The sequence below is a fragment of the Rana temporaria genome, chromosome 6, assembly GCF_905171775.1.
Source record: "Rana temporaria chromosome 6, aRanTem1.1, whole genome shotgun sequence".
Lineage (NCBI taxonomy): Eukaryota > Metazoa > Chordata > Amphibia > Anura > Ranidae > Rana > Rana temporaria.
The window spans coordinates 173,186,350-173,330,528 of record NC_053494.1 but is presented as its reverse complement, the minus strand read 5'-3'; the positions used below and the strand labels follow the sequence as shown (position 1 = coordinate 173,330,528).

Sequence of the window (144,179 nt, the reverse complement as noted above, 5' to 3'; positions counted from 1 at the left end):
ATCAGGTATATAGCAGTCTTGTCACTTCTATCAGTGTCCTGTTAAAGCTTAAAGTAGGAGTTTTCATTATTCTCTGACTGTCCTATGAGGCTCCATGACCTCTGACCCTCTGTCTGGACAGTGCTGATTGTCCCTGTGCCGATCACATGCACCCTCCCAAGATGAAAAAAAAAAACACTCTCTAGCAATACACACCAAACTGAGCATGTGCAGAGTGACTCCAAAGGCTCTGTGCTATCAGCAGATGGATTGGAGACATTGGAAGAAGGGTAGGATCAGAGAAGACAGGCTCAAGTAGCATTTTTTACACACTGCAGAGGACTAACCCCTTAGGTTCCACAGTGAGTATAACAAGCACGTTTTACTGCAATACACACCAAACTGAGCATGTGCAAAGTGACTCCAAAGGCTCTGTGCTCTCAGCAGATGGATTGGAGACATTGGAAGAAGGGTAGGATCAGAGAAGACAGGCTCAAGCAGCATTTTTACACACTGCAGAGGATTAACCTCTTAGGTTCCAAAGTGAGTATAACAAGCACGTTTTACTGCAATACACACCAAACTGAGCATGTGCAGAGTGACTCCAAAGGCTATGTGCTTTCAGCAGATGGATTGGAGACATTGGAAGAAGGGTAGGATCAGAGAAGACAGGCTCAATCAGCATTTCTACACAATGCAGATGATTAACCCCTTAGGTTCCACAGTGAGTATAACAAGCTTGCTTTACTGCATATACAGAATGAATTTACTGTTGTGGGTTTAGTAACACCTTAAGGCAAAACTGTGCCATATGTATTTTCATCATGATGAGTAAATAGAGCTGTCCATACAACTGCCTGTTTCATTTGCTGTTTATTTCAATAGAGCTAGAACATGCATGATACAAAAATCTGTATTCTTCAGACTTTCCTTTTAGCACACGAGGAAGGTTCAAAGTAGGAATGTAAAAAATGTTCACCTGGTCTGTATAGGCAGCATAACGTTCTGTTTGATGACTCTGAGTGTTAAATGCAGAATATTTCATAAGGAGAGGGAGGAGTTAAAAAAATATTTTATGCTGTATCCTTTGGAAGGCTAAAAATGTCAGCTATTTTAATAGCCATATAAGTATTTTGATTCTAATCTTGTGTAGGAAAGCTTTTTTCTGAAAACCAGTTTAATATATCTCATCCCCATTTTACAGCCAAACCTTTTTTTGCATGGAAATTAAAGGGGCAGCGTTTGCATAAAACTATAAATAACCCCTGCAACACAAATGTGAAGGACCAGCTGCATGCAGTTCCTCCAGTGATTGTCTTGCTAATCTGCTCGTACTGTTTGCCTGTGACTGCCAATTGTATGGAATTCACTAACACATTGGTGGAGGCAGCACAAGCTTTGATAGGAGAGCACTGGACCATACCATTTCCAGTTGGTTACATCGGGGCTTCAAAGCTAAAATATATAGCTACAAACTAGGCAGCAAATTACAAACTCCAGCCTATACCATATTGTTTTTTGGCAATACAAACGTATTACATATAGCACCTTTTGATGTAAAAATTTCCAATGCTGTACTCTAGACCAGTGGTCTCCAAACTGTGGCCCGGAGGCCAGATGTGGCCCTTTGCTTGCTTTTATCTGGCCCTTGGGGCACTTTTTCTCCCACTGACACCAGTAATGGGTCCCTATTTCTCCCTATGATGACCAAGGCGGGTCACTATTCCTCCTCCTAATACCAAATGTGGTTATATTTACTCCTACTGATGCCAGGAACATTTTAATCCCACTGGTCAAAGTCCAGCCCTCCTAAAGTCTGAAGGACAATAAACCGGCTCTTCAACTTCACAGTTGAAGCACATGTAAGAGGGGCTTCGTAGTTGGCTGAATTTGGCAGCAAAGTCCTTACCCCCGCTCCAGCCCAGCGAAAACTCTGTCCCTCCTGCTGAGGTCAAACCCTTCGCCATCTTGTGTCCTGCACCTTGCCACATCTCCCCACACAACATTCCAAGCTATAGACCTTTACATCCTCAAGGGTGGAATGTCCACACAAGAAATAGTTTTCTGCACTTTACTGGTTGTGTTCAAGAGACAGTAATACAGTCACATCACAATTACATACATTACATTCTGGAGTCACTTGACATTACACAGTCAATCACATTTAGTGGATAAACCCTCCAGTGAAGCAGTCTCACACAGCGATCTCCAGATCTTACAATCCACCTTAGCCCCCAACTCCATTAAGAACATAATGACTACAGTCGACTCCTCCTATGTACAGTCCTACTCTATCCCGCCTCTTGCCCTCCCCAGGGCCTACGTGTGCTGGCTACATTCTCACAAATGTGGGGTGTTTAGCTCCCACGCACCATGTGCTTGTGTGCCCCTCCTCACCTGGCTTATATATGGGTACTAACTCACACCTGACATCCCTGTGGAAGGTCTTTACCTAAAAATGGCCTAACACCTGGTTTTACAACCTGCTGTTGCTGTACCAGACACTATTCTGCCTGGTGGCACAATATCTAACTGCACCTGCCTATACTGTAGCATTTTGTTGTCTAAAATACATCAATCAGCTATAACATTATGACCACTGATGGTTAAAGAGAGTAACATTGAATATCTCATGACAATGGCACCTGAAAATGGATGAGATATATTAGACAGCTAGTGAACATATTGTCCCTAAAGTTGCTTTGTTGAAACTAGAAAAAATGGACAAGCATAAAGATTTGAGTGAATTTGTAATGGCTAGATGGGTCAGAGTAACTCCAAAACTGCAGCTCCTGTGGGATGTTCCTGGTCTGCAGTGGTCAGGACTTACCAAAAGTGGTCCAAGGAAGTACAATTGGCAAACCAATGACAAGGACATGGGTAGCCAAGGCTCATTGATGCACATGGGGCGTGAAGGCTGACCCATGTACTCTGATCCAATACAAGAGCTACTGTAGCTCAACTTGCTGAAAAAGATAATGCTGGTTCTGATAGAAATGTGTCAGAACACAGAGTACATTGTGGTTTGTTGTGTATTAGACTGCATAGCCACAGACCGGTCAGGATGCCCATGCTGACCTGTATTGATAGTCAAGTGCCTACAATGGGAACCAGAGAATCAAAGAACCCAGGCCCAAGGTCACCCTCAGACTGGGGAGCTCATTCAAAGGCCCCGACAGCCTAACACTCTATCTCCATCTTCTACCCGATACAACTCCTCCCCAGCAGAGCTGACCCTGGTTATTTAAGGAGGCCTGCCCTCTGCCAATCCAAGTTGGGGATTGATCAGGGCTCCTTAGAATACCCCAGGTGGCTCCACCTCCCCTCCAGACTCTCTTTCTAGAAAACACTAGAAGATTCTAGAATGAAGTAAGAGGGCCTAGTGATGCCACCTGTGAGTCACCCAGCACAACCCTGAGCCACTACCAGCCCAAATCAAACACACCCAGGCTTGGCTGAGCCTAATGGCGCATACACACATTCGGAATTTCCAACAACAAATGTTCGATGGGAGCTTGTTGTCGGAAATTCCGACCGTGTGTAGGCTCCATCGGACATTTTCTGTCAGGATTTCCGACAACAAAAATTTGAGAGCTGGTTCTTAGATTTTCCGACAACAAAATCCGTTTTCGTAAATTCCGATCGTGAGTAGACAATTCCGACGCACAAAATTCCACGCATGCTCTGAATCAAGAACTAGTGTTCATAATGGAGCACATTTGTCACGCTGTAAAGGACTGAAAAGCACAAGGCTGAAAAGCGCAAGTCGTCTCTCACCAGACTTCTACTAACACGACTGGTATTGAACTCCCCTTTAATAGTGCCGTCATACGTGTTGTACGTGACCACGTTCTTGGCGTTCGGAATTTCTGACAGCGTTTGTGTGACCGTGTGACCGTTTTGTTGTCGGAATGTCCAATCGTCTGTACTAATTCCCTAGCACATTTAAAAATGTTCTTTCAAGTGATTGGGTATTCTTTGGAAAGTGAATTTTCACCTTCATTAAGCTAAGGGTAACAGTCTATTTGCCTTCAGTAAATCAAACACAGTGCTGAACCACTGGATGCAAGATGTCAAGATATTTTCTTGCCACACTCTGGGCCCCTTAGTACTAATTGAGTATCGTTTAAACGCCACGGGCCACGGCCTACCTGAGAATTGGAGAGGATGGGGATATGGTGGCAGTTGCTGAGGCTGACCATACACATACCCACCCACAAAAGTTTTTTTTTAATGGACTATCTCGGTACTGATACACGGACACGGATTTATAAAATATAATTGTTTAATACATATAAAACATACAGAGAGTGTTAAAATATAAACCACTAGCAACTATCAACGGGTTGCCCCGTAAGATCTCTGTTGGAGTGGGACATACTGTAAGCTGTTCTTTCCTCAACCGGTTTAGCTTCTTCAGGAGGAGTTGTCTATGGAACAAAGAGTGTAATAAGACAGATAGTATAATACAATCATTTTCAACATAATAACACAGTCAAAAAAGTAGCAAAAAGATCTGCTCACCCAACCGGTCAAAGTCAAATGACAAACGGAAAGCTCGAAAGCTTCCCTCCGCAACGAACAAGGGGGATTGTAGATGAAAACCTTAAGTTTAAGAAATAATAATAATGATTAGCATGGAAGGGATTTTGGTTAATACCAAAGGTTAACCAGAAGTGGAGGAATAATTGGGAGGGAGGGAATGGGGGGGGGGAAAGGTGGGGGGAAAGAGGGGGGGAGAGATAGAAGGAGAAGTATTGTTGAGTATTGTTGCTGACCATGTCCATCCCATTATGACTACACTGTACCCATCTTCTGATGGCTCCCTCCAGTAGGATAATGTCACAAAACTCAATCATCACACCATTATTGCATTGTAAACGGAGCACATAGAAAGCAAGTATTTTATACTCCAGTGAAGGCTACATGGCATTTCTCAGGCAGGTTTCCTGATGATGAAAACCGAAGACCATGGCTGTGCAATCGATGTCACCATGTGGCAGGTTGACAACACATAAGCACAACTAGAAGATAAAGTGTTGTCACCCCATAATAGGAAGTGAACAAGGACCTTTCTTGGAAGATCACCAGGTATTATTTAAATGAATGTTGCAGATTTAAAGGGGGGGGGGGGACATACTTTTGAAAATACATTAACATGCTAAAGCTTATATGAAATTTTATTGAGTTTGGTTTGGGTTTACATTCACTTTAAAGTAGTAGGAAACCACATCCATAAATAAATCGGGCCCCCGGGCAATTTAAGTCATAATGTGCTAGTTTGCGATGTGACCGCACAATTTTCATTCAAGGTGTGACAGCACCAAAAGCTGAAAACAGGCTTGGGCTGGAAGGGGGTGAAAGTGCCCAGTAGGCAAGTGGTTTAAGAGGAATGTGGAGGATGCAAACAAGCGTTAACGTCCCCTTTTGGGGAAAGGGGACGTTCTGCTTGTTTACAACGCATACTAGCACATTATGACAAACTTACCTAAAAAAACGAAGCCCTCAAGTGGTGCGCTATCACCACTGAAGGCACTTCCATCTTTACCCGGTCTTCTTTCCAGATTTGCTGGCTTTGGCTATCTGATTGACCAAGAAGCCGGTGATGACATCACTCTCACGCTGCATCTAAAGTAAATATCTCCTAAACGCTGCATGTTTAGGAGATATTTACAGTACCTATAGGTAAACCTTATTATAGGCTTACCTTTTGGTAAAAATTATACATAAAAGTTTACTGCCTCTTTAACTATAGATCGGAATCCAGGACACATTTTAACCAAATTTAATTTAATTTAAACCAAATGCAAAAATGGTATCAAATACTAGATGTGTGTCATCCGGTATTAGAAATATACTTTTTACTAGGTGAAGACTTACTCCAACATGAAATACACAGAAGCCCAGTGGCAAATGAATAAGAAGCTCAGCTTCCAGAGGTGAATTCCTCAGTGACAGCTCCATTCTACAAAACTATTTTTGCCTCCAGGTTTCAACTTGGAATGACACTACAGTCCTGTCCACAGCTGGCTAAGGTATTAAAGCGCACCTTACCCCTAAACATACAGACAAATATTTTAAATGCTACAAACAGCTGCATTTTATGAGCAAGGCTTAGTAGTTCTACTTAGGAAAAATGACAAATGGAATTTTTTTTTTAGGTACTCATCTAAATGCAGTCTTAATGATGGTGACATTTGGGGATTTACTGTATGTTCTTTACTTTTATATACTGAGTGGAAAGCAATTTACGTGCTTTAATAGAAAGACTAAATGTATAAAACTTGAAGGAAAGACTACACTAACAATTCACATATTGATTGACAAGGAAGACTACAAACGTGCACAGATATATGAATATACCGTAATCAATTCTACAAATGGATTTCATGGTGAGTCAGCGAGTCTTAGCATGTTAGATAGTAGATGATTCATTGAATGGTCTTCTTGTGTACTCAGTTATGTGGTACACAGTACCGTCCAAGTTGTCTACCTGACGCATTGAAGAGACTGGGGTAGGAGCTGGCCCAATGTTCCTGTATCTAGTAGGGATGAGCCCACGGTTCGAGACGAACGTAAGTTCGAGACGAACATGGGGTGTCCGCCCGTTCACTGAATCACGAACATTATGGGGCATTCGTGGGAAATTAGAGCACCATGGAATGCCTCATAATCAGGGCTGGACTGGGACAAAAATTTGGCCCTGGACTTCATCCAGACTGGCCCACTTTGATAGGTCTCTCCTATGGCGGCCAGGCAACTCCCGCCCCCCCCCCAGCCACCCAAGCCCCCTCTCCCCCTTCACTAGCCACTAGCCGTTCTACTTTATTAGAGTAAAATGGCTGGAACTGGTACTCTTATAGGCAGTACCAGTGGGGAAGCTAGACATTATTTCACCCGGGCAAAGAATCAGTTCGGTGCCCCCCCCCATGGGACAATATTAGGCAGAAGTGAGAAACTCCCAGGCCATAGCTGTTGAGTCAGCTGTCTGTCCCCTCCCCGTGCTCCTTCTGGTTCCCCCCATGCTCCTCTGCCACCCCCCCCTGCTCCTCTGGTCCTCCCCCTGCTTCTCTGTTCCCCCCAGTTGAGCACTGCGGGGAGGGAGAGGAGGTGAGTGCTGCAGGGAGGGAGAGACAGAGGAGCGGAGGGGGGCGGCGGCCCGCTGTCACTGAAGCCGGCCCACTAAGCCATCGGCCCACCTGTAGTCCCAATGGCCAGTCCATCCCTGCTCATAATGCATGTGAGATCGTAGAGCATTGATGTCTGATGATTGGCCAAAGCATGCACCTGACCAATGACAGCGCGCTCTGCTGTGAGAGCCATGATTGGCCAAAGGCAGGGTGCCTTTAGCCAAACATGGCTCAGGGGGCTAAGTCCACACCCAAACTATGTAAGGCTGCTTACATAGTGGCCGTACATAGTGTGATGAATGAGAGCAGCAAAATGACATTTCTAAAGGAAAAAATGTCCTTTAAAACTGCTTGCGGCTGTAATGTATTGCTGTATCCTGGCAAAATACATAGAAATCATTGAAAAAAAACTTCAGGTCTGGTATGGATTTAAGGGGAACCCCGGGCCAAAATAATAAAAAAAAAGGCAATAACTTGGGGGGTTCAGGTCATCCCTACCTACTAGAAGACCTACATGGAAGAAGATAACTTATTCTATTTTGTAATATGACACATTCTGTGAGATGCAGGCATAAGATCTAACTAAGTTTATTCAACATCAGTGTTCTAATGGCTCCAACCCTTCTGCTTATATCTATAGTGGATCTTAATAGTAGATATTTAAAGAATGAATGACAGGATCTCTAAAGCTCATTCACAAAATCAGACATCCCAACCTGAAAAAACTCAATTAAGGGTCATTTCCTATAGCTGCATCAAGTGCCAGCAGGTATGGGCAAGAGGGGTGGACTGAGCCCCTTATGGGGCCCCCTACTGACCCTGGGCCGTCAGGCAGTGCACGAATGGCCAGTCCGATGCTGATCATAATATAGATATAAAAGTGTAGCGTAATTGCAAAAGATGTTGGATGTTCCCAAAGTGCTGTATCAAAGCACATTAATAGAAAGTTATGTGGAAGGGAAAAGTGTGGAAGAAAAAGGTGCACAAGCAGCAGGGATGACCGCAGCCTGGAGAGGATTGTCAGAAAAAGGCCATTCAAAAGTGTTGGGGAATTCCACAAGGAGTGGACTGAGGCTGAGTCAGTGCATCAAGAGCCACCACACACAGACGGATCCTGGACATGGGCTTCAAATGTTCTATTCCTCTTGTCATCCACTCCTGACCAACAAACAACGTCAGAAACGTCTTACCTGGGCTAAAGAAAAACAGACCTGGTCTGTTGCTCAGTGGTCCAAAGTCCTCTTTTCTTAAGAGAGCAAATTTTGCATCTCATTTGGAAACCAAGGACCCAGAGTATGGAGGAAGAATGGAGAGACACACACTGCAAGATGCTTGAAGTCCAGTGTGAAGTTTCCACAGTCTGTGTGGATTTGGGGAGCCATGTCACCTTCTGGTGTTGGTCCACTGTGCTTCATTAAGTCCAGGGTCTAACAGGAGATTTTGGAGCACTTCATGCTTCCTTCTGCAGATGAGCTCTATGAGGAGGCTGACTTCATTTTCCAGCAGGACTTGGCACCTGCCCACACTGCCAAAATCACCAAAACCTGGTTCAATGACCGTGGGATTACTGTGCTTGACTGGCCAGCAAAATCATCTGACCTGAACCCCATACAGAATCTATGGGGCAATGCCAAGAGAAAGATGAGACATGAGAATGAACAATGCAGAAGAGATGAAGGCCTCTATTAAAGCATCCTGGTCTTCCATAACACCTCAGCAGTGCCACAGGCTGATAGCTTCCATGCCACGCCGCATTGAGGCAGTAATTGCTGCAAAAGGGGCCCAAACCAAGTACTGAGTACATATGCATGCTTACACTTTTCAGAGCTCTGATATTGTTCTATGTACCATCCTTGTTTTATTGATTGCATGTAAGATTTTAATTTTCCAAGATTTTGGATTTGGGGTTTTCATGAGCTGTAAACCATAATCATCACAATTATGACAAATCATGGCTTGAACTATCTTGCTTTACATGTAATGAGTCTCTCTCATATATTAGTTTCACCTTTTAAGTTGCATTAGTGAAATAAATAAACTTTTGCACGATATTCAAATTTTTCAAGTATCACCTGTATAAACACAAATCAAATACTATTAAGGGCTGGCAAAGGATTTTTATCCAGTCCTGACATTTAGGGGTTGATTTACCGTATTTATTGGGGTATAGCGCGCTCCTGCGTATAGTGCGCACCCCTAAATTTGCCCAGAAATTCCTGTGAAAAAAAGATTTTTGTACTTACAGTTTGGTGTCTTGCACGGCGTCCATCGGCGGCCTCGTCGGGTCCGGCGTCCGTCTGCGGCTTCGGGTGTCCTCTTCGTCGGGTCCGGCGTCCTCCTGCAGCGTCCTCCCCGCTCGTTTCCCGCTTTCCCGTACCGAGTTTGAATACTGCGCCGGCATATACCGAGCGCAGTACACTCGCGTATAGTCGGCAATGCTTGGCTACTCATGCGCTGACGTCCTGGATGTACAGGACGTGAGCGCGAGTGTAGCCGAGACTGCCCGACTATACCCGAGTGTACTACGCTCGGTATATGCCGGCGCAGTATTCAAACTCGGCGCGGGAATGCGGGTATCGGCGTATATCGCGCACCCACGATTTTGCCCTGATTTTCAGGGCAAAATAGTGCTCGGTATACGCCGATAAATACGGTACTTAGCGGAGTTCCACCCTGAATTTTTTTTTCAGAATCGGACGCCTCTAAACCTATAAAAAACATTTGGAGGACTTACCAGAATCACCCTTTTGCTAGGTGGTGACTCCTAATCTGCCACTTCCTGGTCCGCAGAGCTCTTTGTCAGTTCCTCCCACACTTGTGCTCCTGTGGGCAGTACTGTGATCAAAAATCGCGTTATTTCCTGACAGGAAATGACATGATTAAGACCCCTTTCACACCGGGGCGTTTTGGCGTTAAAAAAAACACCTGTAAAGCGCCTGAAAGAAGCCTCATCTGCAATCCCAATGTGAAAACCCGAGTGCTTTCAGAGCTCTTTCACACTGTCAGCTCCCAAAAAATGCTGGTAAAGCTCCACTTAGACCCCTTTCACACTGGGGCATTTTTCAGGTGCTTTGGCGTTAAAAAAAGCTCCCTCGATGGGAAGGAGCGCTTTAGAAGTGGTGTTATCAACGCTCCTTAAGCGCTGCAAAGAAGCTGCTTGCACAACTTTTTTTGACGCCCTGCCAGCGCAGCGCCTCAGTGTGAAAGCACTCAGGCTTTCACATTGGGATTTGAGATGAGGCTTCTTTCAGGCGCTTTTTTAAACGCTAAGACCTCTTTCACACTGGGGCTTTTTTTAGGCGCTTTAGTGTGAAAGCACTCGGGCTTTCACATTGGGATTGCAGATGCAGCTTCTTTCAGGAGCTTTTTTTTTAACGCTAAAGGGCCTGAAAAACGCCACAATGTGAAAGGAGTCTTATGCCGCGTACACACGGTCGTTTTATGTGATGAAAAAAAATGACGTTTTTAAAAACGTCACTTTAATTGACCGTGTGTGGGGGAAAACGTTGTTTTATGTCTTCTAAAAAACGACCAAAAAAAATTGAAGCATGCTTCAATTTTATGTGTCGTTTTTCAAAACGTCAACTTTTACTTCACAGAAATTGACCGTGTGTAGCAAAAACGTCGTTTAAAACGAATTTTTTTCATCCGCGCATGCCCAGAAGCTACTTATGAAGCGAGCTTCAATGGAAAAACGTGGTGGAACGTAACCTCGCTTTGCTAGAACATTGTGAGAAAACGATGGTGTGTATGCAACTTCGTCTTTGAAAATTGAAGTTTCAAAAACGTCGTTTTTTACTTCACAGAAAATGTCGTTTTTTTTTCATCACATAAAGTGATGGTGTGTATGCGGCATTAGGGTGGATTACAGCACCGAGATGTGTTTATCTATGTTGCCATAACAACGGGGCGGGACCTTACTCCGTCGCCGCCCATTGTTATGGCAACTTTAGAAACAATCTGCGCTACGGCTGCCGGTGAATCGCACTTGCGTGAGATGGAGAGGTGTATGCTGGTTACACAGCATGCACCTCTCCAAAGCAAACCAGGAAGAGATATCAATTGGGCTTTACATGCCCGCAATCATGATGGCAACGGCCATAACAGGAGGGAGAATATATTGAGTAAGTAATTTATATTTTTAATAAATACATAATGAACTTTGTATAATCGTTAATGTATTTAATTAGTAATAATGCTAGAATCAATAAAAAAATGTAATTAAATGTGTCCGGAACTCCGCTTTAAGGCAAATAGACTGTGCACTTTGCTCCAGAGCTTAGTAAATGGGGTAAATGTTCTCTCTGCAAAGAATACCCAATCACTTGCAAGGAAAATTAAAAAAACAACATTTTTGCTTGCACATAATTTGATGATGGAAGTCAGCAGAGCTTCTGCTTGTTTTACTAAGCTCTGGAGCAACTGCACTTTGCAAAGCGCACAGTCTATTCGCCTTTAGCCTTACTGTACTCTGCCACACAACACAGCCCTGTCTGGCAGGGAAGGGGCCTGATTTTTTTCTGCTACATTTAACCACTTAAGGACCGCCTCCTGCACATATACGTCGGCAGAATGTCACGGCTGGGCACAAGCACGTACCTGTTCGTCCTCTTTAAGTGCCCAGCCATGGGTCGTGGGCGCGCGCCCGCGACCTGGTCCGAAACTCCGCAGCCGCGGGACCCGCGGACCCGATCACCACTGGAGTCCCGCGATCGGTCCCCAGAGCTGAAGAACGAGGAGAGGTGTGTGTAAACACAGCTTCCCCGTTCTTCACTGTGGCGCTGTCATTGATCGTCTGTTCCCTGATATAGGGAAACCTGATCAATGACGTCACACGTCCAGCCCCCCCCTCCTACAGTTAGAAACACATATGAGGTCACACTTAACCCCTTCAGCGCCCCCTAGTGGTTAACTCCCAAACTGCAATTGTAATTTTCACAGTAAACAATGCATTTTTATAGCATTTTTTGCTGTGAAAATTACAATTGTCCCAAAAATGTGTCAAAATTGTCTGATGTGTCCGCCATAATGTCGCGGTCACGAAAAAAATCGCTGATCGCCACCATTAGTAGTAAAAAAAAAATATTAATAAAAATGCAATAAAACTATCCCCTATTTTGTAAACACTATAAATTTTGCGCAAACCAATCGATAAACGCTTATTGCTATTTTTTATTAACAAAAATAGGTAGAAGAATACGTATCGGCCTAAACTGAGGGAAAAAAACGTTTTTTTATATATTTTTGGGGGATATTTATTATAGCAAAAAGGAAAAAATATTGTTTTTTTTTCAAAATTGTCGCTCTATTTTTGGTTATAGCGCAAAAAATAAAAACCGCAGAGGTGATCAAATACCACCAAAAGAAAGCTCTTTGTGGGGAAAAAAAGGACGCCAATTTTGTTTGGGAGCCACGTCGCACGAGTGCCGAATCGCAAAAACTGGCCGGGTCCTTTATCTGCATTTTGGTCCGGGTCTTAAGTGGTTAAACATTATTTACAACTCTTTTCCCTCCCCCAGCCTTAAACTGAACAGTGGTAGGAGAAGCAGCACAGTGATAAAACAACTCTGCTCTCTACTCCTATCAGAATACCCCTTGCACTGCACAACAACTGACATGTTCAAACTACTGCTTCTCCCTCCCCCAGTCTGATGTCTGCTGTACTGGGAGAGCAAGAGGCTATTACACAATCAAATGTAGGCACCTAACCTGCTTTCATTTAAGAAATCCATTTAAGAATGTATTTATGAATACAAAGCTGCATTAACCTCTTCCTTGCTCCCTGCTGGAAAGCTCTCAATGCATAATTGCGATCTGAAGTTTTCCAAACATGTGACCACTGTGACTGCCAATCACAGCAGTCACATGATCTGAATGCCAGCCTCCGACTCCTGGCATTTTAGAATCTCTACAAGGATCGGGAGGCAGCAGCGGGAAGGGGTTAATTTGTGTTTTTTTTATCTGCCATATTTAACTTGTAAAAATCAAAAGATGAAGGCAGTAAAATAACGCCTCCAATATTATTCCATGCCCCAAGCAAACCAGATCATTATTTACCTTGGCTGATGATAAAAGTTTCCACTTTAGCAAAAGATAAAGCTTGTTGTCCAATAAATCATTTCAATTATGAGAGACTTCCATTAAAGAGCATATATATATATATAAAAGAGAAGCAATAAATTGGAGACACAAGGCAGTTCTGTGTGACTTGATAACATTAGGTGAAAAAATAGGAATGCTGGATGTGGGTTTGGATTGATTTACTTAAGAAATAGTGAGGTGAAGCTAAGTGAAAATTCACTTTCCAAAGGATACTCAATCATATGCAAGAAATCTTCACCTCATTCACTAAGCTAAAAAAAAATGGCAATGTGAAAACTCATTGTAAAAAGTGAACACGCTCTACTCCTTTAGTACATTAACCCCCATGTGTTGCAAAGTATTGAAAAGCATTATAGCTTTAGTATAGGTATAAAGTTGAACCATGAGTGCGCAATGTGTGGCCTTACAGTAGTTGCGGAACTACAAGTCCCATGAGACATTGCCAGCTACTGAGAGTTAGGGCCCTTTCACACAGGCGGACCGTTCAGGTCTGCCTGTCAGTTTTTTAGGCGGTCCTGAACTGGCGCTTTATGCAGCTCTATCCATCTGCGGATCGGATGACAACGGACTCTATGGTTCGTCATCATCCGATCCCCCCATAGGGGAGAGCGGCGCTCTGACAGGTTGGTCCCTGCACAGTGTGCAGAGACAGACCTGTAGTCTGCCTGCTCAGTGGGGATCGACGGAGCAAAGCGGAGCCCGCACACGGAAAGCCCCGTGTGAAAGGGCCCTAACAAGCATGATTCCCAAAGGCAGAGGCATGATTTGAGTTGTAATTCCACAAGAGCTGAAGGGCCAAAGGCTGAGCACCCATTACAGGGCCGTCTTTACCGCAGGGCAAATGGGGCAGGTGCCCTGGGCCCTGTCACTGTTGGGGGCCCAAAGCAACCCCCTCCCCTTTTTTTTATTTATTTTTAAATAAAAAAAATGTGTTTTTATATATTTTTTTTAGGGGTCCCCAGGGGCCCGGAGGCCCCCAGGGCCCCAGATGGCAACCCCCCTTTTTTTTATTTTTTTTTTTAAAAAATTGAATGTTTTAATATATTTTTATTTTATTTTTTATTAAAGGGCCAATTTTTTTTTTTTTTTTTTAGGGGTCCGGAGGCCCCCAGGGCCCCAGATGGCAACCCCCCCTTTTTTTATTTATTTTTAAATAAAAAAATGTTTTTTTATATATTTTTATTAAAGGGACAATTTTTTTTAGGGGTCCCCAGGGCCCCAGATGGCAACCCCCCTTTTTTTATTTATTTTTATTTTTTTTTAAATTTTTTTATATATTTTTATTTTATTTTTTATTAAAGGGACAATTTTTTTTTTTAGAGGTCTGGGGGTCCCCAGGGGCCCATAGTTCCCCAGGGCCCCGGATGACAACCCCCCTTTTTTTATAAAAAAAAATATTTTTTTATATATTTCTTTATTTCTTTTATTTTTATATATATATGGCAACCCCCCCCCCTTTTTTTTAATAAAAAAAACATTTTTTTTATATATTATTTTATTTCTTTTTTTTCTTTTTATTTCTTTTTTTATATATATATATTTTTTATTAAAGGGCTCAGAGGTCCCCAGGGCCCCATGTGGCAAACACCCTTTATTTTTTTTATAAATGTTTATTTTTTTATTTTTGTTTATATATTTTTTTTATTAAAGGGCCCAGAGGTCCCCAGGGCCCTGGATGGCAACCCCCCCTTTTTTTTATAAATGTTTCTTTTTTATATATATATTTTTTATTTTTTATTAAAGGGCCCAGAGGTCCCGGATGGCAACCCCCCTTTTTTTGTAATTTATTTTTATTAAAAAAAAATATTAAAGGGCCCAGAGGTCCCCAGGGCCCCAGATGGCAACCCCCTTTTTAAAATATATTTTTTAAATACATTTTTTATTTCATTTTTTCTTTTATTAAAGGGCCTTTTTATTAGAGGTCCCCAGATGGCTACACCCCTTTTTTTATATATATATTTTTCTTTATTTCTTCCTTTATTTCTTTTTTTGTAAAGGGCCCCCCGCTTCTAAATTCGCGGCAGCCCCCCCTGCTTTTCAATTTCAGGCGGCAGCACCCCCCCATCCCGGTTCTCTGCTCCAGGGGGCCCATGCCTGAAGCTGTGTAAGTGGCCCCATAATTCCTGATGGCGGCTCTGCCTCCCGTTAAGCCCCTGTGCTGCCCACAAATCAGGCTGAAAATCATCAGCGGCACGCAGCCAGTGACAGTACTGCTTCCCTTCCCAGTGTTTTAAAATGTACAGCACCCCTGGCTTCCCTTTAGACGTGCACTTCTCCCTTCCTGCCACTGGGTGCTGCTTGTATATAAAAGTGAATTAGAATGTGATTTTATAACATCCCCAGTTTGCTCTTCCCGAGGCTGACTTCTTCATGTCCTGCTCCTCAAGGTATGTCACTGTTTGCTAATCTATATTGTAAATAGAAGTTTTCTGTAGAGTGTGCCCAAAGTCTTTATAATATTTGATGATTCACTGCAGGTCTGGTCAGTGTTTTAAAAAGTTCCTCTATTTTACACATGGCATGGCATGGGGTCACAGCACCGTCTGTCCATTCTGCTTTAGCACCATGGGACCCCATGCCATGCCATGTGTAAAATAGAAGAACTCTTTAAATCACAGACCAGACCTGCAGTCCGGCTGAGTAAAGCCTCAGAGCACATGACATTACTGTCTGTATTTAACTGCTTGATGGGCTTATTTTGGGCCTGGCTGGTTCACATGTATGTGTTTTGGCGGCCCACATTTGCGCAGGCACAGCAGCCCATTCATTTGAATGGGCCGCCATGCCTGCGTTTCCTGCAAAGAAAAGCGCATGCCTCATGTAATAGGCTGCGCACACGGCACGCCTATGCCCATCAAGCACTGAAATACAGCACTGTCTGTCCATTCTGCTGTCTGCTGTGACTTATCTGCAGTTCCCGCACTGTCAAACTTGCTGCATTTTTAGATGTTTAGGTCACGCTTTTAAAAACACAGTGCGTTTGTGTGTGCAAGAACTGCAGGTAAGTAGCATGGTGCAAAAGCAGAATGGATTTCAAGGCAACTGTATTTTTAAAATGCTGAATGCACCTTTTTTCTGCAGGAAACAAAGGCATGGCAGCCCATTCAAATCAATGGGCTGCTGTGCCTGCACAAATGAGGACCTCTAAAACACATACATGTGAACCAGCCAGGCCCAAAATAAGCTGGAGGGGGGCCCACAAAAAATGTTTGCCCAGGGCCCAAACTATATTAAAGACGGCCCTGACCCATTGTATAAAAACTGACCAAGTTTTCAAAAGTAATAGTACTTACATAAAAAATGTACATGGGTTTTAATCAATCCCTAAACAATCCAAAACAAAATGAGTTGGCTCTGGGTGCATGGTGTGGCGATCGTTGGCGTAACGTGTTTCTGGGACAAGGTGTGACCCTTATCTCGACGAAAAGCTGCGACTGGCATAGAAACAAACAACCACACTTCCGGGACTCGTTATTTTTTGATGGCATCAGTGCGTCATCTTTTTCTTACGCATTTCGTCACAGACTGACATCGTCCTGGGCACTCTAGATTCTGCACTATAAGATTTTACACTATGTGTAGCATCTAAAGGACCTGGCAGGGTATTCAGCCAAAAGTGTTACTGGCCTTTTTATAAAAAAATAGGTCCAGTACTGCTGGTAAGCAGGCATTTTTTACATCTAAGTTGACGGTGTCTCTTGTGGTCAGCTGCACATGGGATATATGCAGGCTGCATGACATTCTGATTGGCAATCACGTGTGGCGAAGCGTCTCTGAGCTCAAATTTCTTTCTATATCACTCATTGAGAACTCTTAGGCCTCGTACAGACGAGGGGACAGTCCGCTGAAAACGGTCCGCCGGACCGTTTTCAGCGGACATGTCCCCTCGGAGATTTCTGTCTGATGGTTGTACACACCATCAGACAGAAATCCGCGCGTACACGATACGCGCTTACGTGACCGCGCCGTCGCCGCGACGATGACGCGGCGACGTGCGCGGCCCTGGAAGTTCAATGCTTCTACGCATGCGTCGAATCACTTCGACGCATGCGAGGGAGGGCGGCCGATCGGACGTGTCCGGTGAGTCTGTACAGACGACCGAACACGTCCGACGGACAGGCTTCCAGCGGACATGTTTCTTAGCACGCTAAGAAATATTTGTCCGCTGCAAAACGGTCGGCTGGACAACTGTCTGCTGGAAACCTGTCCGGTCGGCCATACACACGACCGAACATGTCTGCTGAAACTGGTCCGCGGACCAGTTTCAGCAGACATGTTCGGTCGTGTGTACGGGGCCTTACATACAGTATACGATATCTCTTTGGATTCTATATGTGTACCTCTTGTGTTCAAGCTGTTAATTACTTACTTTGTGTTCTACTATAATTGTTAGCGCGACTCTGTTTATATATATTGTAAGGGGTTAGCTCGGTAGCGGGGTGTGTGACCCCCTGGATGGGTTCACTACACACTGAATTTATACAGACAGGCAGTCGAAGACGGTTGAAAACAAAGATTTTGGTTTATTCTTCCATCTTGCTGGAAACAAGTGCAAGCATCCAAACAGCATAAACAAAATCAAACATAAAATAAACCCTGGCCACTTGGGGCGTCTACCTTCACCACACAGGAACCTATCTAGGGAGTTTGGCACAGCCTAGTGCTGGGCAGACACTGCTGGTCATACAGCAGAAAAACAATAGTCTTTTGATTTTTATCACACAGAAAAATCAATCACCTCCTCACCTCCTCAGAAGACTTTCAGTACACTGCTCTCCTTACTCACAAAGCCTCAGGATGCAGCAATTCAGTGGTTATCCTCTGGATTACTTATAGAGGCCTTAATTGCCTCATTCTGAACAGCTGAAGTTTTCCAACGCCCTTAGACCTTTTCTGGCTACTTTTGCAGCCGACGCCTAATAACAATTGGTGTATTGTCTAAACAAGGCAGAAATGTATGTCCCGTCTGTGACAACACCCACAGATTTACCTGACTTCCTGTCACAATATATATATATATATATATATATATATATATATATATATATATATATATATATATATATATATATATATATATATATATATACAGATATAGAACCTCTTTTTCAACAACAGCAACCAACGCAAGTTGCCTATATATAGCTCCCAACAGGGCCTGGTTTCAAAGGATCCAAACATGTTGTAAAAATATAAAATCCAAAAATCAATATTTTAAAGCAGAGCTCCAGCCTCCCTTCAAAAATCAAAAGTCAGCAGCTACAAATACTATAGCTGCTGACTTTTAATATTAGGACACTTACTTGTCTTCGATTCCAGTGACGTCGGCACCCCAGCCGATTTTCCATTCGGCTCTCGGGTGCTGCCGTCGCCATTTGTGGTAAGTTTAACCGACATTGAAACCTTTCGGCTTCACAGCCGGTTCCCTACTGCACGCTGTGCTTTCAAACTGGCCAAGGCAGCGGAGGAAGGAGGAGGGGGGCCAAACTTCAGGGGGAACTCGTTGCATCTCGCCGCAGCCAGGTCTTCCGGAAGTGGGGACAGGTACCTGTCAAAACAGGAACCCATTCCTCCTTCCCCCTGAAAGGTACCAAATGTGGCACATAAGGGGGGGAGGAAGTACATAAGTGGAGCTTCCCCTTTTGGATGGAGCTGCGCTTTAAATATTTTTAAAGAAGAACTAAAGTATTTTGTTATTGTAATGCAAAAATGTAAACAAATGTGCATGCTTTTATAAATGCAAATCTGTGTTACTTTTTGCATTGTCTATATTCCATATTGTCCATATGCTATCTTGCCCAAGGAAGATTAAAAACACTTACAAGAGATGTAAGGCCGCGTACACACGGTCGGACAAAACCGATGAGAATGGACCGAGGTTCAGTTTCATCGGTCCAAACCGACCGTGTGTGTACTGTATAGCCCATCGGTCTGTTGTCCTTCGGTCCAAAATTGTCACATTGTCAAAATGGTCACATCTGGTTACCTCCGTTCCAGGCTGGTCCTGGCTCCTCTTCCTGAATTCCGATACACAGCTCCCCACTGCTGGTCAGTTGGAATATATCTTGTGGCTGCTACATCTTAAAGCAAACCTCCCGCTGGACATCCCATACATAGAGATGAGCCTGTATACTTGTTATCTCTTGTAAGTGTTTTTAATCTTCCTCGGGCAATTAAAAGTATTTGTTTTATTGCACTTAGAAGCACCTTCTTTTTGTTCTGTTGTCACCATAAAATGGACCCTTTCAGTAGTTGGTTTTCCCTGAGGGATTGTATTGTCAATGGTTTACAGGGGAACTGTGATTTTGATTGATTGATGTGGGTCTGACATGTATTCTCAAACTACACAAGAAAATGTGCTAAAAAAAGGAATTTATTTTAAGGAAGCAGCACATTACAAGATCTTTCCTCTCCTGAGGTGCTAAAACAAAGACTTCTGAAATATTTTACATCAGCTAAAAAATAAAAGAATTTTTCTTGTCCATGTTTTGTGTTTGTTTCTTCAAAATATACACATATAACTCATTACCACAAAGTGTAGCAGAGTTAGAGAGGTAATCTACTCCGCAGTGAGTGGTTCTCTAATATTTACCTTTCATTGTAGTGTCACATTTTTTTTTTGTCTTTATTTATAACATTTTCATGCAAACATGGGGCAGCCAGTCTAAGTATGTCTGAGTTTTGACATTCACGCCTCAGAAAAGGCTCCAAAGTCAGAATGAGAATCGGAGGCAGCAGTGGGCATCCCTGTCGTGTTCCATTTGCCAGAAGGAAGTAGGAAGAAAGTGCCTCGTTGACACAAACCGCTGCCATGGGGGTTGAGTAAATGGTGTCCATCCATTTACAAAAAATGTAAACGTACTCTAGTGTGTGCTAACGCCTCCTTCAGGAACTGCTTATTCACCCTGTCAAAAGCCTTCTCAGCATTAGTTGAGAGCAGACAGAAGGATCTTTCGAATATGAGCTAATTGAATCACATGAAGCACTCTTGTGGTGTTGTATTCACCTCTTTGGTGAGCATAGAGCCCACTTGATCAGGGTGAATGACTGCCTGAAGGAAAGGTAGGACCCTGGTCGACAGTATTTTTTGAATATCTTCAACTCCACATTTAACAGTGAAATCATACAATAGAGTCACACATTGAGCAGGGTCTTTTCCCTCTTTCAAGATCACGGAAATATCCACTCCGAGAATATGTTGGTACAATATGGTCGTCAAAGATCAAGTTATAGGTGGCCATAAATCTAGAAGCAATGATGCCATGGGAGTGTTGTTTGGATTGTTGGGAGGGGGGGGGGAGCTACCTCCAGATTGTGGATGCTATGTCTGTACCTGTCGTTTTATATCTGTATTTTTTTTTTCCACTTTATTTCTGTCCCCGACATGTCGAGGGGATATTGTATGCCTTGTACCTCTGCAAACTAAATAAAACTTTTGTTGGATTTAAAAATCTAGAAGCAATGGGGCAGATCCACAAAGATCTACCCCGGCGCTGACACCGCCGTAACTTACTTGTGTTATCTTCGAATCCTTAAAGATTTTGCGCCGTAAGTTACGGCGGCGTAGTCTATCTCTGGCAGCGGAATTCAAATCGGCGATTAGGGGGCGTGTTTCATTTAAATGAAGCGCGTCCCAGCGCCGAATGAACTGCGCATGCGCCGTCCCTAAATTTCCCGCCGTGCATTGCGCTAAATGATGTCGCTAGGACGTCATTTTTTTAAACATAGACGTGAATTACGTCCATCCCGATTCACGGACGACTTACGCAAAAAAAAAAATTACAATTAAACGCGGGAACGACGGCCATACTTAACATGGCAAGTCTAACTATACGCCGCAAAACACCAGCTTTAACTATACGCTGGAAAAAGCCGACTAGAGACGACGTAAAAGAATGCAACGGCCACGCGTACGTTTGTGGATCGTCGGAAATAGCTAATTTGCATACCCAACACTGAAAACTACGCAAACTCCACCCAGCGAACGCCGAAGTATTGCATCTAAGATCCGAAGGCGTACGAAGCCGTACGCCTGTCGGATCTAACCCAGATGCCATCGTATCTTGGTTTGAGGATTCAAACTAAAGATACGACGTGGGAAATTTGAAAGTACGCCGGTGTATCAGTAGATACGCCGGCGTACTCTCTCTGTGGATCTGCCCCAATGTCTTTATAGTACATGCCCAGGGGTCTTTGCCAAAAATGTGTCAGTTGTCAGTGGAGGGCTAGCCTGCCCTTGTAGTGTCACATTTAAGAACTGCCTAGTTCATTCTGATGGCATTTATACTAATTGTATACTTTTTTTTATTATTTTCGTTTTTGATAGAGTGGGAGAGAGGTAAACCCCTCTCTGTTTTATATTGTTGTCTGCATTAACCCTGGGAAGAGTCACCTTCTCTATTTATCTTGGTGACCATTGCCACCAGGACTGAAAGTGAGGCCTCGTACACACGACCGAGAAACTCGACGGGCGAAACACATCGTTTTGCTCGTCGAGTTCCTTGTGAAGCCGTCGAGAAACTCGACAAGCCAATTTTCTCCATTCCCGTCAAGGAAATAGAGAACTTGCATTCTTTTTGGCTCGTCGAGTTTCTCGACAGTTTCCTCGACGTAAATGTACACACGACCGGTTTCCTCTGCAAAAGAAAAATCCCAGCAAGTTTCTTGCTGTTTTTTGCAGAGAAACTCGGTCGTGTGTACGAGGCCTGAGGAATTATCTAACACTTTGAACTGTCACCAGAATAGAAATATTGGGGAAAATGTTCAATGGGGGCAATAGCTGTCTAATTCTGGAGAAACTTCCTCCCATTATGTTTTGTAGATACAGGACAGGAAGTGAAGGGATAACTTCCCAATGGAGAAGACAGATGGTGAAAAAATCTATTTAAAAGATTACTATCAATAACAAGAATACTCTAATATTTGGACCTTGTATCATTAAAATATTCTTGGTAGTGATGATAATAATAATATATCATCCTTTGAATACAATAATTCAATACATTTTTAATTCAGTTAACATCACTTTTAGCACATACATTGGCAAACAAAAGATGATATATTAATGTTATGGTATTGATTGTGCTGTGTTATATACTATGGATTACTTACCCCCTGATTACTCCTGAAGAAGTGGACCATTGGACTAAGAAACTCGCACTCTTCATTCCTCAATTCCACTCTCACCATGTGACACATATATTAGAGAGAATAAAGTATAACTAAAGGCAACCTTTTTTTTTTTTTAAATCATCTTTTTATTTCTTTTATATACAAACAACAAAAACAACATACAACCCAGCCCGTATTGGAAGGCAAGACAAAAAAAAACACAACCCCCACCCCCTCGGTTCCCATGCTCTCACTCCCCCTACCCCCATCTCTCCTTCATCCAACCTCTCCTTTCTCATCATACCTCCAAAATATCAAACCACCTTCTCCCTATTTTTTCATATTTTCCTAAACAGCCTCTATGTAGGAAAGTATACTTTTCCTTAACCTCCCTGGCGGTATGATTATTTCAGAAAAAAGGTGCTGAAAGCGGTACCATTATTTGCAAGGAAATTTGGCGTTTTATATTGTAGGCCTGAAATTTTTAGGAATAACTAGGCATCCCGGGTATGACATTTTTTTAAAAACAAAATTATAAATTATAATATAATAAATAATTATAAATAATTATAACAAGTAATAATATAATTATAATAAAAATTATTTAATAATGTAATCAACTCAAAATCACTGAAATTTTCAGAATTGTCGCTGTCATTACTTTTATTTTTTTATGACGAATTTCCCCACAAATCGCTATCGCACAATTCTACAAGTGATTATAATTTATTATCGCTGTTTTCTAGCTGCTCTAAAACCATTTTTGACATAAAGGGACACTTTTGGTTGCTATGGACAATCTACAGTTTGCAGGCAGAAAGAAAGGTTTTTATTATATAAAAGAACATGTAGGGCACTGGGCAGACCACTAGGGACAAAGGGGTGTGTGTATTTGTTTACATACAGTACTGTAATCTATAAGATTACAGTATACTGTATGTAATGTGTTTGTTTACGTTTTTGAATTTGGTGCCGTTCTCCGCCCCCGTGCGTCGTAACGTCGCAGGGAACGGAGATCGGCGGCACAGGAGGACACTGTGTGAATCGAGCGAGGTCCCGCTTGCTCACACAGCGCGGTGGCATTGCTGGATCCAGGGACAAGGTAAGTAACTTTGTCTGCTGCTGCAGCGAGGCAAGCCCGAGTCTGACTCGGGGTTACCGCTTTTGGTATAAAAATCTCACCCCGATTTTGACTCGGGAATACCGCTAGGAGGGTTAATTAAAGTTTCCCTCTTATTTTCCATTTTTTTTCAACCTTTTCTTTTAGTTTAGAATGAAGTGGAAATGGATTAGGATACCTGTTAGGTAGTTATTGCTGTCTGTACCCCCTTTAGGATAATTTACCCTCTCTATTAGTCATGTTTACCATTATTAGTGAAAGTAAAATAAAATCCCACATTTTGAGTTGTCCCCAGAAAAGTAATAGGGGGGAAATCTTCCAATGGGGACACTAGTTCTAGTGACCTGCGGGGCCCCAAAAGAATTTCCTCAATTTGCATGAATTTCCTATTACTTCCTGTTTTAGCTATGGGACAGGAAGTGAAAGAATAATCTCTGCAATGGAACACAGATGGCGAAAAAGAAATCTGACAGTAACCCTCCCTTACTCTTTCCAAAATGTTTAAAAAAAGGTTTGCCTATAGTTTTACTTTAAGACCTGGTATCTAGTGTTGGAAGAAATATTGAACATAATTGTCACAAGGTGCCTGTTGAGCTGGGAGGATTGTATTTTTTTACTGTAATTTTTGTGTTATGGATCTAACAATAACTTTTATAAATAATTAAACGTTTTTTTTTAGCTTTATTTCGTTTCATGTACTACAATTAGTACCTTGATAGTTAGTTCTTCCTTTCTTTTGGATAAGTCTAAAAGTTAGTCCAAAGTATGGATCTTCAATAAATAAATTAGAGACATTTGATGTTAAGTTTACATCTATTGCATTGTGATCACTCATGCATACTGCACATTACATGTGTTGGTATGCTGTATAGCCATTCATTTTGAATGCCATCTCAATGTACCTTCACTATGCACCGATGCTGCAGTGCACTGCAACGCACAGTAACACATTACCATGCATTGTGGTGCACTATGTTATCAGATATGCAGCAGGTTCAGTTAACTGTCTGGGGGTGAATAATCTGGTCACTGAACCTTTTATATACTTTGAGGGACAAATCAGGAGTATCCTCTATCACTCCTATTGTTCACCATTGCAATAGAAAGATTGGTGGAACTGCTTAGGAAGGATCCCCATATCCAAGGATTTCGGATACTTAGCCTAGAAGAGAGAGTGTTGCTGTGTGCAGATGACATACTGCTGTATATATCCAACTCTGCAATTCTGTTGACTACTGCCCTTCCAATTATAGAAAGACTTGGGAGGTTTTCAGGATTCAGAGTTACCTGAGATGAATCCAACATATTCCCCTTAGACTGCAAATCCACAATGACTATAGAATGTATCTTACCTTTCGATATTTTGACATTGTAAATCAATCCTCTTTACATACATTTATTGATAACAATTCATCCTATATCTATATAATGGTTTTGCACAGAGCAGACCCTCTTCTTCCCCCACCGGAACTCCTGGCTCCTTCCCCTTGACCAGTGCCCCCAGTAGCAAAGAAGAGAGAGAGTGAGAGAGAGAGAGAGACCCGGGACAATCGAGGCTCCCGTGCATGGTGAATATTATGGGGGGAGCAGCACACGGAAGGCTTTTTACCTTTATGCATAGAATGCATGAAGGTAAACAACCTTCAGCCTTTACAACCACTTTAAAGACTTTCGCTTAAGATCCATAAGGCCGCGTACACACGGTCGGACAAAACCGATGAGAATGGACCAAGGTTCAGTTTCATTGGTCCAAACCGACCGTGTGTATATCCCATCGGTCTGTTGTCCTTCGGTCCAAAATTTTAAAACATGCTTCAAAATCGAACCGATGGCCCGCTGCCCGATCGGTCCAAACCGATGGTTAGTACAGAAAGCATCGGATTAAAGCCCGCGCATGCTCTGAATCAAGTCGACGCATGCTTCGAAGCATTGAACTTCGTTTTATTCAGCACGTCGTGTGTTTGACGTCACCGCGTTCTGACCCGATCGTTTTTTGGAACGATGGTGTGTACGCACTTCAGACCATCAGGCCACTTCAGTGGTGAACTGATGGAAATGGCCCGTCGGACCATTCTCATCGGTTTGGAACGACCGTGTGTACGCGGCCTTAGGTATCCCCCAGGCATAACGCATAAGACATCCTGTAGGCATCTTATGGTTTAAATCCATAAAGAATTGTCCACATTTCTCAGGCATTCAGAGTGGAGGTCTGGCTCTCCCAAATCTACAAACATATTATTTTACTGCTTGGTTAACACTGTGAGGACCACTGCGACAGCTCTCATGCACTCATACCAAGCACTGATCAATATCTTCTATAGGAAGGGGCCCTTCGGCCTCGTACACACGACCGAGTTTCTCGGCAAAAACCAGCAAGAAACTTGCTGGGAGATATTTTTTTGCAGAGGAAACCGGTCGTGTGTACATTTTCGTCGAGGAAACTGTCGAGAAACTCGACGAGCCAAAAAGAAAGCAAGTTCTCTATTTCCTCGACGGGAATGGAGAAAATTGGCTTGTCGAGTTTCTCGACGGCTTCACAAGGAACTTAACGAGCAAAACGATATGTTTCGCCCGTCTAGTTTCTCTGTCGTGTGTACGAGGCCTCACTCCTAACTTTCTCTTCTACATTGAAGTTGTCCTTGAATTTTTTTTTACCATGTACTGGTTTTTAACAGATTGCTGATTCAACTCTTTCATTGTCTCCAAAAATTCCTCTATGGAACAACCCTAGTCCTCCAGAATATTATAGCATTCCAAATGTGTGGCGGTGGGCATCTTATATTCTTAGGTACGCACACCAGCTCTTTAGGGAGGGGCACATTAACCTCCCTGGCGATATGATTATTTCAGAAAAAAGGTGCTGAAAGCGGTACCATTATTTGCAAGGAAATTTGGCGTTTTATAATGTAGGCCTGTAATTCTTAGGAATAACTCACTTAAATCTGTCCAAACAAGAGTCTAGTAGGCATCCTGGGTATAAAAAAAAATTAAAAACAAAATTTTAAATTATAATATAATAAATAATTATAAATAATTATAACAAATAATAATATAATTCTAATAAAAAATATTCAATAATGTAATCAACTCAAAATCACTGAAATTTGCTCAGTTGCAGAATTGTCGCTGTCATTACTTTTATTTTTTTATGACGAATTTCCCCACAAATCGCTATCGCACAATTCTGCAAGTGATTTTAATTTATTATCGCTGTTTTCTAGCTGCTCTAAAACAATTTTTGACATAAAGGGACACTTTTGGTTGCTATGGACAATCTACAGTTTGCAGGCAGAAAGAACAGTTTTTATTATATAAAAGTACATGTAGGGCACTGGGCAGACCACTAGGGACATGGAAGGTGTGTATTTTTTACATACAGTACTGTAATCTATAAGATTACAGTATACTGTATGTAAGGTGTTTGTTTACCTTTTTGAATTTGGCGCCGTTTTCCGCTCCCGTGCGTCCTAACGTCGCAGGGAACGGAGATCGGCGGCACACAGAGGCACTGTGTGAATCGAATCGTGTGAATCGAGCGAGCACCCGCTCGCTCACACAGCGCGGTGGCATCGCTGGATCCAGGGACAAGGTAAGTAAACCAAGCCTGTGGATTCTGCGAGGCGAGCCCAAGGGTTACCGATCGCAGCACAAAAATGTCACCCCGAGTCAGACTCGGGAATACCGCCAGGGGAGTTAAAGGGTTTGAAAAGGTAAAAAAAAATCCCTAAATAGCTTCCTTTACCTTAGTGCAGTCCTCCTTCACTTACCTCATCCTTTGATTTTGCTTTTTAATGTCCTTATTTCTTCTGAGAAATACTCACTTCCTGTTCTTCTGTCTGTAACTACACACCGTAATGCGAGGCTTTCTCCCTGGTGTGGATAGAGAAAATAAGCTGTGTGTTAGTGGGCGTCCTGACACTCCTGCTCCCCCCCCCCCCCCCCCCCCCCCAAGAGGCTTTATCCACACCAGGGAGAAAGCCTTGCATTACTGTGTGTAGTTACAGTCAGAAGAACAGGAAGTGAGGATTTCTCAGAAGAAAAAAGGACATTTAAAAGCAAAATCAAAGGATGAGGTAAGTGAAGGAGGACTGCACTAAGGTAAAGGAAGCTATTTAGGGGGAAAAAATACATTTACAACCCCTCTTCAGGAGTTTATAACTGAATTCAGCATATCCAATTCTTATTTTGTTTGCATATCTCAAACTCAGACATGTCCTTGCTACACAATTTGCCTTTGTAAACTTCTGGCCAAAAATGACCATGCTAAAATAATCTCCAATACTATTCCTTTGTTTTTCAACCCCAATTTTTTTTATTTTATTTCTGTCTTGGGTTGCACTTCGGTGGAAATGTATTTTTGTACATAAAATGTTCCTCTATTGATGATGCAACCAGTATTCATGAAATACCTTCAGGATCAGTTCTTATTATATTCTCACTCCTTAAAATGGGAAGACCCTACCCGCTTGTATATTTGAATACACCCCCCATTAAAACGCTATTTCAAACCCCCTGACTGACAGCTCTAAGTGTGAGCCCACCTCCAGTTATAAGAGTACACTTGTAGAACACTTCAGCGCAGATCTAAGAAGAAATAGCTTGCAATAACATGGAGAAGGGACCCTCTGGCTATTAACATCTGCAGTCTGGCTCTGCTCTGCTACAGCTCAGGGTCTGCATTACATTCCATTCATTACACCTCCAAGTAATCAGGTAATGCCTTTCATACATTTTACTATAGAAAGTATTATATTTCATGTACATGTGTCTTCAAAGATTTGCTGTAACATTTGTTTTCTTTAGAACCTTTCCAAATGTTTAGGGTGGCAATAAATTATTCTTCCCATTTAATATACTAGAGGTATACCGGCACTATGCTTAGAGCTTTGATACATATTTTCAGATTAGCTAAAAGAAAGAAATTACTTGGTTTGTGTGGGGATGATTGCTAACAAAGTATTTACTGTAGTGCAATCAAAAAGTACTGTAGTGTATAATTCTGTATTGAGTTAAAGGGGGATTCCACTTTAAATAGAAATTCCTTAAGTACTTTTGACTATTGTATGGGTTATGAGTTATTATTTGGGCATTACTAAAGCCCAAAAGGCTGTTTGCTGTGCAAGAAAAGTTGCACTTTGCAAGATACTGTATTTATTGGCGTATAACACTCACTTTTTTACCCTGAAAATAGAGGGTAAACTGTGCCTGTGTGTTATACGAAAGGGGGCCGTGGAAAGTTTTTTTCCTGAAACTTCCCTTTTAAAGTTAGGGTGTGTGTTATATGCCTGTGCGTGTTATACGCTGATAAATACGGTAATTTTCCCCAGAGCTCAGTGAAGGTAGCACTATTTCACTTTGCAAAAAATACCCAATCACGTGCATTTTTGCTTGCATTTAATTGGAAGATGGAAGTCGAAAGAGCTTCACCTCATTCACTAAGCTCTGGGGAAATTTCCCTGGAAAGTGTAACTGCTCTTTCAAAGAAAACAGTCTATTTGCCTTTAGTAAATTAGAATGGTATACAGAATAATTTCGCGCTGCCTTAAGGGTAAGCTGCTGACACACCAAGTAGACAAATTGCAACAATGTGGAAACAAAAAAAAGTGTAGCGCTAATCAAAATATATGAATTAATTAACCTCCCTAGCGGTATGATTATTTCAGAAAAAAGGTGCTGAAAGCAGTACCATTATTTGCAAGGAAATTTGGCGTTTTATATTGTAGACCTGTAATTCTTAGGAATAACTCACTTAAATCTGTCCAAACAAGAGTCTAGTAGGCATCCCGGATATGAATTTTTTTTAAAAACAAAATTTTAAATTATAATATAATAAATAATTATAAATAATTATAACAAATAATAATATGATTATAATAAAAATGATTCAATAATGTAATCAACTCAAAATCACTGAAATTTGCTCAGTTGCAGAATTGTCGCTGTCATTACTTTTATTTTTTTATGACGAATTTCCCCACAAATCGCTATCGCACAATTCTGCAAGTGATTATAATTTATTATCGCTGTTTTCTAGCTGCTCTAAAACCTTTTTTGACATAAAGGGACACTTTTGGTTGCTATGGACAATCTACAGTTTGCAGGCAGAAAGAACAGTTTTTATTATATAAAAGTACATGTAGGACACTGGGCAGACCACTAGGGACAAAGGGGGGTGTGTATTTTTTACATACAGTACTGTAATCTATAGGAATACAGTATACTGTATGTACTGTGTTTGTTTACCTTTTTGAATTCGGAGCCGTTCTCCGCCCCCGTGCGTCGTAACGTCGCAGGGAACGGAGATCGGCGGCACACAGAGGCACTGTGTGAATCGAGCGAGGTCCCGCTCGCTCACACAGCGCGGTGGCATCGCTGGATCCAGGGACAAGGTAAGTAAACACAGTCTGTGGATTCAGAGAGGCGAGCCCGAGTCTGACTCGGGGTTACCGATCGCAGCACAAAAATGTAAGTCAGACTCGGGAATACCGCCAGGGGGGTTAATAAATATGTGAAAACTAAAATGAATAAATACGTAAAAACTTGATAAATAACGTGCTCAAATATTGATGTAAATAGAAATGTCCCCATAAGCACACTATAAAAGACTATATGCAGGAAATCCAAAACAGGTGCAAACAACTTTGGTGTTGACAAAGTTAAAAATATGGTGACGACTTCAAACCATGCAGATCTGTGCAAGTGAAGAAGTGATGAAGTGAAGGGAACCACCCCAGAGGTAAAAGGCTTACCAGAATGTATGGACCCTAGAGAACCTACATTCAATGGGTCGAAAAGGCTTGCGTGGTGGAACCACCAAGTCCTATGGACTTCGGGATGCTGTGCCAGAGATGACAAAACACCAGCAGGATAGAGAGAATCTCAGGGAAAGGTGACTTCCTAGTGGGTTGTCTCATAGAAAATGATGGTCCAGGGAATCCCAAATAGATGTAGAAGGGTTGTGTCATATAATAGTAGAAGAATAGTAAATTAACCCAATTTAATAACCTAAATATGTTAGAAGGTAGTCTACGAAATAGATCACTAACAAAATAAGCTGGAAAATTTGTATCTATAAGAAAGTTAGAAAACTAGAAACTCCTGCATTGTCAGGTCAGTATCTTTCCAATACAGTAGCTCAGAAATAAGGACAGATGGTTGTTAATATTGATTATTAAACCATTCACCTGCCTTAGACTGTTTACCTTGCAAGTGCAGCTGCACTCTACAAGAGAATTCACCCTAGAGCTTAGTGAGCCTGCTGATGTCTACCATCCAGTCATGTGCAAGTAAAAATGCTGTTTTTTTTCCCCCTTGCACATGACTGGGCATTCTTTGCAAAGTGAAACTTCATCACATTCACTAAACTCTGGGGAAAATTCCCTTGAAGTGTATAATTTTCTCTGCAAAGTGGACTGGCTATTTTCCCTAAGTCAAATCAAAAGTATAATTCTCACCTGGAATCAATAGGCATATACCTGGTGGGGTTGGCTTCCTGCAGACACAAGAATTCCTATAATAAACCTTGGAGGCTACCATTGCTGACCTCCCTCTGAAAACGCTAATTTCTAGGCTGTGCTGCTGACCCTTTGGCTTCAGTACTTTCTCAGTCACCGACCTAGGACAGGTGTGCAGAATGTGAGAATCTTCTATTCATTTCAGTTATCCACTTATTCCCCTAGAGCTTAGTGAATTAAGTGAGACTCCAATGACTTCCATCATTTAATCATGTGAATGAAAATACTTGTTTTTATTTTTCTTGCATGTAATTAGGTATTCTTTGAAAAAGTCATTTTTTTCACCACATTCACTAAACTAAGGGAGTGACTTTTCACTTTTTAAGGGAATGTTTATTAAGCTTAGTGAATTTGGTGAAAATTCATTTTGCACAGAATGCCAAATCATGCGCAAGTAAAATGTAAGATTTTTTGCTTGCACATGATTAGATGATGTAAGTCAACAGAGCTTCACCTCATTCACTAAGTCAAGTAAAAATTCCCTTGCAAAGTGAACAAGCGCCAATAAATCAAATAGCTTACTCAGCGACAAAAGAAAGCAGCTGATGGACTTGTGATCTATTCCTTAATCATGTCATCATTAAAGACAGTCTAACCAGTCTGACATTATTTTGATACATACAAGCCCTTCATGACAGTTGTAGGCTAGCAGTTTATGACAGGTTTTTAACCACTTCAATACCGGGCCTATTTTGGCACTTCTCTCCTACATGCATAAATCATAATTTTTTTGTTAGAAAATTACTCAGAACCCCCAAACATTATATATGTTTTTTTAGCAGACACCCTAGGAAATAAAATGCCGGCCATTGCAACTTTTTATCTCGCACAGTATTTGCGCAATAAGTTTTCAAACGCCTTTTTTTTGGGAAAAAAACGGTTTTGTGAATTAAAAAATAACAAAACAGTAAAGTTAGCCCAATTTTTTTGTATAATGTGAAAGATTAAGTTACGCAGAGTAAATAAATACCCAACATGTCACGCTTTAAAATTGCGCACACTCATGGAATGTCGCCAAACGTCAGTACTTAAAAATCTCCATAGGCATCGCTTATTTTTTTTTTACAAGTTACAATTTTAGAGTTACAGAGGAGGTCTAGTGCTAGAATTGTTGCTGGCGCTCTAACGCAAGCGGCGATACCTCACATGTGTGGTTTGAATGGCGTTTACATATGTGGGTGGGACTTACGTATGTGTTCGCTTCTGAGCGCGAGCTACCCGGGGACAGGGGCGTTTAAAAAAAAAAAAATTATAATTTTTTTATTTATTTTACTCAATTTCTTTTATTTTTACACTTTTTTTTACATTTTTTTTCTTTGATCACTTTTATTCCTATTACAAGGAATGTAAACATCCCTTGTAATAGGAATGGCTCGTGACAGGTACTCTTTATGGAGAGATGCGGGGTCAATAAGACCCCACATCTCTCCTCCAGGCTGGAAAGCATTAGATCGTGAATTTTTTTTTCACAGATCTAATGCTTTCAGCCGCGATTGCGGCTGTGTTTACATTCCAGGACCCGGGCGTGACGTCATAATATCGCGCCCGGGCCTCCGACGATCATAGAGATGACTGGTGACCATCTGATCACCAGTCTACTCTATGGTTTCCATCCGACGCCGGCGGATCATTTCTCCGGGTCTCCGATGGCAAAGGAGAGCCCGGAGAAGCACCGGATGGCGTCCCCTCCCGCCGCCTATAAGAACGATCAAGCGGCGAAACCATCGCTATGATCGTTCTTATGGTGCACAGAATCGCCGGCTGAAGAGATGGATATCTGAATGATGCCTGTGGCTGCAGGCATCATTCAGATATCCCCACTCAAACCCAGGACGTCATTTCACAATGGGTGGGTATTGAAGTGGTTAATACACGTTAGTATCTGTTAACGTTATAAAATAGTGGATTGCAGAGAAGTTTGGCTACAAATGAAAACTTTTGTGATTAACAACAAAAGTAACAAAAAAACTTGTATATAATCAAAATGGAGTCAACTGATGTATAACCAGCAATCAGAATGAAATAGTAGCCTAGTTGCATCTTGTACCATCTGTATGTGAAGCTATAGATTTGGGCTCTCCAGCCTTTCAAAGCAAGGGCCGGATTGCAAAAGGGATGTGAACTGTGGCCATTCAGGGTAGAAAACCCCCTTGTGTCAGTGGCATTAAATAATGACTCAGGCTTAGTTTCAGTAGGAGTACATAAATGATATCATACCTGTAGTCAGTAAGGGGATGAATAGTGCCCCATCGTTGGTATTTGTGGATGGAATAGTGCCCCATCGTTGGTGTCAGTAGAAGTAATAGTGCCCCATCATTGGCATCAGTAAGAGGACTAGTGCCTCATTGTTGGTGTCAGTGGGAGGAATAGTGCCCCATCATTGGTGTCAGTGAGAGGACTAGTACCCATGGGTGTAGGAACCCTTACAAATCTGGGGGGGACAGCATTTTTACTCGCCATGTAAATTCTTATTCAGTAAACTCAGACTCCCACATGCCATGTGGGTTAATTGTTACTTATGCCATGGGCCACACGGCATTAGTAAAAATTAACCCACATGGCATAAGTAAAGATTAACCCACATGGCATAAGTAAAAATCAACCCACATGGCATAAGTAAAGATTAACCCACATGGCATAAGTAAAAATCAACCCACATGGCATGAGTAAAAATCAACCCACATGGCATAAGTAAAAATTAACCCACATGGCATTAGTAAAAATTAACCCATATGGCATTAGTAAAAATCAACCCACATGGCATTAGTAAAAATTAACCCACATGGTATTAGCAAAAATTAACTGGTTAGCTGGTAGTGGCAGGTTAGGTGATTGACAATAGTTCCAGGTTAGGTAGTAGTGGCAGGCTAGGTGGCAGTGCCAGGTTAGGTGGCATACAGTAGTGCCAGGTTAGATGCTAGTGCCAGGTTAGGTTGTATACAGTAGTGCCTGGTTAGGTGGTAGTGTCAGGTTAGGTGGCAGTGCCAGGTTAGGTGGTATACAGTAGTGCCAGGTTAGGTGGTAGTGCCAGGTTAGGTGGTATACAGTAGTGCCTGGTTAGGTGGTAGTGTCTGGTTAGGTGGCAGTGCCAGGTTAGGTGGTATACAGTAGTGCCAGGTTAGGTGGTATACAGTAGTGCCTGGTTAGGTGGTAGTGGCAGGTTAGGTGGTAGTGGCAGGTTAGGTGGTATACAGTAGTGCCTGGATAGGTGGTAGTGCCAGGTAAGGTGGTAGTGCCAGGTTAGGTGGCAGTGCCAGGTTAGGTGGTATACAGTAGTGCCTAGTTAGGTGGTAGTGGCAGGTTAGGTGGTATACAGTAGTGCCTGGATAGGTGGTAGTGCCAGGTTAGGTGGTATACAGCAGTGCCTGGATAGGTGGTCGTGCCAGGTTAGGTGGTAGTGGCAGGTTAGGTGGTATACAGTAGTGCCAGGTTAGGTGGTAGTGGCAGGTTAGGTGGTATACAGTAGTGGCAGGTTAGGTGGTAGTGGCAGGTTAGGTGGTATACAGTAGTGCCAGGTTAGGTGGTAGTGGCAGGTTAGGTGGTATACAGTAGTGCCAGGTTAGGTGGTAGTGGCAGGTTAGGTGGTATACAGTAGTGCCAGGTTAGGTGGTAGTGGCAGGTTAGGTGGTATACAGTAGTGCCTGGATAGGTGGTAGTGGCAGGTTAGGTGGTAGTGGCAGGTTAGGTGGTATACAGTAGTGGCAGGTTAGGTGGTAGTGGCAGGTTAGGTGGTATACAGTAGTGCCTGGATAGGTGGTAGTGGCAGGTTAGGTGGTAGTGGCAGGTTAGGTGGTATACAGTAGTGCCTGGTTAGGTGGTAGTGCCAGGTTAGGTGGTATACAGTAGTGCCTGGTTAGGTGGTAGTGGCAGGTTAGGTGGTATACAGTAGTGCCTGGATAGGTGGTAGTGCCAGGTTAGGTGGTATACAGTTGTGCCAGGTTAGGTGGTATACAGTAGTGCCTGGTTAGGTGGTAGTGGCAGGTTAGGTGGTATACAGTAGTGCCTGGTTAGGTGGTAGTGGCAGGTTAGGTGGTATACAGTAGTGCCTGGTTAGGTGGTAGTGGCAGGTTAGGTGGTATACAGTAGTGCCTGGATAGGTGGTAGTGGCAGGTTAGGTGGTATACAGCAGTGCCTGGATAGGTGGTAGTGGCAGGTTAGGTGGTATACAGTAGTTCCTGGTTAGGTGGTAGTGGCAGGTTAGGTGGTATACAGTAGTTCCTGGTTAGGTGGTAGTGGCAGGTTAGGTGGTATACAGTAGTGGCAGGTTAGGTGGTAGTGCCAGGTTAGGTGGTATACAGTAGTGCCTGGTTAGAATGGTAGTGCCAGGTTAGGTGGTAGTGCCAGGTTGAGTGGTAGTGCCAGGTTAGGTGGTAGTGCCAGGTTAGAGTGGTAGTGCCAGAGTAAATACATGACATGAATAGATAAGAGTCCTGTTCCCCATTACTATACCTCCCCCTCTCTGTAAACTGTCTGTAACACCCCCCCCCTCTCTGAATACTATACCTCCCCCTCTCTGTAAACTGTAACTTCCCCCCTCTCTGTAAAATATACCTCCTCCTCCCCCCTGTACCTCAACTGTGTCATTCTGGCTCTCCATCACATGCAAGTCTCTCTGGCTCTGCAGGCTCAGGCTGGTCAGGTGTAGTGTGGCCTCAGTCTGAACACGAGTGTCAGTCTGGGCCCCGCCCCCTTCCTGCTCCTTTCTCTCATTCAGCAGAGCGGCCAGCACAGCTATGCGTGTCTGTGTGAAATCAGCTGTGCGCCGCTCGGGAGGGGAGGGGAGGGGTCGGGGCTGGATCGGCACTACATCGGCACTGAAGGGGGGGAAAAGCAGTGACCGCAGTTGGACTCGGCGGCCCCTGCCTGCGATCCGGGGACACAACCGGGGACGATCTCCCTATCCTAACCTGGGGGGGATTTTACTATACCTGTCCCCCCCGCATTATTTCCTGGGGGGGATGGGTCCCCCCCATCCCCCCCGGTTCCTACGCCCATGCTAGTACCCCATTGTTAGTGTCAGTGGAAAGAATAGTGCCCCATATCAGTAGTAGGAATAGTGTCCCAGGGACCAGATAGAAGCTATCAAAGGGCTGTATCAGGCCCAAAGGCCATAGTTTTGAGGCCACTGCTATAGCTGTATGGTCAGATAACATGGGACTTCCTTGAAAACCTAAAATGTCATTGCCTTTTTCTTCCCTTCCATTTGGTAACATGAAGGCTTCTCCTTCCAGAGACTCTGAATAGTTACAGTCACAGACTTTACCTGCAGAGCTGTTTGATATTGAAATTGAATATCAGGATCATAAGATAAAATGTTCTCCATAAAACAAGTCATATAACTGCCAAACTATCACCCTGCAGCTCATCCCAAACCTAAGTATGACTTCACAAAAAAATTATAGCAATAATGGCAACATGATGTGTTATATCTTTTGAAAAAAATTCTGTTTGCAGCAATACTTCCTGCAGCCTCCGGGGAGGTTGCATCTTCAGCTCAAATAGAGAAGGTTGGCCATGCCCAAACAATGCCCTCTGGTGGTGGGAGCTCATCTTTGTGAAGGTCTTCTTTTTTCAGACAGCGTCTTCTGGTGGTGGTAGTTTGTTTTGTAGCAAAAATGCATGCAAAACCTTGTGGTGGCCATGGCTGACAGAAATTGAATATATCTTCAGAAATGGTAACTTATTATATTTCCATTTTTCATAGGCTGCAAGGAAATGTGCATATGCCAAAGTTTAATTTTACAAAGCTTTCTCACCAGTATAAGGATCATTTTTTTTCCCAAAAAGATTCCAACAAGATTTTAAAACTACAATCTGATAACTGAATATAAAGATATCCTTGTGCAATAGCTTTTTGAATGCAGTCTCTAATATTTGAAAATAGTTCAGTTAATCCTAACAGTTAAAGGTCTACTGTGGTAAAACATATTGTATTCTGGTAACTGTGTGGTTAATACATATAAAATATTATCTCATATATAATTGCCTTTTTATATTTCATGCTTATGTTTTTATTCACTTGTGTCTAGCAAAAGTGATAGTTACAGTGTCTGCACAAGATTTTCCAGGTCTGCATACCCTCCTTGGCACTTACTAGGTGTCCTCTCACTTTCTAAATTTTTTTAATATACATTTTTACATTTTTGAGAATACACCAGCAGGAGTTGGAAGACCCCTGTTGTAGTAGGAGTGAGACTCTAAGATAGGCAAATACAGAGCTTAACCACCTCAATACCGGGCACTTTCACCCCCTTCCTGCCCAAGCCATTTTTAAGCTTTCAGCACTGTCACACTTTGAACAACAATTGCACGGTCATGCAACACTGTACCCAAATGAAATTTGTATTATTTTTTTCCCCACAAATAGAGCTTTCTTTAGGTGGTATTGATCACCTCTGTGGTTTTTATTTCTAGCGCTATAAACAAAAGAAGCGCGACAATTTTGAAAAAACACAATATTTTTTACTATAATAAATATTCAATTTTATTTTTATTTTTTATGTTTTCCCTAGGGAGTGATTCTTACTGTGGGGGGAGGGGACTGACAGGGGGTGGTGACCGATCAGTGTCCCTATCAGGGGCGGACTGACCATTGGGACTCTCTGGCACTGCCCGATGGCCCCACGCCACTAGGGGGCCCCATCAGGGTTGCCAGGCTCAATAAAACCAGGGACATCAAAGCCCCGCACTTACCCCATCTAGTAAGTGGGTGGGCAGCATGTCTAGCGGCTTTCTTCCTCCTCCTGTGGTGTGGATCATGGTGCCTTCCACATTACATCCCCCTCCTCCTCCTCCTAGGTGTCCAATAGGATCACCTGACCTTTCAGCCAATTGGGAAACGAGTATCAGACCTGCGCTTCCTGATTGGCAGAGAGGCGATTCAGTGTTAGAAAAGTGAATATTCATTTGTATTTCTAACACACCTGGGTGGGCTCCAAGCACAATGCCCTATGCTCCGAGTCCACCCTATTTTGAAGCCTGATAGAGCCTATGTCTCCCCGCCGCTGTAATTCATGCGCCTGGTGTCCTGAAAGGGGCCCAAAAGCATTAATAGGGGGTGGCTGCGGCGGCCACTTGGCCCCTTCCTTCTCTATCCTTACTATGGAGCAGTGCGGGGTGTAGCAAGATGGCGGCGACGAAACGTCACTTCCGTTACACATTCTGACGGGTCGCCAAATCTGAGGAAACACCTGCTCCACAGTGTGGGCACAGTGTTGAGCACGCTCCCTGCACAGAACAACAGCACTAGTTGTGTATATATGTGGCAGCTTGCTGTTAAAACCCACCATCATGCTGTCTAAAGGCCCATACACACGATCAGACTTTTTGACAACAAACTTCGAAATGACCAGGTTTTTCAAAAAATCCGACCATGTGTACGCTCCATCGGACAAACTTTTTTGTTTTTCATCGGACAAAAGTTCACTCTGCAAACAGACAAAATTTCCGGCAACAACATTCCTGTGGTGCAAAGTCCTGCCATGTGTACAGAAATCCATTGGACTTAGGTCCAAAGTACAAACATGCATGTTCAGAACCATTGCAAAAGATCAGACAACAATACAGAAGTTGACCAAAGGGTGGCGGTAAAGAGCTGAAAAAACATGTGATTTTGGGAAAGTTTGCTAAAAAAAGTCCTGCCGTGTGTATGCATACAAGTTCACAGCCAACACCCTTCGAACAAAAATCCACGAAAAAGTTTGTTTGAAGTCCGATCGTGTGGGTTAAAATGGATGCAAACCCTAAATTTATTTGTCTTTGTAATTAGTATAATTTTTCACTTTTCTTTAGCAAATTGTTATTGAATCTGTTTAATTTTTTTGTTATTTGGAGATCACGCCATGAACAGCACTTCTTGTTGCAGGCTGACAGTGCTAAGCATTTGCCTTACAATTAGGCCCCGTACACACGACCGAACATGTCTGCAAGAAACATGCCCGCTGGAATCCTGTCCGTTGGACATGTACGGTCGTCTGTACAGACTTACCGTACATGTCCGAGCGGCCGCCATCCCTCGCATGCGTCGAATCACTTTGGCGCATGCATGGAAGCATTGAACTTCCAGGGCCGCGCACGTCGCTGCGTCATCGTCGCGGCGACGGCGCGGCCTCGTCACTGCGTATCGTGTACGTGCGGATTTCTGTATGATGGTGTGTACAGCCATCATACAGAAATCTCCGGGCGGACATGTCCGCTGAAAACGGTCCGGCGGACCGTTTTCATCGTACATGTTTGCCCGTGTGTACGAGGCCTTAGAAGCAGCATTGTCAGTATGCTATATGTTCTTTGCAACAAATTCACAAAAAACGATTTGCCTAACAAAACTATGATACCAAGTATACTGCAAATAGATTTTGGGTTTATATACTGTACACCTAAACAAAAGGGTGGTTTGGTATACAGACCTCAGATGCAGACTGGACTCAGGTGCCATTGGCCTGGACTGCTTGGTACAGGTAGAGAGCTAGGTCATTATTTTGTATGAGTAATTGTCAGCAAATACTCACTGTGACTACCGAGTCCTGGAAGGCTGTAAATGGGGGCAAGCTGACCCAGTGATATATATGCAGATCCCCAGCGATATCCCCTTAAATTATACAATTCAGCACTTTATTATTATTAATATTTAATAGACACTTTTCTCTACCTTAGCGCAGGCATGCAAATATTAGATGACCAGCTGATAGTTGAGTCCAATCTGTATCTAAGGTCTGTGTCTGTTTACCCATTGACCTCTTTTTGGGATGGGGAGACTTTCTGAAGGAATTTACTTTGAAATACAGCTACCAATTACTGTACAAAAAGCATCATATAACAGGTTCCTTAATAAATCTAAAACAGAATACTGGACACCTGTTCTTGGTTATTTGGGTGAGGTTGTAAACCCAAGAAAAAAAACAAACAAAAAAAAACCTGTAAGACAAAGGCATAATGAGTTAGTATGCATCGCATATTAGCTCATTATGAAATACTTACCTTAGAACGTAGCATTTTTTTACAGGGTATAAAAGAGAAGAGAGGCACCTCTAAGAGCCGGTTTACACAGGGGCGTCTCGTCAGGTGACTTAGCCGCCTGAAAAGTCGTGCTCCGCTCTGTTCAATGGAACCGTTCTAATAGGAGCGACTCAAGTCACTCCGACTTAGAAAAAGGTTCTTGTATGGCTTTGGGGGCGACTCGGGGGGGGGGCTTGCATTGACTTCAATACAGAAGTCATTTTGGAAGTCGCCTCTGAAGTCGTCTTGAGATCGCCTTGCCGAGTCGCCCCCAAAGTCATGCCGCCCCTGTGTGAACCGGCTCTGAAGCCTCGTACACACGATAGGTTAACCAGAGGACAACGGTCTGAAGGACCGTTTTCATTGGTCAAAACCGATCGTGTGTGGGCCCCATAGGTTAAAAAAAAGACAACTTGCTTTAAAATTAACCTATGGATTGGTAACCGATAGGTCAAAAACGATCGTTAGTAGGCATGACCATCGGTTAAAAATCCACGCATGCTCAGAATCAAGTCGACGCATGCTTGGAAGCATTGAACTTCATTTTTTTTCAGCATGTCGTTGTGTTTTAAGTCACCGCGTTCTGACACGATCGGTTATTTAACCTATGGTGTGTAGGCGTGACGGACCATCAGACCATTGTCCTCTGGTTAACCTATTGTGTGTACGAGGCTTTAGGGTAGCAATAAGTTGCTAAATGTTGTACCTTCATTAAATGTAACCATATTACTACACTTAGAGGCTCCTCTCTTCTCTTTTATACTCAGTTGTGACATGACGCTACTCTTATATCAAGACATCGCTTGTATATCAAGGCAAAATGTATTAAAACAGTTTGCTTGTCTTGCAAAACGCTCTCAAACCAAGTTACTCTCAAACCAAGGTTTTACTGTATACTTTAAAATGTTGTCACAATTTGAAATGCAACAACTCTATGGGATTGATGATATAAGTCTTTGCCTTCACATGACTGGTCCTGTATTCAATACATGACTTTATATTTTATTATGACAGGTAGTAGGAATTTTTATAAACATCCATCATATTTCATTACAAGACATAAAATAATCTGGCACTATATAATCTTGATATCATAAAATGTGATATTTCTATAGGATTGTACATAATACAGGTTTAAACACGACAATGAATTCATCTTTTCAATGTACTCGTCCCCCCAGCATGTTAACATTCCTGGTAAAACCTCAAGTTGCCCCAAGACTATTCAAACATGTAAACCGAAGGATTGCCCGTGGGCTGATACCTGAAGATTAAATGGAATCCATTTTATTGCAAGCAGCGCACCAAAAACCTGTATCATTGTATCACTAAGTGAATATGTGGCAAATTCCCCAGCCTGTAAAGAAATGCTGAAATATTTTGCCACAGAGGGAATTCCCTATATGACATGATGAAACCGAATCACAGAATGGAATTTACACTATTTTAAGTAATATTGTATCTATACGAAAAGTCAATATTTAAAATAAAAAGTGGTAAATATATGATTTTTTATTTTAGGTCATACCAATATTTAGTTACCGTTAATATAAAGGCCAAATAAAATATGATATATATTTATTTATTAATTACAGATATTTATAAAGTGCTCAAAGTTAGGCCCCTTTCACACCGGGGCGGGAGGTGCGGTGGCGGTATAGCTGCGCTATACCGTTGAAATTGCGGCGGTATTCGGCCGCTAGCGGTGCAGTTTTAACTAGCGTCCGAAAAAGGGTTAATACCGATGAGGCGCATTGCCGGCGGTATAGCCGCGGTGTCCCATTGTTTTCAATGGGAAGGAGCAATGGAGGAGCGGTAAACCTCCAAAGATGCTGCTGGCAGGGCTTTTGGAGCGGTTTTGGAGGAGTTTTTCAGGCGGTATTTAGGTGCTATTTTTAGCGCTAAACTGGCTGAAAAACTCCTCAGTGTGAAAGGGGTCTTTAACCACTTGCCGACCGCCTAATGTGTATATATGTCGGCAGAAAGGCTCCTGTGGGCAAAGCAATGTACCTGTATGTTGCTTTAAAAAAAAAAAAAAACTCTGCAAGCTCCGTGACCATGCCCGTGAGACTCGTGTCTTGGAGCGGCAGAATGGGGAGATGCCTTTGTAAACAAGGCATTTTCCTGTTCTGCCTAGTGACACGGACAGAGATCTACTGCTCCCTGTCATCGAGAGCAGTGATCACTGTCGTGTCACTTGTAGCCCAGCCCCCACACAGTTAGAATCACTCCCTAGGACACCCTTTATCCCTTCATCGCCCCCTACTGGTGGTTAACCCCTTCACTGCCAGTGTCATTTACAATCAGTGCATTTTTATAGCACTGATCACTGTATAAATGACACTGGTCCCAAAATAGTGTCAAAGTGTCCGATGTGTCGCCATAATGTCGCAGTCGTGATAAAAATCGCATATCACCGCCATTACTAATAAAAAAATTATAATATTAAAAATGCCATAAAACAATCCCCTATTTTGTAGACACTGAGGGCCAGATTCTTAGAGGAGATACGAAGGCGTATCTCCAGATACGCCTTCGTATCTCTGCGTCTGGCCGGTCGTATCTATGCGCCTGATTCTTAGAATCAGTTACGCATAAATATCTATTAAATCCGACAGGCGTAAGTCTCTTACACCGTCGGATTGTAACTGCAATTTTACGCTGGCCGCTAGGGGCGTGTACGCTGATTTACGCGTCGAAATATGTAAATCAGCTAGATACACGGATTCACGAACGTACGCCCGGCCGACGCAGTAAAGTTACGCCGTTGATGTTAGGCTTTTCCCAGCGTATAGTTACCCCTGCTATATGGTGGCATAAGTGCGGCGTACCAATGTTAAGTATGGCCATCGTTCCCACGTCGAAATTTGAAAAAGTCACGTCGTTTGCGTAAGTAGTCCGTGAATGGGGCTGGACGTCATTTACGTTCACGTCAAAACCAATGACGTCCTTGTGGCGTACTTTGGAGCAATGCACACTGGGAAATTCCACGGACGGCGCATTCGCCGTTCGGGAAAAACGTCAATCACGTCGGGTCACAGTACATTTACATAAAACACGCCCCCTGATCCAAATTTGAATTAGGCGGGCTTACGCCAGCCGATTTGCGCTACGCCGCCGCAACTTACAGAGCAAGTGCTTTGAGAATACAGCACTTGCCCTTCTAAGTTGCGGAGGCGTAACGTAAATCGGATACGTTACGCCCGGGTAAAGTTACGCGGATCTACCTGAATCTGGCCCTATAACTTTTGCGCAAATTAATCAATAAACGCTTATTGCAATTTTTACCAAAAATATGTAGAAGAATACGTATCGGCCTAAACTGAGGAAGAAATTAGTTTTTTTATGTATTTTTTGGGCATATTTATTATAGAAAAAAGTTTAAAATATTGCTTTTTTTCAATATTTTCGCTCTTTTTTTGTTTAATCGATAAACGCTTATTGCGATTTTTTTTACTAAAAATAGGTAGAAGAATACGTATCGGCCTAAACTGAGGAAAAAATATGTTTTTATATATGTTTTTGGGGGATATTTATTACAGCAAAAAGTAAAAAATATTGCATTTTTTTCAAAATTGTCGCTCTATTTTTGTTTATAGCGCAAAAACTAAAAACCGCAGAGGTGATCAAATATCACCAAAAGAAAGCTCTATTTGTGGGGAAAAAAGGACATCAATTTTGTTTGGGTACCACGTTGTACGACTGCGCAAAGGTCCTTAACTCACATTCATGCATACACAGGCCAATCAATATATAAGCAGGTCTTTGGGGTGTGGAAGGAAACCCACACAGGCACAGGGAGAACATGCAAACTCCATACAGGCATTGTTATGGGATAGGTTTTGGGATTTGTACCAATGATCCTGCCACTGCCAGGCACAAGCGCTAACCACTGAGCCACTGTTCCGTCCTACACATGCATGTACATAAAAACAAAAGGTATTTAAATATTAGGGATTATTGTCTTTTGAAAACAGCCACAGGCAGAGTAGAAAAGCCTGTCCCCTGCCAGCATTTTGCAGCCTGTATAGAAGAAGTAGTCCCTTTGTGGAGGTCTGACAGGCCTCCTGTTAAGTTAGCCCTATAGGGATCTTAATCACAAAAGTTCATGCTCCCTGCTGATTTAAGAGGTCCAACTATGACTCAACAGGAGAGTGTTGAATTTCTGCAGAGAGACCACCGCTTCCAAAAGAGCAAGAGTCCTTTTCTACAACATGCTGGCAGGCAGGGCCGATCCTAGGCAGGGTGCACAGGTTGCATTGCACCCAGGCTCCTGCAAAGGCGGGGGCGCCGAAGTGCCAGAGTTCTCCCCTCCCTCCTTCTCTCCTTGTTTGTGTACTATGTCTGCAGTCTCTGACCGTCTCCTGTATCATGTCTGCAGTCTGTGACCGTCTCCTGTATCATGTCTGCAGTCTGTGACCGTCTCCTGTATCATGTCTGCAGTCTCTGACCGTTTCCTGTATCATGTCTGCAGTCTGTGACCATCTCCTGTATCATGTCTGCAGTCTCTGACCGTCTCCTGTATCATGTCTGCAGTCTCTGACCGTCTCCTGTATCATGTCTGCAGTCTCTGACCATCTCCTGTATCATGTCTGCAGTCTCTGACCGTCTCCTGTATCATGTCTGTAGTATGTCTGAGGGCTCTTTCTAACAGACTCTCTAATAGAAGCCCTCTCTGTGTCCATCGGAGAGGCCCCCCCTACAGGTCCCAATAAAGTTCTCTGCTTCTCTTCCTGTATTTTGTTTATTGTTAAGAGATCATGGGAGGATCCCAGGTTAATGAAGACTTCATGGGGGAGCATCTCTGTGGTTGAGTCATTGCCATAAAAACATTTGTAAAGGGGAGTTGTTAGTAAAATGACGACTCCCATGTGGGGGCGCCAGAAATATTTCTGCACCCAGGCGCCTGTGACCCTAGGATCGGCCCTGCTGGCAGGTGACATGCTTTTCTACTCAGGCTGTGACTGCTTTTTGAAGAAAATGAACAGTGAGGCTTTGTTCACCTTTGGGTTTGATGTGCCCAGAATGTATTTAGTAGCTGATTTAGGGCTCGTCTACAGGTGCATCAATACCCTGCGTTTATGCAGCATTTATTCAGCATTTTTAAAGAGGAACTGCAGTCTGCTCACATGATTTGAAAAACATCTTTGCCATTCTGAAGCTTCCCTCCAACCACTTTGCATATTATTTTATATATACTGTGACTCTGTACCAATTATTCTGCATAAATCTCCCTCCACTGAGTTTGACTGCATCCATTTTTAACTGTGGGCAGCTGAAGCTGCTGCCTGTTCACTTCCTGGATTTACACAGACACAAAGAGGTGCAGCTTTCATTGGCCCTCTTATGACTCATCCCACTCCCTTTCTGGCAAACTCTCACGAGAGTGAGAGCTGTGCATGATGTCATAAGCCTAGGCTAATGACCAGACAAGAAGCAGAATGTGGGCTCTATAAGGTATTTACTGGCAGAAAAAAAATGTTTTACTATCGAAAGTTAAAACAACAAGGGCAGAAGATTTAATAGATGGAAAGATGAAAACAAAAATGACTGAAGGTCCGCTTTACTTTCTAAGTAGTGTTGTTGGACTGGTCCTTCCCCTGTTCAACAACACTGATAGAAAGGTGAAAGATTTGTGATGAACATCTCTGGTCTCTGGCAGCAGGGACCACTCTGGAGACCAGCACCGTCATTTAGTGAAAAACAAAACCACAGAACTTGCGGTGCTGTGTGTTTAGCAATACCTAGCCCTCTTTTGCTCTTTTGGGGGGTTACAAGAAATGGCCTTACCCAAACAGGATATTGCACCAAACCTGTAGGTAAGTAAGAGAACCAAAACCTTTGCTAAGACCCCTTTCACACTGAGGTGCTTTGCAGGCGCTATAACACAAAATAGCACCTGCAAAGTGCCCTGAAAGTGAGGCTCTTTTCACTCCAGTGTGAAAGCCAGAGGGCTTTCACTTCAGTGTGAAAGCCAGAAGGCTTTCACTCTGGAGCGGTACGCTGGCAGGACGGTAAAAAAAGTCCCGCTAGTCGCATCTTTGAAGCTCCCCTGCTCATTGAAATCAATGCAGTTTTAACCCTTTTTTTGCGGCTAGCGAGTGTTAGAAGCAACGGTAAAGCGCCACTAAAAATAGCGGCGCTTTACCGCCAAGGCCCCCTCACTGCCATATGTACCCTGATATATATAGTTTTGAAGAGATACCTCCAGGTGAATGCTTCAGCAAAGTGCCATTGCAGGGGCAGTACTGATGCAGTGTCTGTCTTTGTGTCAGAGACCTAAAGACAAGATATGCGCTAAGGAGACCCTGCAGCCATTACTCAACCAGCCTGGAATGCAGTCCTAGTTATCTGGCACTGTGCATGTGAGATAGTAATAGGACAGATATATTCTATTTGTCACAAGGATCTATCAATACACTCAAGAAGCTATGGGCAGCTGCAGTTAAACTATTAGAACATAGACATACTTGCATAATCATCCCTTATGATCTATTATTAGTAGCATGGACAGGAAATGTGGCGGAGACCTTCTCTCTCTCTCTCTCTCTCTCTCCCTCCACTTCCTCCTTCCAGGATGTTTTTCCAACAACCCCAAAGTCAGGAAGTGACATACATAATTATACATTACAGTGTGATACTAGCCACTGACAGTAGAGGGCAGTGAATCCCTACACACTGGTCAATGGATTACATACCATTGGAGCAATTTGTGATATGTAAGTTTTATCAATGAGCGATTAGCAGTGTCAGGCTGTGTTATACACGGCACCAATCATAACATTACTGATTGCTCATTCATAAAAGTGAAAGCTCACACAACACTGCAGCACTGTGTAATCCATCGACTGGGCTGCGTATGTGTTAAAGCAGTCAATGATAGACACAAAGTGAGTGATCTGTCACTATTATGAATGAACAGTCAGCACTGCTTGTTCAGTCATAATAGTAAAGGATAAATCAAAGCTGCAACTCTGTGCAATGTATCTATGGCTGATTTTACTTTATGCAGGGCATTGGTAGATACATTACAAAGAGCTACAACTCTGAATGATCTTTTACTTTGTAGCTACAGCTTGTTATTTTCCAAAATATATCTTTTTGAAGTGTACAGTACACAAATCAGCACGATTATAGAAAATGCCTGTGCCTGGCCATGGAATGCAGTCCTTAAGCAACCTTAAAGTCATTCAGTTTTTTTTGTTATTATCAATCTTTATTGCCATTTATCATTACAGACAAAACAAACATAAAGAACAAAAATATGTATATATCACTCAATATAAATCAAAAAAACAAACAGTGAAAAAAGAAAAAAAAATCCCCACACAGAACACCAACAACACATCGATATAACACCCCCCCCCCCAACTAAATAAAAAGGAGTGGGGGGGGGAGCACAGCCATAAGAACCTTCCCAAAGGGGGTTGGACAGTAACAAGATAAAGCAAGGAAGGTGATTGAGGTGGTGGGGGAAGGAGGGAAGGGCAGACAAGATAATAAAAGCAAATATATATATTTATTTATCTCAAATCTACAGATAATACTCAACCGTGGTTTTATGTTTAAAATATATGTAAGCGTGTTCCTTCTCTCCCCTCTTTAATGACTTTAGTGTCTTTAATGATTTCTTGTGATCTCTAGGTGCAATATCCAATCCTTGTTATGTGTATATACTATATACAAGTGTACAGTATATCTTTATTCAACTATATATATATATATATAAAAAAAGGGGGTGGGAGTTCAACCATTATTACATATTTGTAATATATGTGTGTGTATATATATATATATATATATCTCCAGAAGTATTTTGAGAAAACCTACCGGCTCCCTCAACTTCCTTTGTGACCTCTAAGGCCGCGTACAGACGACCGAACCTGTCCGCTTGAAACTGTCCGACGGGCAGTTTCCGGCGTACAAGGCAGATTTGTCTTTTGGTCCGCTGGCTTGTACACACCAGCGGATCAAATTCCCGTCGTACCAGAACGCGTGCACGTAACCCACGTACAACGTCACTATAAAGGGAAAGCCCAAAGTCAATGGCGCCGCCCTCTGTTCCGCTTTTGCTAGTTACGGGTTTGCTCGTGTTAGTGAAGGTTTGGTTAGAGCCTTTTCGGTCTCTGCGCTTTACCAGGTAGTATTTTCGGGTTCAGTGCGTGTGCTTGCGGGATCGTAGTTGGCAATCGGGTACAGGCTTTCAGGTCGTGCTGCTTTGCAGTTGCTTCCTGTCCGCTCGTATCTGTTTGTCGCGCGTTCTTTGCAGGTTGTGCTGGATTTGGGAGTGCTTTCTGTTGGAGTGTGTTCTTGACTGATCAGCCGGCCGGTTTGAAGCCATGATGGAGCAGCAGCGTCAATTTTCGCGAGTTGGTGCTGGTTATGGGATGGCTTCTGGATATGCTCAGCATTCCAGTAGTTTGGCCAGGAACAGGGGGAGGAGGCGTTCCTGGGCCAAGAATTGGTTGCGCCAGCGTGACCAGTTCTCTCATATGCCTCTGCTTAGGGAAATCCAGGAGAATAATCCTAATGACTATAGGAACTTTCTCCGTATGACGGACCCCGTATTCAACTGTCTGCTGGATCTTCTGTCCCCCTATATCACGAGGCAGGACACTGTGATGCGCCAAGCCATCACGGCCGAGCAGAGGCTTATTGCCACGTTGCGGTACCTAGCGACTGGGAGGAGCCTGCAGGACCTCAAGTTCTCGACAGGCATCTCTCCGCAGGCGCTTGGGGTCATCATACCAGACACGTGTTCTGCCATCATCAAAGTTCTGCAGGAGGAGTATATTAAGGTAAGTTTCCTCATTTTAACCTCACAATCTGGCTGTAATAATGGGGGCAAATAACTTTTTCTTTTATTTCCCAGATATGCTGTGTGTTTAACTAACGTTCCCTTTTCTCCCTATGCATGTTGATATAAGCTTTCCATGTTCTTTTTCTTGGCCTACCTGCATATTTTTACCTTACCCAATATTAACCTGTCCAGCATGCTATCCTAGGGACAACCCCACCTAGCCTATTTTTATCTTTTTTTTTTTTTTTTACAGTTCAAACCCCCCCCCCCCCCACCCCCTAAAACTGTTTTTGTCCCCATCAGAGGGCTGTGGAGTCTCTTATTAATTAAGTGGGCCTATATATTTGTGCCCCGAAATTCTCCCTGCACAATTTTTAAATGCTATTTGAATACTGTGAAGTAGCACAAGGATGCTTGTAGGATTATGTTTGCAATGTGTATGTACCAAAGTACTAATTATCTTTATTTGTTTGTCCCCACAGCTTCCCTCCACACCACAGGAATGGCAGACTGTGGCTTCCCAATTTGCCCAGCGTTGGGATTTTCCGAACTGCGGTGGAGCAATAGATGGGAAACACGTCCGCATAGTGCCGCCACCCCACTCGGGGTCCTACTATTTTAACTACAAAGGTTATCATAGTATTGTGTTGATGGCGGTGGTGTCGGCACAGTATGAGTTTCTATATGTGGACGTGGGGAAGAACGGCCGGATGTCTGATGGGGGAGTTTTCGCGCGGACAGAATTCTACAGTCGTCTACAAGCTGGTGGTCTGGCACTGCCACCGGATGAAGACAATGTTGAAGGACTTCCGTTTGTGTTTGTAGCGGACAAAGCTTTCGGGCTTGGTCCTCACCTCATGCGGCCTTTTCCCCAGAGGACCCTCACCTTAGAGAGGAAGGTGTTCAATTATCGGTTGGCCAGGGCTCGGAGGGTAGTCGAGAATGCCTTTGGGATACTCTCCAACCGGTTCCGCCTGTTCCTGACATCGATACACTTGGCAGAATATAAATTGAACACCATTGTTTTTGCCTGCTGCATTTTGCACAACTTTCTACGCAGGCACTCCCAGACGTACCTACCCAACATCGGTGCTGAGGCACGACTACCCTCAGATACCCTTCCTGGGCTGGACACTGGTCGCGCTGGCTTGGCCCCCCAATCTGCTCGTGATGTACGCGACAAATATGTTGAGTACTTCATGGGTCGGGGGGCCATTGCTATGCCAGATCATATTTCTTTCTAATTCGGCCCCCAAAAGAAAGAAATATTCACAGAACTAATAAATAATTTGACCATTGGACTTTATACAGTTGTTTGTCATTATTGCTTTTTCTCTTTTTATCTGTCTTCCTGGTTATCCAACTAACTAGTGCACTTCTAGTGACAAATTTATTTCTCCAGTTTTAGTAAATAACCACAATTGCACATTATTCACTCATCTACAAACAGGGTATTGAGTCTAGAAATAAGAAGCCACTCATTTTTCATATTTTCAGCTTGTTCATTACCCCCCCAAAAAAGTATGCATTTTTTTTATGAAAACATGTCTTTACAATTTGGAGTCAACAATATATTTTTTTATTTTTTATTTTTGCACTTTTTTTTTATATTTTTATAGTGCTTATCCAGAATATAGATTTTTTAACAATTTAAAATTTTTGGGTATCAAATCTCATTTTTTTTTTTTTTTTTTAGATATATATATAATGAATATAATTTGTGTATATATATATATATATATATATATATATATACTTCAAAAATTTTAGATTTTTGTTGTCTTCCTAAAAATAATTTTTTGTTATTTTTTGTTGTTTTCATAAAATTTTATATATTTTTTTTTTGGGTTGTTTTCTGAAATTTAATGTTTTTTTTTTATTTTTTTTATTTTTGTTTTCTGAAAAATAAACCTTTCTTTTTCTAATTTTTTGAGATATATATAATTAAACTTTTTTTTTTGTATATATAAAATTATATATATATATATATATATATATATATATATATATATTTTTTTTTATCGTTTTTGGGTTCTTGATTTTTCCAACTTTTTTTTTTTATAAAACTGTAAAAATGTACAACCAATAGAACTTCAACAGTAAAACAATTTCAAGATTCACAACAGCAGTCAGTCATGGTGCGCTTTCACATTGGAACACGCCAAAATTTGAAGATGCACACATTCAGTGTGAATTCGCCAAATCTCATTGGTTCAAGAGACAAATGGCCACATGTGCTATCTGACATCATGGGTGATCAATGTCTGTGTTTTGTGGGAGCAAACCCTTCCTCTCAAATACTTGAGGATCGAGGAGCACAGACAATAGATATTCTGTGATGGCAGATAGCACATGTTGGCACACTGTGTGTGCATCTTCAAATTTTGGTGTATTGATGATTCAAAAATTAAAAAGGGTTGGAGGGGCGGGCGGTGTTTCAGTCTTTGACATGGCCCATCATGTCAATTATATTTTTATAATTCTGTTCTATGACCATCATCCTTTTCCGCATATTGTCCATCTGTGTGCTGCACTCCAAAATGACATTTCTAACATTCTGTTCCATGACCATCATACTTTGCCGCATATTGTCCATCTCTGTGCTGCACTCCATAACTTGCTGTATAACACCATCTTCATCCCCTAAAAAATTAAAAATTTGCAATAAAAATGTTTTACTTTTTTCAGGCCTATCTACATATGTTTTGCCCTATAAAGCTGGGGTGACACTGACCTGATGGTGTGCTCATTTCCACCTCCACAATTTCGCCATCTTCAATCACTCCACCTTCTTACACCACTTCACCCTCATCTTCCACGACTCCTCCTTCTTCCACCACTTCACCCTCATCTTCCACGACTCCTCCTTCATCTTCCAAAAATTCAAAATCCAAAATTACTTCTTCCTCCTCTGTTCCTTCTTCCTCTCTTCCTTCCTCCTCTGTTCCTTCCTCCTCTCCTTCCACATCCTCCTCCTCCTCCACAGGCCGAGATGTGCGATTTTCGCCGTGTCTGGCCCTCTCTGCCTCCTCCAAATGCTGGCGTCTTCTTTCCCCTAAATAACACAAAACAAAAGGTATACTCATCAGCACACAGATATTGGAGAGCAGAAATCGCATACATTGGTTAAGAAGAGGCTTTAATTTTTTTTGTGTTTTTGTCTTCCTCCACCAAACCTACATTTTTAGCAGACTTCTAGGCCAAGCTCTGATCCTGCCCCTTTTTAGCTAAAAGTGACACACATGGATGTCCCCCCTAAACTTTCTTTCTGGGAGACCCAACAAAAAAGGAACATTTTTATTGTGGAGACACAGGTGCTCTGCATTCCAGATGGGAAAACATCTGCTTTATGATCACTGTTGAGAATGAATCCTGTTTGCCTTTCACATTCTCTTAATTTGATTTGTCAGAACTAGCTTTTACACAATGTTTGCAAACAAAGTTTTTGGCCAGTGAGCCATGTCCAGGTGTGTTGTTCCTGGACTAACCTCGCATTTCTGAGAAACAATGTGATGTTACGCGGTTTACTATTAACGATATTTGCAAAAGATAGGTATTTTCGTTAAACACATCCAATTTAAACATGTGTTTTAAAAGTACAAGCAGGCCAAGGAGGCAGATGTCGAAATATACATGTCAACACATTCTTGAAGACAATTGCCCCCCCCCCCCCCCCCAAAAATAAGGACTTACTTTTCCTCAGAATTTTCAGGATCTTCTTCATCTGATGTGGCTCCAGCAATTTCAAATCTGACCAATGTTTCCTGAGCTGTTCTTTGCACCTGGTGACACCAAACATGTCCTTCATTCTCCTCGCCACCTTGTCCATAATGTGGGCCTTTCTGCGGTTAGGGGTCTTGTATGGCCCATATTCCCCGTCATAGTCCTTCCTCCGCATGATGTAAACTAACTCCACCATTTCGTCGAACGCCATATTAGTGGCTTTGTATCGTTTTGGCCTGGATCGGGACGTTCCTGCCTCTGTCCCTTCACTTGCGGCCTGAGAGCTTCGTGCACGCTCGTGTGACATCGCCATCTTTCCTTCCCACAGAGATTATGGGCGTGGAAAAGTGGAAATGTTCCGCCATGGGCGGAGACGAGGGCGGCGTTTCATACATACGTGGAGTGTAGAGAATGCAAACAACGGGTTTACCCACGTTACGCGGAGACTATTCGAGCGATTTCAGAACCTACACAGTTAACGCCATATTTCCGTTTCACATTGATTAGGGGCATGGTAAAGGTGACGAGGGCGGCGTTTCATACATACGCGGAGTGTATAAAAGGCAAACAACGTGATTACGTAGGTTACGCAGTAATTATTCGAGCGTGATAATCGAGGAGCAAGAGAGAGGAAGGTAAGAAATTTTAACATGGGATCAGCAGAGGCCTAGAAAATGGAGAGCCATGGGATGGGGGTTTGGTCTGTTGGTTGCACCCTTTTAAGCTATTATGTCTCTTGGGTACCACAATGGTATTTTGGTATCCAAATGCTTTTGGACACATCACAAAATTTAGATGGGAACAATGCTCTACCTCATTTAAATTTTTGTATAGTGTATTCAGATCAGGCCAAGTATTGTTCTGTGTTGGTTGGACAGAGGTCATTAGGAAGTGTCTTTTATGTCATCAATGCTGAGGGGCAGGATATCTACACATGAAATAGTGCCTTAATGAATGCTCTCATTTATAATAATTGTGTATGGTTCGAGATTGCACTTATTTACTGCAATGTAACCAAAGGGTCTGCATGTATAAAATCAATGTTTGTTACAACCAATGGGGCAGAGCTGGCCAGCATTTTTGCAACAGGAGACACTGTGTTTGTATTTATATATAGGTCCTACATTTTGGGCCACATATTCGATCAATGTCAACGCTGAGCCATTTTTAAATCGTGTTTTTTGTTTCTTTTTGTTTTGTTCATCTAGAGTATAAAATAATATTACTTCAATTGGCCAAGTAATGGACCTACTCCAGTCACAGGACAATATCCAGCGCTTGTTGGATAAATTTCGCGAAATGCCCATCCTGTGGGATTCAAAGCAGGCTAATTACTATAACAAAGACGTCCGAGCGGCAGCACTTGAAGAGCTAGCAAGCTACATGAAAACATGGGTGCCAGAATGCACTGCCAACATGGTGAAGGATAAACTTGCCAACCTCAGGGGCACATATAGAAGAGCTTACAAAGCTCATCAAAAACAAAAAGCTGGAGCAGCAGCAAGACAACCAAAGGAGCCCAAGCTGTGGTATTTCAAACAGATGTCTTTTTTGCGGGATCAACTGGACGGCAGGCAATCGATGGCAAGTCTGACTCCCAGCCTTCCCTCCACGCTACCTTACAGCGGAACTTCCCCAGATCCCCACAGCCCTGCAGAGTCTGAAGAAGAGGGCCTGGCTGACAGAGACGCAGATCTGCTAGTCTTCGATGATGAGGTATAGTAGTTTCCAAAATATTTCTGGGCTACTAATTATTGTTGGATTATTGACTTGATATTGTAAAATAAAAGCCAAGCTGGTAAAAAAAAAAAAAGTCATGGGCAGACAAATAGGTGTCAGGGATGACAACTGCAGGGGTCAGAAGGAGAGTCTGTTCAAGTTAAAATGAACCAAAAAAATAAAAAAGATCAAGCATGAAAATGTGTGTGATTTGATTGGGGTAAATATTAAAACATGTCCCTTTTTTTGACACAGGAAGAAGAGACCAGCCAGGAGGTGGCAGATCCTCCGGTCAATGTCAGCCAGGCAGAAGGGGTCAGTGGCAGCCAGGAGGAGGCCGGGCCCAGTGGCGTTGAGCAGGGCCCCAGGCCCAGGACAACCACCACCAACCAGGTTCCTCCCCTCCAGATGAGGCCACCAGGCCGATGGAGGCAGATGAGGCTAGTGGAGGACGAGAGCCTCCGCATGATAAGGGAGGCCAGTGCTATCATGAGGGCCCCCCTCAACCCCATAGAAGCCTACAGTGCCTCCGTGGCTCACGATCTTAACCAAGGGGGGGAGGAGCAAAGGAGACTGGCAAAGGGCCTGATCAATCAGGTCCTTTGGTGGATGGAGAGGGACCTGCTGACCAGAGACACTGGGCTATGTGACCCGGCCCGGCTTGCTGAACACCATCCTCCTGCTGCCACATCATCCCCACCTGCAAGGGGCCGTGTACGGGTCCGTGGAAGATCCGCTGTAAGGCAGCCTGGAGGGAAGGTTGGAAAGAAGAGGAGACGGTGATTCCCTGCCTTCCATTTGATTCCCCACAAAAGACATATTGTTTGGACTACCACAGATTGGGTTCCTTTGGTTATGTGCTGCTGCTTCAGATTTCTTTTTGGGTGCCTCCTGAGGTTTGCTAGTTTATCCTTCATCATGTTGTAAATGCAAGTCTGCATGTATTTTGCTAGCTGTTCAAGTGCTGCCGTTCTGTTTTTTTTTTTTTTTTTTTTGCATTTGCCAAAATAAATAGCTTTTTGCTTTAAATTCCACCCTTGTCTATTGTTTGTTATACTGTGGGGATTATTAGGCATCAAACATTAAAAACAAATACAATGGGTCATTTACAAAGGCCAGAAACTCCTTGGGGGAGGGGGAAATTTGGTGTGCCAACATAGTAAAAAATTTAAATAACCCAAAATAATAAATAAATAAAATAACTTACCCAAAACCCCCAAAAAAACAAGTACCAAAATGAACAAAATGGTGACATAACTAGAAACACCCAAAACATTTTGAGTAGATGAACATTAAACTAAAAATAATATTAAAAGATAGACATGTGGAGGACCAACCAAAAAAATGCCACGTCTGGGCTAGAAAACATTTTCAAAATATTAAATCACAAGCAACAAATGTCACATTTCAGTATGGGACAACTCAGTTGAAATAGCATCAGCAAGAGAACGGGTTTATTCTAGCAAGAGAACAATGAAGAAAACGACGCAATAAACTATTGTTTATTGCGTCGTTTTATTCATTGTTCTCTTGCTAGAATATATCTTTGAAATGACGAATGTGCCATATCCCAAAGAAACGCAAGTTTTACCTGAACGAGCGCTCCCGTCCCCTCATTTTGTCTGAGCATGCGCTGTTTTTTTGTACGATGATATTGTGTACTAACCAGCGAACATGTCCGAGCGGACAGGATTCCAGCGGGCTGTTTTAAAACAAGTTTGGAAATATTTGCACGCTGGGAAAGGGCCCGGCGGGCAAATGTACGCTGGAATCCTGTCCGCTCAGACCTACACACGACCGAACATGTCTGCTGAAACTGGTCCGCGGACCAGTTTCAGCAGACATGTTCGGTCGTGTGTATGGGGCCTAAGTGTTGACTCAAAATCATGTGTTTATAATATATATTCTATAATATATATTAGTGTGTTTATGTATTGGCTTTGATAAAGTATCTCTCCTCAAGTCCCTCCCTTAGCACTTTTCAGTCTGTTACAGCGTGACAAATGTGCTATCTCCATTACAAACGCTACTTTTACCGAAGGTGCGTTCCCGTCTCATACTTTATTCTGAGCATGCGCGGGTTTCTAAGCATACACACGAACGTGTTTCTCGTGGAAAACCAGCCTGATGAGGAACACGACGAGGAAATTGAGACTCCCGACGAGGAAAAAGAGAACTTGTTCTCTTTTTTTCTCATCGAGTTCCTCGACAGTTTTCTCAATGAAAAACATACACACGACCGTTTTCCTCGGCAAAAAAAGCTCTGCCATCAAGTTTCTTGATGGATTCTGTCGAGGAAAACGGTTGTGTGTACGAGGCCTAAGGGTGATATCTCCATGGATTTAATAGACTTCTTAACCCATTGGGCTGTTTCATCCCAAAATGGTCTAATCTTTGGGCTGGACCACCATATGTGAAGGAATGTACCCCTTTCTTTACAGCCCATCCAGCAGCGTTTGTCTGCTGTCGGATATATTTGTGCTAGTCGGGCCGGAGTCTGATACCATCTAGCCATGAACTTATATTACATTTCTTGAATAGTAGAACTTATAGAAGTGGAATATGTTGATTCTTTTCGTTTTTTAACTTGTGATGAGGAAAATGTATAACTTACCTGTAGTTCTCTCTCCCACTCTTTAATAAAGTACCGAGGCCTCGTACACACGACCGAGTTACTCGTCGGGCGAAACACATAATTTTCCTCATCGAGTTCCTTGTTAGGCTTGTCCAGGAACTCGACAAGCTTGCTTTGCGTACACACAGTCAAGACAAAATCTCCTCATTCTCAAACGCGATGACTACAACACATAGGACGGCAGGGGAAGTTTGATTCCACTTGCACAACTCTTGGGGCTGCTTTTGCTAATCTCATGTGTTTGCTTGTTAAGTAAAAGTTTGGTAAGAGACGATTTGCACTTTTCAGTCTGTTACAGCTTTAAAAAGGTGTTCTCTCCATTACAAATGCTACTTTTACTCTCATCTCATACTTTATTATGAGCAAGCGCGGGTTCCTTAGCATACACATGCTCGAGTTTCTCGTCGGAAACCAGCCCGACCAGGAACTCGACGGGCCAATTTGACTCCCGTTGAGGAAAAAGAGAACTTGCTCTCTTTTCGGCTTGACGAGTTCCTCAACAGTTTCCTCGATGAAAAATGTACACACGACCAGTTTCCTCGGCAAAAAAACTCTCCCACCAAGTTTCTTGATGGATTCTGCCGAGGAAACTGGTCGTGTGTACGAGGCCTGAGAATTAATTTATACATTTGTGATAACAGATCACATAACAGAAAAATCTTCGCACACATAGTTTCAAATGTAGTGAGAGAACTCAAGGTCCTCACTCGAGGCTCTAGTTTATTAAAAAAAGTCAAACATTTGATAGTGTCTCCATCTAGCCATAGGTATGTTCCCCCTGAGATAAAACCAGCTCCGATAGTGGAATCAAGGTTCCTTGTGGGGCATATCTTGAACACATTGTATTCCCATGTCATTCAGTTTCATGCAATTCAGACATGATATAACAATTTATTATTTTGCACACTTTGGAAATTAATTTTGTGTTCTCTACTGCCATCTTGTGGCTAGAATGTGTAGAAAACAGCTTTTTAAAACAGCCTATAAAAATGCTTGCTTTTCCAAATAATGTGTAAAATGAGTGCCCCAAGACGTTTAAAAATTGTAGCAAGCCCCTGCATTATAATTTTTAATAATAATAAAAAAATGAACAAACAGTACAATAACTAAAGTTAAACTGTTTAAAATTGATGGACTAATAAACTGCTGTAGAGATGTGTTGGTTAAGTGTAGGGCACTAGTGCAGAAGATAATTTTGTATTGTGTGAACATGCTCTACAAATGTGTTTTTTGTTTTGTTCTTTTTATCTAGGTCCACCATGTTTCCCAGAATATTGTGGTTCTTGTTCCTATTTGATGTGCAGACATATATGGCACAGAATTCCTATGGAAGATATAAGTCCCGTGCTTTAACATCAAGTACATCAGAGAAAGTTCCAAGCCTCAGTGAGCAAGGTGACATTTTTAATTTAGTTAATCAATTTAATCGAATTAAATTGTTTTATTTAACGTTTTAAATTGTAATTATATTTGTTTATAAACAATAGTTTAAGTACAATGTAACAGGCCATCAAGACTTGTATAAAGTTATTGTGTGAATGCCATATTAATGGGCATGCAAAAATAAAGTATAAATCAATTTTACAATTTTACCATTGGGATTTACCTATTATCTCAATTATTTTCAAGCACAACTCTAGCCATTTGTATAGTTTTAGAAAGATGTTATGATTGTTTAGTAAAAAATTCGGTCAAATATTTATTGTCATCTGCAATCATGCTGGGTACTTGTCACATCATCGAGATGTCACCACATTTCTTGTCCCTCTGGCAACCTGATAGAAAGACAAGAATTTAGGAGAACCTTCTTCTTTGGGACAGGACATTAATAATAAACCGACAAAGGTTCTAACCCCCTGGTGCCCAACCTGTGACCCAAAGACCATATGGGGTCTTTTGGTATCTGTTGTTTAGTGCTTGGACCCCAGCAGTCTGTAGTGGGAGCAATTATTTGTAAAGAAGTAATAGCTTCATGTAACATGTCTCCCATTTCTCAATGTTTTCTGCAGCATGCCTTTAGTTTCCAACCAAACCTATAGCATGTCCACAGTTTCTGGCCATCGTTGTGTTAGAAACCATGAATCAGACCGAGACAGAAGTACAGTTAATTCACACTTGTTTAATAATAATAATAATAATAATAATAATAATAATAAAAATATAAACAGAGTAAGCATAGTCAAAACATAGCCAGAGTTCAGGAACCAGATCGGATAGTCAGCAAAGCCAAATTTCATAGAGCCAGAGAAGAATGTAGTAGAACAACAAACAGGATCAGGAGCCAGAAGGGATGTCAGCCAAGTAAGTCTCTGTGATGTTGACCAAGGCGAAGGCAGAGAGCAAGTGAACTGGAAGGCTTAAGTAGGCAGGACTGACTAGCAGAATCATCAACAGGTGAGTCACTGTGGACAGATAGGAGCTGTCAATTAGCCGACAGCTGAGCGACAAGCTCAGAGAAGGAAGTGCTGAGCCCAGACCTGACACATTGTCCCCGGAATGTATTCTGTCTCTGACAGTCCTGTCTAGCATTACATACAGTGATTATTAAGTGTGTCCTTTTTGTTATGTCAGGGGCCACAGTTGAGCCCCTCCATACATTATTAGTTGACAACCACTGTTTCACCCTACTCCATTTTAGTGAAATAAATTTGTTTTGTGACATTCTGTCCACACTTGAGATATTCTCATCACTTCTGGTCCTTGCAGAAAGTAAAGGAAAATCTCCAAAATGAGCGTGCAGACTGAATAAATCCTAACAAAAAAAAAACTGTTTTGGCTAGAGCTGGGATTTAAAGGGATTTGAACAGAGATAAGTCATGAGTCTATAGAATTGCACTTGAAAACATGGGTTCCAAGAGGGGGTGCTTAAAGCGGAGTTCCGGCCACAATTTCACTTTTTAAATATAAATACCCCTGTAATACACAAGCTTAATGTATTCTAGTAAAGTTAGTCTGTAAACTAAGGTCCGTTTTGTTAGGTTGTTACAGCTTTTAGACACTTTATAAAATAGAAATTGACTGGAGCCATCTTAAGTGTGGGCATCATGAAGCTAGAATGTATGGCTTCCTGGATTTCAGCCTTGCAGATCTCGCACATGCTCAGTGCTGCACAAGCAGTGTAATGGACCGTACAGGTGCTGAAACCTGATCTGAAACCTACGTCACATGATTCTTCGAGACTGGGGAGTGCACAGACTCCTGGAAAGTTACACCCACTACATTCCCAGGAGTCTGTGCGGTGTAGGTTAGGAAGCTTAAGCACCTAGGTGCAGGAAGAGGGAAGATTAACTATTCTGCCTAGCAACAACACTCAGGCCCCATACACACCATAGAATCCATCCGCAGATAAATCCCAGCAAATGGGTTTCAGCGGATAGATCCTATGGTGTGTACACGCCAGCGGATCTTTTTCCGCGGATAAATCTCCCCTGGGATGGATTCCAGCAGATCGAATATTTGCTGACATGCACAACATATCCATCTGCTGAAGTCCATCCCAACGGATGGATCCGCTGGTCTGTACAGACTCACCGAATCCATCCGTCCGAAGGGATCCCCCGCATGCGTCGCAATGATTCAACGCATGCGTGGAATTCCTTATATGACAGCGTCGCGCACGTCGCCGCGTCATAATCGCGGCGACGGCGTGACACGTCATCGCCAGAGGATTTCGGCGCAGATTTCAATGCGATGGTGAGTACACTCCATCGCATTAAAATCTGCTGAAATCCTCGAGAGGATTTATCCGCGGAAACGGTCCGCTGGACCGTATCCGCGGATAAATCCTCCCGTGTGTATGGGGCCTCAAAGGACTAATGAAATTTTTTTAAAAACTACTGATGTAATTTTATATTTATGGGTGGAACTCCACTTTAATATTAATTTCTAATATGCATGAAGCCCCCCCTTTCCAGCATCGAGTGCAGACGTGTTATGAGCACCTACGTGTTTGCAAACCGCTTGCTTCACATTGAGTTGGAAGTTGGTGAAAATTTGGTGCAGCGCTGATGCATTAATTAGAAAACCCTGAATTAATTTAGTGACTCCCCCTAAGCCCCATACACACTATCAGTTTTCCTGCAGGTTTTTCTCTTCAGGTTTACCAAAACCATGTAGTGCAAGGGCCTGCCTGATTGCATACAAATTGAAACTCTTGAGGTTTGACCTCCTGAAGACAAAAACCTGCAGGAAAACTGATAGTGTGTATGGGGCTTAAGACTTAAGACTTAAGGCTTAAGACTTTAAATATGATCAGCTATGTGATGTGATTTATTGGTTAACAATTTCTAAATTTTAAAGTTACTGATTCTTAATTTTGGGTTTTGCTGCCTCTCTGTCCCGCACTTGCCCTCCCCTATTGCCATCCATGTCTGAATATATCCTACATTCCATTTTTTTTTTTCAGATGAAGACTGCATTTTGGAAATGGCATTCCTTCTGGACAGCTCAGAGAGTGCTAAGGAATACAACCACAATCTGGAAAAGAAGTTTGTATTACAAATGGTGGAAAAGCTGAAAGGAATACAATTGGAATCCAGGCGAGCTTTTAGCTGGAGAATGGCTTTACTGCAGTACAGCAGCACTGTGCTCATAGAGCAGACTTTCAGAGACTGGAGAGGGCCAGATAATTTCAAAACTCGCATTGCTCCCATTTCATATATTGGCCATGGTACATTTACTTCTTATGCCATTACAAACTTAACCCAACTATACATGAATGAAGGAACGCACAAGAGTATAAAGGTGGCCATTCTTCTGACTGATGGAGTGGACCACCCAAGAAACCCTGACATTTTTGCTGCTACAACTAATGCCAAACAACATGACATTAAGCTCTTCACAGTCGGCATGACATCAGTAGCCAGGGAAACTGCCAATGCTGCCAAGCTCCGCTTGTTGGCCAGTGTGCCCTCCACCAGATTTGTGTCTCACTTACAAGAAGCTGACATGGTGGATAAAATTCTCAAAGAAGTGGTATGTACATATTGCTCTATTTTATTATGAAATGTCATTTATTATGTCAGTGAATGACCAATTGGTACACACAAGCCTCCCAACATTCTGAGATGATAAAGAGGAACACCTTTTAGCACAAAGTATGCAGATACAGGACACACCTACCCCTAGTTATTTCAAGCATGAGCATTTAATATGTAAAAAAATTATTGATTAATTAAACCCAGACAGTTTTTTTTCATCAATACCATTGGACATCGTGGCCGCCGGGCACGCGCACTGGGTCATGAGCGGTGACGCACGCATGGCCCCTACATGGCCGGGAAGAAAGGACATCATATAATGTCCACCAGGAGGGAGCGTCATATTACTATGGCCCGGTAAGGAAGTGGTTAAAGATGCTTAGCACCTTCCTAGTGAAGGATGCTAGGTAAGTTTAGTTTGTGTCTCCTTCTGCAAGGGAGCAATGATGGAGCATAAACCAGATTCTTCAAATTTATAACCTTAAATAGTCTCCATGGCCCGGATTCATGAAGGAGATACAGCGGCGTATCTCTGGATACGCCATCGTAACTCTGAGTGTGCGGGGTCGTAACTATGCGACTGATTCATAGAATCAGTTACGCATAGATTTCCCTAAGATCCGACCGGCGTAAGTGTCTTACACCGTCGTATCTTAGGCTGCATATTTACGCTGGCCGATAGGTGGAGCTTCCGTATATTTACGCAAGGAATATGCTAATTAGGTAGATACGCCGATTCAGAAACGTCCGTCCGCCCGGCGCATTTTTTTACATCGTTTGCGTTCGGCTTTTTCCAGCGTAAAGTTACCCCTGCTATATGAGGGCTATCCTATGTTAAGTAAGGACATCGTTCCCACGTCGAATTTTGAAAATGTTACGTTGTTTGCGTAAGCCGTTCGCGAATAGGGCTGTACGTAAGTTACGTTCACGTCTAAAGCATTGACGATTTGCGGCGTAATTTCAAGCATGCGCACTGGGATTTTTTCACGAACGGCGCATGTAATTTAAATAAAACACGCCCACATCATCCACATTTGAATTAGGCGGGCTTACACCGACACACATACGTTCTTTTTGAATACGGAACTTGCACCCTAATTTACGGCGGCGTAACATATCTGCGATATGTTACGCCCGCCGATAGATAGACAATTCTATCTGAATCCGGGCCCATAGGTATAAAGTGCTGCAGTGCTTGGTTCTCCAATTGTCACCAATGCCTGAAAAAAACACCACCAAAGTGTTCTCCCCAGTGAATGCTCAAAACTCTTACCGGATCCACATGACCATATGCAATAAATGGCCAACAAAAGTGTCTCAGCAAAGTGTCACCACCAAGTCCACACAATAAAGTCGCCCTTCCAAGTGCTCCTTGCTGTTAAGGCCAGTTATAAGTTGGGGCAGTTGCTGTTTGTCTGTAATGTTGGTAATTTGGTGAGGGGGCGCACTGGACCCCTTTGATGCGATTGTGCTGTTTGCTGGGTGTCCAGTGCTCCCCTGTGCTTGTAAAGAGAAGTGGGCTGAAGATAATACTGGGGTGCCTTATCGTGGCCTCTGCAGCTTACGCATGTATTTGCAAATGTGTGCAAACTAAACCTTTGTTTTTAATGTAAACTGTTAGGACAATTCAGTTTGTTGCAGGCTGGCTGGTAAGTTGAGCTGGAAATTTTCCTTTGTTTTTGTTTGACACAATAAAGATGTTCTCAAATATCCCCTTAATCAGGGTACTATAAATGCAAGCACATGATTTTTTATGTAGAGTGCTTGGCTATGCAGCTAACTAACTGCACTTGTTAACTGTGGGTATATTACTCCAGCCTTACCTTTTATCTTGCACAGTTGTGCAGGCTCCTCTATTATAATGAAATGACTAACACTGATTTCATTGCATACTGTGAGCTGCACACAGGATTTTTTTTTTTAATTCAACCCAGCGGGCTGAATGGAAAAAAAACATTATAGCTCACCAATCCAGCACATTCGATGTTAGTGCTGCAATCTCCCTGCTGAGCTGTTGTGTTCGGACAGGAGGGGTACTGCCCAGATGTTCCTTCCCACTCTAACAAAAATAAAATTGTATTACTTTTATTGCTGCCTGTGTCCCTACTGGAGAGATTTCTTATCACTTCCTGTCTCAGTAAATGTGCAGAGAATGAGGAAAAAATCTCTCCTGTAAGTTCGAAGGCAGCAGTTCTAAATGTTGCATGCTCTAGTCTAGATTATTTCTTCTGCCATCTCATCAGTGTGTGGTTTTGGTTTTCATGTAGGATTTCTGCTCTTGGAACAGAGAAGCTCATAGCTTAGACTAAATGTAGCATAGGGTATAATTACAGATGTGGTTTAGTTTATGGGCTTGGTTAGTGTCAGGCCTCGTACACACGACCGAGTTTCTCTGCAAAAACCAGCAAGAAACTTGCTGGGAGATATTTTTTTGCCGAGGAAACTGGTCGTGTGTACATTTTCGTCGAGGAAACTGTCGAGAAACTTGACGAGCCAAAAAGAGTTCTCTATTTACTCGACGGGAGTCAAATTGGCTCGTCAAGTTCCTCGTCGGGCTGGTTTCCGACGAGAAACTCGAGCGTGTGTATGCTAAGGAACCCGCACTTGCTCATAATAAAGTATGAGACGGGAGTAAAAGTAGCATTTGTAATGGAGAACACATTTTTAAAGCTGTAACAGCAGCGGCCAGCGTAAATATGCAGCCTAAGATATGACGGTGTAAGAAAATTAGCCGGTCGGATCTTAGGGAAATCTATGCGTAACTGATTCTATGAATCAGGCGCATAGATACGACCCCGCACACTCAGAGATACGACAACGTATCTGGAGATACGCCGTCGTATCTTCTCTCTGAATCTACCCCACAGTGTTCACAATACACACAAAACCATAAAGTCAAGTAAAGGTGATCTCACGCTGATGTGATATTCACTCAACACAAAACAAGGCAAAAAACAAAACAAAAAAACTAATGCTACTCAACATCTGTGAATACACAATGTTGTCAGAGAATGTCCATGTGTTTCAATCCGTGCTATATGAGTGAAGAAATAGACAAAAAAGTCCCTTAGAGTGGAGATATAGAGATGGAGTGTCAGACAGTATCTTCACATCAATGGATGAATCTGGATACAGTGAATAGCAATAGATATCCAAAACCGGTCTCTCTGGACTCTCACCTTGTATATAGGTAAAACTTGTATATTTAAGGTGTTGCGACCTCTAGTGGAATGATCCCCCAGCCTTCTCTCAATGTATCACCACCTCCAATGTATCTGTAGTAAATAGCCTTCACTGGCCCTGGTAGATTGCCGTGACCTCCACAGATATAACCTATAGTACTCAGGTACATGGAATAAAGAGGAGGGTTGGGGAGACAGAGAGGCTTCTACTCTGTAACAAGGAGGTATATGGACACCCTATATTGTGTGAACTGTTGCACGCCATGGCTGTGCTCTTATATTGAGCACATAGTACCAGTTTGAGTTGCCTGCGAATATGTAAGTGGGGTGTAGCTTGGTATAACGAAAATAATTCATACAATTTGGTGAAATAATAAACTTGTATTCTAGTAAGGCAGCAACAGTACACATAAAACCTGGTGGGACAGCTACCCAGCCGGGCACACTCACAGTTTCCAATAACATGAAGAAATTGGCAGTGCCTGTTGAGAGGGGACAGAATGCGACTTGGCCATCTCATGCCCAATTAGGAAGGTATCCAGAGAGATGCGACCCTACCCTTTCCCTCCTCACAGGAGCCTTTCTCTAATGCTACTGCTGTCCCTCACAGACGAGGTACATTCCTGTACTCCACCCACTCGCAAAAGTGCCCCAAATCTAGGGACCAAGGTCCAAGGTCCTAAATAGACTGCCACACCTAAGATGGCCACCAGAGTCACATTGGTGTGCAGTATTCAATTGGATCACTGCCCCTGTGACTCAAGAAACCATAGAGAAACCCTGTTCCCCATGACCTCATCCCCCTTTGTATTCCTGCATCGGTTGAGCGACACCTGCAGTGGAGACAGCAGACTTCACCTGCCTACAAATATGTCAGTTTTATTAGATTGTTGGTGTGCTTAATTGAAAACAAACTGAAAAATTAAACTGTTAGTAACTGTTAGGACTGTAAGTAACCATTTATCAAGTGATTATGTACCATTACTGCTAGATAAAACTGTACCTATCATATGTAGCCTCACTGTGCCCATCAATTACATCCTCACTGTGGCCATCATATGCAGCCTCACTGTGCCCATCAATTTCAGCCTCACTGTGCCCATCATATGCAGCCTTACTATGCCCATCAATTGCAGCCTAACTATGCCCATCAATTGCAGCCTCACTGTGCACGTCACAGTAGGCCAATCACATCCACATTTACAGATAAAACCACTTAACATAAGGTGTCCTCATCAGAGCCCATTTTTACATCAGATGTCCCATACAGAGCCCCCTTTACAGCAAGTGCCCTCCTTTACATCATGTGTCCCAATTAGAGTTCTCCTTTACAACAGGTTTCCCGATCAGCATCCCCCTATACAACAGGTGCCCTCATCAGAGTCCCCCTTTACATCAGGTGACCCAATCAGAGTCACCCTATACATCAGGTGTCCCAATCAGAGTCCCCCTTTACATCAGGTGTCCCAATCAGAGTCCCCCTTTACAACAGGTGTCCCCGTCAGCATCCCCCTATACATCAGGTGTTCTCATCAGAGTCCCCCTATACATCAAGTGTCCTCATCAGAGTCCCCCTATATATCAGGTGTCCCAATCAGAGTCCCCCTTTACAACAGGTGTCCCCATCAGCACATCAGCATACATCAGGTGGCCTCATCAGAGTCGCCCTATACATCAGGTGTCCCAATCAGAGTCCCTCTTTACAGCAGGTGCCCCCCTTTACAACAGGTGTCCCCATCAGCATTACCTTATAAATCAGGTGTCCTCATCAGACTCCCTCTTTACATTAGGCGTCCCCATAAGAGTCCTCTGATGGGGACTTAATAAAGAAAAAAAAAATGCTTTTCATTTTCTTTGCAAAGCTTTAACTCATTTACTAAGCTCTGGGGCAACTGCACTTTTCAAAGTGCACAGTCTATTCGCCGTTAGTAAATCAACCCTAATGTCTTATCTTGGTTGACATTTCCACAAGGATTTGTTGAATAATAAGAGCATACACGACAATGGCAATTGTTATACATATTAAAATCATGGGAAGAATCTTCATGACCCTGTAACAATGTTATCTTCATATGATATCTGCTTTTATCACAGAACTCTGTACTGAAAAAAAAAATACTTTCTGGTTTTACCATGGTTGCAGTATTTTCTGGACAACATTACCAATTTGTTACCCAGATTTGATCTACACCAAGTTAAAAGTGTGGAATCAACTGAAGCTGAACAACCTCAGACCAAGAATGTATACAATTTATAAAGGATGTTTCAAATACATTTTTAGGTTTCTGAGCTGAAATCACAAAAGCTGCCACTCAGCACTGTGAGGTTGATTTACTATATCTAGAAAGTGCAAAATCTGGTGCAGATGTGCATGGTAGCCAATCAGCTTCCAACTTCAGCTTGTTCAACTAAGCTTTGACAAAAAAAAAAAAACACTGGTAGCTGATTGGTTTCTCTGCAGAGTTGCACTGATTTTGCACTCTTCAGTTTTAGTAAATCAACCCCAGTGTGTCTCAAAATAAGCTGTATGTACCGGTATGTATTGTCAATCAACGCTGTATCCTGGCCTAGGCCAACAAGGCCCAGGCCTAGGGTAGCACGGAAAGAGTCCCTGCCGGCTGGCGCTACACCGTCTAATGGGGCGGACTGGGCTAAGAGGCAAATTAGTCTAGGGCCCCAAAAAGCGGCCGCACTGCTTTTGGTATGCATTCCGCAATTGGGGGGCTGCGCTGCTTTTAATATTGACTGTCCTATCATCCTGGACCACAAACCTTCCTCACTTTGCTATATGTTTTCTGCTGCACCATCGGCATGGTTATATCTTCTTAGTCTTCTCCATAAAATGATCAGAAATTTGTGCTTAAAGTAGAACTATAGGCAACACTATTTTTTTTTTCGTTTTGGATAGAGTAAGGGAGGGTTATAGCTTCTGTCAGTTTATTTTTTACCACCCCTGTCTCATTGCAGAGATTTCCCTTCACTTCCTGCTCCATAGCCCAATAGGAAGTGAGAGGAAATTAAGTCTTAAACAGAAAAGAATGTGGCCTTGACAGGAAGGGGTGGGTCATATTTAAATTAGGGGGGTGCACGAATTTAGTTAGGCCTAGGGCAGCACAAACCTAAATACACTACTGTTGTCAATGACTTATCAATGCCATAAGAGAATATTATCAAAGTGGTTTGTGCTGCTTAACCTGCCTAGCGGTATTCCCGAGTCTGGCTCGGGGTGAATTTTACATACCAAAAGCGGCAACCCCAAGCCTGACTCGGGATCGCATTGCAGGATACAGGGAAAGTTACTTACCTTGTGCCTGGATCTTGCGATGTCTCCCTGCTGTGTGTGTGTGAGCTGTCTTCTCGCTCTATTCATACACTGGTGACTGCCGAGCTCTGTTCCCGAACGGTGCGATGCACGGAGGCGGAGTTCAGTGCCAAATTCAAAAAAGGAAAAACACAATATAGATACAGTATACTGTAATCTTACAGATTACAGTACTGTATAAAATAAATACACACCCCTTTGTCCCTAGTGGTCTGTCCAGTGTCCTGCATGCAGTTTTATATAATAAAAACTGTTCTTTCTGCCTGTAAACTGGAAATTGTCCATAGCAACCAAAAAGTGTCAGTTTATGTCAAAAGTGGTTTTAGACCAGCTAGAAAACAGCGATAATAAATTAGAATCACTTGCAGAATTGAGCGATAGCGATTTGTGGTGAAATTCGTCATCAAATACCGAAAGTAATAACAGCGACAATTCTGCAACTGAGCAAATTTCAGTGTTTTTGATTTGATTACATTATTGAATAATTTTTATTATAATTACATTATTATTTTTTATAACTATTTATAGTTATTTATTATATTATAATTTATGATTTTGTGTTTCAAACTTTATCCTACCCGGGATGTCTACTAGACTATTGTTTGGACAGATTTAAATGAGTTATTCCTAAGGCCCCGTACACACGACCGAGTTTCTCGGCAGAATTCAGCCAGAAACTCGATCGGAGCTGAATTCTGCCGAGAAACCCGGCCGTGTGTATACTTTCGGCCGAGGAAGCCGACAAGTTCTTTGGCGAGCCAAATAGAGAACATGTTCTCTATTTCCTCGTTGTTCAATGAGGAAAGTTGGCTCGCCGAGATCCTCGGCGGCTTCACAAGGAACTCGACGAGCAAAACGATGTGTTTTGCCCGTCGAGTTCCTCGGACGTGTGTACGGGGCCTAAGAATTGCAGGCCTACAATGTAAAACACCAAATTTCCATGAAAAATAATGGTATCGCTTTCAGCATCAAAAATCTGAAAGAATCATACCGCCAGGGAGGTTAATGAGTTCACAATACCTTTTGATACAAATTGCTGGGCAATTATTTTTATTCACTGTTTTTTTTCTTCTTTTTTTTTACAGAAAGAGCTTGCTGAAGAAGGGGTAAGTGTTTTAAAGATACATTGTCACTTGGAAGAAAAATTGCAAACATTTTGATATTTCTTTTACTTTTTCTTTTTATTCTGGTGCTACCATATAGTTTTGGTGCTTTTGTTAATGGGTCAGAATTGCAGTTTAGACTAGGTTGTTTGAGTAGTTTTTCTTTCATTCCAAAATCCAATGTTAAAAGCAGACAAAATTTTGAAGTACTTTCGAATGACATTTAGCCATGTTTGTTAGAAAATTTAGTACAGGCGGTCCCCGGGTTACAAACAAGATAGGGTCCGTAGGTTTGTTCTCAAGTTGAATTTGTATATAAGTTTGAATATGTACATTATTTAAGTGTTTTAAGGCATACTGTTAGACCGGTTAATTCGGTTGGTCGCAGGTTGGCTGGTCAGTTAAGCTTGGAAATTCTTTGGTTTTATTTGACATTTTTAAGTGTAACTCCAGCCCAAATTATTTTTTTACATTTTTTTGGATAGCCTAGGGAAAGGTTAACACCACTGTGACATTTGTTTTGCTGCCTGTGTCCCTGTACAGAAGGTTTCATCTCACTTTCTGTCCTTATGACAATTTTGGGTTGTTGTGGAAACAAGGATTGGTGAAAAATCTTCAGTGGAGGTACCTTGTTCCCCATAATAACTCTTACAGGAGTGAATTTCCCTTCATAGAGGTCCCTTGCGCAGATGTCATTGGTTCATATGCACTGAAGAAAGGGCACGATCGTGACGTTTCTACAGGACCCATGACGTGACTAGCCCATTATGCTTTTACTTTGCAGGGGAAAAAAGAGGAAGTAAAACTCATCAGGGTTTACTTCCTCAATAATGTTTGGTCAATGTATGAGACATAGAAAATTATTATTATATTGTTTTTAATTATGCAGGTCCCCTTTTTTCAGAATCGATATGGCCTATGTGGCTTATTCTGAAGTGAAGTGAACTTTATTAGTAAATGTTGAGATGCAACATATTATTAAACCCATTTACAAGGTTAAGATTTATTAGCATTGTGACTTATTCTGACCTTGACCCAATTTCATCAATTGTCACTTCCCCTATTAGTTAGTTAGTAATTGAACATGAAAATGTGAAGTTTTATATTTTATATATTTTTCCAGTGCCGCCAGTCACCTATCTGCACCTGTGAAAAGGGGGAAAGAGGACTTCCTGGATCTGCTGTGAGTACACATAATATAATTAAAAAACAATCTTTAACTGTTAAAGGGCATGAGCAATGACAATGCTTTTTGTCCATATGAAGCCAGTTTTAAATATTTTGTTTTTAACATGTGCAAGGCTGAGAAGTTATCCAATGCAATAAATATAGTAAAAGTATGAATAAAATAAATAGTAAATAAACATAGCAAAATTGTAAAACCTATTTTTCTTTTTAATAGGGTAAAAAGGGACGACCAGGTGATGATGGTGCTACTGGTCTGAAAGGTGGTAAGGTATGGTACTTTTATTTCTATCTAGAATTTAAAAAACAACAGGTAATGCTGGATGATGTTGCTTTTTTATGAAACACTTGGGGGGAGATTTAGTAAAACTGCTGCACTCAGAATCTGGTGCAGCTGTGCATGGTAGCCAATCAGCTTCTAACATTAGCTTGTTCAAATAAGCTTTGACAATAAAACCTGGAAGCTGGTTGGTTTCTATGCCGAACTGCACCAGATTTTGCACTCTCCGGTTTCAGTTAATCTCCCCCATGGAGTTCTGGATAAAGACCATGTGCCTTCAGATTTATGTATGTGTTTACAGCAGACTTAAGCCTGGTACACATTGCATTTTTTTTTTTCGTGCAACCATGCAAGATTAGTTCAGTGATCACCCCCACTGAGCTGTTGTGTTCTGACAGAAAACTCAGATCGATCAGTGCTCTCTGTTATTGGCTAAGAGATGGGGGACGCATGTGCTACGCAGAGTTCCTGACTCTGGGCCCTCATGGCCTGGAGCAACTGATGCTGCGAAGGGGCCCCAGTGACTTACTGGGTCCCCCATCTCTTATTGAGAAGATCCCAAGCGAGTTGTGCTGTCCGATGGGGAGTCGGTCTGAGGTGAACCCGGAGGCAGGTGATCCAACAGGGCGAACCATTGGGGATCTGGGTGACCGGACACTGACGGGTTGTATGCTGCAAACTGTCGGTCGGTGACCCCAAAGATACAAAGTCTACCTGAGGGAGATTCAGGCAAATTATTGACTGGGAGGATCCGCTCTACCATTCCTGTTCTCGAGTGTTAGGCCTATGGCAGAGGTCTCATCACTAACCACAATTCTAATAGAGCCAAGTCAGTGGCAGAGACTTGTTCCTTCCCAGAGGTTCTAAGTGACGCCCTGACTGCCAGGCCTGTGAGAGGGACCTGTCCAGGGGCACTTTACCCACTTTGGCTGAAGTGGCGACAAAGTAAAAATTGCTGTTGGAAGCAGGATTGCTTCTGTTTATCCATAAGCCTGAATCTGCAAGTTCTCCTTTTCACCAACCTACTTCTATCTACCTCTGTTTGACTGTTGGTCAATGTTGGACCAGTAATAAAGCATAGAAAACGTCACCCTGCTATCTGGACATTCCGTTACTGCTCCACATCATCCCTTCATCCCTAGACACATCACAGAGGTAACATAATTATGCCGATCCCAATCTAACCAGCGGCTCCTGAGGGGGTAGCGCTACATATATATATATATATAATGTTTAGGGGTTCTAAGCAACTTTCTTGCAAAAAAATACAGATTTTTACTGTACACGTAAGTCTTTAAGTCAATATGTAACATTTACATAACATTTACCAATAATAAACAAAGCAGTAATCCCATTTACATGGAATTATAGTGAATTATGATTATTCATTCAAATATTATTATTATTATTATTATTATTATTATTATTATTATTATAAAGTATTCATTTTTTTCTATATTTGTTTGTTTGCTCATACATTACCATGGCAGTAACACAAAAAATATGGATCAGCAGTGTCCAGCATGTGATCTGGAATCTAAAACTGGGCCTCAGATTATTGGATCTCTAGCAGAAAGAATGTTAAATATCTTTGATTTCTTTAATGTTTGTACATTACTTAGCTGGTTAATCATAATCAGGATTTTAAGGCAGGCTAATTTTGGAATTACCTCTAAAATGACAATATGGTGTTTTTATCTTTATTACAGGGAGAATCTGGACTTAATGGCATTCCTGGAAGAGATGGACTAGAGGTAACTGTACAAATTTAACATAATATGGATGGGTTATAAATGACCATAGACAGTAAATATAATGCTTTTAAAGGATCCACTAAACAAAAACAGATGTATTACTTAAAAAAATATTCTAAACTATCTGATCTGCAGTGGGCATTATGTTGTCTTTTTATTTATTTAATGGAGAATGCAGCAGGAAGAGTAGGACCACACCAAGGTAGACAATAACAGCCCAAATTCCCAGGTGGACCAGAACAGAGTTCCAAAAACAGACGTAGAATGTTCCAGTTGGACCATTAAATCATGAGAGAGGCATTTCTCTAATTTACATTACTATAAAACCCCAACATTTGCCAAACAGCTACATGTTTTAGCACTGAGCAGATTGCATATATTATCTGAACAACTCGCCATTGGTGTACTGAAAACATGAAATGCCTTATCTCCACCCATAGAGGCTCTACTTGAATCTTGACACACACATATATTCTGAGCATAAATTAAGAGAACTAGGAATCATCCATTGAAACCACCTTGACAAGGGTGTTACCATGATTTTTTAAATTTTATTTTGCATAGCATTTATTACACTATATCAATGAAACCATATGGACTGCATTTTTCTTTCCTCAAGTATCAGTGACCCAATGTGTGTTTTGGCACTTAACCTGGGACTGCCCAGTCATACACTGTATGTGCATTCTGGGATTGAATAGTATCCTTAAATCCCAAAATTTCTACCAACTTGCCTTCTGAAAGTATAAATAAGTTTATACAACACTTATAATAATTACAATCAAAACCACATGACTACTTTACTCATCAGAATTATGTTTTTGATCTTTTGTTTTTTCCTTTTTAGGGCAAACCTGGGTATAAAGGAGAGCCGGTAATGTATTTTGTTTATTTATTACATATAGTAAATGCAGGGGGGAAATGTGCATGGCGTGGGTTCAAATTAAATGCTGTTGAGGAAATGCTAAAGTAAAAATATTAAGGCCTCATGCGCATTGGACGTTTGTGCAGCTGCTTCTAGGGCAGGGTTGCCACCTGTCCAGGATTCACCCAGACAGTTTGGGTTTAGAATCATGTGTCCGGATTTCAGACTGCCTGAAACCTGGACACATTATTTGGACTGGACTATTGCTTCCCAGTAGGGTTGCTGGCTGCAGTTGGCTGAGCTGAGAGTGTCTGTTATACTCTTTCACACTGCCCAAAGCCAGCACTAACAACCCCCCACCCCCCCAACACCCCTACCCCTCTGCCTCTGTCCACACTCCAATCCCTGGCACTGTGCCTCAGAAACGGAAAGTGAAGGCCGGAAATTTGAAGTCCTGCAGTCTCAGATACATCTGGATGAGAGGTGCTGACTGCCAAGGGGTGAGCGAGTTCACCATCCTTCTACCTCCTGCCTCTAAGTGAGTACACTAAGGCAAATTAGGGTTCTCAGAGCACCCCTTACATCAGAGTTACCCTTTACACCAGAAGCCACAGTGTTTCCTCTTACATCAGAGTCTTCTCTGAACATCAGAATTCTCAGTGTTCCCTGTTAAATCAGGGTTACCATAGCATCCCTTATGTTAGAAGCCCCATAGTTCTCCCTTACATCAGAGTCTGCAGAGTCCCCCCTTACAATCAAAGGGAACTCTGCGAGTTCAGATGTAAAAGGGGAACTCTGTGGATTCAGATATAAAAGAGAAACTCTGTGGTCTCTGATGTAAAGTTGAACTCTTGTTATTAATTTCATATGATTAGAAATTGTATTTGATATCAAATTATATGTATAGTTTATACTATAAAAAAAAAATGCTGTGCCACGCTAAAGTGTCTGGTCTTGACTTAAAGAAAAGGTGGCAACCCTATTCTAGGGGCATTTGGCGTTTTTTTCCCCAACCTCTAAACTCCCCTCCATGCGAGCCTATGTGTCCATGCACACATAGGCCCAGATTCACGTAGATGCATATATTTGTGCGGGCGTAGCCCATCTCATATGCGCTACGCTGACGTAACTCTGAGAGGCAAGAGCAGTATTCACAAAGCACTCGCTCCCTACGTTGCGCCAGCGTAACGTAAATTGGCCGGCATAAGCCCGCCTAATTCAGAGTAGGAAGGGAGTGGGCGTGATCCATTTAAATGAAGCTTGACCCCATGCAAATGATGGGCCGAACGAACGGCGCATGCTCAGAATCACGTCAAATTTACTCCCTAAGATACGACGGCTCAATGCCTACGATGTGAACGTAACCTACGCCCAGCCCCGTTCACGTACGACTTACGTAAACGACGTAAAATCCGACGGCTGTTCCGTCGTCCATACCTTTGCATGGGATGTGCCTCCTATAGGTGGAATAACTTTACTCCGGACGTACGCCTTGCGTAAACGGCGTATACTACTGCGACAGGCGCAAGTACGTTTGTGAATCGGTGTATCTCGGTCATTTGCAGATTCGATTCAATGGAAGCGCCCCTTGCGGCCAGCGTAAATATGCGCCCAGGCTCCGTAGGCGTAGGAAACTTACGTCGGTCGTATGAAGACTTTTAGCAGCATTCAGTGTCAGGGGCTTTTAGGGGCAGAAAAAAAAACAACTGCAAGTGCGTCCCGGAGCTTTGGCCGAAAAAACGATTGACGCTTGTAAACATGTCTGAATGCGTGTTAATGCTAGGAGCGTTTAACACTTAAATGTTAATTCAATTCAATGGCCAGAATAAATGAATATTCTGGTCAATGAAATTAATTAGCGCCCAAGTGCTTGAGGCCTGTAAACTCACCTAAACGCTAGTAAACACTTTATAAACCTTTACAAGCGCCATGCATTTTTTCTGCCAAAACACTGCTGCCAGGAGAAAAGGCTTCTAGGAGAGAAGCGTGCTCCATGCATGAGACATTAATGTTCGGTGGCCTCCACTGTAATAATCAATGTTAAAGTGGTAGTATACTCTGTACTACCACTTTCACTTACAGGTAAGCCTATATTAAGGCTTACCTGTACGTATAAAGAATATCTCCTAAACCTGTACAGTTTAGGAGACATTCCCCTTGCAATGCACCGCTGACTGCAGCGGCGCATGCGCAACGGGGATCTTCGGCTAAAGGCCCGGCAGCCGCCGGATCTTGCCGGACAGAAGTTTTTCCCCGCGCGCAGGGAGTGACGTCATCGCCGCTCCAGCCAATTACAGTGCTGGAGCGGCGATACCCGGAAGACACGCCGAGTAAAGATGACAACTCCCTCGGCGTGGACCAGTTAAGTTCCCCTAACCTTGTTCCAAGGTAAGTATTTCATAATGAGCTAGTATGCGGTGCATACTAGCTCATTATGGCTTTATCTTTACAGGTATGGAAAAAAAACACCAGCGGCTTTACTACCGCTTTAAGTTCATTCTGAATGCACATTGTGCTATTTGTAATTGTTCATTAAAGCACATATAACCCCTGGATGGACTAACTAAAATGCACTGGAGTAGTAAAAACATACTACATACTCTCTTTTGATAATAAAGGTTTCAATAAAGGCATATTACTTATTTTTCCTCTTAGGGTGAGCGAGGCGAGTGTGGAATTCCTGGCATCAAGGGTGATCGGGTACGTACGTAAACATCATGTGCTGTAAAATATAGATTGGCAGGGATCCTACAGTAGTTAACTGTAATTAAAATTGTTTTGCTTTGCTTTTGTCAGAAAGTTCTGAAGTGTTAAAATCGGCAGCTGTTTGTACTTCACTTACAAGTAGTGCCTCACTTTTGTTACACGCAATGGAGTTACTAAAGGCAAATAGGCTATTGACTTTTCAGGGTCATTTTCCCTTAGCCTAAAAAATGTGATGAAGTTCTCTGACTTCCATCCTCGTTTTGCAAACAAAAATTTAATTTTGTAAAATTATATTTGCATTTGATTAGGTATTCTTTGAAAAGTAAATTCATTCATTTGCTAAGCTAAAGGAAAATGATCTTGCAAAGTAAACATGCTCATTAGTCTTTAGTATATGAACCCCGATATTTCATGCGCTCAATGCCTTAAATAGTTTGACTACATGCATTGGGACACATCTTTAAATTATACGCAATGTCCTATTTATCTACTACATGCAGTGCCTTATACCTCTCTTTCGCACAACATGCATTTCTTCACCTTGCCCTAAGTAGAGTTAGGCCTCGTACACACGACCGAGGAATACAAATGCACACCACTCTTTTCACATATTTATTTGTAAAACATTTTGAGAACCATTTATCATGTCCCTTCCACTTCAAGTATGTGTCACTTTGTGTTGGTCTATCAAATCAAATCCTAATAAAATAAATTTAAATTTTTGGTTGTAACATGACAAAATGTGGAAAATTTCAAGGGGAATGAATACTTTTTCAAGGCACTGTACATATGCCTATGTTTCCATGATCCAGATATAAGCTGCAGAGATCCAGCTGACCACCCAGGCCCAGACCCATGTGACACGGGGGTCCAGGCCAGCTGATGCATCATATATATGAGTTTTTTTTTCTCACTGTCAGGTGGGGGACTCCTTTTACTCCATCACCACCCATTTGTGGGCAAACTAGGCATGCACCAGCCAGTGCATATACCGAAATTCTTCTCCCTGGGCAAAGCTGTACTTAACACATTAATCCATTAGATCACCACACAGACGCTTCTTGGTTACAGAGGTAACCTCTTTTCCTGTACCAGTATAAAAATGATTCCATTCCAATGGAAATAAACCTTTTTACAGATAATTTCAACAAAGATAATTTTAAACAGTCACATCACTGAGCAATCTTAGAAAGGAGGGGAAGCATTGCAGTTCTCATTGACATACAAAAAGTCAATTTTCCTAGTTCCTGTTCAGAGGCCTAAGTGTTGTAGTCATTCCCGGCCCTTCGAGCGAGCACACAAACTATCTCCCAAATGCGGCTCCAGGTTGTCTCTCCTGCCCTCACTCCTCCAACCTTTTAAAATGGAAACCCATGACATCACAACTCAACCTCTAAGGCCTCTTTCACACGGAGCGGACCGTTTTTGTGTCCGCTCCGTGTGTGTCCGTCGGCTCAGCGGGGATCATCCGTAATCCCCGCTGAGCTGTCGGTGGACAGGGCGGTCCCCGCACACTGTGCAGAGACCGCCCTGTCTCTCCTCTGCTCTCCCCTATGGGGAATCGGATGAAGACGGACCGTCTGTCCGTCTTCATCCGATCCGTTCCGCCGAACGGAAGAAAAACAGGGTTTTCTTCCATCCGAAAAACCGGATCCTGACGGACGCGGATGGTTGCGGACGTTAGCGGATGCTCCATCCGCTAACGGACGCGATCCCATAGGGATGCATTACAAGTCCGTAAACGGACTTGTAATAAACGGATGAACGGTCCGCTAATGTGAAAGGGGCCTAAGAAGGAGCTATAATTTAAAGGGAGCCAACCCCTGCCTTTAAATGGACTAATAAGAGAGTGCCCCAGTGTTTTCAGAAGACTAAATTGGGTGTACATTTGGACTTTTTTATTTTCACTCTATGGACTGTGCAAATGACAGCAGCTATATTCAAAGTATTAACCTTAATCAACCAATCAGATTTATCGGAGTCTGTCGACATGTGATTTCTGGTTTCTGTGGGTTACAGCAATTTGTCATTGCTGCCTTATACCTTTACTTCTTTTAATTTCCTCTTCAGAAAAAGTGGAAATCCAGGAAGAATTATCTCAGTGTGTACCATTCCAAATTCATTCATAGTAACATTTTTATTTTATCTTTTAGGGTCCTGAAGGTCCTACTGGTCCCAGAGGATTACGAGGTGTGCAGGTAAGAACACAATTTAGGTGATCTAAACCAAAAATGCAGCACAACCATGTTTTTCTGATGTTTTGTAGAATTCTACTGGAATAACTGGTCACATTGAAATATGGTAATTTTTCTAAAACTGACTTCCCCACCATATGGTTGTATTATAAAAATGTAGCAAGCTTATTTACCAGAAACCAATTAGATGGGTTTTTAAAATGATCTAAAAGCTATGTATTTCACATGGCTACCATTGCATAGTCAGGGGAAGAGTTATATCTTCAGTTCTACAACCAAAATAAAACACATCGCGATCCCGTCTGTGTCTTCATTGGAGGTTTCCTTCATTTTCTGCCCCAGTAATAGTATTGAATGAGTCCGGAGCCCTCCCCAATGGTAACATGCAATACAAAAACATACTTTTAACAAAGAATAATCAGGGAGAGCCTTTACAGGGTGGAAGAAGCAGAGGCTCATGTAATGACACAATACAGGGGTGCCACATCCCATATGGGATAGATGAATGCTATTTTGAAAATAATTAGACTTTATTGGCACCCCAAAAGGTCACACAATAATATGCTAAAACCAAAAATTTTTAATACCAAAAACAAAACAGTGCATAAATTATATTGCAACTCTACAGGGCCTCGCCCACACTGGCATTTATATGAATGCTAACTCCGCCCATTACATCACTAGAAGAGGGATTTTTCTAAAAGGAGAGCTTACACCTGAATACAACTTCCCCCTTACTATACTATAATGGTAACAGAGCCATCTAGTGGCAGGCAAGCTAACTTCACAAAATTCAGCAGAGGCAGCGCTATTTCAATAAGTAAAGACAGATTCAAAATTTAGAGCAGCAATAATTTTTTGGGAAACTGACTGATGACATAAGGTAAATGGAACACAAGCCCATGCAGGGAGATGGAAGCGTGCCAGTGGGACACTGTCAATGGCTGGCTCTAACCTGGGAGCTCCTGGAAGCGTGCAGTGAACCCCAAAGATTTCGGATCGATGGACAGAGGTCACAAACAGCTGGTGCACCCGGAGATGGCAGCTGTGGTCAGGGCTCGTTGCCACCAGCCAAGGAAAAACGCCAGGAGCGGGCGGAAGTGCTCCACTATGTAAACAATACTGTGTGGGCAACCAACGAGGGAGAGTCGAATAGTCCATGGTCAATCCATGCAGCAGGGCAATGGGGTTGGGTTAAAATAGAAGAGTTGCCAGAGCTTGGTCAGGATAGACTACATGTTGTAGGGATTAACCGCTTTGTCAGGTCACGTGACTAACTTCAGCTAACTTCACCTGTCTACATACAAAGTGCTTTCTGATTGTTTGGGGAAACCATTGGAGGGCACCCTGTTTGTCAGAAACTGACTTCAGTTTAGTTTGTTCCATGTTGGTTGTCTCCTGCTTGGTTTGCCACTGCCAATGCCATTTAAACCTGCTTCCCTCACAATATATATGTACACTGTATATAGAATAAATGTTTCGGTTGTAAAGGCAAATGGGGTCCTTTCTGAACCCTTCAGCATCTCGAATGGTACTCGCCAGGGCTGCCCCCTCTCACCCCTTCTCTTCGTTCTCTCTTTGGAACCATTGCTGAACAGAATTCGCCTGAATCCGGATATACGGGGTATTAGGGTTGGGGAAGGAATCCACAAGGTTTCTGCTTATGCGGATGATATGCTTTTTTCAGTAACCGAGCCTCATATTTCTCTCCCTACTTTGCTGAGTGAGATTGAGAAATATGGCACTCTCTCTAATTTAAAAATAAATCAGACTAAATCAGAGGCCATGAGCATGTCACTATCCCCTCTTTCCCGGGATTCCATTCGGGCGAATTTTTGTTTTAAATGGAGTCCAATGCTTAGATACTTGGGCACAAATATTCCATCAAAAGAAAAGGACATTTTTAAAATGAATTTTTTACCAATGTATAATCTATTACGAGCCCTACTTGACAAATGGCGACTTGGTTCCCATTCTTGGTTTGGCCGCATTAGTATAATCAAAATGTCCGTTCTTCCGAAAATTTTGTATTTACTTCAGGCGCTACCAATTAAGATTCCAGTGACTTTTTTGCGTCAGATACGTAGTTTATTTATGAATTTTATCTGGGCCGGGAAACGTCCTAGGATTAAAAGAGATCTGTTGACTATGCCTAAGAATCTTGGTGGAATGGGGGTCCCAGATATATTTAAGTATTATTATGCAGTACATCTATCTAGATTAGTGGACTGGTGTAAACATGTTAGATCTAAGAGGTGGGTTGACATAGAACAACAGCTGAGCACAGTTCCTTTAGGTAGAGCACCTTGGTGCTATACAGTATTACCGGCTCCTCTTAAAAATCACCCTATAATTGGCACAACACTAAAAATTACTGCACGTATATGCCAAAACGGGAACTTTTCTACAGTGCGATCACCTTTGTTTCCCATATTGGGGAACCCAAGTTTTAGTCCGGGTAATGAAAGAGGATCTTTCCGGTTATTAATAGAGAAAGGAGTATATCAGGCCTCACATTTTATTATATCAGAAAACTGGCCATCGATTAAAACATTAATACAAATAGGAGGCCCTTTTGAAGTCAATATCTGGCAGGCGTTGCAATTAAGTAATTTTTTTAGATCATTAGGCCCGGGAAGTAATTTTCATCGTCAGTTAACAATCTTTGAGTCGTACTGTAATGATTTAGAACCACTAGCCCGAGGGATCTCTAAAATGTATGGACTATTAAATAAATTTAGGGAGGATCAGGAGATACCAGGCCTTAACAAATGGGAGAAGGACCTAGATAGGACCTTCTCTGCATTACAACGTAAACAGATTATCTTTTTGACTCTAAACTCTTCAATCTGTACACGAATTCAAGAATTAAACTATAAAATCTTGATGCAGTGGTACCATACTCCAGTACGACTCAAAAAATTCTGCAATGAAAATTCTGACAGATGTTGGAGATGTGGAGAAGAAAGCGGGACATTGATTCATATATTTTGGTTTTGTAAAAAAATAAGAGTTTATTGGTTGTCAATTATGAGAATCTTGCAAAAAATTTCTGAGTTAAAAATACCCAATGATCCCGCTTTTTTCCTACTTCACCTATCTGAGATTCCAGTTCAGACTTATCGGAACTCAGTACTGTGCCATTTGGTGAATGCAGCTAAAGCAGGTATACCCTTACGGTGGAGGGATACTACGTCACCAACAGTTTTAGAGTGGATAAATAGAGTTAGAGATATAGAAGCTATGGAAGACCTAGTTCTCTCAGCTAAGGGTAAAAATAAACTATACAAAGAAACGTGGAAGAGCTGGAATTTGTTTAAAAATTCAGATGAGGGGAAAAGATTAATGACTGAACCTGATAAATGAAGAATCGGATACGCGCAGGGAATTATAATGTAAAATATAATATGAAGGATAAACCGACTTTCCTGTTATGAATTGTGGTTTAAGGGAGGGAGAGGATGGGGCTCCCCTTCTCTCTCCCCCTCTTTTATCTTTTTTTCTCTTTTTTTTTTTTTTTTTTCTCTCGTCTTTTGAGGGGGGGAGCTGGGAAAGGGCAGATGCATCACTTGTCTCTCTGTGAGAGAGAGTGATGACTAAGAAAAGGGTTAGAGTGGGAAGATTTAGTGAGGGAGTTTATGGGAGGGTCCAGAGCGAATATGTATGTATTTTTTTTGTCAAGAGGATTGTATTCATGTTTGTTTTTGGCAGAGTATTTGCCCTGTGCCTTTCCATATGCTGTTTTATGTAAAGAAAAGAAAAAAACAAATAAACATATAAAGTACAAAAAAAAAAAAAAGAATAAATGTTTTAGCTGAGGGAGTACAGTAAATGGTATGGATTACTCGTAGAACCCAGAACTAACACTTTTGTTCATTTTAATGCCATATAGGGTATTCAAGGACCCCCAGGAGATCAAGGTTTTGAAGGACTGCAAGGACAAAAGGTAAGGAAATATTTTAAGTGTAAACAAAGAGACTGCATTTAAATAACAAACAGTTGCCCAGTTCTTTGATGGCAGAGTAAATATTGTAGTTCTCTTTAGTAGGACTATATGTAAATTAAAATCCTCAACTATCATTGACAGTCCTGCTACAATGAACTAACAAATGGAAACAGAGGCCATGACATATTTACCTAATATTACCCAAACGGGATGTTTCTTCCAGATACAAGTTATGTGGTCTCTGCTAAAGGGACTTGGGGGAACAACATTCAGTCTTTCTTACCATTTATTAGTTTAACATAACAGGATCATCTTATTAGCTTTAAATAAGTCCCCTGAAAACCAAACTTAGTAATTTCATTAGACAGATGACACGCATCGTGAAAGCTTCTATTCTGTATACTGTTGTTGGGATTGAGAGTTAAAGTATATTTAAACCCAAGAACAAAATAATAATATGTATAAGATTTCCAGCCCTTGTGGAGGTTGCATTCATTTTTTGGGGGATTTTATGCCTTTATTTTCACTTGATCCTGACAGTAACACATTTCCTGTCCTAGGGTGACTATGCTCAATTATTATGCTATACTGTATCTATGGAGGAGCAGCAATGTCACCTAGGACTGGGAGTGTGTTATTGTGTTAGAACATAACATATAGAAAAATACCCGTTGATCCTTTCAGAAATCCATTGTTCTTGTAACTTACTGTGCACTGAACTAGTATATCGAACAATGTTATCAGCTCTTGCCAGAAAACTCTGTGAACCTATGAACACCTCCTGCTATGTTATGGAAATAAGGAGAGGATGTTCTGTATTTCTAATGTGACGGTAAGTGAGCATTGCTATTCTAGGACATAAAGTGTGTTAACGGCAGGAAAGAAAAGGGTTATGCCGCTTACATGCGATCGGAAATTCCGTCAAGAAAAGTCCGATGTGAGCTTTTTGTCGGAAATTCCGACTGTGTGTATGCTCCATCGGACTTTTGCTGTCGGAATTTCCACCAACAAAAGATTGAGAGCAGGTTCTCTATTTTTCAGATGGAAAAAGTTTATTTTGGAAATTCCGATCGTCTGTATGCAATTCCGACGTGCAAAAAAACACGCATGCTCAGATTTAAGCAGAAGAGCCAAACTGCCTATTGAACTTCATTGATCTAGGCTCGTCGTACGTGTTGTACGTCACTGCGTTCTTGGCGGTCGGAATTTCCGACAAGAATTGTGTGACCGTGTGTATGCAACACAAGTTTGAGCCAACATTCCGTCAGAAAAAATCCGCGTTTTTCTTGTCGGAATGTTTGATTGTGTGTACGCGGCATTCGAGTTAAAGCGGAGCTCCACCCTAAAGTGGAACTCCCGCTGATCGGAACCCTCCAGTGTCACATTTGACATTTGTCTAAAGACAGGTATTTGCACCCACTTCCGGCCACACAGTCTCGGGCAGACTGCGGTCATGATGTCACCTCCCGTCCCGTCCCCCCGTTGTGTTCTGGGAACACTCGGCTCCCAGTACACAGCGGGAGCCAACCGGCAGGCGTAGCGCGACTCGCGCATGCGCCGTAGGGAACCAGGCAGTGAAGCTGGAGTGCTTCACTTCCTGGTTCCCTCACCGAGGATGGCGGGGGGCAGCAGAGTGACGAGCGATCACTCGTCCTCTGCTGCGGACGGAGCTGGACTCCAGGACAGGTAAGTGTCCTAATATTAAAAGTCAGCAGCTGCAGTATTTGTAGCTGCTGGCTTTTAATATGTTTTTTTCAGCGGACATCCACTTTAAGCTAGCCATATGGAGGCATATTGTTTCCTTTTAGCCGGAGGTCCAAATGAAAAAACTGATTCCTCCATCCACACAAACGAGGTAAATGGACGAATCCTACTCCTGCCGGGAGAACATATTCTGACAGCAGCACCCTAAATAAGGGACATTTTTCAACATGCTCTTTTGACAGAACACAATCAAATGTTTGACTTCTGTTGATTGGGAATAGCCACATACTGATTGAAATGTGCCCGGTCTCTGTTGAGTCAGCAAAACCTTAGTGAGTGCACGTTTTAGAGCTTCTGTATTTTTATTACTTCCTGTATACCCATTAACCACTTCCCGCATGCCAATGACATATTGACGTCGACAAAGTGGTTGTAGAATCCTGACTGGACGTCATATGACTTCCTCAGGATTCTGAGCCGCTGCGCGCCCCCGGGGGCGCGCATCGCGGCGATCGTTGTTGCAGGGTGTCAGTCTGACACCCCGCTACACCAATCAAGGTAAAGAGTCTCTCACGGAGGCTCTTTACTACGTGATCAGCCGTGTCCAACCACGGCTGATCACGATGTAAACAGGAAGAGCCGTTGATGGCTCTTCCTCACTCGCGTCTGACAGACGCGAGTAGAGGAGAGCCGATCGGCGGCTCTCCTGACAGGGGGGGTTCGCGCTGATTGTTTATCAGCGCAGCCCCCCCTCGGATCGCCACCCTGGACCACCAGGGAAGGGCAAAAAAAAAAAAATCTGAAAAAAAAGAGAAAAAGTCTAAAAAAAAAAGGATTAAAAAATAAAAAAGATGCTAATCAGTGCCCACCATAAGTGCCGCCCTTGAGTGCCCATCTGTGCTGCCTATGAGTGCCCAGTGCCACCCATGAGTCCCCATCAGTGCCGCCCATGAGTGCCCATCAGTGCCGCCTATGTCTGCCCATCAGTGCCGCCTATGTGTGCCCATCAGTGCCGTATACCAGCGCCGCCAAAAAGTGCTACCTCATCTGTGCCTGTCAGTACTACCTCATCGATGTCCATCAGTGCCATCTCATCGGTGCCCATCAGTGCCGCCATATCAGTGCCCGTAATTGAAAGAGAAAACGTACTTATTTACAAAAAAATTAACAGAAAAAAATAAAAATGTAATTTTTTTTCAAAATTTTCAGTCTTTTTTTAGTTGTTGCGCAAAAAAAAAAATCGCAGAGGTGATCAAATTCCACCAAAAGAAAGCTCTAATTGTGGGGAAAAATGACGCCAATTTTGTTTGGGTACAGTGTAGCATGACCTCGCAATTGCCATTCAAAGTGCGACAGTGCTGAAAGCTGAAAATTGGCTTGGGCGGGAAGGTGCGTAAGTGCCTGGTATGGAAGTGGTTAAACAGATATCCCCAAAATTGCCTGACTGAAGACAAGAAAAAAGTGAGAAGAAATCTACCTAAAGTAAAAGGACAGCCAATCTTTCATAGGTGTCACCAGTAGGATGTCCCAATTAGGAGAGTTCCCTTCTTGTGTTGATGACAGGCGATGAGTAGAAATTTCCTCAACTCAGACATAGATAGCAAAAAAAGCAAACACAGGTAGTAAAGCAAAAGTAAAAATGTCAACATCATGTCATCTACTACTATCATAAAGAACATTGTAATTAGTACATACAGTATATATTGACTGTTTATATTTTTCCATAGGGTGATAGAGGTCTCCCTGGGCCACCTGGATTTCAAGGAGAAACAGGGATAGGACTGCCAGGCTCGAAGGTAACAAATAACTGAACCATTTGTCTTTTGGTCCTTCTAGACACAAGGCTATTGTTGGGCATGTAGGAACACTTTACATCTAATAGATGTATGTATAGTGTGAATTTCTATGCATCATTAGTACATTATATGGTTACCTCTGTAGTTCACTTTACTGCAGGAAAGCAATCTAATTTGGACAATTAACAGATCCCCCGAGTACCAATGAGATGGGGCATTACGGTACATACCAAGACATTACATGGCTTCATCTTCTCATCAATTGTTTTGTTATATATTAATGCCATGGAAGCTGCTGCCTGTTCACTTCCTGGATTTACACAGACACACAGAGGTGCACCTCCAGCTCTGCAACCCTGCAGCTCTCATTGGCCCTCCTATGACTCATCCCCCTTGTTTTGATTGGCAAACTCTCACGAGAGTGAGAGAGAGAGAGAGAGCTGTGCATGATGTCATAAGCCTAGGCTAATGACCAGACAAGAAAAGAGGAAGTGGGCTGTATAAGGTATTTACTTGCAGAAAAAAATAAATGTTTTACTATCCAACGTTAAAACAACAAGGGCACAAGATTTAATAGATGGAAAGTTAAAAAAATGACTGAAGGTTCACTTTAAGGACAATTATACATATTCCCTAGGTCTATTTACAGCCTGTATCACAACACTGCAGCAATGCATAAGAGGAATCACCGCTCTAAGATACTAATCAGAAAGTCTCCTCACCTGATCCAAAGCCAAGGGTGCTGGCAATGCATGGAATGATGCAAAATGAAGTAAAAACGTTCTGGACAGCCGCACTCCAAAAATAAATTGCTTTTATTGTACAATAAAAAAACACACAAAAAGCATGCCACAGCAGATAGGGTTAAAAGCTGACGTGTTTCACACCAAACTTTAGTGTTTATCCATAGCTATGAATAAGCACTAAAGTTTGGTGTGAAACGCGTCAGATTTTTATCCTGTCTGCTGTGGCATGCTTTTTGTGTGTTTTTTTGATTTTACAATAAAAGCTATTTATTTTTGGAGTGCGGCTGTCCAGAACGTTTTTCCTTCATTTTGCATCACTGCAGCAATGCATGTCGACCTTACTTTTCTAAAATAACAAGAATTATTTCATATCATATATTATAGGCTACGTACATGAGGAGAAAATTCTGTTCGATATTATACTTTTAAAATTGCAACAGTAATTACATTTGGATATGGCTGTGTCTGATAACATTTTTGTTATTATTTGCTCTCTTTATGTGTTTAGGGAGACATTGGAGCACAAGGAAGACCAGGTCCAAGTGGTCCTCCAGGAATTGGAGAGTCTGGACCACCGGTGGGTATTTTAATGTTTGTTTGTTAAAGTATCTGCATTGGGTTTAGAAATTGGATTTTTCTAAATATTCAACATGCTTAATCAGTTCTCTTATGAAAGTTAAAAGTTAGGGAAATTATTTTGAACTCTTTTATCAAGTTTTCGTCCGCTAATTTCTGTATTTCTATTGTTTGAGATACTTTTGTGTGCCCATTGAGGGAAGCTTTGCTGTGTGGAAGATGCCTTGCGAGAGCTATTGAGCTTGTTTGAAGTTTTCCTTTATTCAAACACACTTGCAAGTCTAAATCCCCAGTGCCTCTTTAAGTATGTTGTTATTGATCCATGGAGGTTCTTGCTCCAGGCCCTGGCTTCCTAAAGACGTCATTGTGATGAAACGCAGTGAATCGTCTAGCACGCAACTTCCGGATAGGTATTTATGGTATTTGGAACGCATGCCAGCTCCTGGTTACTGGAAAATTGTGGTGGGAGTTCCCAGTACAATTGTGGGATATATTGGTGCCGATTGGGCACCCTTTTTATGTAAGAGGCCATCCACTTGCTTTAATTGTTTAGAGTCCCTACATATTACACACTGGCCCAGATTCTCGTATCTGGGCGTAAAATAGCGGCGGCGTAACGTATGTCATTTACGTTACGCCGCCGCAAGTTTTACAGGCAAGTGCTTTATTCACAAAGAACTTGCCTGTAAAGCTGCGGCGGCGTAGCGTAAATCCCCCAGCGCAAGCCCGCCTAATTCACAAGGACGTCATTGGTTTCGACGTGAATGTAAATGGCGTCCAGCCCCATTCACGGACGACTTACGCAAACGATGTAAATTTATACATTTCGACGTGGGAACGACAGCCATACTTAACATTGGTTGCCCCTCATATAGCAGGGGCAACTTTACGCGTCGCAAATCTAACGTAAACATTGTAACTTCACTGCGTCGACCGCGCGTACGTTCGGGAATTCGTGTGTTTTGCTAATTTGCATACTCAACGGGAAAAACGACGGAGGCGACACCTAGCGGCAAAAAAAAAATTGCATTTAAGATCCGACAGCGTAAGAGCCTTACGCCTGTCGGATCTAATGGTTATCTATGCGTAACTGATTCTAAGAATCAGTCGCATAGATACGACGGCCCAGATTAGGAGTTACGACGGCGCACTTTGCGTTGCGCCGTCGTAAGCCCTTTGAGAATCTGGGCCACTGTATATATACTGCACTATAAGAATTTTTCTCTTTTTGCACCTTATTTGCTACATGTGAGTAACCATTTAGAGGAGAAGTGTTTTACCAACCTAACTTGGCTCTCCTGGTTAGGCAAGGATTGGAAACAAGCACTTATTAACCACTTTTTATTAAGCTGTCCCCGGCGGTCTGGTGAGTGTCTAGTATTATCACTGCTCACTGGGTATTATTACACGGTGTGGAGAAAATTTGTGAACTGGAAGTGATTTATGGACTTTAGATGGTGATTTGGTTAACCCCTTTGGAATATTTTCTGCACAATTTGATGGCACTTGTTGGTTTTGTGTCACTGTATGCTTAATTGATTACATTTGTTGATCATTTATTCATATCATCATATTTTTGGCACATTCTCAATTATTCACATCATTGGATATAGGAATTGTCACTATTTTAATTATTTATTTTTATTTACATTATTCACTTATTTATATTTGTATTTCCACACCCATTTGTGCATTTGATAGGGGGTTGCATATATTTGGTTTCACATATATTTATTTGGATATAATTTGCATTTGTAGGATTCATAGGTTCACCATTAGCGCCCCTATATTTTATTATTAATTTAGTGGTTTTACACTTTCTTTGTGGCAGCATAGGGATTTCGCTGGGCGTGTATGTATTTTTGGTTTACAGTACTTTTTTGTGGTATTGGTTTGTCAAAAACTATCTGTATTTCTATTGTTTGAGCTACTGTTGTTTGCCCATTGAGGGAAGCTTTGCTGTGTGGGAGCCAAAACTATTGAGGTTGTTTGAAGTTTTCATTTATCCGACTACACTTGCAAGTCTAAACGTTCCTGGCACCTCTTTGAGTATGGTGTTCATGTTCCATGGAGGTTCCTGCTCCAGGCTCTGGCATCTGCCTTAGCATTACTCAAACTGAGTTATCATGAGCATCGCTCTCCCCTGTGTCAGTCAGTGTACCCCAGGGCATTCCCATGCCCACCATTAGACATCATGGGGCCCCGTACGTTCTTCCTGACAGGGCCTTCCTCCAACTTCTGCTTCCTCCCCAGAAAAATCTTCCTGCTTGGGAGGTCCTGACCATTCCTGATGCTGAGTGGTGCATAGTGCATGTGCCATATGTGTCATACTCTGCAGATGCCTCTGAATCCATGAAAGGAAAGGCTGCATAATTACTCCAATTCAAGGGTGCCTATGGATATTATTACATATGCCCATTGTTGACTGGTTCAGTTAACAGGGGTTAACTTTGCTCCAGTACCTTGCTGGACCCATTACACGTGTGGCCTCACTCCTATACTGGATTTCCCATTATGGATGAAGCAGCAATACTATTATTGGGAGCTTTTTGTATTGTACGGTGCAAAAATCATTATTCATTGTTATTTCCTGGCAATAAAAATACTGAAACCAAGCAATAATAACAAATAGATTTTAATTATTTTTCAAGTAGTATTTCTCTGTACTTCCAAAACTATTCTGTCTTAGACAAATGAATTCTTATGAATCCTAAAGTTTTTGCAACCAGTAATGTATAGATCTACATTAAATCATTATAAATGATGGGAAAACACACTTTCTCTTAATACCTCCAATCAGGCCTGCTTTTAGGCTTTAACACTTCTGACAGACACACAATTACCTAAACCCAGATCATGTTGGGGCAAGTTTACAGTGGTTTATCTTCAGTCTGACAAATATTAACCAAATCCGTCTGCTGTTCTTTTAACCTTAAAATTGGAAAAAAAAATACTTACTATGAATTTTGCCAAGTGTATCATGAATTTTACTGATACAAAATTATCTTCTTTAAAAAAAATCACATGACATCTAAAATGTTCTCTTTAGTTAGAAAGGCAAATGGGTCTGTTGTACTAGATTTAATTGCGCCAATATTCTCATCAAGACAGAATACAATGTTCGCTTCCAGCCATATCAGATGCAATCTTTGAAGTTATAGGGCTACATTATTTGCAAGCAAGTTACAACTAGACAGGCTACAAAGAAAGCTGTGTTTGTGTTATGTGTCAGCTCAGTGGATTGTATTTATAACATTTTGATATTTTGTAATGATTTCATCCTAACAGGGCCCTCAAGGACTTCAGGGGCCTTCCGGAGAGAGAGGATCTATAGGAGAGGGTCTGCCAGGACCAAAGGTAAGCTCCTTATTTATCTATTGCTCACAAATTTTCAAAAGAAATTGCCAATTTACCAAGTGTCTTGGGATGGAATTATCTTCAGATACCCAATGGTCTTGTCCAGGTCTTTGTGGGCAGCCTTGTTCACAATATATTTGGCCATCCAAAGATATGATCTGTTTTGATAGATATGGGCATTTGGGGAAAATGTCAGGGGCTTGTGATGCAGCCTCTTGGAAAACCTGCTAACCTGCTAGTGCATTCCCACAGGATTTGAAATCCTCAGGATTCCCAAGAGGCTGCACAATAACAATTTTGTATAATGTTGGGGGGCCCACCTAATATTACTTTGGAATGAACTTTAAGACCCCTTTCACAATGTAGGCTTTTTTTATGCATTTTAGCACTAAAAATAGTGCCTGTAAACCGCTAGAAAAAAGCCTCATCTGCAATACCAGTGTGAAAGCCCGAGTGCTTTCACACTGGGGTGCTGCGCTGGCAGGACGTCCAAAAAAGTCCCGCAAGCAGCTTCTCTGAGGCGCTTTAGGAGCGGTGTATACGCTGCTCCTAAAGCGCCCCTTGAAATCAATGGGCAGAGCCTGTTAAGCACCTCTGCAGCGGCGCTTTGCGGACAATTTTAACCCTTCATTCGGCCGCTGCACTGGCAGGATGTAAAAAAAAAAGCCCTGCAAGCAGCTTGTTTGAGGCGCTTTAGTTGCCGTGTATATACCGCTCCTAAAACGCCCCTGTCTATTGAAATCAATGGGCAGTGCCGCCGACGCACCCCGCTAGCACTCAAAAAGCATCACTAAAACTAGGCAGTGTGAAAGAGCCCTAAAGAGGACTTTTCTGACTATTTCACTAGAAGTACAAAACTCAAGGCTGCACTCTAATGATGTCTACTGTTTATATTATTCTTAAAAGAGAAGTATGTTTTTTTTTTCTACTATCATACTTACCTAGGTGGACGCTGCATCTGCCCCTGCCGCCTCTGCACTGAGAACCAAGCCATCGAACACTTCTGATGGCTCAGTTCTCTCAGCTCCTCGAGCAGAGAGCTGCTGCCTGTCACTCTTCAGCTCTCTGCTTTGCCCCTCCCCCACGCTCAGTGGAGAGCTGAGCTGTGGAGGGGCAGGGGCTCGCTGAGAGGCTGAGACAGGCATCAGTCAAAAAATAAGTTGCACTAATAAACAAAATGTGGATAAATAATAACAGTTGATGAAGTCCATCCAATGAAGTGACATCCAATGTGACAATATATAACAGTGCGCCAAACGAAACGTGATGTGTAAAGAGATAACTTCCACCTCTAATCTCACTGCCGCTTACCGACTACCTATGATTTCATATTATGGGAGTTTACAAGTGCTTTTGGCTCAATATCCAGCCAGGGCCTTTGATGGACACAGCACCAACGTCTTCACAAACTTCCACCACCCATTGAGAGCACAATGAAACAGGATCCCCAAGAAGAAATAAAAGCTTCCAGAGCATAAAAACTTTGGGTGTTTTAATTTAAAAAAATAGTAGTACACTTACAGTTAAGCAAGTAGATTCAAGCATAAAAACAAGCTGGCCAGCTTAATCTGCAGCCTATTACTCCCGGACCTGCACAGACATGGTGACGTCATCACGTCGCTCTTCCCGACGTGTTTAGTCACAAGTGATGTTGTCCAGGGGCCTGTGACGAAATGCATAGGGAGGGGGGACGTGCTGACGCTGTGCCTGAACTGATTCCAGTGACGTCAGCAGAGAGTGGACCGCTCTCTGCTGGAAATGGGTCACAGGAGTGCAAAACTAATTGCACGCCTATGACCCATAGGAGAAGCCCAGCCAAACAAGCTCAGGCTGGACTTCTCTTTTAACCACAAGCTTCTGCATAGTCTCCCCTCTTGTCCACTCCCCTCTGACATGTTTCACCCAGATTAAGCTCTTCTGACTATTACACTAGAGGTAAAAACCTCAAGGCCACACTCTGATGATGTCAACCATTCAGTTTATTCTCAACCACTGGCTTCTGCATAGTCCCTTCCCTTTTCCATGCTCCTTTGATGCATTTCATCGATTAAGCCCAACCTGGGTGAAATGCATTAGAGGGGCAAAGTTAAGGGTGCTGAGAAGAAGCCAGTGCTTTACCATAAACTGAACAGTTGACATCACCAGAGTGTGGCTTTAATATGTATACTTTTAATGAAATAGTCAGAAAAGTCAAGTCTGCGTGAAACACATTAGTAGTGCTAGGCAGGCACTGTGCCAAAGCCAGTGGTTTTGAATAAACTGAATGGTTGATGTTACCAGAGTGCAGTCTTGAGTTTTGTACTTCAGTATTAGTGTGGAGAGGGATGTGCTCTTTTCTGGGACTGAAACTTAAGGTGGAAGTTGTCCTGAGAGGACACAGGAGACTTGGAGTAGTTCTGCCTGCCTATGTTAAAAAAGCCAGTGAGCAAGCAGAGGTACCTGTAGGTTTGTGTAGTCTCCAAGGAAACAGGAATGTAGAAGTTGTGACAGAATAGGGAGAAGGCGATTCCAAAACAAAGAAGTTAATGAGCCCGATTAACACATTATTGCTGCTACTTTGTGTTTTAACTGAAACATGCAATGTTTATTATATCTGCTGTAAAAATGATGACCTTTAGGAAATGTCTATGACATTCATTGCCATGCAGATAAGAACGTAACAGGGTTTAAAATATGTCAGCGCTCTTCAAAGTGACAAAGATTCTTTACATTTAGAGCATTTGGAAAATCAGCTTAATGATTTTTAAATATCATTTTAACAAAAGAAAAAAGAAAAACAGCACAAGAAAATATTCAGAGAAAAATATATTACAACATAGACAAAAATTAACAGAAAAATAAACGGAATTTAATATTTTTTTGTCCTGTGTACCGTTATCATTGAAAGTAAAAAAAAAAAAAAAAACACAAGACATTTTGTGTTATCCCCAGAAAAGTAATAGAGGGGAATCTTCCAATGGGGACACTAGTTCTGGTGACCTGGGGGGCCCCATGGGATTCCCTTAGTTTGCAGGGATTTCCTTTCTCTTCCTGTTTTGGCTCTGGGACAGAAAATAAATGGAAATCTTCCCAGTGGGACACAGATGGCAAAAAAAACTGACAGGGGTTATAACACTCTATCCAAAATGAAAAAAAAAAGTTTTGCCTGTAGTTCTACTTTAACAAAGTTTGCCTGGCCTTTGGTTAAAGCAAAGTCCAATCTGCTGTATAATCTTATTGTATTAGACCCCTTTCACACTCAGGAGTTTTTCAGGCGGTACAGCGCTAAAAATAGCGCCTAAATACCGCCTGAAAAACTCCTGCCCAGCCTTCTCAATGTGAAAGGCCGAGGGCTTTCACACTGAGGCGATGCGCTGGCAGGAGAGAAAAAAATCTCTGGAGCGGTGAGAGGAGCGGTATGTATACCGCTCCTTCACCGCTCCTTCCCATTTAAAACAATGGGAAACCGCAATAATACCGCCCGCAATGCGCCTCTGCAGAGGCGCATTGTGGGTGGTATTAACCCTTTATTGGCCGCTAGCGGGGGTTAATACCGCACCGCTAGTGGCCGAATCCCGCGGCAATTCCGACGATATAGGGTCGCTATTTTTAGCGGCGCTATACCGCCACCGTGCCTCCCGCCCCAGTGTGAAAGGGGCCTTAGGGTCATTGGCTCTCATGATTGACCCTGAGATATCTTGCATGGTTTGACAGATGATTGAGAGCTGTCAGATGCTTGCAACTTTTCCACGTGTATATATTACACCTGAAGTCAAATACTTTCCTGTTATTTTACAATGCCCTATAAGAGCAACAAAAAAAGTTTTCCAGGGATTTCTGTCCTCATGGAATTCTTTTGACATTCGTTTTTAGCGCCAACAGTTTGCACAGCGCTTTACAATATAAAGGGAGACAGTACAATACAAGGGGGTTAAAAGGTCCTGCTTATAAGAGATTACAATCTAATAGGGTGGGGTAAGTGGTACAAAAGGTAATAATTGTGAGAAATGGGCTGATGGAAGGATTAAAACTTCAGTTGTTAGGTAGAGGAGGGATAGGCATGCCAGCAGAGATAGGTTTTCAGGGATCACCTAAATGTGGACAGAGCAGGAGATAGCTTTACAGATCAGGTAGAGAGTTCCAGAGGATGGAAGAAGCTCTAGAGAGGACCTGGAGACGAGCATGGGAGAAGACAAGAGAGCTAGAAAGCAGGAGGTCTTGGGACGAGCCGAGAGGACGGTTTGGGTGATATTTTGAGACAAGATTGTTACTATGCCATTGTTACTATGATATAAATTTTGGAGGGGGACAAAATCCTTGCTTTGAAAGAAGCTGAAAATATGTAAAATATGTACTACAAGTAGGCAATGTATTTTAAGGGCTCGTCAAGTGGCCCAATTAAGGAACTCTATATTAAACATGATGTACTATTTCTCTTGTAGGGTGACCGTGGTTTTGAAGGACCAAGAGGACCTCGTGGAATGACAGGGGCTGGTATTAAGGGTGATAAGGTCAGTTTTATATATGGAATAAACTAGACATTTATTATTGCTCTGTACCTTCAGGCATATGGACCCTGCAGCTAGAGTTGGCCCGAACCCTCTTCAGTTTGGTTTGCACCAGAACTCCCAAACATCGCTGGCATGGCAGTTCGGGATGAACTTTTACTTGGCCCACATCGTTCGCCCAACTCTATCTGATCTGATTATATTTCACATTACCTATTATTACAACCTCTAACATTGGGTCCATGCTATTAGCTCTTAACAAGAGCTGATAACACATTTATAAGAGCTGACTTATGTAGAGGTATTCTCCAGAAAATGTAAACAAAAGAGGATCTCCATCCAAAATATATCAATTTTTCAAAGTAACCGATATATAACTAGTTACCTTCACACAATCAATTTCAGAAAGCCTTTCATTTTACAATATATAATATTACTTTTTGAACAATCTGTAAACTATTCATTTTTCCTCTTAGGGTGACTTTGGACCTCCTGGTTTTCCAGGCCCAATTGGTTTACCTGGAGTTGGAATACAAGGAGAAAAGGTAATATATTGTTTTATCTTATAAATAGAAGAAAATCATAATATGTATAGTTTATGTTCTGATAGTCTTATGACCCAGACAGCGGTTTCCAAACTGTGAAATTATAATTTATGATTTTGTTTTTCAAAATTTATCATACCCGAGATGTCTACTAGACTCTAGTTTGGATAGATTTAAGTGAGTTATTCCTAATAATTGCAGGCCTACAATGTAAAATGCCAAATTTCCTTGCAAAATACTGGTACCGCTTTCAGCACCTAAAATCTGAAATAATCATACCGCCAGGGAGGTTAAAGGGCACAAAAATCACCAAAAAGTCAAATTAAAAATTACATACAAAACTTTATTTTTTCCAGCTAAAAATCCACAATAATGGCCACAAGCTTTGAAGATATATTTCACATGTTATACGTATAAATGGAATGGAAGATACCATACACAGTATAATAAATAATTTTTAGTCTCCTTAATATAGGAAGAATTACATGATAAATGTACAACAACAAAAAAAAAACTGCCGAAATTCTGATGTGTTTCAAGACTTGCTCTTCTTCAGGGTAAATCAGATAGACCCTAGTATTAAAGGCAAAGAAAAATATAGGGTATACCAACCATAAACGTTCTAACACATAGGTACAGAGTCTAAGCAGACTACTTACACTCAGTGGCGACTGGTGCTCAAAATTTTTGGGGGGGCGCAAACGAAAGAAAAAAGAAAAAAATTGCAGCCTCACTGTGCCCATCAAATGCAGCCACTGTGCCATCAATTGTCACCACTGTTCCATGCCATCAAACGCAGCCACTTTGCCATCAATTGTCACCACTGTGCCATGCCATCAAATGCAGTCACTGTGCCATGCCATCAAACACAGCCACTGCGGCATCAATTGTCACCACTGTGCCATGCCATCAAACGCAGCCACTGTGCCATCAATTGTCACCACTGTGCCATGCCATCAAACGCAGCCACTGTGCCATCAATTGTCACCACTGTGCCATGCCATCAAACGCAGTCACTATGCCATCAATTCATACTACTGTGCCATGCCATCAAACGCAGTCACTGTGCCATGCCATCAAATGCAACCACTGTGCCATGCCATCAAACGCAGTCACTGTGCCATGACATCAAACACAGCCACTGTGCCATCAATTGTCACCACTGTGCCATGCCATCAAATGCAGCCACTGTGCCCCCCAATTGTCGCCACTGTGCCAATTGTCACCACTGTGCCCTTTAATTGTCGCCACTGTGCCCATTGTTGCCACTGTGCATGTCACTGTGCCCTTTAATTGTTTCCACTGCGCCCATTGATGCCACTGTGCCCTTTGTCGCCACTGTGCCCTTTGTCACCACTGTACCCATTGATGCCACTGTGCCCTTTGTCACCACTGTACCCATTGTCGCCTCTGTGCCCATTGTCGCTGCTGTGCCCTGTAAAATACCCCCTGCCCGGCACTTACCTTTCTCCTTCCACGTCCCTCCATGTCTTTTCCCGCCCTCGATGACGCTTCAGCCAATCAGGTTACCGATAACCAGAATCGGTGAACCTGATTGGCTGAGATGGCGTCAGTCTTATCTAAGGAACGCACCTCCCGTACGTCCCGAGGATAAGCTTCTGGGAGCTGAGGGCTGTACTCGGAAAGCCTATCAGAGCCACTGGCTCTGATAGGCACTTCCGCACAGCCAATCAGCTGCCATTATTCAGGTAGTCGGTGCTCACCGTCCGGCCATCTGAATAGTTGCGGCAGCGGCCGGCAACAATTACATAGATTCATGCAATGCATGAATCTATGTTATTCAGCGGCGGTGCGAGAAAGCAAAATGTGTTTTATTTTTCTCAGCATTCCAAGGAATCTCTATAATAAGGTCCATCTTGTTTACCCTGAAGAAGAGCATGTACATAATTAAAAGTTTGAATTTTTGGTGTTTTTTTTCTCATGTTAGCACATGTGCACTGCTGCAGTGTCTGATTGGCTGTTATTGGCATTCCTTCCTCCACTCTGAATGCTGCTGGACAGGGAATTACAAAAGGCTGATTTAAAGACAAATTCAGGGTGGTAAACTAGGTGCATTAAAATATACATTTCATTTTTTATAATAAAAAATTGTGACAAGTGCTTCCTAGAGTTAAAAAAATCTATAAAAACTGAACTGTTGAGCAGACCTTGGGTAAATAATTTCTAGCTTTAGGAACTGTATTCTTAATTAACTCAATTTTGGTTCTGCCCAGTAATGGTTGTTACAAAACAGCTTTAAAGATTTGTGTTCAAAACAGGGCATGTAAGCTCTGGCTGAAAAATTATTTATGTAATCTTTAGTAGCATATGACATACACCAAGCATATGTTAAAACTCTATTACATACCTAAAATAAGATGCAAAAATCCCACTCAAGTAAAATATGCCCATGTTGTCTTTTAGGGTGTCCAGGGTCCTGTTGGGCCACCAGGAATGAGAGGTGCACCAGGAGAAGGATTTATGGGACCCAAGGTAAGAGAAACAGTAAAACAGCGTCTGACTGAAGTATTCAAAGTCCATCAATAAACAGGCTATGTGTACTTTTACCCAGGTGGGAGGATCTCAAAAAGATGTACTTTGGCCCTGGTGGAAGGATCTTAAACATTTAGAATTTAAATATGGTGGGAGGATCTCAAACATTTAGAACTTAAATATGGTGGGAGGATCTCAGACATATGTTCTTTAGCCCTTGTAGGGAGAGCTCAGACATATATACGTTGGCACTTGTGGGAGGATCTCAGACATATGCAGACATATGCATTATGGCAATGTAGGGGGATCACGGACACATGTACTTGAGCTCAGACATGTTACTTTGGCATGGGTGGGAAGGGGTTCAAACATAAGTTCTTTAGTCATATTTGGAAGATCTAAGACATATGTACTTTAATTGTGTTAGGAGACATGTATCGGGACAATGGTGGGAGAATCTTAGACTTAGTATGTGTTGTGAGCCTGGTGGAGGGGGTGGGAGGGTGGGTAATTTCAGACACATGTACTTAGGCCCTGGTTAGGAGAGCTCAGAAATACTGGGGGTTTTTACTAATGCTGGAAAGTGCAAAATCAGGCTCACTTCTGCATATAAATCAGGTTCTAACCTCAGCTTGTTGAGTTAAGCTTTGGCAATAAAACCTGGAAACTGTTTGGTTATGCAGAAGTGAGCCTTATATTGCACTCTCCAGCTTTAGTAAATAAACCTGTAACGGAATGGCCCGTGGGACCCAGAAGCTCTTGAAAAGCTTCACCAATGACTCTTATGTCCACTAGGGGCATAGGATGACTGAGAAATTATATCTTGGATTGCTTTAACATGGGTTTGTAATTCATAATATATCCAAGGATGTCTGTAAGAACTATTTACAGGTTGTTGATTCTGAACACAACAGATTAATTGAAAGAGTGACTTATTCAATATGGGAACACAGACTGTTAGGTGTTAATGTCGTCTGTTGTGATGTAAATGAATCTAGTATGGCTTCTGAAGTATCTTCCATTGTGTGGTGATAATTGACCCTGTATTGTGTGAAGGGCTATTGATGATGAATGTGTATTGCAAGTTAATAGACAGTCTAAAGGTCAGATGTCTGACTTATCAGCTGTACTTAATTAGCTCATGTAAATTATGTCTACTAAGGGAATGTGTATTGTATAGCAGGTGTCTATCTTGAAAGGTCATATCTCGGAGTCACCTTGTCTGGGTAAATGATTAGTTAATTAGCTCATGTAAATTAGATCAAGAGCTGGTGCCAGAAGGTCTACCAAAAACATGTGTATTGGGCTCCCTGTGTCATGTTGTGGGTGGAGTTGAGTCATTGTTCATTTTTGGTTACTGACTGTATATAAGAGCCTGGTTTTCTCATTAAAGATTCTATTTGTTTAAACCTCAAACAGAGCTGTGTCTAGTTTCCGGGGGAATCCGTATGGGTCGTGTTCGCCGGATTGTGGCGTGTCGATAGCTGTCTTGGGTTCGGAATGGAATATCTTAAAATGCTTTAACCCCTGTCCCATTTGGGGTTCCATTACAAAACCCAACAGTATATACTTTGGCACTCTTGGGATGAGGTTAGACATACTACTTTGGTTTAGGTAGCAGGGGCTAGGACACAAATACTTTTGGTTGGAAAGGCTCTGCATATGTACTGTACATTCACCCTGGTGTGAGAAGCCCTGAATATTTGTCCCACAAGTCGCTCCTTATTTATTTTCAGGGAGATCAAGGTTTACCAGGAGAATCTGGAGTACCTGGAGAGAGAGGAATTGGAGAATCTGGGGCAAAGGTACTTTAATTTAAAGTCTATACTAATCTGATTATATATACCTACACAATGGTGAAATATCCGCTTGAAGTTTGTTTACCATGAAGTTTATCATTATGTTTGTGAACTGATGAGACAAGTAAAAAACAAAACAAAAAAAACTGCATCAAAGTATTAGAAGGAAGACAAAAGAGGAGTGATTAGGCAACGTAACAGCCCACAAGAAATGTATACTAACCTTCCCTATGCTCCCACATCATTTCTGGGCCTTGTTAAAAACTTGATCCTTCTTAGGCCAGCCATGAAAGGTTCAAAACATGTGTGGGCAAGCTGAATGTCCCAAGTTGATCAATCCACTTTACTTGCTTGTGATTATCACTAATGGCTGCTATAATCACTGTCTTCTCCCAGCGAGGACAGCTCCCCCCGCCTGAAGCAGACATTTGACCGGTAGGAGGGATTACCCTGTCAGCATTGTCTGTCTGTCTGTGTTGATGGTGGAATTGTGCTAATTTCTTTCCTGCAACCCGTGGTTTCAGGAAAGAAATTTGCACCTTCTATGACCTGCCTGTATAGAAGAATCATGTGACACTCCCTCCTCCTTACCAGATTGTGAAGCTCACTGTGTGAGTGGACAGTTGCTATGCGTAAGGGCTGGGGGGATCAGGGGATACATAGCCCCAAGAAAGTTTAGAATTTTACACATTTTGGGGGGTTGAAGCAGCAGATCAGGTTTGTAAAATCTGCTACCAAGCCATCCTGTTACTTTGCTTAGGTCTTTGGGGTTGATTTACGAAAGGTAAATAGACTGTGCACTTTTGAAAGTGCAGTTGCTCCAGAGCTTGGTAAATGTGGATGAGCTCTGCTGACTTCCATCATCCAATCATGTGCATGCAAAAATTCAGTTTTTTTTTTCTTGGCATGTGATTGGGTGTTCTTTGTGATGTGAAGCTTTACCTCATAGTTGGTGGATCTAAACTTAGTTGTACAGAGATTGTATGTTCAGATAAGAACATGTATGGTGAGCTTTAGGCACCAAAAAATCTGAGGACCTATCCAGGCAACACTGCCCTGAGAGCTGTCAGCCTACAAGAGTTGAGATCTGCCATCCCATGTCTGTGGACAGCTTTAGATGCAATAATTAGTTTAAGTGATTGTAAAGGCTTGTTTTTTTTTAAAGAAAAAAATAACAAACATGTTATACTTACCTCCTCTGTGCATGTAGTTTTGCACAGATCAGCCTGGATCCTCCTCTTCTTGGGTCCCTCTTTGTTGCTCCTGGCCCCTCCCTCCTTTGAGTGCCCCTTAGGCAGAAGCTTACTATAAGGGGCATCCAAGCCAAGTCAGAGCTCCTTGTGTCCATTCAGACACAGAGCCCTGACCTGGCTCTGCCCCCTCCCTCCCCTGATTGTCCCTCGGCTCTGGGAAGAAGGGCCGGCATCTTAAGGAAGGGAATCAGAAAGTAAATTCCCTTACTTCGCAAGTTACCCTTAATGTTCTCACAGCGGGGGGGGACGGAGGAGGGTCCGGACCTGGCGTAGATCGCCACGGATACTGGGGCAATCTTTTGCCGGAAGTGGGAGAAAATACCTGTATTAGACAGGTATCTGCTCCTGCCTCCCCCCTGAAAGGTGTCAAATGTGACCCTGGAGGCGGGGGAGGAACAGGATAAACAGAAGTTCTGGGTGGAACTCCGCTTTAATGCATAGAATGCATTAAGATAAAAAACCTTCCGCCTTTACAACTCCTTTAATTTACAGGCTCTTCAAAAATTAAACAGCCACAATTATGCGTTTAAAAACAAATTGCAAGCAGTGTTTACTTTTTTCTTTGCATTTTATTTTTTATTTTTTGCACCGGTCCTGGAGGTGCTGCAATACCAGGTCGATGCGTGGAGTGGACAGAGCAAGCTCTTCTTCCATGTCCCTGTTCTAAAAATCCATCTAATATATGGTTCCCAGATAGGGGACGTATCGGATATTAAACTGATAAGAACAGATACTACACTTGATCTTAGCCAAAAGGCAGAGAAGCGATTCTTTGCATTTTAATTCCGGAATATCATTAAGCCGTGGTTCACACTGGTGCGTTTTTACATGCGATTGGGCATGTCAAATCGCATGTCAAAACGGCGGTATTTGCCGCAAATTGCCGGCAATGGCACCGTCCTAATCGGTGCGATGCTGCATCTGCGGCATTGCACCGATTTCAAAAAGTAGTCTCTGTACTACTTTTTGTGATTTTGGCCCGCGATTTACATTGACATCTGTGCAGAAACCTGCACAAATGTCTCTGTAATCGCGGCCGAAATCGGGACTGCCAGTGGGAGTGAAATCGTGCGAGTTCAGCTGAACTCGCACGGCTTCACTCCCGCAGCCCAGTGTGAACCTAGGCTAACTGCATCTTGTATGCACAATTTCGGACAGGATCAAAACATACTGTATGTCATGCAAAATATCTACTTTAAACACCCTAAAATTATTCTTTGAAATTCAGGGTGAGCCAGGATCTTCTGGATTGGCTGGTTTGCCTGGTTTACCAGGTGAAGACGGAGCACCAGGACAAAAGGTAATAAATATACTGTACATTGTCAAAGTTATATTGTCTTGTATTTATTTATATTAAAGCAACCCTGTCACATACGCTGTGTTTTTTTTTTAAAATAAGGCCATACATATAAAGAAGACACTGAATACTTCTCTTCTGCCACCTATACAGCTAAATGTTACTCTGATCAGAAGTGGTCCCTCAAAGTCTGCTGGGAAATCAAAACTCCTAGAGCAGGGATATGCAATTAGCGGACCTCCAGCTGTTGCAAAACTACAAGTCCCATCATGCCTCTGCCTCTGGGTGTCATGCTTGTGGCTGTCAGAGTCTTGCTATTATATGGAGGTCCACTAATTGAATATCCATGTCCTAGAGTGTCAATCTCTGGGGTCCTTTGCAACTCTCACTGGTTTCTTAGGCTGACCTCATGTCATTGCTTTATCCTGCTGTGATGCGGGTAAGAAAAAGGAATCAGCGAGAGGTGCAGGGGACAATTTCTAGCAATCAACTTAGCAGCACAGGTGGCAAAAGAGTTAAATATCTAATGTCTTCTATATAGGCATAACTTTATTTAAAAAAACATGGAGTACAAGAAAATTGTTCCTTTAAAGTAGGTCTTATATGAATTATGTGTTTGCAGACTGAACATAAGAACATTTACTAAAACTGGAGAGTGCAAAATCTGGTGCAACTGTGCATGGTAGCCAATCAACTTCTAACTTTAGCTTGTTCAATTAAGCTTTGACAAGAAAACCTGGAAGCTGATTGGTTTATATGCAGTACTGCACCATATTTTGCTCTCTCCAGTTTTAGTAAATCAACCCCAATTAATTAATAAAGCGTATACAGTGGAACCTTGGTTCAAGAGTAACTTGGTTTAAGAGTGTTTTGATTTACGAGCTTTTTTTTTTTAAATTCTGACTCGGTTTATGAGTGTTGACTCACAAGACAAGCAGAATTCAAGCTAAATAGGCGGGCAGTACCTCATTTGGCCTGAGGTACGGGGGCACAGCAGCCGAGAAAAGCCAAACATTGGCCTGCAGTACCTCATTTGGCCTGAGCTACGGGGGTGCAGGAAACAAACCCGAAGTGTCCTTGGGCCTTTTCGGACGTTTTTGGCCCTCTCTGGCCGAATTCGGTATTGCATCCCATTGAAGTCAATGCGGAACAAATTATTTTTGTTTCCATTGACTTCAATGGGAAAACTCGCTTTGATATGCGAGTACTTTGTATACCGAGCATACTCCTGGAATGGATTATGCTCGTAATCTGAGGTTCAACTGTAATTTAAAACAATTTACTTCCACTTTTATACCTGCTAATATACACTCGGGCTGAATGTGTTCAACAAAAACCGGCCAACATTCGGCCTGTGTGTACTAGGCTTTGAGAGAGTGGGTAACCGCTCAAAGAGAACCAGGTAATCTGATTCCTGTGGTCCGAGCCAAGGGTGCAGGCAGTGCAATCAAAATGCAGGTTAGGATGAAGGAAAAAAGCTGGGACAGCTGCACTAGTACTAGGCTTTACTGAAACCGCTGCTCATCAGTCTCCTCCCCCTTCCCCCTGGGTCTTTGACTATGATGATTATGATGAGGAAGAAACACAACAGAAGAAGAAGATGATGAACAAGGTGACAAAGAGTTGATGAGAAAGAATGAAAGAGAAGGCAGCAACAGAGGATAATGAAGGATTTTAAAATTGAAAGGGAAGATGACAATGAATGAAGAGATAGTGATGGTGATAATGATATAAAATAAAATGATGATGATTCTGCTGGTGATGATTAAAGACAATGAACAGTGATGATATAATGATTTTGAAAATTACAATTGGGATAAATAATATTTATGACTGTGATGGTGATATCAATGATTTTGATGACGTTAATGATGTTGGTGTTAGGTTTGGTGGAGACTGATTACATCAATTCATAGCTTGCATGTTAAATGCATGTTAAATATGTGGGTAGACTATAAATCTATAGCTAATCCGTTCTCTAAAGTTTGTATGATATTCATAAATTCAAATTATATAAGAGCTATAAACCTAATTATAATTTTTCTTCGTAACGTAGGGTGAGCCAGGTCTTCCAGGTCTCAGGGGCCCTGATGGATCTCCTGGCGTTGGCATACAAGGTGAAAAGGTGAGTGCCGAGCAATTAAAAGCACATCATGTATCACTTACTGCTTGCAACTACTTTTATTTAAATAAATGCCCTTTTTCTGAAACCAAAAACATATAGCATTTGTGGCTGCTGAAAAAAGTATAGATAAATAAAAACGGAAAAGTCTACAGTTTTATTTTTTACCACTTCTTTTTAAAAATTGCATGCAAATCTTATTTGAGAGTGACTGTGGGGGTTATTTACAAGAAGCAAATCCACTTTGCATTACAAGTGCACTGAACAAAATTTACAGCATCTACTGTAGCATATTACAAAATTTGCTGGATGCCTTGTTCCTTGCTGTGCACTTGTAGTGAAATAGGGGCTGGCAGATGGAACTGCAGAGCCCAGCAGGAAAGGCAGGTATCTGACAAACCCAAAATTGTTGGATGCACAGCGAAGATCTGAGTCAGCACCCAATCAAAAGTTTAATATTATGCATCTTCTTTTGCAAAAAAAACAGGATGGCGTCACCTTAAATTCATAAAAAGCAGTGTTATAAATACCTTACTGTAATTGGCTAATATGCTTCACTTGTATAGGCTATTTATATATTATCAGATGTCTATTCAATACTAATTAGATATTATTACATAGAGTAGAGGGATACTTAATTAAAGTCATTTTGAAAAGTTATTTTGTTTTATGTTAACAATCATTGTTCCGTTAGGGTGACCAAGGGCAGCGTGGAATTCGGGGATTAACAGGACCACCGGGACCTTCAGGACCATCTGGACCAAAAGTGAGTATTCAATGTTCTTTCCATTGATATTTATCTCACTGAAAACAAAGTGAGCCATATTATTAGCACTTATTTTGTAGGTACAGGAAAGATTGGTATGCCAAAACTTATATCTGAAGTCAGTGTTTTGTATCCCTAAATAATATGACTCAACACTCTATTTTAGAAATGAATGAACTAAATATTTCTAATAGCATTGTCATGGAAATGCAATAATGTCTGGCAGCTTACCTTCTCCTCCATGTGTTCATTAGAGGCCTGACTCTCTTATCTGGCTGCCGTTTATCATCTCTCCTCCCTGGTTGGCTCCACCCCAGGCCATCCCAGGAACTCTATATTAACTAGTGCACTGCAGGTCTGCTTTGCTGTTCAACATTGTTTGTTAGCTTTGTGTTCCTGCTTGCCGTGTGCTATGTTAATCTCTCTGTGTACCGATTTTGGCTTGTCCCTGACTACTCCTGTTTGCCTGTAACCCTGACCCTTGGCCTGTCCCTTGGTTATCCTTGTCTGCCTGTTGCCCCGACCTCGGCTTACCCTTCACAATCCCTTGTGTCCCGATTGGCTGCTTCCCTTCTCTCCCTACGGAGCGTGACCTGGGGGACTCTGGGGGCCGCGACCTGGGTTCAGTTGCAGCGAAGGCCATCCTCACCACTAGAGGCTCTGGTGAAAACCTGCTGGACCTTAGACTCCGCGCCCTGGGGAATCTTGGGCTTACGCTTCCTGTCCATCCGCAGCAGTCCGCTATACGGTTCACTACCTTGCGGTGCACCCTTGACTCCAACGGGGTGCATTTGTCATCTGGCCACAGGTGACCTGACAAGCATATAAAATTTTTTCTATCATTGTGTCATATCTTTAGGGTGAACCTGGGGCTGTAGGACGTCTTGGATTGCCAGGTCCTCCTGGTCGAGCGATTGTGGGCCCGAAGGTAATAATTTCTTTTAAGTATTTGAGATTCTTTAAAGGCAGGGACTGATGTGAATATACGATATATATATATATTTTTAAAGCACTGCGTAAATTTACAGTACCTGTAATTATTAAATACATTACTTTAAATTCTGCATATTGCAAAGCTGTATTCTAGAATCAGGATTGGTAGCATTCATAACATTTGTAAATATGCACATAAACCTCAGCTTACATATCCGCATATTATATATTGTGCGTTTTTTACAATCTTTCAGACATAATAATTATTACACAAAGATTCATGTGTAGCTTCCAATTTGGCTAATAAATTGTAAAAAAAAAAATCACTGAATAGAATGTAGATATTTTTAGGAGAATCTGTAAATAATTGCTGCTAGTGCCTACAAAGGTAAAATCAGTATTTGACAACCTCTGACAACCTCTGTAATGGCAAACTGTGACTCACTAAATCTTTTTTCAATATTCAAGGGAGACCTTGGACTAACTGGTCCACAAGGATTGATTGGAGAACCAGGAATTGGCATTGCTGGTCCAAAGGTAAAGTGACAATAAATATTCCAAACATCCCTATAAGTAACAATCCTAATCTACCCCAGGATTACGTTTTTACATACTGTGCACTATTATGTAATATTGATGCGCTATTTATGCTTTATGCGCTTTCAAATTTATTGAGGTGTACTCCATGTTTTTTTTTTTTTTTACTTCTTGAGTAGTTTTGTACCTTATTTATAAATTGTCCCCAGATCAGAAATTCAAGACACTAATTCTCAATATCCTATCTTCTGTAGGGTGACAGAGGAGGTCCAGGACCACCCGGACCATACGGACCAAAGGGCGATGGATTTGCAGGACCACCCGTGAGTAAAATATCTAGTTTTGGATTTGGATGAATTACCAACAGAATCAAGTCTAGTCTGCCACCACCATGAATGAAACAGTTGGGTTCATTTACTAAAGGCAAATACACTGTGTACTAAAATTAGAAAAAAAATGCTCCCAAAGGCATATAGGCAGCTGATTTTTTCATCGGAAATTCCGACCTTGTGTATGCCCCATCGGACTTTTTCCATCGGAAATTCCGATTAATTCCATCGGAGATTACATAGAGAACATGTTCTCTTTTCCTCCGATGGAATTCCGATGTGAATTTCGCCGGACAAAGGTCCGATCGTGTACAGGGCATAAGAGTCCCACACACACTGCTTGTTTAATCAGTCCTGGGACAGTTAAACAGTTCATGGGCACAGCAAGTTCTGTATTCACAATATGTCCATAATATAATATATTGTGGTGAGCAGTGTCCACCTATCACCCTATGATAAGGTGACCAGATTTTTTAAATGAAATCCAGGGCCATTTTTTTTTTATCGTAATGGCGGCAATCAGCGCCACTTTGCCTGGCGCCGCTCGCCTCACAGCCTGTCAAGTCTTAAGCCCCATACACACTATCAGTTTTCCTGCAGGTTTTTCTCTTCAGGTTTACCAAAACCATGTAGTGCAAGGGCCTGCCTGATTGCATACAAATTAAAACTCTTAAGGTTTGACCTCATATTAGATGGTTTTGGTAAACCTGAAGAGAAAAACCTGCAGGAAAACTGATAGTGTGTATGGGGCTTTACTCTCCGGGCCCCCGGCTACTACTGGGTGGGGAGTGGAGGAAGATCACTCCACCAGGGAAGGCAAGGAGATTAGCAGGCAGGGGGCTGGCTGGGAATTGAGCCAAGGCAGAAGAACATGCGAGCGGAGCTGAATGGGCATGCATCCAAAACTGAAGAAATATTTCCTCCGCTCCGACCACCACATGATCATCAGAAAGGGGCACAGATAATGGAAAAAAATACTCCCCCTAAGCTAGTAGGAACGGCAGAGCGGGGTGTGTAATTCTGTTTTTTTTTTTTTATGATTCTGCACTGACTGTCTTTGAAATTGCCCCAGCCCCCGTTTAAATCCAATCTGGGGACAAAACCGGAGACAGACTTGGTCCGGGGACAGTGTCCTCAATCCGGAGACTGTCTCCGGAAACCACGCATGTCTGGTCACCCTACCCTATGACCCTTGCACTAGTTCACTGACATTGTAACCTGGCTAGTGGTTTGACAACCCACTGTATTGGAAACAGCCTTTTAAGTACCCCTTGACAAAGGTCATAATACCACCTAAGAGTATGCATATCTGGGGTTTAGAACCGCTGGTATGCCCCATCTGCCAAGCAGCAAGAAACTCAAAACCCCTTAATGTATTTTGTAAAAAAAAAAATCTGTACTCTACTTAGAAAAATGTTCACCAATACCCTGGTATCTCTTGGTGTAATTGTACTCTTTACACTGGGTTTATGATGTTTGTGTGCCTTAACCTCCCTGGCGGTATGATTCTGTCTGGAATTACGTACCAAAAGCGGTACAATTATTTTGCAAGGAAATTTGGAGTTTTATACTGTAGGCCTGTGATTTTTAGAAATAACTCACTTAAATCTGACCAAGCAAGAGTCTTGTAGGCATCCCGGGTATGATTTCTTTTTTAAAACAAAATTATAAATTATAATATAATAAATAATTATAAATAATTATAACAAATAATAATATCATTATAATAAAAATTATTCAATAATGTAATCAACTCAAAATCACTGAAATTTGCTCAGTTGCAGAATTGTCGCTGTCATTATTTTTTTTTTTTTATGACGAATTTCCCCACAAATCGCTATCGCACATTTCTGCAAGTGATTATAATTTATTATCGCTGTTTTCTAGCTGATCTAAAACCATTTTTGACATAAAGGGACACTTTTGGACAATCTACAGTTTTTAGGCAGAAAGAACATTTTTTATTATATAAAAGTACATGCAGGGCACTGGGCAGACCACTAGGGACAAGGGGGGTGTGTATTTTTTACATACAGTACTGTAATCTATAAGATTACAGTATACTGTATGTAAAGTGTTTGTTTACTTTTTTGAATTTGGTGCCGTTCTCCGCCCCCGTGCGTCGTAACGTCGCAGGGAACGGAGATCGGCGGCACACGGGGAGACTGTGAATCGAGCGAGGAGGTCCCGCTCGCTCACACAGCGGGCAGGCATCGCTGGATCCAGGGACAAGGTGAGTAACTTGCCTGTGGATCCAGCGAGAAGGTAAGCCGCGCCGCTGCACACTCTGCACGTCCACCCCGAGCGTGACTCGGGGATACCGATCTTATCATTGAAAACCAACCCCGATTCACGCTCGGGGATACCGTCAAGGGGGTTAATAGCCAACCACGTAGCCACCATGTCTGCTTATTGTAAAGTCCACACCCACTCCAGCCAGTGTTGTCTAATCCCAAGGTAGTGGCTTTTATTCTCCTCATTTACAGCTCTGATTACATGTTCACCATATCTATTTCTCTTATAAATTGTCTTTTAAATTAGGGAATGCCAGGGCTCCCAGGACTAACAGGTGAACCAGGCCAAGAAGGGTTTGGATTACCAGGACCAAAGGTACTGTTTAAAAAATGTATGTGAGTCATTCTCATTTTCCTATGAGCACATCAAGTAAATGAGCCTTAATATCATCCTTAGGGTGATCCAGGTTTCAGAGGTCCTATTGGTCTACCAGGTCCTCCAGGTGAAGGATTACCAGGACCAAAAGTAAGTAATCTTTTTAAAATTCAGCATAAGGAAATATCGCATCACCTGCATATATTGATTTCAGCAATTTCACATTCTACACCCATATGAGTTTACAGCTTTCATTATATCATTTGACTATAAATATGTAATGTCATATCACTTGCTATTAATTATTTTAGTCTTTAGTCTTATATTGTACATTTTGATTTAGCACAAGCAAAACAGATATTTTAATTATTTTCATCCAAACTAGAAAACTAATCTAATAATGTTTGTTGTCCTAAAGGGAAATATAGGAAAATCTGGTTTCCCTGGCCCACAGGGTCCCCCAGGCGAAGGCATTCAGGGATCAAAGGTAAGATGCAACCTTCTACTAAATATTTTTGTTTGTGAATAGTGAGATGTTTCAAGGGCAGTGATCAACAATATATCTGCATGTTTATTAGCTGCTCTGAACCATCAATCTGAGGGTTAGCCCTGACCCAGAGTTAAAAGTGCTTCATTCCATATCATTATTGTACCAACAGAGGCATCTTATTTTACTTCCTGTACTAAGATGCTTACACAAAGATGACAGTCATCTAAATCCTGATACCTGTGCAGTTATGTTCTTGTCTGTGTGTATAGTACATGTGTCTTATATAGCAAGGATGCAAAAGCTGGTGTGTTCTGTTTCTGCCATCTAAGTACTGAAAGTCTGATAACTGATCCAGCTGCGGTGAGCTTTACAGTCTCAGTAGATTGGCAGGCAGTGGCTCAATCCAAAGGACAACCTGCAGATCATAAAGCTTTAATCCAAAAATATGTAAAGATCATAATAAATGAACATCAAATAGGTCAAAAAAATCATCATGTCTAGCTCCAGTAGAATACAGCACATGAATGCATTGAATACAGATCACAGCGATGAATGGGAAGGTAGGACTAACAACACACAGCACCCCCTGGCTACAGAGTGAGAAAAGGGACAAAATTATTTAAAGGCAGATAAACAACAATGCATGTGTAACATGATACTCCCCGTCAAGATCTTTGGAGTCAAATATTAAACAATTAAGAGCCAAGTCCAAATATTAGAAGACTCCGGGAACACCTGAAAGAGAAAAAGGGGGAAAACAAGAGAATAATAATGTAAGCATTAATATACTGTAAAACTTGAAAGTCACTATTTGTGTCTGTAAGATGTCACAGAACATAGTCCATGAGTCTATCTTCAGAGGGGGAAGCAGAAACATGCACTATTACATCTTATCTTACCTCCCTTTGAATCAAATCATTGGTTTAGAACACAAGTTCTCTTCCTTTGGAGAAAAAAAGTATGAGTTAGTTGATAGGCTTGAAGTAGAGTTGTGCTGATTCTTCCTTAATTACCTCAACGTTTACCTTTCCATTATTACTTGGCACATGCTTTGTAATGAGATCCATAGGCCAATGGCTGCAGTTCCTTTTCTGTCAAGAGGACTATTACTCACACTTGTAGGTTGGGTTTGGTAGTTTTGATCTGCCATTACTTTTGAAGGTTGGAAAAATACTCCTTCTTTCAATGACTCCAGAAGACATTGGCACGGTGCTGAACTTACTTGTGGTGATGTCAAAGCAGCAGTGCAGTGATGTTATGTTGACGTGGAACAATAAGGGGATTCTGTTCCACCCTGAACAGACTGGACTTCCCCATGCAATCTCCAACTGCAAGTTATGCCGCGTACACACGATCGCTCAAACCGATGAGAACGGTCTGATGGACTGATGGTCAGTCGTGCCTACACACCATCGGTTACAAAAAACGATCTGTCAGAACGCGGTGGCGTAAAACACAACGACGTGCTGAAAAAAAAGTTCAATGCTTCCAAGCATGCGTCGACTTGATTCTGAGCATGCCTGGTTTATTAACTGATGGACGTGCCTACAAATTATCTTTTTTTTCTATCGGTTAGGTATCCATCGGTTAAATTTAATGGGGCCCACACACGATCGGTTTGGTCCGATGAAAGCGGTCCATCAGACCGTTCTCATCGGTTTGACCGATTGTGTGTACGCGGCATAACTTGTTGTGATCAATCATGGGCTAGCCTTAAGAAAGGTTGAGTCCCTTTTAATATGTTTTCAATCTCTTGTGAGTACACTTCATGTTGAACACATCGAGCGATTACTTTTTCTTCTTGTAAGTTTTCCTAGATGGTGGGAGGCCCTTTGCAGACATGCCATCCGCAGCACTCTTTATTGTCATCAGTATTGATTCCAAATTTATGAGCAACCTTGATAGGTTGTTCAATAGCTTGTACAACAGAAGACCACTTCGAAAGACGTTTAAAATGGTGTGAACTCAGCCTTGTCTTTGTGTTAACAGAAGTGTTGAGTGTAACAATATTAGCGCTAATTTCCTTATCAGACTCAGGATCAATCAGTTAAAATGTGGAATTATGATGGGTTCATCACTCTTGCAATACCATCAGAACCTGAGGAAGATTCTGTTGTCTTCTTGAACGATGAAACAGTTGAATGTCAGCTATAACAGCAACTGGTTCTTGTCTGAAGTGGACACAACTCCTATAAGGCCTGCTGAGAAGGATATCACTAAGGAAAACACCTTCATATTGAGCATTTGAGTCAAAGACCACTCTGATCTGATTTGGCTTGTGAGGATGGTAAATGCCAAATCATGGAATGTACCAACATTCCTCTCCTTTCTTGAGAGGTGATTCAGGCTCAGCATGATCGCTCTCAAACACATTCTGCATAAATTAAACAAAGTGTTTTTTCATCTCAGGTTTTCTGTTCAGTTACTTGTTGTAAAGTAGAATTGTGCTTCTGCATGCTGAACATTATTTGGTAGTTTCTTTCTTGTCAAATCATGGCATGGAATGGTAGTGGTGTGCCACCCAGCTGTTGCAATTGCCCTTAATAGAACTCTTTACTCATAGTTTTTTTTAGGAACTCTTGGTCTTCCATGGTGGCTTCCATCTTATTATCTTTAGTTGTTACATCAAACACTGTGGTGATGACATTATCATCCCAGAAATGAAGGCCCTATTAATATTGCCTTGTGTAAAGAACTGTTGCATTCCTTTACCACAATGTCTTTCTTTGACATGGTAGTGGTGTGGTCACTGTTCGAAACAAGTAATGCAACCATTTGGCAGGACAAATGTCTTGAAAGGAGAGACTGTGAAAGACCTCCTGACATTACTCATACAGACATTGCTTATGTTTACCCAGCCTAGGTCCAGGCATTGGGCATATAGTGCATTATGTGACCTGCTGATTTGTGCCTTGTGTACTTTTGGGATGACTCTGCTGAGAAGCAGGAGAAATAAGCATTTCTTGTATATGGTCAACTATGTCCCTCAAGTGAGAGTGGCAAGAGGCAGCTACAGAAGTAAGGATCTCCTCTCCTGTTGGTTGGAATCTGGTTGCACTCGATGAGGGTGGGCATTGGTATTTCTACACTTGGGAACTACTTCAAGACTAGTGGCTCTCCTGCCTAAAAACTTCTGCGATGGCAGCACAGGTATCCAGAGTATATGGTAAGGCATCTCCTGTTATGTTTAACAGGTCAAAAAGCTTTGATCTATCAGGAGACCTGTTAGTATGATCATCTAGAATAGTATACAGTCGTACAGCTTTTTCAGGTTGACCCTTGGGGTATACAAAAACGATGCATATTTTGTCACGGATTTGTCACAGAGTCCTTTTAAACAGACATCTGTACATGTTGAAACAACTGGAGTATGAGGCATTGTTTGATGAAGGCTTTGCCTTGGGAGGATTACCTGTAGACAATGTGGGACTGTCTTGAAAAAGATGAAGAGCTTGCATGTGATCATCACTGCCACATTCTATGCACTTAAAAGCAGCTTTACAGTTTTTAATATGGTGTTTGAAGCAAATTCTGAACTTCTTTAAAAGCTCTTTGCAATCTTGTAAGGGTTTCTTTCTGAAGTCGACACACTTTCTAAGCAGGTGTGGTTTGTTATGTACATGACATTGGCGATTTGGGTTGTCTATTTTCTTGTTCTGAATAGTCTTTTCAGGGACAGGTAGAATATGGGTACTTTTCAGAGACACTGGACTTGTGCGGTCTCTGTGTGAAATGCATGAACTTGCAGGTGGACTGAGAGGGTTGGACAACAGGAAAACTTTGATAATTCTTAATATATGCAATTCTCCTAATTAACTTACAGATGTAGGAAAAGGGAGGAAAGGAAATGTTATTTTCTTCCATATACCCCCATCCAAGTGATGCCCATTTTTTCTCTATACTATAAGGTAACTTGGAGAAAATTGAGTTAACCGCAGGGCAGTATCTAGGTAATTGAGGCTGGGTAAGCAGATATCAGCTTTGGTGAGTTCAAGCTCCAATAGAAGGTCATTGAGCTCTTGCAACTTTAGAATATCTCTGCCATGTATCTTTGGGAAGGTTTGCTATTTTTTAAATAAAGAATCTTCAATTGCTTCTGGGCTGCTGAAGCTATGCTCAAGTCTGTCTTAAGCAGCGTTAAGATCTATGGCAGTGTTGTCAATGTGAACAGCTTTGAGTCTTTTGATACATTCAGCAGATTGAAGACTTAGCCACCTGTTAAGCAGTTCTAGTTCTTCTGTAGTTGTGACATCTAGTTGACTAAGGCCCCGTACACACGTCCGAGGAACTCGACGGGCAAAACACATTGTTTTGCTCATCAAGTTCCTTGTGAAGCCGCCGAGGATCTCGGCGAGCCGAAATTTCCCATTGAACAACGAGGAAATAGAGAACATGTTCTCTATTTCCTCGCCGAGATCCTCGTCGGCTTCCTCGGCCGAAAGTGTAGACACGGCCGGGTTTCTCGGCAGAATACAGCTCCGACCGAGTTTCTGGCTGAATTCTGCCGAGAAACTCGGTCGTGTGTACGGGGCCTGATAGTGGCATTGAGGGTCAATTTCCAGCCTTTGTGGTTTTCAGGTTTATCATCAGATTTAGTGAGACCTGTTTTGGCGAGCTCTCTGATGATTGCTGTGTTAGGTTAAATATATTTCATGCATGGCAAAGGATTCCCAAAGCACTATGAATTAGCTGAAAAAACAGCACAACAAATGCTGAGTGCTTTGATGCTTGATGCTTCTTATTGAAACATATGCAGCTGTTCAGCAAGGGATAAGTCACTTCTCTTTTTCAGGCACGTGTGAGTCTGAATCTCTGCTTGAGGTAATGAGTTTTTTCAACTGGGGTGCAAAGAGAGAAGCAAATTAAACCTAAATCATCCCCTGCTGGCTCAAAATGCAAATGTGATGCTTAGATCATTGTTATCTTCTGTATTATAGATCTATATGACCAGTAAGAGAAAGAAAGAGGAGGAATAGCATAGGGTTCATAGAAACATAGTTACATCAATTGCTCTCTGCAAGAAAAAAATTAAATATATTAACATTAACAATTCTTATTAACTTTTTAGGGAGAACAAGGAGGTCAAGGTGTACCAGGACCTCGTGGACCTCCAGGAGAAGGACTTCTGGGACCAAAGGTCAGGGCATAGCTTGATGCATTTAATAATTCAAAATATTCTATATGTCCTAAATAAAAGCTTACAGTATAAGATAAACATGTTTTTTTTTTCAGGGTGACCGTGGCACTGTTGGCGAAAGAGGAAGAAAGGGAGATAAAGGTGATGGTGGAGACCCTGGATCCCCAGGAGATACAGTAAGTTATACTCTGTCTCAAAGACCATAGAAGAAGCATGCAACAGTAGTAAACTTTGATGTTAAACATTTATTATGCCTGAGAAGTGATAAAATGAAGCATACTTCATATTGGCCTAGCACACGTCTTAGGAAGTTATTTTTTTGGACAACTCCATTCCTCTTGCTTTTCATGTATATCTATTAGCATTTTGCAATGAGTGATCAGAAAATGTTTGCTCTGCATCAGTTTGGCAAAACACACTTCAAATCTGATCTAAACCATTCAAATATAGTTGGCTGTACAAATGTTGGGGGATTGTCCCATTAAAGTGGTTCTAATCTAAAGGCTTAAGTTTTTTTTTTATACTAATGCATTCTTTTCATTAGGCTGCTTTCACATTGAGGCGTGCAGCCGTGGTGACGGTATAGCCGCGCTATTTGTAGCGTGGCTATACCTTCATATTTACCGCGATATTCGCTAGCGGTGAGGTTTTAACCCCCGCTAGCGGCCCAAAAAGGGCGGTATTACCGCGGTATTACCGCGCTTTCCCATTGATTTCAATGGGAAGGCGCGGTATAGGAGCGGTGAACACACCGCTCCTATACCGCGCTAAAGATGTGACTAGCAGGACTTTTGGAGCGCTCCTGCTAGCGCACCGCTTCAATGTGAAAGCCTTCGGGCTTTCACATTGAACACTACAGGGCAGGTTTTTTCATGCGGTATAGCAGCGCTATTTTTAGCGCTGTACCGCATGAAAAACGCCTCAATGTGAAAGGGGCCTAAAGGTAAGAAAAACTTTAATGTTCAGCTCCCCTCCAGCCCTCCCTAAAAACGTACCAAAGCCCAATCTTGATCCAGCGCTGTGCCCAAGAGTAGCAGCGCTGCTCTTTCTCCCTCCTGGACATGGACAGGACATGGGAGACAGCTCTTTCAATCAAATACTGTAAGGAGGGAGGTGTAGCTGAGCCACACTGTGTGTGTCAATGAAAGCACACAGCCAGGCTAAGGATGAAGCCCACAAGTGTGCCGCTCCTACCAAGCAGCTTACTACGGGGCACACAAAAAAGAGGGGGAGCCTAGAGAGCCAGAGGGGGTGGTTCAGGGCTGCTGTATGCAAATCAATTGCAAAGAGCTGGTTAGTATAATAAGTTTGTTATTTACCTCTTCCTGCCTGACCTATTATAAAATGATGGCTAAGCAGGAGCTTTCCCATCCTGGGTGAAGACCATATGATGTCCTACTCAGCACCCCATGCTGCGGCGCGATCTGTCATCTGTAATATCCAGTGGACACAGTGGGTGACAGATCACAGCAGATCACATCAGAATTGTACACCATGAATGACTTCCATTGAAAGCCATTCATGGTGTACTGCAATGTCCGGTGGACACAGTGGGTGACAGATCACAGCAGATCACATCAGAATTGTACACCATGAATGACTTCCATTGAAAGCCATTCATGGTGTACTATCTTGTTGATCTCTGTGATTAGTGATAATGATCACATGGTACTGACCGGGCCAATCACAGCCCATGTGTACCATTTGATTAGCTGTGCCAATCACAGGTAATCAAAATAGTATACACTGAATGAATAGATTTCAGAAATTTAACAGATTCTGAAAAATTGTTGCTTATAAAAATGATTATAAATTATCATAGTGTATAACTCCTCAGAGTTGTACATTGTTACTATGGTAACACTATTGCTCTGGTCACATTATGTAAAACAAAGTTGTAAAAAAATCCAAAAGAAAAAATTTAAACAATTGAAAAAAAAAGAAAATAAATAATGATTTAGTTTTTTACATACTGTCACAAGTCAGTGTCCCTGATCACTGTCACACCAGTTATATGATGAGGCTGTACAGCACTGGTGACAATAAGCTTGTACTGTACTAGCATTTTCGGGCCCCAAGAAATAAAATATGGCGTCAGTACATCAGGTGTGATTCTTTAGAATTTGGAGACCACTGCCTTAGTGTATCTAAGAAATATGGCTTTATAAACTATCTTTAACATTGCTGTATACTCACAACAGCTACCTAAATCAACAACAATACTATATTTTCTTTTTACAGGGCAGACAAGGCACTAAAGGAGAAGCTGGGTTAACAGTAAGTATATCTTAGAGTACAACTGACTGGCCATACTGGCAAATGGATCTTAAGTGGAAAGCACAATGATTGAATGAAAGGTGCACTAATCTAAAGCAACCAGTAACAATCTTTTTTTTAAATAACCTACCGAAGACTGTAATTTGACTGGATGCCATGGACTTCGTAGAGTCATTACACTCTGTACTGCCTTATTAATTAAGCCCAAAAGAACTGATGTCAGCTAGTGTTAATGCAATGTACCTTAGATACAGTATGTTGCATGTGGTCATCTAAATATAGTGTGTTTGTTTTTTTTATTACACAGAGAGAAGATATAATTAAAATGATAAAGGAAATCTGCGGTAAGTAAAAATAGTTATGTTAACACCATATGTTACACCACAAGAAAATAGGCATTAGTAGCATAATTAGAAGGATTTCCTATCTACATCTTATGCCGCGTACACACGACCGTTTTTCGGGTTGTAAACATTTTTTTTTTTTTTTTAAGGTCATTGAAAACGATCATGTGGGGGCTCCAGAGCATTTTTCACAATGTAAAAAATGGGCGTTAATTTTTTTTCGAACATACTCAAATTTTTCACGTCATGGTCATGTGTGGGCTTTAACGACGTGAAAAAAACGCTCATGCTCAGAAGCAAGTTATGAGACGGGAGCGCTCGTTCTGGTAAAACTAGCGTTCGTAATGGTTCATTAGGGTCAGTTTTTCAGGTGGATCCGATCGGACCTTCCAGTCTCCTCTATGGAGCTGCGGGTGTCAAAAGACATGTGTCTGTTGACACTTGCAAACATCCGAACCAATCCTGTCTGCTAAAAAAGACTGATGGGATCCATTCCTCATTCGTCTGGCAGATTGGATCAGATAGCAGTCGAGTGTAAATGGCTAGACGTTACGTTTACATCCGACTGCCCATAGAGGAGAACGGGCAGTGTCTGTGTCTGCTCTGCATAAGTGGAGAGAACACAGACCTGTCATCCGCCTGCTCAGTGGGGATCAGCAATCAAATTCCCAGCTGAGCAAGTGGACTGCATAGGAGCCCACCCCATGTGGATGGGGCCTTACAGTGGAAAGCATTGTTATTCGTATTATAGACAACAAAGTTGATGTAACTCTAGAGTTCACTTGACTTTTATGCAAACTTAAGACTCATTTATACTAATTTAAACTCCACCCTGACCCCCCCCCCCCCCCCCAATACAGTAAAACTGCACATTTTAGATTGGCCCTTGTGTCAAGCCTAAGGCACACCTGTGAAATAATCATGCTGTCTAATCAGAATCTTGATATGCCACACCTGTTAGGTGGATGGATTAGCTCAGAAAGGGAGAAGTGCTCACTAACACAGATTTAGACAGATTTGTGAACATTGTTTGCGAGAAATAGGCCTTTTGTGTACATAGAAAAAGTCATAGATCTTTGAGTTCAGCTCATGATAAATAGGGGCAAACATAAAGGTGTTTTATTTATAATTGTGCTCAGTGTATATAAGAATTTTTGTATCTTCCTTCATTAAGGCAACAGTAGATGTTTAATTCCATGCTTGCTGATCCTGAGACCCGGTTCACACTGGGGCGACTCGGCAGCCGCCTGTCAAGTCGCGTCCCATTCTAGTGAATATAACCGTTCTAATAGGAGCGACGCAAGTCGCTCTGACTTAGAAAAAGGTTCTTGTACGACTTCGGGGGCGACTCGGGGCGATTTGCATTGACTTCTATACAGAAGTCATGTTGCAAGTCGCCTTGGAAGTCGTCTTCAGGTCGCCTGGCCGAGTCGCCCCCGTGTGAACCAGCTCTTAAGCTCTTGTTATTTTAAGGAATGAGAACCTATGCAGTAATTTTTGATAATTGCCTCTAAATTGGTTTTATCATAACAGCCATGGATATGCAGTAGTGACACACCACTACTTAAAAAAAGCCCCTTTGTAAACTGACCCATTAAAAGTATTAGTTATGTAACAAACAGTGGCAAGAAAATAACAGTTGAGAAAAAGGAAAGCAGCTTTATAATGTTAGCCTACATCATGTAAATTTACCAGTAAACATGCCTGTTCTTTTTTTGTAGGTTGTGGTGTTAAATGTAAGGAAATACCTATGGAGCTTGTCTTTGTGATAGACAGTTCTGAGAGTGTTGGGCCAGAGAACTTTGAAATCATCAAAGACTTTGTGACTGCTCTTGTGGATAGAGTGACTGTAGGCCGAAATGCCACCCGAATAGGACTTGTGCTCTACAGTTTAGAGGTGCGTCTAGAGTTTGGCCTGAATAGATTCACCACCCAACAAGATGTGAAGCAAGCCATCAGAAAGATGATGTATATGGGAGAGGGCACCTATACAGGAACTGCGATTCGAAAGGCCACCCAGGAAGGATTTTTTGGTGCACGCTCAGGAGTCAGGAAAGTGGCCATTGTTCTCACAGATGGTCAGACGGACAAGAGAGAAGCTGTGAAATTAGACATAGCTGTGCGGGAAGCTCAGGCTGCTAACATCCAAATGTATGCCATTGGAATTGTAAATGCTACAGATCTAACTCAACAAGACTTTATAAGGGAACTAAATCTAATAGCTTCCGAACCAGATACTGAGCATATGTATCTCATTGATGACTTCAACACTCTTCCAGGTAATAAAAGAAACTTTTTATATTGTACTAATAAGGGACATGCTGATGAGAAGAGGGAGCAGAGTAATAGAGAGATGAGCTCTTAAAGCGGGGGTTCACCCAAAAAAAAAATTTTAACATTACATTCAGCCGAGTTGTCAGAATGACAATCGGCTGTTTTTTTTAATTTTATCCCCGTACATACCGTATTTTCACCGCCGCTTCCGGGTATGTCTTCTGCGGGACTGGGCGTTCCTAATTGATTGACAGGCTTCCGACCATCGCATACTGCGCGTCACGAGTTGCCGAAAGAAGCTGAACGCCGGTGCGCAGGCGCCGTATAGAGCCGACTCGCAGTCCGGCTTCTTTCAGCAACTCGTGACGCGCTGTATGCGACGGTCGGAAGCCTGTCAATCAGTTAGGACAGTCACGCCCAGTCCCGCAGAAGACATACCCGGAAGCGGCGGTGAAAATACGGTATGTACGGGGATAAAATAAAAAAAACAGCCGATTGTCATTCTGACAACTCGGCTGAATGTAATGTTAAAAAAAAAAATTGGGGTGAACCCCCGCTTTAAGTCTGCTTCCCCTTTCACTGTACAGTCACAGGCTAGGGAGAGAAAGTTCAAATTTCCTGCCCTGACAGACAGGGTTTTGCTGTGTGGTTGAACGTTGGAATTTTTAGAACTGGATGGACAGAAATACAGCACAATTTATTTGTCAGGTAAAACCCCTTGTATATTTAGCTGCTTGCCTGGAGGCCACCTTCAAAACTACCAAACATAATTATATTTGCTTTGTAAAGCCTAATTTACATCTGAACATTAAACAGCTCTAAGTTTGAAGTTCCGAAACGCTTAACATCCGAAATCCCAATGTTTTTAATTGTGCCTGTTCCAGTGTTAATTTTGTCAGCAAAATATCATTTTAGTGGTAGGTGACACTCCTGCGCTGTGTTGGATAGATGACTTAAAAAAGGGGGAGAGAGAGGGGAGGGAGGGCGTGAATTATAAATGTGGGTGTGTACACTGCTGCAAACAAAGAAGATCTATCCTATTTAGACAAAATGGTAATGCAAAAAACGTGATGTCTGCGCTGTGAAATACTACTAATGGGAAGGCAGTAAGGGAGGGGGAGGGGTCGTGAAGGGGGACGGGGGTGAAAGGGGGCGGGGGCACAGATAGGCCCGCGGGGCAAAGAAATGGGGAAGTGCAATATACAAACACAATGGGAAATACAACCTGCAAGCTAATAACTAAGTGAGTGAGTACATAAACAAAAATGCACAAAATTAAGCAAAATGAATGAAAAAATACAAAGATTCAGTGAATGCACATGACAGTCCCAGTATCACATCAAAAGAAAAGACGGAAGTCCAAGTGAGACTGATGAATGGATGAGTGAGTGAATAGTCTAGAGTGAAAGTTCCAAAGCCAGATCAGTGAAGATGCACAGCGCCAGATCAGTGAAGATGCACAGCGCAGCAAATCCAAAAAAACGTGCAGCCCACACCGTTTGTGATCCTAGCAGCTTACCTCATAGCTGTCACATAAAGCCAAACCAATATACAGTGCTTCAACCTCTCAGTGGATGAATATTCTTCCTGGGATGTAAATAGATGAATCTGGTAGATTTCAGTCTTGGGCCGTGCATGTGGGAGATACAAATGAAGATACTATAGTGTAGTCCTGTCGCCACTAAGGAGTCTCTGTCTAGGTAAGTAGATGGAAACTTACACAGTGTATTGAGAAAGGGTGCCTATCTCCACGAGTGCCGAACTCGTCAGAATCCTAGCTTCTCTCTGCCACAAATTCCTCCCTTCGATTTCAGTGAAGTGAGCCGCTCACACGGAAGTGATGGGGACAGGGGAGAGAGAAGGAGGGGGGCACATAGCGTGATAACGTACAAATAGTTTATTAAAACAAGGATAAAAACATCTAAAACTCACATGGAGCAGACTTTGAGGCGGTCAAAACATCCACGAGCGCCGTGCTCGTCTACCGTCCGTCGGGTGCTGCCAACCAATCCAGTGCTCTGGTCCCGACGCGTGTTCGTTACATCACGTGACTTCATCAGGGGCTTTTTTTTAAAATATCATTTTAGTTTTAGTCCCATTTTAGTCTTCTGCAATTTTTTTCGTTTTAGTCGTATTTAGTCAACTAAATCTCCAGTACATTTTAGTAGACTTAAATGTTCTATGCTTAAGTTGTCTAAAATCTAATGAGTATAAATAAATTGTTATGCATTAGTTAACATTTCTCTACAATTTCCAAACTCAATATATACTGCTAGAGTGAAAAATCTAATATGTTATTATGTATGGTACTGAAGTATGAACATGCACTACAGACCAGTGTTAATTTTGAAGTCAAATTTAAATTTAGTTTTAGTCTTAGTCTTTTTAGTTTTAGTCCCATTATAGTCTTTTGACTAAAATACCATTTTAGTTTTAGTCGTATTTTAGTAATCTCAAATGTTTTAGATTTAGTCATAGTTTAGTCAATTAAAATACTATACATTTAGTCGACTAAAATGTTTTAGTCATTTTAGTTGACTAAATTAACACTGGCCTGTTCACACCTGAGCATAGTGTCGCATAAAGCTTGTAACGCAAAAAGTATTTGAGTTTCTTTTCAGCTACAAGCTACAAACTTCAGGCATTTTTGTCCCCAATAGACTTTAATGGGAGCACCTGAAAAATGCATGACTATGCGTGCAAAAACATGTTGCTCTTCTTTTACCTAGTAACTAGCTTTCCATTGGCTTAACAATTATTAGAAAAGAAAACAAAAAGATCGGAGGAAATGTATTGTTAAGTTGTATTATTACTATCTGATTTAGTTTTTTTTCTTAAAAAATAGAATTACAGCTAAAGTCTAACTAGTGTTAAACATGCCTTCCCTTTCTAGCATCTATACTAGCTAACCTGTGTAAAAACATTACTGTACTTACCTATTTTCAGCCCGCTCTGGTCCAGTCACATGATTCCACTCCCCTCTGTCAGCCAGCAGAGACTGCAGGAGAGAGTGGGGACAGTCAACAATGACTGCACCATGGGAGCCTATGGGTGACATAACCGCTCCTGGCTTTCACCGCGGTTGTCAGGTTCTCTTTGCATTCCCCTTCAGCTATTGCTGGCTGACACAGGGGATCAAATGACCAGACTGAAAATAGGTAATTACATACATCTTTTTTTACACAGGTTAGTATAGGTGTTAGGAGGGGGGAGGGACCATTGTTAGGTCTTTACCTATACTATAAGAATAATTACTTTTTATGTCGTATTAATTGGATTATTTCTAAACAGCTTTGGAGTCTAAACTGGTGAACCAGTTCTGTGAAGATGAAAATGGTGCTCTCATCTACAATCGAGTAGGAAGCAAAATCAACCCAATGTTCCCGATCAAAGGCTCTTCTACGATCTCTTATCCTGGAGCTGAAGTAAACAGAGTGAACACAGAAGAGACATTAAGATTAGAAGAAAAGCGTAAACTGGAGGAAAGAATCAGATTGGAAGAAGAGAGAATTAGAGAACAGCAAATTCGTAAAGAAGAAGACAGAATTCGTCAAGAACAAATTCGTAAAGAAGAAGACAGAATTCGTCAAGAACAAATTCGTAAAGAAGAAGAAAGAATTCGTCAGGAAGAAGAAAGACGAAGAGTAGCTGAAGAAAAACTCAGACAGACACAAGTCCCGGTATGGCAACTGTAATATGTTGAGTGTGAATGGTGACAAATATTTTATAAACTGTGTGTGTTTGAACATATATTGTAGATCAGTGATGGCGAACCTTGGCACGCCAGATGTTTTGGAACTACATTTCCTTAGATGCTCAACTACACTGCAGAGTGCATTAACATCATGGGAAATGTAGTTCCAAAACATCTGGGGTGCCAAGGTTCACCATCACTGCTGTAGATGCTTGGTGCCTTTATATTTAGACACAGTGGGCACTGATACAAGTCAGTGCTATTCAAAAAAAGCTTGAAACACACAACACCCAATCGAAAAAAAAAGAAGAAAAGAAATGTGCAAGGGGTTGTTCATACCAGTAGCCACACTATACCTTGTGTGAAGGCAGCAGTGGTCATGCTTCGTAAATGATGAATCCCACTGTTTAGATGTTTTTAAACTTTCTGAAGATATCACAACATTTTATTTCAATCATCTTTATTTGTTGCAGAAGGTTGCGATGCAGTGCAATGTGAAATCAACTCATAGGACTGAGGGCAAATTACCTTTTCTAAGCATCGGTATTGCATTGGCCAAGGCCACCCGAGTAGCTCAACACTTATAGGGGTTGATTTACTAAAGGCAAATCGACTGTGCGGTTTGCAAAGTGCAGTTGCCCTCTGCAAGTACAGTTACTCCAGAGCTTAGTAAATAAGGTAAGGCTTGACTTTGCAAAGAGTACCCAATTACGTGCAAGGAAAATAAATAACACATAATTTTTGCTTGCACATGTTTGGATGATGGAAGTCAGCAGAGCATCTGCTCATTTACTAAGCTCTGGAGCAACTGCATTTTGCAAAAGTGCACAGTCTTTTTGCCTTTAGCAAATCAACCAGTGTGTTCGGGCCCTAACAGGGCTTTGTAAATACTTACTGTATGGATAAAAATACAAATCCTTTAGTTGATAAAACAGCTCTAAACAGAAAATAATGGGCATCACAGTTGTTGTGTATGGAGCTGTGCAGCTTCTGACCGGTCAGGGTGCCTGTGGCCTGTTGTGGCATAGATATGCTGTGGTATCTGGCACCCAGCTGTCAGTAGCAGATCCTTTAACCACTTCAGCCCCGGAGGATTTGGCTGCCAAATGACCAGGCCACTTTTTACGATTTGGCACTGCGTCAATTTAATTGACAATTTTTTCCCACAAACAGAGATTTATTTTGGTGGTATTTGATCACCTCTGTGGTTTTAATTTTTTGCAATATTTTTAACTGTTTGCTATAATAAATATCCCCCAAAAATATATAAAAAACATATTTTTGCCTCGGTTTAGGCCGATATGTATTCTTCTACATATTTTTGGTAAAACAAGTCGCAATAAGCGTTTATTGATTGGTTTGTGCAAAAGTTATAGCGTCTACAAAATAGGGGATAGTTTTATGATATTTTTATTAATAATTAATTGTTTTACTAGTAATGGAAGGGGTTAACCACTAGGGGGCTAGGAAGGGGTTAAGTGTGTCCTAGGGAGTGATTCTAACTGTGTGGGGGTGGGGCTTACTGTGACACAACACTGGTCACTGCTCCCGATGAGAGGGAGTAGACGATCAGTGTCCAGTCACTAGGCAGAACGGGGAGATGCCTCTCCCTGTTCTGCCGCTCTGTGACCCGATCGCGTTAGTTTGCACAGCTGTACCATTCTGCAACGTAAAAGTACAGGAGGCGGATGGCGAGTGGTTAAGCCCTGTAAGCTGTGAGGTGGGGTCTGCATGGATTAGATTTTTTTCCAGCACATTCCACAGATCCTCGATGGATTGAGATCTGGAGAATTTGGATGATAAGTCCATACCTAGAATTCATTGTTGTATTCCTTATACCATTCTTGAACCATTTTAGCAATGTGGCAGGGCACATTATTCTGCTAAAATAGGCCACTGCCATCAGGGAACATTATTGCATGAAGGGGTGTACTTTGTCAGCAACAATGTTTCGGTAGGTGGTACATGTCAAAGTAACATCGACATGAATGGCAGGACCCAAGGTGTCCCAGCAGAACATTGCCCAAAACATCTAAGGCTTTATGTACACGGGACGTTTTTTCAACTGCTCCTGAACGATTTAAACCCACGTTTAAAATGTTTAAAATGTCCGTTTTGCATCGTTTACATGCCACGTTTAGCAGCACTTTGCTGCGTTTGCGTTTAGAAGTGTTTCAAAAAAATAAATACAATTTTTAATTATTCTTTTTAAATGGCCAAAGACGAAAAACGCCTATAAACGAAACGCTGTTAAACGTGGGTTACCGGGTTTAGCCACGTTTAGTCGCGTTTGGCGTTTGAGGCCTCGTACACACGACCGAGAAACTCGTCGTAAAAGAAACATCCTTTTCCTCGACGAGTTCCTTGTCAGGCTTGTCGAGAATCTTGTCAAGCTTTCTTTGCGTACACACTGTCAAGGCAAAATCTCGTCGTTCTCAAACGCTGTGACATACAACACGTACAGCAGCACTATAAAGGGGAAGTTTGATTCCACTGGCGCCACCCTTGGGGCTGCTTTTACTAATCTCATGTTACTGCGTGTTAAGTAAAAGTTTGGTGAGAGACGATTTGCGCTTTTCAGTCTGTTGAAGCGTGACGATTGTGCTATCTCCATTACGAACGCTACTTTTACCAAAGGTAAAAGGTACTTTATTCTGAGCATGCGCGGGTTTCTTAGCATACACACAAACGTGTTTCTCGTCGTAAACCAGCCCGACGAGAAACACGACGAGGAAATTGATACTCCCAACGAGAAAAAAGAGAACTTGTTCTCTTTTTTTCTCGTCGAGATCCACGAAAGTTTTCTCGACGAAAAACATACACACGACCACTTTCCTTGGCAAAAAAGCTCTGCCACCAAGTTTCTTGATGGATTTTGTCGAGGAAAATGGTCGTGTGTAGGAGACCTGAAACGTGGAAATCTTCGACGTCTGAACCTATTTTTATGCTTGCTTTCAAAGAAACACTCTTAAACCCAACTACCTAAAAATGGCAATAAACGAGACTGTGTACATGGTCACATAGGATAACATTAAAACAAGCGTCCAACTGCCTCTGAACGTACGTTTAGCAGTGTCCCGTGTACATGGGGCCCAACTACTTCCGTCGACTTGCTTTCTTCTCATGCTGCATTTGGTGCCATCTCTCCCTCAGGTAAGCGATGCACACACACCTGACGCATTTATGGGTTTAGTCATCCTTTAATATATAATGTAGCAAGAATGTAACCCTATTTTATACTGAGCACTCAAATTAAATCATAAATTGTCCAACAATGGATAATTTGCTTACTTTCCACCACTAATGATCTTACCCCATCAGACTGTTATTTGCACTACTTTTGAATCATTCATTACAATTGTTTGGTAACCGCGAGAAAAATACATTGGTATGAAGAGAGAATGCTTTATAATATATGTCTTGTCTGAGGTATCTGTATGGTTATGAAAGGCATGACTGCTAGCAAGGAGTAGGATCTCTGATTGGAGATCCTTATTCTGTGCTCACAAATATGTCTAAATGCAGGATTCTGTCATTTAATTGTCTATTACTGTTACAGAGAAAAGAAGTAGTTATTGTACCAAGTGTCGTTGAGGGAGAAGATGAAGACGAGGACTATGATGATGGAGATGAATATATAGAGACACCTCTGACTGATACTAGAGGTAAATGATGTGCTTCATTTTCGGATTTACTTTAAAGTATAACTAAAAGAAATCCTTTTTTGTTTTTGTTTTAGATATAGTGGAGAGGGGTTTTTATTGATGTCTGTGCTCCCGTTCGTCATGCTTACTGCTATTACCAAGTAAAAGAAAATCCCAAATTTTGGGTTTACCCCCCAGAACAGGAATATAGAAGACATCTTCCTGTGCAGACAGTATCTGGTGACCCTGGTAACAACAAGGGATTCCCTTTGGCCTCTTTCACATGGGATGGATCTGTGATGATCCGCCCCGTGAACCTCCCCTTGCTCAGCGGGAATCGCTCGGCTGATCCCCGCTGAGCCACCGGATGACAGGTCGGTCCCCGCACACAGGGACCACCCTGTCAGATCTCCGCTCTCCCCTATGGGGGGATCGGATGAACAGGGACCGTCTGTCCATGTTCACCCGATCCGATCCGCAGACGGATGGAAAAATAGGGTTTTCCTTCCTCCTTCTGCAGAATCGGAGTATTGCAGACACCGATGAGATCGGGTGTCAGCGGATGATCATTGGGATCAATGTATGTCCCCTTTTCATCCGTACGCGGATGGATAAAAAAGCGGACATGCGGTGCCCGTGTAAAAGAGCCCTTACTTTGGTAGGATTCCCTATCACTGCCTGTTTGGCTATGGAACAGAAAGTGAATGGAAATCTCCCAAATGGGATACACATGGCCTTCTTTAAGAATACCTTACACCTAAACCAAGGCCTGTGCATTTAGCAAAAAAATGCCTTAAACTACCCCACAAAAAGAAACTGTAGGGAAACGAAGTGCATCAAATTCCACCCTGCTTAGATCAGGGAAGAATTAGAAGCCCTGTAGTTTTTCCCTTCTGGGTAGATTCATCGCTCTACTTATCATTATCCCTTAGACCACATATGGCAAACACAAGGCCCGTGGGCCAAATCTGGTTTGCCAAGCCTTGTCATGTGGCCCTCACATTCAATTTTGAAGACAGAACATGGCAGAGGAGATTGGGTTGTACACTGTGCATAGCACACCCCTAAATCCTGCACTCTGTATACAGCGCACTCTGAACTCTGCACTCTGTACATAACGTACCACCTAAACCCTGCACTCTATACATAGTACAACCCTGAACTCTGCACTCTGTACATAGTGTACTCCTGAACTCTGCACTCTGTGCGTAATGCACCCTTAAACCCTGCAATCTGTACATAGTACAACCCTGAACTCTGCACTCTGTGCATAGGGCACCCCTGGAACTGCACTTTGTACGTAGCGCACCCCTGAACCTCGCACTCTGTATGTATGTAAATATATAAATATAAATGCATCAGATCAATTAATTTATTTTACTAAAAATATATTTTATTTTTGCTTGTTCTGTCCCATAGTGGTTTTGTCACCAGGAGGAAGTTCATCTAAAGAGAAAACATCATCTTCATCCTCCAAGACCTTTTCTTCCACTGTAATATTATCTCCATCAAGTTCAGCTGAAAGAAATGTGCTGATACAACCATCAATAGGTAAGCATGGAAACTAGCTTTTACTGTTTAAACCACACATAAGGGGAATATAGGCTATAGTCTTTCTATGTGTTAAAGCCAGGGCAATTGTAATAACAATGGTGAAAGGTCTCAGGAATAAAACATATCAGGAGAGACTTCATGAACTTAAAATGTATAGTCTGGAGGAAAGAAGGGAAAGGGGAGACATGATTGACCACTTCCGGACCGCCCACCGTCATTTTACGTTGGTACTTTGAAGAGGAATACTGTTGCTATGGCATAACCCCAGTATTCTCTTCTTCAGCGGGCGGTCAGCTTTCAGATCACCTTTATCGGTGTCGGGAGAGGGCCCCCCTTCTGCCGCTCTCCAGTGCCCTTCGCTGCTTACCGGAGGAGGGGATCGCGTCTGCTCCCTTGTTTGGCATGGAGACGAGTGAGGGGAACATGGCCCACCCATCTCCATATCATTGCAGGGCAGAAGCGACGTCAAAACGTCACATCCGCCCATAGCTCTTAAAGGGAATTTTTTTTTTTTTAAAGTGATATTTAATTTTATTAAATTATTTATTGCATTTTAGTGTAAATATGAGATCTGAGGTCTTTTTGACCCCAGATCTCACATTTAAGAGGTCCTGTCATGCTTTTTTTCTATTACAATGGATCTTTACATCCTTGTAATAGGAATAAAAGTGACACCATTTTTTTTAAAAAAGAACAGTATAAAAATTTTAAATAAAAGGTAAAATGAATAAGAAAAAAAAAGTTTTTTTTTTTAAACTCGCTCGGTCCCACCGAGCTTGCGTGCAAAAGGCCTAGACCTCCTCTGTAACTCAAAACATGCAACCTGTAGAATTTTTTTTAAATGTCACCTATGGAGATTTTTAAGGGTAAAAGTTTGTCGCCATTCCACGATCGGGCGCAACTTTGAAGCGTGACATGTTGGGTATCAATTTACTCGGCGTAACATTATCTTCCACAATATAAAAAAAATTGAGCTAACTTTAGAGGCGGTTCACACAGGGGCGACTGGCCAGGCGACTCAGTCGCCTGACAAGTCGTGCTCCGCTCTATTCAATAGAACCGTTCTAATAGGAGCGACGAAAGTCGCTCCGACTTAGAAAAAGGTTCTTGTACAACTTTGGGGGCGACTCGGGGCGACTTGCATTGATTTCAATGCAGAAGTCATTTTGCAAGTCGCCTCTCAAGTCGTTTTGAGATCGCCTTGCCGAGTCGCCCACAAAGTCGTGCCGCCCCTGTGTGAACCGGCTCTTACTGTTGTTTTGTTTTTTAATTAAAACAAAGTAATTAACTTGTAAACACCAAATCTCAGAAAGAAGCTCTGTCCTTAAGTGGTTAAATTTATCAAGAAAGTAAATAAGGTACAAGAGGGCAGGATTTTAAATATGAAACCCAGATTAAGAACACAGCGATTTGACCTCAAACTAACAGGAGAAAAGTTCAACTAATTTCATTAAGTATTATATTACTGAAAGGGTAGTTGATGCTTGGAATATACTTCCAGCAGAGGTAGAGGGTTAGTCAACATTAAGTGGCTTCAAACATGCTTGAGACCAACATAGATCTATACTCAGACAAAAAAAAAGGCTCGATGGACCACTTGTTTTTTTTTCTGCAGCCATTTTTCTATGTTTCTATGATTCCAATTGTATTCTTTTACTTAAACTAGCACTCCAGGCAGAGTAAAACATATAAAAGCATCTCAGGCTGCAATAAACATCTGTAATCAGAGATGTCTACTTAAATACTTATATTCTGCCACAAGATGCCCTCAGTCTCCTGGAATACTGGGAACATACTATGAATAAATGAGTGTCATGGCGCCACCCCCGAGGGAGCGTAAGGTGTTCTTCATTCATTATCACATCAGCGACAGTATCTGCATTCCAGAGGGCTCTATAATCCAAACATCCCTGTTTCTGTAGCTTTAGTACATCATTGCTCACACCCTTGTGTTCCTCTTTTTCCAGAGTACATCCAGGATGCACGGTGCAAGCTGCCATTAGATCAGGGTCCTTGCAGGACATACATAATAAAATGGTATTATGACAAACAAGCCAATTCCTGTGCCCAGTTCTGGTATGGAGGCTGTACTGGTAATGGCAATCGCTTCGATACAGAAGAAGAATGTAAAAAGTCCTGTGTTATCTCCCTAGATGGAGGTAAGTGATCCTGTTTCCATACAAGATATATGACTCCCTGTCGTATTTAATGCACATCCTTTTCATCGTCCATATTCCTGAATGCATCCTTCTTTTTTTTTTTTTATTATCAAAATGTTTATTAATTTTTCAACAAAATTTCCATTTAACAATATATCACACAATTATAATACGATAAACATCCTTATCTATAAATACACCCCCCCTCGAAAAAAAAGAAGGAAAATTGTCCCCCTCGCCCTCACTTGTTCCCCGCGGCTCTCTCCCACCCCTCTAAAAAAAAAAAAATGTATCCTGCTTTTATATTTCTTACATTATTCATTCTTTTGGTATATCCTTCCATATGTTAAAGTGCATCTAAATCCAATATGTTTTAAAGTTTTGGATAAGGTAGGGATGGGTTAGAACCAGTAGTGTATTTCGTTTTTGTGCTGCCATTTAAATATGACACACCCCTTCATGTAAATGCCACACCCCTTTCTGTTAAAATTTTGAGTGGGGACACTAGTTCCTAGGGCCCTGGGGGTGGGCAATGGATTCCCTTAATTTGCATAGATTTTCTCTCACTTCCTGTTTGGCTATGGGGCAGGAAGTGAAGGGAAATCTCTGCAATGGGACAGGGATGGTAAAAAATAAACTGACAGGGGTTTTAACCCTCCCTAACTCTATTTAAAATGAAAAAAAAGAAAGTGTTGCCTATAGTTCTACTTTAAGCACAAATTTCTGATAATTTCTTTGGAGGTCTAAGAAGATATAACCATGCCAATGGTGCAGCAGAAAACATATAGCACAGTGAGGAAGGTTTGTGGTCCAGAATGATAGCACAGTCAAAATTAGAAGCAGCTTGCGTTACACTAAGGGCCCTTTCACACCTACGGACAAACGGTCCGTTTATTACAAGTCCGTTAACGGACTTGTAATGTATCCCTATGGGATTGCAGATGTTAGCGGATGATGTATCCGCTAACGTCCGCAACCATCCACCTCCGCAAAGATCCGCCTTTGCGGACGGAATAAAACCCTATTTTTTTTCCGTCCGGCGGAGCGGAGGAGAGACAGGGCGGTCTCTGCACTGTGTGCGGGGACCGCCCTGTCCGCCGACAGCTCAGCTGGGATTTACGGAGGAATCCCCGCTGAGCCAAATGGGCTCAATACAGATCCGCTCCGTGTGAAAGAGCCCTAATGCCACGTACACACGATCGGTTCATCCGATGAAAACGGACCGATGGATTTTTTCATCAGATATCCGATGAAGCTGACTTTCATCAGTCTTGCCTACACACCATCAGTTAAAAAAACGATTGTGTCAGAACGCGGTGACGTACAGTAAAACACAACGACGTGCTGAGAAAAATTAAGTTCAATGCTTCCGAGCATGCGTCGACTTGATTCTGAGCATGCATGGATTTTTGACCGATGGACTTCCCCACCGTTGATCGTCTTTTTTTCTATCGGTTTTTTAACCATCAGAAAATTTTAAAACAGGTTCTATTTTTTTTCACCGATGGGAAAAAAAACGATGGACCATTTTCATCAGACGAACCGATCGTGTGTACAGGGCATAACAGTGTAGCAAAAGCCGGCGGGACTCATTCTGTGCCGCCCCCCTGCAAAGTGCTGCCCTAGGCCTGGGCCTTGTTGGCCTAGGCCAGGATACAGCATTGGTTAGAACCTCTGGGTTGCTGTCTTTAAGTAAAATCACTATATTTGCATTACCAAGTAAGCACATTTAGGATCTTAGGTGCAAAGATCTCTCAACTAGAGTTCCTAAAATACAGAAGCTAATAGATTATACAGCCCATCAATAAATACACAAAATGAAAAGTGATTCTAAAGCCTTAATGTTTTTTTTACTTTAATGTATTAGGGTATTAGGGTGTCCAGCTTCAGTCTCCTCTCTCTTCTCGTCCTCTTCTCACAGGGACTTAGCCAGCAGCAGGAGCTTTCTGTTTTTCATTTTAAGGGAAAAAAATTGTGAATTTGCCATGTTTCATGTCTTCAGTGCTTTACTACATATGGACTGATTTTGAATATTAAGTATGGACAGTGATGAATTGTATTATTGCATGTTTATATTGAGTAATTACCGTATAGTGAAGCATTGTGTGTACATAGTGAGCTATCAAGTGCCCATTTGTTTGTTCTCTTGCTAAAAAAAAATTGAGTGTTTACAGTCACTTTAAAGCCTCATGCACACTGGACGTTAACCACTTAAGACCCGGACCAAAATGCAGGTAAAGGACCCAGGCAGTTTTTGCGTTCCGGCACTGCGTCGCTTTAACTGACAATTGCACGGTCGTGCGACGTGGCTCCCAAACAAAATTTACGTCCTTTTTTTCCCACAAATAGAGCTTCCTTTTGGTGGTATTTGATCACCTCTGCATTTTTTTTTTGCGCTATAAACAAAAATAAAGCGACAATTTTGAAAAAAAAAACAATATTTTTTCCTTTTTGCTATAATAAATATCCCCCAAAAACATAAAAAAAATCTTTTTTTTCCCTCAGTTTAGGCCGATACGTATTCTTCTACCTATTTTGGGGGGGAAAAAACGCAATAAGTGTCTATCGATTGGTTTGCGCAAAATGTATAGTGTTTACAAAATAGGGGATAGTTTTATTGCATTTGTATTCAAAAAATTTTTTTTTACTACTAATGGCGGCGATCAGCGTTTTTTTCATGACCGCGACATTATGGCGGACACATCGGACAATTTTGACACATTTTTGGGACAATTGTCATTTTCACAGCAAAAAATGCTATATAAATGCATTGTTTATTGTGAAAATGACAATTGCAGGTTGGGAGTTAACCACTAGTGGGCTCTGAAGGGGTTAAGTGTTACCTCATATGTGTTTCTAACTGTAGGGGGACGGGGCTGGAAGTGTGACATCATTGATCGTGTTTCCCTATATCAGGGAACAGACGATCAATGACAGCGCCACAGTGAAGAACGGGGAAGCTGTGTTTACACACACCTCCCCTCGTTCTTCAGCTCCGGGGACCGATCGCAGGACTCCAGCGGCGATCGGGTCCGCGGGTTCCCATGGCTGCGGGGCTTCGGACCAGGTCGCGGGCGCACGCCCGCGACCCACGGCTGGGCACTTAAAGAGGACGTATAGGTACGTGCTTGTGCCCAGCCGTGCCATTCTGTCGACGTATATGTGCAGGAGGCGGTCCTTAAGTGGTTAAAATAACGTTAGAAAAATACCAGTAGCTTTATAGTGAGTTTTTTTACTTTTTCAGCTTTTTTCAATGTTTTTGCAATAGCGTTTATTAGCGTTTTTCTGAATTTTTTTGTTAAAGATTTTTTTTTTTTTCAATGAATTAGAAACTTTAAAAAATGCTGATGAGTGGCGTTTTTTAAGGGTTTATCAGCGTTTATTGACGTTTATCAGCGTTAGAGCGTTTTTACAGCTGAAAAACTCCTCTCAGAACCTAAGGCCTCATGCACACTGGAAGTTTTTTGATGTTTTTACAGCAGCTGTTTTTGGCATTAGACGTTTTTTTTCTACAGTCATTAAACTCTTCGTCATGTTATCCTATGTTTCCATGCACACATAGGCTGTTATCAGCAATTTTGGGAAGCAGCGTTTTTGAGCAGTAAAAAAAAAAAAAAAAACTAGTGGGTTCTGAGAGAGGTTTTTCAGCTGTAAAAACGCTCTAACGCTGATAAATGCTGATAAACTTCACTCACCAGCGTTTAATGTTTTTGATCTATTGAAAAAGGAAAATAAATACATTTCTTTAAAAAAAAAATGCTAAAAAACGCTAATAAATGCTAAACAACACTATTGCAAAAACGAGAGAAAATAACCGCTCAGTAGTCTTCAAAGAACCTCCTCACTGGAACCAAACCATGGGTGCCGGCAATGCAATAATAATGCAAAAATACGAAGGAAACTTGGACAGCCGCACTCCAAAAATGTTCTGTAGCTTCAGTGCTTAGTCATAGCTAGTACAAGCTATGACTAAGCACTGAAGCTACAGTGCGAAACGTTACCTTTTGTTCCAATTTTTTTGCTGTGGCATGTTCATTTTGTGATCGATTTTAATTAAAAGAACATTTTTGGAGTGCGGCTGTCCAAGTTTCCTTCGTATTTTTGCACTTTTTTGCAAAAATGTTGAAAAAAGCTGGAAAAAGTTGAAAAACTCACTGAAAAGATACTGGCGTTTTTATAACGTTATTTTAACGTCCAGTGTGCATGAGGCCTTAGTATCAGGTTTGGGCCAACTGACTCTTTAGAGCTCATTTTATCTTATAGTATGTTTATTATATGTAATTACTTCTTTACCTTATTCTTTTTTTCTACAGAGAAATAATGTGGTGCTTATAGTCCTCTAATAAATGGTGCTACTCTTGAATCTGAAGGATTTGTTTGTAAGGACACATCTTAAACTATCCCTGCAATGTGCCTGTTCTTCAATTCCATTGTCTCTGATGATCGTGAAATGTGAAAGTTTCAGAGAACAATCACCTCCATTTTAATATCTCTATATCTCAAGGACATAGAAGCTTTGTGTTCACCAGGAAGATGTCTATCATACTGCACATTCTATGAATTCTGGGATTATGTGGACCATGTTCAGTAACATCTGGAGAATCTTTGCTCACTCCTCTCTGATACTTACAGAAATTGACTGTTTTCTCTAGTAAAAGGAACACAAAAGAAGAAAAAATACAACTCTTTTTGCAAAAAGTCAACTAATGATGTACAAATAAAAGCTCTCATATGTGTTGAGAATTAGAGATATTGACTGAAGCCTCGTACACACGACCGAGTCTCTCGGCAAAAACCAGCAAGAAACTTGCTGGGAGATATTTTTTTGCAGAAGAAACCGGTCGTGTGTACATTTTCGTCGAGGAAACTGTCAAGAAACTTGACGAGCCAAAAAGAGAGCAAGTTCTCTATTTCCTCAACGGGAATGGAGAAACTTGCCTTGTCGAGTTCCTCGACAGCCTAACAAGGAACTCGACGAGGAAAACGATGTATTTCGCCCGTCCGAAAAGTGAGGACACCTCTAAGTGAAAATGTCCAAATTGGGCCCAAAGTATCAATATTTTGTGTGGCCACCATTATTTTCCAGCACTGCCTTAACCCTCCTGGGCATGGAGTTCACCAGAGCTTCACAGGTTGCCACTGGAGTCCTCTTCCACTCCTCCATGACAACATCATGGAGCTGGTGGATGTTAGAGACCTTGCGCTCTTCGACCTTTCGTTTGAGGATGCCCCACAGATGCTCAATAGGGTTTAGGTCTCCATCACCTTTGCCCTCAGCTTCTATAGCAAGGCAGTGGTCGTCTCGGGGGTGTGTTTGGGGTCGTTATCATATTGGAATACTGTGGCCCAGTCTCCGAAGGGAGGGGATCATGCTCTGCTTCAGTATGTCACAGTACATGTTGGCATTCATGGTTCCCCAAATGAACTGTAGTTTCCTAGTGCCGGGAGCACCCACGCAGCCCCAGACCATGACACTCCCACCACTATGCTTGACTGTAGGCAAGACACACTTGTCTTTGTACTCCAACACAAGGAAATGTGCATGTATTGCATATGTGTTTTTATTACAGTGGAACCTCGGATTGTGAGTAACCTGGTTAACGAGCGTTTCGCAATACGAGTACTGTATTTTAAAAAATCGTAATTCGGTTTGCGAGTATTGTCTCGCAAAACGGGCACGATTCAGGCCAAATCGGTGTGCAGTACCGCGTTTGCCCAGAGGTGGGGGCGCCAGAGCTGAGCTGAGCCGAACCTCGTTGGGAAATGCATGGAAAGACCCGAGGACAGCTTGGCTGACTTCAGCAAATCTCGGCAACAAAGTCTTTCCGAGGTTTGATGAGGTCAGCCGAGGTTTTCCTCAGGCCTTTTCGGACGTTTCTGAGGCTCTCTGGTACCCCCTGCCTCTGGAAGCTTGCGGTATTGCATGCCATTAAAGTCAATGCGGAACAAATTATTTTCGTTTCCATTGACTTCAATGGGGAAACTCGCTTTGATATGCGAGTATTTTGGTATACGAGCATTCTCCTGGAATGGATTATGCTCGTAATCCGAGGTTCCACTGTATTTTGCCTTGACATATACTTTAAATCTGCTTAGTCGTTGTTGTATTATACCAATGGACATTTTAGGCACAGGGAGGCTGAATTAGGAAGACTTTAGTATGTATAGTTTAGTTGGCTGTCTGTGTAAAATTGCCTTTGCAGAGATCAGAACTTTGTTTGGCATATATTAATTTCAAATAAACTTCTGTTTTTAATAATTTTAAGAGATATTTTAATAAAATCATATTCTGATTATGGCTCTTAAAGACTCATCCAAAAGCGTTTATTCTAGTTGTAGTTAGAGCAGGAAAGGCTTAGTCTACTTTTGGGTCGTAATGCTGTGTGTTACACCAAATAGGGAATCTGCAGAAGCATTCAGGGTTGTGCTGTGAATGGAATTTTCCGATCCCTCTCTCTTGAAGATTATGTAAACCCAACATTTCATATTCCTGATATGTGCCTGCTGTACCGTGTACTTATTTGAAAAAAGTATCCTGATCTCCTTGTATTGCTTTCTTTATGTGAAATCTCTGGTGTTTCTGCCAGTCTGTCTGCTTTCCTATTAAAAACTGACTACACCAAACAGGAGAACACACCGTGGTCAGTTCTCTAGTTAAGCAGGGAGCTCAGTAGGGTTGCCACCTTATCCCATTAAAACAGAACACATGTTAATTACACAGGTTCTGTGGCTGATTAAGGTGGTAATTAAACACACTTGGTGCTTTATCTGTATTAAATTAGCTTCAGAACTTGTGTAATTCATATGTGTTTGGGTGTAAAGGGATGAGGTGGCAACCCTAGAGCTCAGCCTTCTCTCTTCCAATGATCAGACTTGTCCTGATAGCTTGCACCCCCTCCCCTGCACAGCCTTTCACTGGAAAGTTCAGTGTGCTGTTGTTTCTCCTCCCCCAGCTCTTATGCAGCTGAGAACGGAGGGAATGTGATCACCTACAAAAAGGGGGGAAAAGTTTTCATAATATCTTTTATATCTATACAGAAATGTTATGCCAGCCGTAGTAAAACAAAGGGTAGGATTTCCCATTGGTGTCAAAGACAGCTTTAAAACTCAACAGGAGATCCAACACTTTCCACTCTATTCACAGCTAAACACATGAGTGATGTTACATTGTAAAGATAATGCATACCTCTTATGGTAGCTACACACACTTCAATTTTTTTTATTCATTCAATGTGCGATTCTATTAAAACCATTGAATATGCAAACAATTGAATAGCAATAACTTACTTACCGATTAATTTAGATTCAGTTTCAATTGGATTTGAGCAATCTAAGTTGATCAGCCAGGGTCGAAAAAACAGTTGATCGTTTAGCATTGATCGGCAGTACTGAGATACTTTGTTAAAGAATACAAATGTATTTCGATTGATCAGATTATGAGATTTCATGGTGGAAACCAAGGAGCAATTAAACGTGCACCAGACTTTTTAACTCGTTGAAGTTGTATATGTTTATTCAATGTAAAATCAATGTAGCAATAAAAAGTAGTCATATTTAGCGTATTTCATTATAGTGAGCCTAAAATATGTGTTTTTAAATGTAATTATTTTTATATACTGATAAGTTACATAAATAACCTTTTTTGTTATTTAAACCAATTAGCTAAGTATTAGACGTAGTGATTGTTAGAACAAACCACCACTGTGCCTCATAATGTTATTGTAGTATCTTGATTTTTATTGTTTGTACAGTTAATTTTTCTATCAAATGTGTTTATTGCTTGTAAATTGATGTATACAAAATTTGCTCTGTGAATATGTCAATTTATCGCACAGGCAGAATAACTCCTAATTTTCCTAATACGTTTATTTCCTAGGATTGCCAGTAGCATCTAGTGGCAACAATGATGTATTATTCCTGATTGAGGTACCTCAGGAAAAATTACTGCATTACTGACACTAGATGGCGCTGAAAATAAATATATTAAAGTGGATGTAAACTCGATTTTTCTTTGCTGTCACAATGTAGAGTATAAGATTTCCTATCATCTGTGCCCAGTCTTGCCACAACGAGTTATTCCAGCTCTGAGCAATCCTCTTTTCTTTTTTCAGTGAGATAAACGGACAAACAGGAGAAAACTTTTGTCCGTTCTTCCCCCTTGCTGTGAATGACAGGTTATTTACATATCTCATGCACTAGCCTAAGACAGACGTTATTTTTTAATTCCCACCCCCACTCCTTTTCTGAAGTCATGTGGTTACATTTCTGGATTTTGACTGGATGTTAGTGATCATAGCAGAATTTAGTGTAAGAAATACACATGAGAATATGCATGTTGACAAGGGGAGTGTAGAGGTGGGCGGGGAGTCTACTGACATCACAACTGTTCATCATCAGTTCCTATATCACACTCCCATATTCATTTCATACTTTGACCTAGCTCCAACCAATATCTTAGATATCTTTTCAACAGTACCAAAGAATACTTAATATCTCTTTTTTTTTTTCTTTTTTTGTGTTAAAGAGTTTTTCAAAGAATATTTCATATTAAACAACATGTAGTTATAATTTTCCCACAAATACATATTCACAATATTAGCAGCACTATTTGTAAGTTTTGCAACTAAACTTTTTTTTTTTTTTTTAGACTAATGCAATTTCAATTAAATGCAATGCAACGTTAATTTGTATTTTTTTAAATATATCATTAAAATGTTCCATGATGGAAATCCTAAATTGTTTGGGTGTGTTTTTGTCTTCATTTTATCTCTATAAATATACATATTCAAGCAGGAGAGGCTAGCAGCATTCTGACCATTAAAGCATTGCAACTAGATGCCACGATATCAGTTTTTTTACAGCTGAGTATGAGCAAGGATACTGGTGCTCAAGTACTCGCCGATACCGATTACCAATACCTTTGTGATGCGATCTGAGCCCATGCAAAATGAATGGGCTCAAATTGCACTGTAAAGGATTGTGATTTTTTTTTTTTTCTCACTACATTATTTAGAGTTTACACACGGTAAGTACAAAAACCACAACATTAACCTGTATGAAATGATACATTTTCAAAAATAAGTCTTCACAACTAAAGCCATTGCATATAACAGAGATATACAGTGGAACCTCGGTTTATGAGTAACTTGAGAGCGTTTTGATTTGCGAGCAACTTTTTTTTTTAAATTCTGACCCTGTTTGCGAGTGTTGATGAGCAGAATTCAAGCTAAATAGGCCTGCAGTACCTTATTTGGCCTAAGGCTCGGGGGCGCAGAAGCCGAGCAGAGCCGGAAATAGGCCTGCAGTACCTCATTTGGCCTGAGGTACTGAGGCGCAGGAGCCAAGAAAAGGTGAACATTGGCCTGCAGTACCTCATTTGGCCTGAGGTACGAGGGCGCAATAAACAAGCCAAAGTGTCCTCGGGCCTTTTTTTGCCATTTTCAATGCTCTGGCCGCATTCAGTATTGCATCAATCAAGTATTGCAGTCAATCCGGAATGAATTATTTTTGTTTCCATTGACTTCAATGGGAAAACTCGCTTTGATATGCAAGTGCTTTGGATTACGAGCATACTCTTGGAACGGATTATGCTCATAATCTGAGGTTCAATTGTACATGTAAATGAAAATGAGACTCGGACTGCCCACGTCTAGGAAGTCTGTGTACCCCATGTGACATTTTACATGGTAGCCACCGTTTTAACAAAAAGGAAACGCAAGAATGACTCAAGGGGGTCCAACAGAAAGAAGAACAGTAAAAAAGGATAGAGGGAAGGGGGGGGGGTGTTGAGGTAAAAAGGGTGGGAGGGCAAGGCAACCATTCAGTATAAAAAACAATAATGTGGCGCTCCAATGATAAACAGTGGAAAAACTTGGATAGGGACCGATAAGGTCCAAGTACTAAATACAGTGAATGACCAACCAATGGGAGAAAATAATAATGATGAAAGTGAACCAAAAAGTAAAAGTGATGAAAAGTAATGTTCAAAGTGAATAATGAAAAAATGAAAAAATGAATAAAGCAATGTTCATAAGTGAACATCATGGGAAATACATCTTGAAGGTAAATTATGTGCATGGAAAAAGTCTTTCTCGCTTCTCAAGGTCAATGAAAACTTGATCTTTAGGCGCAAACAATAAAGGATAAGGTTGGCACGAAATGGTGGATTCATAAACTGTACAGCATAAGAATCAATCCCGTCCCATCCGCTATTAAAGGAACACTAAAGGAAAACATATTTTTTTGGTAAAATAACAAACATGTTATACTTACCTCCACCCATCGAGTGTCCCCGATTCTCGTTTTTCTTGGGTCCCTTGGCAGCTGTCTCGGCTCCTCCCCGCAAGAGCTTTCCACCTTCATGTGCGAGCTCCCTCGCATAGTCTGGTACCGTCGGATGTTTTTTCACCTTAATGCATAGGATGCATTAAGGTGAAAAAAACATTAACATTTACAACCCCTTTAACCACTTGTTGCACCCAAATAAAAATATAATTTTTTTCCCCACAAACAGAGCTTTCTTTTGGTTGCATTTGATCACCTCTGCATGTTTTTTTTTTTTTGCGCTGTAAGTAAGAATAGAGTGACAATTTCGAAAAAAAAAGCAATATTTTTTACTTTTTGCTATAATAAATATCCCACAAAAAATATATAAAAAAAAAAATTTTTTCCTCAGTTTAGGCCGATACGTATTCTTCTACATATTTTTGATTAAAAAAATTGCAATAAGCATTTATTAATTGGTTTGCACAAAAGTTATAGCATCTACAAAAAAGTGGATAGATTTATGGCATTTTTATTATTATTATTTTTTTATTAGTAATGGCGGCGATCAGCAATCAGTATTTAAAGACTTACTTACAGCATTGTGTGGATTTACCTGTGACATCTAGCCATTGCACACAATGCAGTTTCATCCTCCAGGAAACTTTCTTCCACTAATAATGGAAAACTTGCACTTGGCACTTTAGTGGACAACTTTTAAAGGCTAAGGTCCAGTTTCACAGAGAGCGGGCGCACATTACGCCGCCGTAGCGCAAATAAAATACGCTATGCCGACGCAGCGCACAGAGGCAAGCATGGAATTCACAAAGCCACTGCTCCCAAAACTAGGGTTTCGAAGGCGTAAGTCGGCTTAGGTGGAAGTGGGCGTGAGCCATGCAAATGAGGCGTGACCCCATGCAAATGATGGTCCGAGCGCCAGACAGATACGTATCACGAATTGCACATGCGCCGGGACGAGGACGCATCCCTCTGCGCATGCTCACAGCCACGTCGGAACAACTGCCTAAGATACGCCGGTTCACTGCCTACGCCATGAACGTAACCTACGCCCAGCCAGACACACGTCCAGCGTAAACAACGTAAAATACGCCGGCTTGAGTTCCCTGGTGCAGACCTTTGCATGTCTGCTGCTGAGTTACACCTCCTTTATGGGGCTTAACTTTACGCCAGATGTACAACTTACACGCACATCGCGTAGCCTGCGTCGGGCGCACTTGCGTTCGTGAATCGCCGTATTTCCCTCATTTACATATTTGAATAGCTAAACAATGGAAGCGTCCAGCCTCAATGTGCGCCTACGCTACGCCGGCGTAGGCAAGTTACGTCGGTGGGTTGAAGCCTGTTTTTAGGCGTATCTTAGTTTGTGGGCCCGGCGCACAGATACCTAAGTGTATTTTAATCAACCCAATACAGGCATGTGTCTTCACTTATAAAAACTATGGCAATAAATAAGATCACCTTGTGGTGTCCACTTTTCATAAAGGGGTCATTTTGGGGGTGCTTGTAATGTCCTGGCATTTTTATTTGTTCGAAAACAGAAAGTAAGAGAAACAGATTTTTTAAATGTTGAGTCTTTTTTCTTTTATATTTAGGTCTCAAAAAAGGAATATACATTTGATATGATTATAGTGCTGGTAAAACTATTACAGCACTGAAAACGTACCTGGATAAGAATGAGACGCTACATGCTGGTATTGAGGTGGTTAGAAGAAATAGGGTCCTTATGGTAAAAAAAAAAAAAAAAATACTTTTTATTTCCCGTAACTGAGCACTAGGTGGCAGTGTTGATTTGGTTTTGCACTGTAGTTTTCTTCCATTATTACATTATTATTATCAGCATAGCAAATCATTTGTGTTTATATGGCAGTCAGTGAGGTAATTGGACTGTCATTTTCATCTTACACCATTGTATAAATTCACTGTTCTCCATTGACTATACCCATAAGTGCACCCAACAGGCTTGATTTACTAAAGCTGTATGCGACACTGCTAGCATTTCTTTTATATCACACTCAGTGGACAGTGGAGAAAAACGGTGCACTATTTTTTTGACCACTAATTAAAAGTCATTACATGAAAGCTAAAAAAAGATTTGAAAAAGCATGTTTAGATCAACACTGAGTCCCAGGTTTACACCTATGCATGGTGTGAGATCGCATGTGATTCGCACTGCAGTGCAAATCACATGCGAGGTCCCTGCGATGTGATTTCAGCCATACAGCTAGTATGGCTGATATCGCATGGCATTTGAACCAAACTCGCACAGGACCCTTCTTTGGTCCACAGCAGAATCGGATCGCATGGGTGTTCACAGTGCGATATGCAAGCTGATTTGGAGGTGTCATTAACAATGTATTGACACTCCCACCAGTTCGCATATGGCAGTGGGAATTGCCGTGCGAGTCGGATGTGATGCGAAAAACTGCAGTGGATTCACAGGGCTCCCGCATCGCCAGTGGCGGCTGGTGCTCGAATTTTTTGGGGGGGCGCAAACAAAACTAACTGAAAAAAAAAAAAAACATCAATTGCCACTACTGTGCCCATTAAATGCAGCTACTGTGCCCATCAATTGCTGCCACTGTGCCATCAATTGCCGCCACTGTGCCATCAAACGCCACCAGTTTGCCC

General features: G+C 41.9%; 1 protein-coding gene and 1 non-coding gene across 2 annotated transcripts; one reads left to right on the top strand and one right to left on the bottom strand.

The window, feature by feature from the left end:
• The first annotated feature begins 27,943 nt into the window (after nucleotides 1-27,943).
• COL28A1 (collagen type XXVIII alpha 1 chain) lies at nucleotides 27,944-135,730 on the top strand. The gene is made up of 37 exons (XM_040357828.1): nucleotides 27,944-28,155; nucleotides 58,080-58,222; nucleotides 61,233-61,801; nucleotides 69,396-69,416; nucleotides 70,537-70,596; nucleotides 70,816-70,869; nucleotides 72,588-72,632; nucleotides 73,480-73,506; nucleotides 76,153-76,197; nucleotides 78,357-78,401; nucleotides 82,291-82,344; nucleotides 85,776-85,844; nucleotides 87,099-87,167; nucleotides 90,455-90,523; nucleotides 94,945-95,013; nucleotides 95,487-95,555; nucleotides 97,980-98,048; nucleotides 99,785-99,853; nucleotides 102,329-102,400; nucleotides 104,454-104,522; nucleotides 105,214-105,285; nucleotides 106,145-106,213; nucleotides 106,687-106,755; nucleotides 107,010-107,078; nucleotides 109,626-109,694; nucleotides 109,776-109,844; nucleotides 110,113-110,181; nucleotides 115,253-115,321; nucleotides 115,417-115,497; nucleotides 117,563-117,598; nucleotides 117,906-117,942; nucleotides 119,664-120,221; nucleotides 123,508-123,896; nucleotides 127,470-127,575; nucleotides 128,974-129,105; nucleotides 131,076-131,267; nucleotides 135,581-135,730. The coding sequence occupies exons 2-37, from the start codon at nucleotides 58,087-58,089 to the stop codon at nucleotides 135,586-135,588; spliced, it is 3,774 nt and encodes a 1,257-aa protein (XP_040213762.1). The 5' UTR covers nucleotides 27,944-28,155; nucleotides 58,080-58,086; the 3' UTR covers nucleotides 135,589-135,730.
• Nucleotides 101,679-101,869, bottom strand: LOC120944506. Its single transcript, XR_005750403.1, has one exon. It is a non-coding gene; the product is annotated as a U2 spliceosomal RNA (small nuclear RNA).
• Nucleotides 135,731-144,179: the final 8,449 nt, after the last annotated feature.

Excerpts from the sequence above, each read along its gene's own strand:
- COL28A1 (XM_040357828.1), top strand. The coding sequence starts at position 58,087 with ATGTTTCCCAGAATATTGTGGTTCTTGTTCCTATTTGATGTGCAGACA. Across the intron at positions 95,556-97,979 it reads TTGGAATACAAGGAGAAAAG|GGTGTCCAGGGTCCTGTTGG; the intron begins GTAATATATTGT and ends GTTGTCTTTTAG. Across the intron at positions 129,106-131,075 it reads GCTGATACAACCATCAATAG|AGTACATCCAGGATGCACGG; the intron begins GTAAGCATGGAA and ends CTCTTTTTCCAG.